This window comes from Teleopsis dalmanni, chromosome 2 (genome assembly GCF_002237135.1).
Source record: "Teleopsis dalmanni isolate 2A chromosome 2, ASM223713v2, whole genome shotgun sequence".
NCBI lineage: Eukaryota > Metazoa > Arthropoda > Insecta > Diptera > Diopsidae > Teleopsis > Teleopsis dalmanni.
This window is the reverse complement of record NC_051847.1, coordinates 198219983-198353837: the sequence shown is the minus strand read 5'-3', so window position 1 is coordinate 198353837 and position 133855 is coordinate 198219983. Positions and strand designations below refer to the sequence as shown.

Below are 133855 nucleotides of genomic sequence, written 5' to 3'. Positions count from 1 at the left end.
TTAACAGAATTTTATTTTATTATATTTAAAAAATATACAGATAAAGAATATTCAACTGTAATAATAATATAATTGTTTTATTATAAAAATAAAAAATATTTTGTATTTTATTTTACAGTATAAAAAATAAGGACTTATAAATCGATGACGTAGAAAAAAAAATCAAAGGTTAAGCTATGTAATTGTTTGATTCTTTTGATCCTCCCACTAACTCCGCATAATGCACTTTTAAAACAAGTGCAATCTATATTTCAACAGGACTTTAAAATATATTATAATTTTACCTGACTTAATATCATATTTGAATGAAGTAAGTAGATCACTCATGTGATTACAGTTATTATTGAGTGTAAGTACTTCAATCGGATTTTATCAATCACCATAAAAAAATATGGTTATTCATTAAGAACTTATAAAGAATTCTATCTAACTAAAAAATAGTTCAATACTAGTTCTCCACTAGAAATCTAGTTCTCCGCTAGAAATCTATTTCGCCACTAAACATACATTTATCTACTAGAAATGTAGTTCTTCACTAGGAATCACTGGAATCAAGGAATCCAGTAAAAATGTAGTACTCCAATAGAAATCAAGTTCTCCACTAGAAATTAAGTTCTCAAGTAGAAATCAGGTTCTCCACAAAAAATCTAATTCTCCACTAGAAATCAAGTTCTACACTAGAAATTAAGTTCTCCACTAGAAATGTAGTACTCCACTAGTAATCGAGTTCTCCACTAGATTACTCAAAAATATCACAATATCCTGAGAGACAAATTGACAAACTGACTACCAAAATGTTAAGAATTCATAGCCATATATATGCAATCGAAAACCAATACTATATATGTTTGTAAATGAAAAGTTCAGGTAATCAATATTATACAATAGTGAAAGGAATCAAAATAAGAGCAAAACCTATTTAATTGATAACAATAGAATATAGATATACTTCTTTTTTCATTCAAAAAAAAAGTTTAAAAAAATCAAATATTTGATTAATTTACTCAAGTCTGCACTTGAAGTTCTATTAGAACGAAATGCGAATTGTGACAAAGTCTTAATCAGATGTCTTATTAAAATCTGTGCAATCTATCTTAGAACAGAGACTCAAGTTTCTTAAAAGACTATAAGTATCAAAGACTTAAGTCAATAAAAATTAGGGATATAAATTTTTTACTTCATAATTTTAAATTTATTTAATTAGCAGTGTCTGTAAATTATATTTAACAATCTTTTCATGACAAATGATGTAGAAATATAGAATATTGATATTGATATTATTGGCATTGATATTATTCAGAGTCCAATTCAGTTGCTTCAGAAAAATCACTTAATTCTGGAATTTCAATTATGTTTCTATCAGTACTTTTTGGTTCAGTGTATTCTGTATGTCCGCTTGACTGACCAATATCAGCATCTGAATCTAGATCTACAGAGGGGGTTGCCAAAGATTCATTTGCTTCAGTTGAATCGAAAAATTCTCCTTGACTTGCAGATGCACCTTCAGACACTGATTCTCCTGGATTATCATCGTTCTCTGCGTCATCCGAAATTGGTAAGCTTAAGCTATGCGAGACCACCGATCTATAACTGGACCAAAATATGTTAACATAATCCTCAGATAATTGCCAGAAGGTGACATTATTTCCTGCAGCCGAGCACAATTGCATAAATTCCGGATTAAGTTCCAAGCATTGCATAGTTTTATTTTCAATATCACAAGAGATTTCGCACAAGCATTCTGTTTTATGAGAATCCCACAAACTCAATTTGTTATTAGTAGTACCTAAAAAAAACAAAGAAGAGTCCACATTAAAACATAAATCCAAAGGTAGATTTCTATCCGTTGAGAATCCAATGTATTTATTTAATGGTGTTATTTCTTTGGTGTATAAAGTTTCTACCACATCTCCATCAAGTAAAGCCACCAATTCACCATTCGGTGAAATTCTAATACATCGAAGCGTATCAAATGGTCGCGCTGGTATATACGCCAATAGAGAACCATAAGAAAAATTGCGTGTATCATATACAAAAAGACCTCTATCATTTGCTGCCATTACTGCGATGCCATCTGGATGATATGTTGCAATACCAGGTGCACAGATTTTTGCGCAACCAATTTCAGTTGTACTTCGTTCATCCCAGAGTTTTAACGTTTTATCCTGATTCGATGTTAGTATAGTATTTGCTCCTGGGTGCATCGATATTGAACGCACATCTGATTTAACGTCAATAAACACATTATAGCATTTTTCAGTAGCATAATCCAGCAATTGAATGATATTTGGTGACCTCATACTATTAAAAAACATACGATGGTAAGTATGATTGAATTCCAAGTTCGTTGCACCATTCTTACAGGGTACAACACTTGCAATCTCATTTGAGACGGCATCAAATACGTTTATATTCGATTTTGTAGAACAAGCGGCCACCATGCCGTTATCAGAGAAAGCCATAGATGTGACGTCATCGCTTAGTGGAATATTTTTCTCAATAACAAAATTAAACTCCGGCTTTCCATAATCAGTGATTTTTCTCTCCATATTTGGAATTTGTAAAATATTGAAATTTGTTAGTGAGATAAACAGTACTTTTTAAAAATCTTCACTAAGAAATTTGAGTTTATAATGAAATATGAAATTTTAATTTATCATTTGACTTTAATAATTCACTTTTAAAAGATTTTTCAGGTAAATCGAATAATTTCTGAAGAATTTGATTTGAATGTAATATATTATAATTTTATTCAAATTTTATTCTTTTAAATAAATTTTTATTAGAAAGTTCTTGGAAAACTCTATATGCTATGATTCATAACAGATGGATGGCTTTTAAATTTTAAAAAATTTCACTTGATGAATTAAATCACACTTCTCCAACTTTGTTAATCATATGGCAACATTGGATTGGATTGAGAGAAGAAGATTGATGACACAATGTATAAATGATCCAACCAATTACCCATTTACGATTAGCACAGTTCTTTTCAAATAAAATTTCGATCAAAGCATATATCCTTATAAAGGGTATATCTGGTATTAAATTTAGGTCTTTACGAAACAATAAATGATATAAAACATAAATAATTAACTGGTGCTTCAGTTCTATTTCAGCTATATATGACAATGTATAAAAAATTCTGAATTATTTAAAATAAATAATTATTTGATTAATCCAACCGTTGCTTGGTCTCTACAATTATCCATATGTCCGCATAAATAATTAATAACGCCTTTGGTATTTTAATAAACATATGCTTTTAATATAATTTATTGATTAATTTTAATAACAATATTTTAAATTTAATAAGATATTAGTGAACATAAATAAATTGCTTCTAGACTGAATATATTTCTGCAATATATTGGAAAGACATAGTATTTCTACCTCTAAGAAGCAATTCTACAAAACCATAATATATACCACCAGCTGTTATATCACAGTTAAAATATTCAGATGTCAACCAAGTATCAATTTGAATATATTCCACTTGCAAACCAGTGCCAGATTTCGGACAACGTAACTTTACTTCAACATCATGAGGATCTCTCCATTCCATTTGATCCTTTGCAGTACACATTAAATGTCCTTCAATAAAATTTTATTGCCAATATATTCTTGTAAATAATTGTATATTATTGGTTAACTTACCTGATTTCTTTTCACCTGCTGTGCAAATATAGTGATATAATCCATCTACAGATTTTGTACTTTTCTCTAAAACCTGAACTTGCATCTCCAAGCCTTCAACGTGTGAGGCTTTAGTAGTCGTTCCCTCTGTCGTATGTGCATTTATTGTGCTTATAGCCAACACTGCAATAGCTGCTAACAACAAAAACTTCATTGAAGCCATGGTTGTATTTTAAAAAAAATTTTTTAAATTTATTTAAATAATTTTTAAATATTTTAAATTTGTTTTTAAGTTAAATTTGTATTATTTAATATAATAAATATTGTTTTTTGTATAATTTAGCTGTTTGCTTTATTGATTTTATATTTAGTGTACCTCATTATATTTTTTCTGGCTCTTTTATACCAAAAATATCTTTGTTCTTAAAATTATATTTAATATTTACCAAATATACATTTTATGCAATATTGATAAAATAAAATCAATTTCCTAGAAAATTTACCTTAATCAAGTACTCATTTATGATTCATTGAAACATTATGGCATTGTACGAATTGATATATGCCTATTAAAAGCCAGCGCTCTAGATAAGGTCTTGCATATATTCCATATAAATATTTTGCGTTTATAAGTAATAAATTTTTTTATATTCATATATGTAAAGTATATCCAAATTTTTTTTAAATATTACTTTTGAAAGTAGTCAAATATTATTTAGGTACTTTTATTTCATTTGTAATAAAAAATATTTTCATGTTTTATTTCATATAACTAAGTACATATATCAGTACATTAAATTTTTTTTTTATTAATATTAAAATATAAAACCTTTCGAAACTGAAACTTTTGATAATGTGAGTTATAGTAAAAAAATTTAATACATATTGTTTAAAATTCTAAAAATTATTTAGTCAACAATTAGTTTTGGAGAAATCGTACTGCTAACTAAAGATAAGTCCCCTCCACTGATTTATAGAGTTCTGTTGGTTAATAAGTGTTTTGATGCTTAATTTGTACTGCACCACTATATATAATAATCTCTGGAACAATTGAGTCTGTACTTATGATATAAGTTCCTACTGTAGTTCTCAACATTATGCACATATTCAGCACACTTATTATTTATTATTTTTAAAAGAAATAAAAATACTTTTCTCTTAAATATTTAAGGCCATTTATTATAGTTTCAATGTATATTATATAAAACTATATTGTTTTTATTTGAACAATTTAAAAATTATTTCACAGTGCATATTTACTTGGTTTACTTAAATAAAAATGTTTAAAAGTAAACTTAATTAATAATATTAACTACAGTAATTATAATATTTTATGTATTCACACACAACATCACATATACTAAATTTATATTTGATATAAATTAACTACACTAAATATAAATATAATTTATTAATTTGGCTCCTTTTAACAAGTACTTTGTTAGTATTTCATATAATTAATTTTTTGATTAATTTAATTATTAATTTTATTTATTTCTTTTATTATAATTGTGCATTATTCATTTATTATATATATTAGTTATACATTTAAACTAACTACTTGTGAAATTAATAAAAAACTTAATCAAAGTAACCAACGAAGAAAACTTCCAAAAACAGTTAAGCCCAATAATAATGCAGGCACCGTAATAGTTAAAAAGCTACGTGTTCTTGCACCAGCTCCAGTTGCTGCTCTATATTCATCTTCGGGAAGATATTCACGTACATGTCGCGTCTTGTTCATCATCCAATAGAAGGCTAGCATATTACCTTGTCGTTTCAATTCACTACCCACATACTTCCGTATTTTTGAATTATATTCATTAAGCCAACGTTTCTAATAAAAATAAAAAAATATATACATATATATGTAGAATACAAGGAACAAAATCAGACACTTACCTCTAACGCACTCAATAATGTACCGTCAATTAATTTTGATTCATAAGGCACAAGTGTGACATCATTGAACTGTAAAAATTTTGCTCCTGAAGGATGTACACGCTTCGTGTCTAAGACTTCTAGTACATTTTTAATACGAACACCATATTCTCCTCGTTTAAAATAACCGGATTCTAAAAATTAAAACAATTTTCCATTTTTAATAATTTATATATTATAGTATACTATACTACCACTATAACTATGAGCCATAAAAATGTGAGCAAATAGAAACTAATAACAGACTCTTCAACAAAAAGGAATGTTTCAATTTATAAGCTATTTTGTTAGAACTAACACTTTTCTAGTTAATATTGCAAATAACAGTAATATTTAAAAAAATTGCATTTACTGTAACTCACCACTTGAGAAGAAATAGCCTTCCTTGAAATGAAATGGATTATCCATACCATAAGCCACAGCTATTGGTGCTGTAAAAAAGCGGCCTATGTAACATGTACTGCCTATAGTAATAAAGACTCAACTTACGTTCTTCTACTGCACCATATGCGCCAATACCGTGTCCTGTCGCTTGTGGATAATCAATCATCGAATCCCAAACTGGACTTCTAACCAATGTATCAACTTCAGCATATTTTATATTCGATGGAAATTTAAGCTGTGACAAGCGTAATATTCCTGCCAATACATTTGTGTATGCTCGCTTCATTTCAGCATTGGGCTCACCAAATATAAAAGTTCTTGCCACATCTGTAGTGCCTTCAAAATATTGACCGCCAGATTCAATGACTAACATACTTTGATCGGTCACTTCAATATCTGTGATATTGCTTGATATATAATATGGATATGAGGCATGTTCTCCAAATGCTATAACAGTGCGCATCGACAGACCCTTTGAATGTGTTTGCGATAAGCGTGAACGTTCGATTTCGTATTTTATCTTTTCTTCGGACCATTGTTCAGTAAAAAACTAAGAAGATCGTTAAATCTATAAATATAATTATAGAAATAGTCAATAAATTACTTACTCGCATTTCTAAATTACTCATAGCCTCACAAATAGCAGCGCCGTCCTTGACGTGTGCCTGATGCATACCACGCTGTTCTTCCGAGTTTTTCTGTGCACGCATAAATATTATAGGGGATATATGTTCATAAACAATATGCAAAGGCATTGATGAAAATACAGCCTCTGAAGCGCCTAAATCCTGTACACAAGGCGCTGGGACTAACACACGTTTCCATATCTGCGAATATGTGCGTATATCATTCCAAACTTGATAATAATCTTTTACTCTATATAATAAAAATAAATTATTCATTTAAAATTATTATTAAATTTGTGTTGAACTTACTGTACGCATTTATCATTAAAACAGTCGGTATGTAGATGCAAATCAATGCCCAAATTAAATTTATGACGATCGACATAGAAAAATATATCGTGTTTACTTACAATCAGATAGGACTATATAGTGGAATATATTAAAAAACAATTTCATGAACTGTAAAAACTACATACCTTTACGACAGGTGTGTAAGGTATATCTCTGCCACGTATATTTAATAAATAAGCGATTTCTGTTAATGACGTTACAACCATAGCATCGCACTTATGACTTTCCAATTGTCTTCTTAATTCCGAAACTTTATCTTCCCATCTATCACCGGCATATAAGCGCTCCTGTACTGTGATTTGCATTGTAATAGGTGACGGGCGCTCAGATCCCCAAATAAGATCTACTAGATTGTTGTTAATTTTTGTCAGCTCCAAGAACTTATCTTTCAGTTCTCTTTCCCATTTTAACCACAGGTGATGTGGCACCAAATGAGGATCTGCACCTACACGTTGATCCGGATATAAGTAATACTAATAAAAATTTCAGTTATTATTTAAATTATGTTATTCAAATAATGTCTTATTTACATCTAACCAAATTGCTATGGTTGTGGTATCATTCATGCGATATATATCCCACTCACAATCCAACTCGCCATCAGCTTGTTGCACATAACGATCTTCCAACCAAAGCGCAGCGCCTTTGTGTGTGATAGCAGCAAAAGCTTTAATACCAGTAAAACCAGTCAGATACTGTAAACGTCTCTCATGTGCTGCTACTTCTTGATTCAAATGATCATCGTAAGATGGCAGTATATATGCGTCGATTTCAGGTCCTTGCAATGAAGCGCGAATTTTCATTTGCTCACGTATGGAATGCAAGCGACGACGAAATTCGCTAACAGGTTGTATCTATAAAAAATTAAATATTTGTTTTTTAATTAGATTGATATGAATAGATAAATAATTATGTGTAGATATTTTCTAACCACTTTGCCTTTGCGATATTTACAAACTTCTCTTACAAATCCTTTAGGTGGTTCAGCACTTATAGTCACAGCAAACACAGCTATAAATACAAAAAAAATATTTGTATGTATTAATCATAAAAATAAAATATTAAATTATAAATATAAAAAAATTTATGTATTATTAAATTAATCATAATTTGTTTTATCGGAATTTTAATGTAAAAACTAAATTTTAATCGGTTTCTAAGTGTTGCTCATTTGTCATATAGAAAAGATTTTTTTCTCTTACACTATAATAAATTTCTCTATTTAATATGTTCACAAGAATATTAAGATAATAATAAAACAGATTTTAAAATTAAAATAGAATTTTAATTGTATTAATTAAAAATAGCAGAAACGCGTCATATGCCTTGAATTTTCATGCAGCATTTTCCCACGATCGTAAAATGTGGAAAATTATTTTAAAGGCACTCACTTTTTGCGAATTTATTTTTATAATATAGTAGGGAATAAAAATAGCAAATAAATAGAGTATATACTGAAATGTCAACGAATTTTTTAAATATAAATTGAAAAAAGTGAAAAAAACAACTTGAAAGCGTTGAATATTTCAATGTTTGATATGACATTTAAGCCAACATAAAAGATACAAAGTTGAATGAGTGAGTGATTTCTTTATGTAGACTGAAACCACCTGTCGCGAAAAATTCACAATGAACAGGCATTTTAATTTAATTACTTAATTATATGCTTCAGTTAACAAATAAAATAAAATAATTTTTTGAAAATTTGTTTTCAAGTTGAAACTGTCTTTGATCACCAGATAGTGGGAGTCCAAAATGGTTCAAAATGGTTCAAAATGGTCCAAAACGGTCAAGTTAACAAAGTGTATAGATTATAAATCCTGATTAATACTCATACATTAGTGGCATGCATGAATGTATATAGTATGAGTAATTACAAAAATGTAAATAGACAATATCTAGTTCTGACCTTATTATGAAAATACTATGGAATAATCGTCCACTAATTAGTACAATAGACTGATTCTTAATGAGAATTATTTGGTAAACGGGGTCTATTTAACTTAAAATGAAAAAATATTTTTAATAAAGTTAAAATAGTAGATGATAACTAGCAATGTGTATCTTAATATGTCCTTGATAGTAATGTTGTTCTCAGAGTCCCTAACGGTATCAACGCAGATGCAAGCTATAAAAAACATTTGCTTGAAATTAGATTTAATGAGATTTTTACACATAGTCCCAACGAAAACCCTTTACTATAGAAGAAGGCTACTTCTCGTCCTCCACTCTAACTATTATATAATAATAATCAATTATCAGTATATCAGTATACATATTCTTTACAATATAGAATATGTGAAGAATATTGGTGTACTAAAATAATAGTAAGTTTGGCAATGGCAATAACTATTGTGTGGGTTAATCTCTATATAACATTATTCAAAAAATTGGTTCAGTCAATCGAATAGTTTCTCATTCGAACCATACGTTCGGAAATTTGATTGTATAATTTGTTAATACAGTATATTTGTCCATTATGGTCTGTCAATTTTGGCTTACGTATGTTTCTTATGAAACATGCATTCTTAATTTATTAAAAATGGATTATGTGGTGTTCTACGATAACATATAGACATTACATGTTTGCCGAATGTTCGTTTGATGGAAATACTTGACATCTGAACTTTATCTGTAGTCTTCATTTTTGATTCTTTATGAAAATGAGAATATGATCTGTTGACATCTGGATTTTTTTGAAGGTTCAATATGAAGTGAATTATATTTAGCAAATATATTGAAATATTTAGTCCTAAATGAATGTACAAGAAACTTTGCTAGAACTTTTCTTTCCAACTAAAGACTATATTTGCTTCTATAGTCTTTAGAATTATCATACCTATACATGTTTAATCTTTTGATTTTTTTTCCATTCGTTTCATACCAGATTTCATTTGTTTATTACGGACCAATCGCTGAAATCTATTTTCAATGCATTCCTAAAGTTAGTTTAACCGGATTTAAGTCCCATGTTTTTAGCTTTTGATGTTTTCTTCATTAAAAGTGCTTGGTAATAGCACAAAAAATAACTTTAACAAGTATTCAAAACGCCAAAGCCAACAACAAAAACCATTTCATTAGAGCATCTTTAAGAAGGAGAAAAAAACAGTGGTAACATTTAATAAATGTGTTGAGTAATAGAACATAGTGTTAGCTAACAGCACCAAAAATAACGGCTAACTAAAAAAAATTATCCGTTAAACTAACATTTTTAAAACATTTTTATAGAAATCTTTCGATTTAAAACTTTATTAGTTTAAAAAAGTTAAATTTAGATTCAATATATTTTATTTCATACAATCTATAGATGCTGTAAAGTAGTGATGGCAAAGCGCATGCCGAATGTTAGAATTTTTTCTTATTAAACTTTACATGCCTATAAGAGTATTTTAGTATAAGTAAATTGTCTTAAAATGCAAGTTACAGGTCCTTCCATTTTGACTATAAATGATTTTCTATTTAATGATTTCCATAGTCATAAGTACTATAATTATGGGAATATAGCGTATGCAAAACAAATTTTTGGCATTGGTTTACCAGCACTATTTTAAAGCTATGGTCAATTGGCGTTAGTTTATTAATTTTAATATCCAATTTCTAATTATATATTTTAATTAATTTAATTCTGAATACAATGATTTTCATTGAATTCAATAATGTAATTCATTTTCTGGATATAAAGTGACGATATTTTCTATGCAATGTTTCCATTCATCTGTTTATTTAAATATAATTTACTCTCTTCTATTCCGTTTTAATGATTTTCCTTGATTTAAATAATATAAATATCCGAAGGTAAAGTAATTTAAGTAAATTTTTTATTTGTATCAATACATTCTTTATTACTTCAAAATCATTTTATCTCTAATATGTTCTACTTCTAAATATAGAAAATAATTGATATTTTCTCTTATTTTCTTCTATTTTCTTCAAAAACTTGTGTTAGTACTCAAAATCATAACATCTGAACATGTTATGTTATGAAGTGACCTTTGAGCCATTCAATATTTTCTGACCACCCACAACACTTTTCGGTATCTGTACAATTCGGTAGATGACATTGCCTTCTGGCCTTTTCAATGCTTCGTTTCCGTTTAATTAATGTGAAATCTTTGAAATTGTTTGGAAAATTATTGGTCGTACGTAGTTTCGCCAAAATTAGCAACGGCAACAAAATGAAGTGCAAATGACAGTTTGTGATAAAAATGTCTGATGACAGACATAATTGTTTGATTTATCAGTAAAGCAAAAATATATTTCGAAAAATCATCAAGCAGAAGAAGAAATTTCTTTCTATTCAATTAATTAGTTGAATTTTCCGCCACATACTGTTGCGTTCAGCAGAATCTTGAGATATCTGGATATAAAAGAATTATTGTTCATCATTGTTAGGGTATATGACATGTTTTGTCAGCGCCGCGACATGCTAAGCATACGTCTTGGAATTCTAAATTCTAAATAAAAAAAGTTAATCACTCATACGCCCAGCATAGGTGACGTTCGCTATACAAAAATAAAAATTATGCCAAAATTTGTTGTATTTATTGTTGTTCTTTATATTTGAGGATATAATTTTATATATTATTATCAACGTGTGGCTAATAAAAAGTGATGGCAATGTCTTTTATTTATAAAAAACGAAATTTGCGTTTTAAAAAAAAAACTTTAAAATTAAAATGAAATTAGTAAAATATTAAAAAAAAAAAATGTTATTAAATATTTTTAAGTAATTTTAAATAAAACAAAACAAATTTTTATGTTACAGCTAAAATGTTAAAAGTTTATGGCAATAATAATTTAATTTTTAATTACTTTTGATGTATAGGAAAATGTAATTAAAATTTTGGCATTCCTTGTTTTTAAATTTATGTTTAATTTTAAAAAAAAAATTAACATTAGTACTAATTTTTTTTTATTTTTTTTTTGAATTTTCTTTTAATGTAAATATTTGATTTTTGTAAATTTCAATTGAACGTCAATGAACAAAGTTATTTTTAAATAATTTTAGCCATTTGTTTTTAAAGATAGGCGCGATATATCATATCATAATTTATTTTTAATTCTATTTTCTCTTATTTTGAAATTATGTATGTAATTTTTTTTTATTAAATTTCACTTACCCAAAACGCTCAATGTTAAGCGCCAAAGCCATTTCGCTGTCGTCATTTTGCTTAATGCTTTTTAATTTTTACAGCAAATACTGCCTTTTATTTAATTTTTTCCTCTTTTTTGTTGTATTATTGTCAATATTTTTTGAGTTTTAATGTTTTGCCGATTTAATGTTTACTGCTTGCAGTTTTACTTTATAATTTCCTGGCGCATGCACACTCTACGCCCTTCCGCAATTATGCAGCGTGTAAACAAAATATTTTGTTTATGCAATTTCAACAGTTTCGAGTTTTCTGATTTGCACTTAAATTATTTGAAAAATAATTTGAAAAATTATTTTTTTGCCGGCGAAAATGCAATTTCAGTTTTTGCAGTTTTTTTCAGATATTCAACATCTGAGGTTGATCTATAAGACATAGATACTTCAGAAATTGCATTTCATGTGGTAACACATATTTTATGGCAAAGATCAGAAAATGCAAATCAAACAAAAACTGAAATAATCGTTTCTTCTTAACAGTTTATTATTCTATTATATTTTCTTAAAAGAAATGATTTTTTTTTCATTTTCCATAACACAGTGGAAGTAAACACAAGAATTACGAGTATCCGAAATAATGAAATCATTGCACTACACTATGTATGAATTAATATTATAAGAAAAATTCTAACACTGATAGCTAATAATAATAGAGATGATATATATGTACACTAACCTCATAAAAACATAGAACATACACGATTGATATACTGACGAAGTGACAACTGCAGGAATCAACAAAAATACTATAATCTATCAAATGGAAAAAGGCGCGATTAATAAGTATATCTATTAAATCATAAACATAACTAAAGAACGAAAAAATAACCAACTAGATAGACAGCCATTTATTATAAAAACAAGCCAATTATTTTTAAATAACATAGAGTATCTAGAAAATCTAAACACACTTGATCAATTAATCAGGTATGGATTCTATTGTTTCCGAAACATATAGGGACTTGCAAAAACTTAAATGGCACACAAACTGATAAAGAAAGAAACAGTAACCTTGCTTGTTGAACCAGAAATATATTTTCAAAACCATTTTTCGATAAAAAACGATCAAAAAAATGATTCCGGGATAATCTAACGAGTTTAGTCCACTTCAAATCGATTATAGATATTTATGAAGACTAATTCAATATAAGAACTATTCGATTTTAACGAACAGTAACTCAATTATCAATTATAAGTATTTATTAAGACTAAGACAATATAAAAACTGTTTAAATTTAACGAAGAGTAACTCAAGAATTAAAACAAGAATATAAAAAACACATTATAGATTGAACGTAAAACTTTAATATTATGAAATCTGAAACTTAAACAAAAAAAGAGGAAAGTGATGGATAAATGAACTGCAGTGTTACACAAACAGAAGATATAATTAAACGAAATTATAACAATCAAGGTTTATTTAAAATTCGATAAATTATAAAAATAATTCTCCTTATTGAGGATATAAAACCCCATTAGTCAATGTAAAACCATGAAGAGGGCGCATTATACCCTTAAGTTCCTATTACTATATGCCTTTCTTAATAATAATAATACCAAACTTTTTTTATGTATTCAAATTATAAATAAAAGAAAAATAATTGAACAAATTTGCATTGAACTAAAAATTATGTATTCTAATATGAATAAAATTTTAACAGTATAATAAAGAACTATAAAAACTGACATTTTATTAAATATATTTTTCACTTGCCTATTTCTCAATACCGAAATGTTCACTACGTTGTTAATCAATTTCAGTTCCTCCTATTTTCATTTATATTTTTAAAAAACTAATTAGTTATTTTCTTTTTCTATAATTTTATAAGCAGAATTTATGAGAATAAAAGACGCTGCTTAAGCAAAAGAGATATGAGGGAACACCTTCGCTCTGGAGAAGTAGTTTATTGCTTTTGAATATAATACTAACTGCATTTGATGTATAAAAAGTTACACGGAACTCAAAACTAACTTGAAAAGATATGTTACATCACGTCGAAAACTGAAAATGGATTGTTAGAGCCAACTAATAAAGTGTAACTATATTAGTAACTATCTGTTACTACAACTTTTAAATATTCTTTTAAAATGAAATAAGTGGTTTTCCTTCACTAGAACTTTATATAAAATGCATGAAATTATGAGAATGAAAGAAGATTCTCAAACAAAAATGGTGTTTGAAGCCAAATCAAGATCAAGCAAATATCAATATGGAAATTTTGAGTCATGGGTCTGACGAAATAATAAAGTACTAACGATACTGAAGCAAATGAATAAAAATCAGAGGGACTTGGAGAGGTGTGTTAAATCAGATCAAAGACCGATAATGGTAGAATAAAGTCAACTGAGAAAGTTTACATTAATAACTACTTTTCACTACAAATTTTAAAGCAAGCACGTTCTTTTAAATCTCGTATTTTCTAAGATCTGTGTGTTACTAGGTTATATTACTCAACATTGAAATGCTCTCTATGTTATTCATCAATTTTGGATCTTATTTCTATTTATATTCTTATAAATCTCTTATATACTCTTATAATTTTTAATCAACCAATTTATAAGATCTGTTTCAATTTCTTTTATATCTTTCTATCAACATAAAATGTGAGCCAGGGTCACAATGCTGTACTCCTCTGGATGTCAGTATATTCCTGTATTTTTTTTTTATTGCTATTCTACTCTATTCTTTTAAATTCTTATAAAACTACATTGGTAACTGCCTTTCGCTATTAATTTTAATTGAAATGGATATCAATACCACCTATTATCTAGACAGAGTATAGATAATAATAATAGATATTAATAGATAATAATAATAGATAATAATTATTAGTATAAAATTTTTTAAAAGGGTAGCTGATGATTTCTGCGATTTTGATAATTCTATTATCTAACATAGAATAGATTCTCATTAGATTTTGCTTAAAATAAATTTTCACAAGTACGTGTACTAAATCAAAGACAACTCAAATTTCTTATGACTAACTCAACATTAATTTAAATTAAATAGTTCGTTTAATGATGAATCTTTAACATTTATTACAAAACCTTTAGAATGAAACTTAGAATGAAACTGTAACTATTTAATAAGAAGTCAGTTCTCATTATATATAAAGTCATTTTTCATTCTATTATATTCTATTATTCTATTCTATTAAAATTCTAACTTATGCTTCAGTTAACGACAAATAATTCTTTAATTTAAAGTTTCCGCTGACTACAAAAATGGTTCTAACAACGACCTATGATAACCATTTTTGGTTTGGTGAAATCAACTCATTTTTGGTTAAAATCAATTAAATTTGTTTACAAAAATGTTCAACCTAATTTAAATTACAATTTTAATTAATCATGCGTTCACAAAAAAATTTATAAATGCTTTATAAATTGTCAAAAGTACAAACAACATCGGCCATAGTCCATCGCCTATGAAACCTTGTACGATTGTGGGTAATCAAAGATATTTTTGAAGGCAAACATTCAAGAAGATTCATAAAATTCTTTATTTTTTTATTCTAATTTCTATAAGGAATTCGGTAAGAACAAAGTTAACGTTTGCCCCAGAGAAAATTAATTAAACTATTATTATTTTTACAACGTAAATCAATTATGAAGCATTTGATTTGGAATTTAATTTATTGATTAAATTTATTGAACGCGCTGAGCTGCGAATTACTATGAGTTCTCATTGAATACAAATTTGTATCTTGACTGGGTGTTTGTTCAATGAGATTTTTTTGCTAAATCGACAAATGCTGAAAAAATTGAACGCCTGCGGGTGTTTGGCATTTGTTTCTGTCAAGTGCATAAATGCAATAAATAGAAAGTTCAGTTTCAAACAACAAGATTGAAGGAAAATTATAAGTACATACGAGTATATTGGCAATAATGCACCCACTTTAAGTAATAAATAAAATGGTTGAAGACTAAGAGAACATTGAAAATATAAGATAAAAAAATAATGCATAATTAGTTGAGCTTATTTATTTGCACATATTGCATATTCCTACTCCTATTATAGTTATTTAATATCTAACACAATATGTGTCTAACTATATCTAGTTAATATGTATACGTAGTAATTCAAAAAAATTTTAAATATTCAATAACAAAATAACAAATACTTTTTGTTTTATATATTAAATTGTAGGACTCGTATATTATTTATATATCTTTAATTGTTATATTACCAATCAATATATGACGTACAGAAACACTCGCTTAAATTGAATTTGTTACAGTTACGAATACTTAAGAATTAGTAAATTCTGAATAATAAATAAATATTAATTTATTTAATATTAATTGTATTAATAAATATAATACTATATCATGCAATAGTTTAAATATGCAAAAATAATATTTATTAAAAAATATCATTTAGAGTTTTAATAATCAAATTAAATTTAAATAAAAATTGTTATTAGACGGATTCGAATAGCAAAGAAAGGACAAAGACAAAAATTTTTTATTTTTAATTTATTGAAATTTGGCTGACCATACAACACTGTTTCGAGTATTGCCAAGTATCAAGTATTTAAATACCTTGATATATACAATATAATAAATCAACAATGAAAAATAACACAAACAATTTTTCTTTCACTTTTCCGAGCGATCTTTTTCAACAAATTTTCACGGTTACTCATACGTTGCGTAGCTGTTGTTTTATATTAAAATTCAAGCGAAATTTATTAGTTCAATGAATATCCTGTTTATAGCTAAACGTTAGTTCCGTTTAAATTTCGATGACAAAAATTTAATTTTAATTATATTTCAATAATGAAATAATTTTTATTTTTTTTTTGTTCTATATAAATTTTAAAAAATAAAAAAATTTTTAATTCAAACACACGCACTTTCGTCTTAATAAAGAATTGCTATCTCAGATATATGTTAAAGATATATGTATCGCTATTTAATTTATTTAATAAAAAAAAAGCCACAAAAAAATTAAAAATATATTCAAACATTTAATTTTTTTTACTTTTCGTCTTATTCGAAGTGTGCACAGCCGACGGACGCAACAAGCAAACTAAAAGTCTATGTTGCTATTTTTTTAAACAAAAAACCATTTAATTCATTAAAAATTAAAAAATATTCTACAAACGTTCATATTAATACGTTGGGAGCGAGAGCTTTGCCAAGATTATTTGCTTTATACAACAATACGACACACAACTAAGAAGAAGAAAAGAAGAAAATAATGGGGTTAAGAAGAAAATGAGAAAAGTGAGTGTGAGTGTGAGGTTGTTTTCCTATGAGCGGGAAAATTCATTTCAATCTTGTATGGCTAATCGCCTTTGCGTTTAGTGGTTACAGTGGTTTCTTATATGCAATTTGCATATATATTTAAGATTATAATATTTATTGTATATATATATATATAATGTGTTGTAGATAAACTGCTAAGAAACCACAAGAATACAGATTTCTTTAATTGATATACGATCAGACCATAAGATATCAAATTTATTCAATGCATATGCATATTAACATATTTCCATACGAGTATTTTGAGTATTACTGAAAGTACCGACAGATTTGATCTTGACATTGCCATTGGTATATACAATATACAATATTGGTTGCATTCAGAGTGTATAAAATAATAAATTTAATTAATAACAATTATTTTAATATTAATCAATCAACATTTAATTATTAACAACGTAAAGTACACTTATTGCATTAATAAAATAGATTTGCTTAACTGAGTGGTACGGAATATATAATTTTTATTATTTAATCAAATTTTATATATATTAAATATACTAATCTAATGTTGAGTCTTTTCCGAGTTAGCGCATCTGGGCAGTTTTACTCTTTGATAGCTGGAGGGTTTCTGCAAAATCCCACCCATCTCGCTGACTAATTTGTGTATTCCTCATAAGCTTCGTGATTATGCAATGACTGATCTAAGACCTGCGTACCGTCCCGTCTAGTTAGTGTTTACTCTAATCGGGCGGTTAGACGATTAGTGCTAAGTAAGGCAGCCTGTTGGTTTTCGCATATAGCTTCGGGGCTGTGTCCCTTATGTATTTTTGGACCGGCTCTACTCTAAGTTCTCTTAGCATGTCATTTGTGCGGAACTACCATGCCATTTTGAAGACTCTTCGGAGAGCCTGACTTTGAGTAACTTGCAGCTTCTGGACAGTAGAGTCAGCAGCTTTGCTATACGCGACACACCCATAAAGTAGTGCTGGTCTAATTATCTGGCTGTAGATCAACTTTCCGTTGTTCGCCCTAAGGTTGTTGTGTTTAAAAGGTGGTTGTAAGCATTGCGGTGTTTTTGCACAACTACTTCTTTTGACTTATATGTGCTTGTGCCAAATGAACCGCTTATCGAACGTGATTCCTAGGTATTTAATGCTGTCCTCCCAATTAATCGCGATGTCACCAACTCTCACTCTCGGTGAGTTATTCTTTTCTTGATCTTCATTTGGCTGTTAGTGAAACACAACTTAGTCAAACAAAACTATAATCCAAGGCTTTATATTGTTATGTACAGATATTGTTATAATTAAGTATAAACGCTTGTAGTATAACATTAGATTAAGTAAATATTTCTATATCCAGTGCTTTATAATATTATTATAATATATTTGATTAATTTAATAAAGTGAGTCTTATAGAGACAACCACTTCAAGTCGAAACAGGTCCTTGAGTGTTATAAGCTCCTTCAGTTACTTGTAGCTCGGAATAAGGCAAGTCCTTACTGAATTCTTGGTTACAGCGGAGTTTTGGGAAATGAACAAGCTGATGAGCTCGCCAAAACTGCATCCTTAACTGCCCTCAACCCTTTTATGGTTTAAACTGGGCCAGTACAAAACAAGGAGACAAAGTACAAAATCATCGAAGAGAGGGAAAATCATATGAGGCTGTTGGTTGGTTGAAAAAAAAAAATGTGATTTAAGGTTTATAATGGGTTTCATTACAGGTCATTATGGCCTGAAATATCACCTTCATAAACTAGTAATGCAGATTATGCTTCAAAGATGAGGAAACTACTATGCATATTCTTTGTGACTATTGAGCTTTAATAACGTATAAAAGACTCTTGTTTCATATGGAATTTCTATCACCAGAACAGATTAAAAGCTCTTCTCTAGATTTAGTTCTGGACTTTGCCCACAAAAGCTGAGTCTAAAGAAAAATCGATGCTTAAAATGGTCATTTAAACGTATTCTACTTCGATTCTACTTCGATCAGATTAGTCAGATAGTTTCAAATCTTGTGTTACTTGAATTTTTATGGAGATGTAAATGTAACTGATTAATTTTGTATCATATACAATTACCAAAATTCTTCATTTTTACAGTTCCCAATGAGTACTTTAACTGCGTTTCTGTCATCCATGATATCACCCGTCTGGTTTCATGTTTTAAAGCACACACCAACTTGAATCCACATGATTTTTGACTCCATCCCATTGAAGTTGCTAGTTAAGTTTCATTTATCTTGATCCAAGTTAACTTCAATTAAAATCCCACCCATCCCCAATCCGTTCATGTCCCTATACAATCCCCTTTCTTCTAACACTCTACCTAACTATGTCATATGCCATGTATACATATTTGTAGTTTGTTTCATGCTATGTCTCCTATATATCTCCACGGGTAAAATCTTCTGTTACAAAAGTTTTATGTGAAGAACAGCTTTATTATATAGCCTTATAACTTTGTTCGTATTCATTATTAATAAACTAGAAAGTAAAGATACGTAAATAACCACGGAATAAAGCACTGAACTAGATTTTATATTATTGTAGTCTGGTTACTAAAACTAGAAAAAAATACATTATAAAATATATAAATAATTATAGTAAAAAATATAGTAAAGTTATTAATAAATCATACCTACAACAAGCCTATAAGTACAATAATCAAACAATACTCTTATGAATTCATTGGTATTGATCCATAGTTAGGTATAACGTAAGTCTTGTACCAACTTACGAAAAATTAAATCTCAAGTCGTATTTACACTATCCAACTATCTCATATCTATAAGATCTAAATAATTTTCATATATTTTGACCACTGTCTCTAACAACAATCTTTCATAAAAGAACCTTCAATAAAATTCAAAAAATTTACATTGCATAACGTCGTGCTTTTCCACAGATCTTTTCATTTTAAAATTAAAAAATAAAATAAAAAAATGTAAACAAAATATTAAATTGACATAAAAATGAACATTCCAAACCAAATAACACAATTTTTTATTTTTATTTTTATTCTTTGTTTACTTTACGTAGATGAACTCGCAGAATCATTTTAATTACACTATTTTCTGATAGAAAGACATGCTGAGATGAACTATAAACAAAATAATGACGATTTTTTTAAATATATTTTTCTCAAGCAAAACTAAAAGAAAATTCATTGTTTATATAGTTTTATGATCTCTTACAGAAAGAGAAAGAGAGAGAGAGAGAGAGAGAGAAAGAGAGAGTGTTCTAAATTCGTATATATACATATATTCTGCCGTTACATTCAAAAACAAAACCAAAGGGTAAACGAAAATAGTGTTGCCAACAAAAGAAATAAAAATCTTGTTATTTCAAATAATAACTTATAAATAATAATAACTAAATAAATAAATAATGAATAACAATTTATTATTTTTAAATGTGCTATATAAGCGCTTCTGGAAAAATTTTGACTGGATGAAACAACTGGAAAATTATTTTTCCAGAATTACAATTTGTAACAAATTTTAAAAAATAGTTTTAATATTGTATGAATAAAATATTAATATTCACATATACATAAAAAATAAAAATAATAAAAATAAAAACAACAAAAATATGAAATTAGATAAGTAAATATGTACGGACATAGACAATTCAGTCCCACTGAGCTATCGCTCACCGCGCCCAATCCTAACGCCGCTGCTATAAACAAGACTGCCTGCACATATCTACATGTCAATACCTTTATCATCAATATATCTATCTATTTCTTCTGGCACACTAAAAAGAAGTAGAATTCCGTCATATATACCTTTCTTGACAACGCCAGTGTATGTTATACATATGATATTAACTTAATTATATATGAATATAAACTTATTCAACTATCTTAAACGTAAATGCTGATGATATATGAAGATCATTAATCCTTCTCGGGAGGGTTGTCAGTCGGTGACAACACATTTTTGCATTCGTTTTTATTTTTTTTAGTTCTCTGTATTGATTATAATCTGGTCGGTGTATAAAGGTAAAACTACATTTCATCAACAATAAAGATTCTGTGCAAAAAGTAGACCTGAGTTAAATAACTTGCGACTTTAATCTGAGGTCAATGAACGCAGCACATAAGACGAGAAAATTTTAACCAATTTAAGTCTTCATCCATTACATTCAAAATTCGGTCCCACTAAGCCAAAATCATTTGAAATACTTTATATGATATACTTTGATATACTTTAGAGTTTTTATCTATCAGAGCAAACTACACCAACTGATATAGTCATATATTAAGTCAGTTTTCTGTAGTTTTACTCTTACATGGTGCTTCATCGGGGTGAAATTCGTCTGTAGCGACACTTAATCTTCATTTGCTTCCTATTTCTCGTCGTTTTCTTAAACTTTTGAACTCATCATATCAAATAACATATAACAAATTTTTAACTTAAATTTCTGGAATTTTACAACGGATTTTTGATAATATTTACATTAAAAACACCAAAAGTACGTATATATACGTATTACTAATAGACTGCATTTAATAGATACCACTAGATGGCATGTAAAATTTTTGGTGGTAAAATCAATTCACATAGTTTCCACCCTCAAAGCTCAATATCTAAAGGACTAAGCTATATCAGATTACAAGAGGCAATAGGAAATATATATAATATTTATATTACACATGTGATGCTATTAATTTTTGTATATCAAAATTTGTGTTATTAAATAAATTTAAGTAAATCTTAAATTAATAAAGAATAAAATAAATAAAGTATATTTAGTTAAAATTAAATTTTTAATAAATATTTCCATTTAAAATTATTTCCACTCATTTAACCTCAAAATGCATTTTTGAAATTCTCTCCGCAATTAACCCATTTAAGTATATATGTTAATCTTTCGCAACTCATACTAATTAATCGCACCACACACGACTGACTTTATCATTTTTCACGGCGCACATATTTTGCTCTGCTTAGGCGGAGGTCGCTTGCCTTTGATATTTGTTGGGATTGATAATTGCTTTGGCTGCTACATTGAAATGCATTCACTCATTACAAAGCTATCTATTCAGTTTTGTTTTCTTCTTAAAAGTATCGACTTATTATTTGTAGCTTTTGATGTGACTAATCCAAATCCATCCACATTGCACTTCTCTTCTTCATCACATTGTGTCGGTGATTTTTGTTGCAGCAATAACACTTAATCGATGTTGGCGTTGTTTTTTTTTACCCACTGTGAAACATGAATATGGAGGAGATACTAGGGTCATTCATCAGTTGCCTTGTAAAATAAACCATTGCTATTCTAAAGTGTTGCAGTACACATGTAGCTCAATTAAATTGATTGTATTTCATTTAATAAACATTTCAGTTGTAGATGATAATTTCAGCTAAAATTGGTATTAAAAATTATCTGAAATTAAATGCTTGTCTAGATGAACAATTCATTATCACATAAAATAGTGAAAAATTATACTTCGTATAATTTAGTTGTAATAATATTAATTAAAACTATATTTGTCATCACATGGTACTATTTCATGTAATTATTATATATATAATTATATAAGTAATATATATAAATATATAAACAACTACCAACTCTTCTGTTTATTAACATAGTATCTTATAAGCAAGGTACATACCAACTAGAGGATGAAGATCTTCAAAAGCTCCCTCCAAAGGAGCTGTTTTCTTTCCTAGAGATTTTAAATTTCTAAATACAAAGGGGAGCACAATAAATCAAGCTATTTGCAGTGCATAAAAGCCTTACCCTAGCCCAAAAACTATTACCATCTTATGAGCAAGAGAGAACGGTATAGAGAACGGTAAATTCAGTCAATAAATCCTAAATATATTAAAAACTATCCTTTTAAATAGCTTAAATATTTTTAAAAATTCATCAGGATTTATACTATATCACGAAACATTTTTCTATAATCACCAACTAAAGGGAGGTAGCAATTACTTATTTTATATTATAGCCTAGAGAAATTTGTACTGTTTTGGGCAAAGCTCATATTTCCGAAAACGTTTGTCCCAAAAATTGCTTTTGTATGAAATATGTTTGGAGCACTAAGATTATTTGTGACTGTTATAATTTTTAAGGAATTGCAATTCTCGCCGTGACAATTTAAATAAATTTACGAATCCATCTATACAAGATTACATTAAAAAGGTAATCAACCTAAAGTGGTCAGAAATGATGATATATTTACTAAACAAATCAACATAAACTTGTGAGTTTACAGATCTGTAAGTATACAGATATAGCAATTTCCACATAGATTACAAAAAAATTACGATTGGATGGGCTTTCCGAAAGTTTAAAAAACTTAGTAACAACAATAGTCCCTTTATAAACACGTCCAAAACAAAGCACTTGATAAAGTTAAAAAACCTGCGAATAAATTAAAAATTATGTGACAGTTGGAGAGCTGCGATTTCGATAACCGCATAACACAATTTAGAAGTTATGTTTTCCAGTGCCTAAATCCAAGCTTTTATGATGACATAGAAAACTGCTAAAGACAAAATACTATTTCAGTCTATATGAACATATAGATTTGAAATTTGGGCACATAATATTCATGATTGCTATTATCTTGCAAAGTTCGAAAGGATAATTCAAAGAAAACTATACGGTCTTCTAAGGTGTACAGGTAATTCCGACTCCAAGTTTTAACGGCTATCACATAACGAATTGATTATTCATTTTATAATACTATAGCGCTTTATACGGCCTAAAAGAATCATACAGATGCGGAACAATAGGATATAGTATGAAAAAAAAACAATGAAAAGACATCATTCTGGAGCAAAAATGTCAGATATAAAAACAAATAGTTTTGAATAGAAGTAGAGTTATTTAATTTTAAAATTTCTGAAGCGGCAATTAATTAAGCATTTCATAAAAATTTATAGTTGTTGTAAGCTAAATGGACCTTTGGGTTAGACCTAAGGATGCCTAACGCCTATTGGCCCATTGTGCTACAGTATATATGGGAAAACTCAGGGTTTAAAACCACTTGGAACCTTTAGACAAACACAGAGTAGTTGAGAGGCACTCTCATCATCTCCCCCATAGCTGACAGGTATGATTAAGAGGGAGATTCAATCTTCTAACATGGTTCCCTAGTTTGCAGTGACCTGTAAGTGAACCTACCATAAGTTTGATATTACTACAAGGCATCTCAATGAGAATATTGGGTTAGGCCTAAGGATGCCTAAGGCGTATTGGCCCATTGTGCTACGGTATATATGGGAAAACGCAGGGTTTAAAACCACTTGGAACCTTTAGACAAAAACAGAGAAGTTGAGAGGCACTCTCATCATTTCCCCCATAGTTGTGACAAGTATGATTGAGAAGGAGATTCCATCTTCTAGCATGGTTCCCTAAATTGCAGTGTTGTGTAAGTAAACCTACCATAAGTCTGATATAAGTACAAGGCAATGAGAATATTGGATTTCCTTTCAATGAAAAGTGGCTTTGAGTCTTTGAGTCTCATCAGAAAGAACTCAGTTAACGACCTATACAGCAAAGAAAAATGAAAGGACTACAAGACAAGGAATTTGTTTTCTGTTTGGTTTTAATAAAGATAATTTATCCCTATCCGATTTTATCTCATTGCAATATAATCTCATTGCAAGTTACCACAATAACATCATTAACCTAATTTCAGTTTCCTAACTTACGATTATAAATGTTAATGTGTTTATTTCTTGATCTTCAATCACATTTGTATACAATATTACAATAGACATAATATGTCAAATATAAAAAACACATAATTTAATTATATTTATTATTAATACTTTTATTTATTAATATTTTAATATTTTAAATCAAAATTATTTATTTTTTACATTTTTGAGGTTTTGTATATATTTTGTATTTTGTTTTTTTTATTGTATGTTGTGATAAATTCTTCTGCAAATAGTTTTTTTTTATTTTGTTATTATTAGATAGCATGTGAAATAGAATTATAATTTTACAATACCATATAGAAATAATTTACAACAAGGTTATAAATAATTTAATTGTTATACAATAGGAATTTAAAAGGAAAATAATATATAAATTAAAATATAGAAGATTTTAAAATGAAAAACTTAAAAATCATATAAATTATTATAATACAATTTTTGAAGCAATTATTATTTATTTATAGTTTAATAATATAAGTTCACATTTTTTTTAATTAAATTAATATACAAAATAAATTATGCAAATTTCTTTAAATTAATTTAATCAGGTATAATACATTAAAAATACTTATATGTATTTATAACGCGACTATATGTGATGCATATTTTTGTAAATTAAAAAAAATATATATATTTCCATTATATTGAAGTAATTAGCAAAGGAAATCTTTTATAAGCTCTAAGCATTTTAACTCAAAATTAAAGAAAAATTATATATATCATCATACCGTCGTAACGATAATTGTTGGATTAAATTAAAGGAAAATTTTTTTAAATTATTGACAAATTGAAATTATAATTTTTTTAATTCAGCTTTCAGCAGCTTTTCAAAGTACTCAAATATTTTAATACGTATGCGAAATAATTTCTTTATTCATTTATATTTTTTGTTTTTAAATAAATTTTTATACCGTTATATTTATTTATATATATTTATATATAATATATTCTTTATTGTTAAAGTATGATATTTTTGCTATTTATTTTGAGCTAGTTTTAATGCTTTTCTGTTCGCTTTGATAATGTTTAATATATATATTTATATATATCTATATATATGTACTTGAGAATAAAAAATATACAGTTTCAAAATCTTATTCATCTATAAATTGTAATGTTTAATGTTTCTTATTATGTTTTTCATATAACATTTCTGCTTTATGTATAATATCGCAACTAAACATAAACAATAAGAATTTACTATGCAAATACAATATTAGCTAAAAATGAGAGCTTTAAACTTTACTTGATACTCTTTAAAAAGCTATATAAATATATATATTAGATATATAAGTTTGGTAATATATTTTTTAAATCAATATACTTATTTCACGATTGTTTAGTTTATATTACAAATAAAAAAATTACGATTCATTTAAGAAAAACGAAAATAGTACAAATTCTATCAGAGGCAAATTAAAATATTACTTGAGGCTTTCTCTCCTAAATATCACTTTTGGGGATATACATACATTATAACAGGTAAATAATACCAAATTTCTTCAATAGCAAAATAAAAATATTATTCTTGTTGATAACACTGTAGCTGAACTACATTTTGTTGCTGTTAAGTATTATACTGTTCTATTAGTATTTACTTAGTAATAGTTTATATATAATATAATATGTTAATAATATATCATATATTTTAAGTTCAACGCAATTTAATTTAACTAAACACCACACATATTCTGCACCATCCTTTCGTTTCCATACATAAATCAGTTCCATCAGTTCAATCAGTTCCCATTAAGACTTAACAATATTTGTAGCTGTTATAACTTATCGCACTCTTGGAACGGTTCTATAAATAATGAAAATATATATTTTTATTTACAAATTAACTATAATAATTGGTACTCACCTTGGTGACTGCACTCTACGTTTTGGTGTATTTGGTGCTGTAACTGAAGTTCGACTGTTTGGAGTGCGTGCACGCGTCGTAGTAGTTGTGATGCCTGTCGGTGTAGATGGAGATGTTCCCCCTGGTGTAACTGGAGACGATGTCATGCTGTAACGCTTCGGTGGCACAATACGGCTTGGTGAACGTGTTGTCTTACCAGTATGCTCTTGTGTCGTAATTCTAGCAATTTGTGGAGATACACAAGTTTTTATTGGTGTCTTAATGGATTTTGTGTCATTTTTGAAATTATCAGTTCTTCTACGTAGACATGCATAATTTTTACAAAATGATAGATGTGCAAAAATCAAAAAAAAAGTGCAAAAGAAAATTTAAAATGTTTAATATAAATATAAATATTTTTTACAAAACAAATGTATAAAGAAACGATAGATATAAAAATTAATAAATCATTTGCAAATATAGTCCTTTTCATTAAGAAACGACACTGACTTCCATAACAGCAAATTACATACTAAAAATCAGATAAATGTACAATGTATTTTGTTGTCCTTCATTGTCGTTTTTTAATGAAATTCACTATAATAGAATTACAATTATTAGAAGTATTACAAACCACTACAAATAATTATGAATAATTAAAAATAAATACAATAAAATAAATTACTAAAATATTTACAATATACAGTATTTCATATATTTTTTAAATATAGTTTGTATGTATTTTAAATATTTTTAAAATATATTCTATTTACATATATATATTATTTAATATATATTTTAAATATATTTTCTATATATTTTAATATATTTTCTATATATTTTAAATATATTTTCTATATATTTTAAATATACTTTCTATATATTTTAAATATATTTTCTATATATTTTAAATATATTTTCTATATATTTTAAATGTATTTTCTATATATTTTAAATATATTTTCTATATATTTTAAATATATTTTCTATATATTTTAAATATATTTTAAAAAAATTTTATTATACATTTTATAAATATTTTAGGTATATCCTTTTTGTATTTTTTTAAAAATTACACTCACTTGCCAGCTGGATAGCTCACAGGGCGTGGAATACGTGATTTTTGTGCCGCTGCACTAGTTGGTGTCGATCCTCCACTTTTTGTTTGTTGAGCATTTGCGAGATCCTTTAACATTGTCGAGTCTTTACTCATCAGTTCCCATTGTATTTGTAAACGTTTGAAGTGATTGCTTTCTTGTTTGCGTCTTTCTCTTTCATCGAGCGTTGTAGGTTTTTCGCCATGTAAGTTCCGTCGTGGTACTGTTTGTCCACCATGCATACGTAAAGCACCACCAGCCATCGAAATGTTTGGTGAATTTGGTGGTGTTGTGAAACGTTGATGACGTGTATCTGGCTGCAACAAACGTTGTTGTAATACTTGATTTTCTTCCTCCTCAGTCAAATCATTAAATGAAACTTTCTTTTGCTGACTTAAAGCACGACTAACTTCTTTTTTAAGTGCCGCCGCATCATATTCTACTTGCTGTTCGGAAGATTCCAAAATGGAGGCAATTTCAGCATAATACCGAAGTTCGGAACGTGGTAAAGCGGAGAGAAAACTTTCAGCTCGTGCACGTGCATCTAGATCTTTACGTGAAAGACGTTCTTTACGCGGTTGTGGTATGGCATATAAATCGGTGGATTCTTCTTCAAATACTTCATAGAGTTCCTCTGAAGAACCAACACCTTGTTGATAAGGTGGCTCTTGCAAACTACGACGTTTTTCTAATTTAGAAAGTTTTGTATGTTGTTCTTCTATCATAGAGTTACGTTTAGTACGAGTTTGGGATGAAGTTTTTCTCAAAATTCCACGTGGCATTGGTTGTGGTGGTATTTTTCTGCTTACCGGACTTGTTTCAACGCCAGAATCCATACGTTGTTGTTCATATTGGTATACATACATCTGTTTCAATGGATCTGTATTATCTAATTCTGAATCAGTCAATAGGGTTGATGAACCGCGATAACCGGAACTTGGTTGTTGGCTAGAACCAGAACTGGACGAACCGCCAGCCTCTTCACCAGCTTGTAATTGTGTTTGCTGATTTTGGAAGTATTGTGCACACTCACATATATGTGGCCGATTACGTCTTATAGGTGGTGTCATACAGAACAGCGGACGTTGTGATAGTTCACTATCAAGTTCGTGCAATATATTATTGACTTGCGGAATGTGTTTTAAGCGTCTACGATATTCTGCTGGTAACAAAGTTGCTAAAGATTTCCAATCGATGACATGCTTGTAATCCATAGTCTTTAAGATCTCATTCTCATTATCACTTAAACTAAAACGTTTTTTCATTGAGTTAATCGCATCATTCGAACCATTATCATTACCGATTGTCATTTTATAGTTAAAAGGTGAGAAAATCATATCTGCTGAAGCATGTGTTTTAACAAAACCCAAATCAGGTAACGCATAATTAGGATAAATAACATAGATTGGTGCTTGACATTCTTCACCAAGATTATTCAGTTTCTCAAGGAAGGATGGAGGTACACAACGAAAACGATCGCTAAGACTGCTACGTGTACTTAAGGAACCGCAAGATGTTTGCATAGAGCGTGTAATCATTTCGGAACTTGAAGCTGTTGATGTTGGACGATTACAATCATTAGTGCGACGTGATTTCTTACGTTCTAATGTATTCGCACCTGAATTTGCTGTGCCGGACGATAAATAGACTTGTGTTATTTGTTCGGAATTACTGCGACTAGCTTCAGAAGATTGCATACTACCCATCGAAGTACCAATATTATGATTTGTTACAAGTTGGCAAAGTGTGGGATTCTTTAGAGGCATACTACGTCGTCTATGTGCTGGAGAATTTGTGGCTGTAAGTGAACCAGCAGAACTTGAATATGCATCCTCTTCATCATAATAAGCATTATCATGACGAGTACGTGTGTATTTCTTTGGTGTGGAATGTTCACCTGTTTTATTATTTAAAAACGCTGAATCATCTTCTGCACGCATATCCTCCTCATCATGCCTACTTAAAGCTGAACCTTTACCAGAGTCATTCATACTCTTTTTACGTAAACGTTGCTCCAGTGAGGAACTACTACTTGAACCGGCTGCATCGCTAGAAGGCCAACAACCAGAAGATACATCCATACAGGTATGTGCGCTAGCTTGATCATCAATTGAACAATTGCTACTCTTCTGTTTGATAAATAGCTTGACTAGATTAAAAGCGGGTGGATTTGAATTGCCCGACGATGTAGAACCTGAAATATGTGCGTGTTTCTGCTGTTGCTGTGGTGGTGTAGCAGATGTGCACGAATTGTGACTATTACCAGCTGATGAACAGCAACAACGGTGTTTATGACGTTGCTGCTGTTGTTGCTGTTGCTGTTGCTGTTGCTGATGTTGATGATGGTGATGTTGCTGGTGCGGATGATTGTTATGCTGTTGGTGTTGTGGCTGTTGACATCGTGCAGTTAAACAATCTGTAATAGATACACTTGTAGAATTGCACGATATTGGCATCTGGCACATCGGAAGTAAATTTTTGGTTTTGCATGATTCAACTGTGGAAGTGCTAACAGCTTGCGAAACGTTAAGCTGTTGTGGCCTGCTATAATTTGTCATGAACTCTTTTTTGTCGCGCAAATTTGGTAAGCTGCTACTCTTGCGTACGGCACAGTTGAAAATTTGACGCTGCGGTGCAATAACATCGGATGTATTATTGTTACCTGAAGGATATCTGTATAAAAAATAAAAAATAAATAAAGAATTAATTTTTGGTGAAATTTAAAGTAGTACAAAAATATTTAAATAAAATTGAAGATATTTAGATATTGAGCAGTTATTGAGTCTCGTTAACTGAAATTGTTTGTGTGACTCGCCTTGACACAGGATTTTAGTATTTTACTCACTATTTTAAATGTCTACAAACATTTCACAGAATATCACAATATTGTTTTATGTATTTCATATATGTATAAATACAATTCAATTTAAATTTGCTCTAAAAAAGTTCTGCATTTGCGTAATAAAAGTAAATTGAACTCAATTGATATGACCCCAACCAACTGCATGTGCCTTTCATAATGGAACTAAAAAATGACTGTGGAACTGTTCACTTCTACAAAATCATATAGAAACTTACTTACATATATGTTATCGTTATAAAACGGAAATGTACACAGAAAAAAAATTTATAAAACGAAAAAGGCAAATTTAACTTAATTTCATTTTTATTAAAAAATGTTAATTACATTTACCGAACGGTACGATAAATTTAGCGCACGAAAGCCTAAATGTTTAAGTAATTTTCTGAGTTCTACTATTTACATAATTTAAATTTTAACTTTGAACTTTAGGCGTTATGGCAGAAATATTTTAAATATATATTTTTTTTACTATAAAAAATATTTTAATCAATAAAAATTACCTCTGCAATTGAATTGTGCTACTTTTCTGTAGTTTGTTGCGCGGTGTGAATTGCTGTTCTGAACGCGACATCGACACATCCAAGGACTTTCGTTTGACGATATCATCCAAGTTATTATGCAAGTTGATACAATTTTGTTTATTCTTCAAGGCAATATCATTTGGTTCCGCTGTTAAAGATATTATAAAATTTTGCATTACATTTTTCAACTTAATTAACTTAAAAGTTAAGTTTTGCAAGTCACGTGGATAGAAAACCATTATTAAACTTCAAATATAAATTAATATTTTTCTATCCTTATTAAATTTTAACATTCACTATTTAAGTAGTAAGAACAGTTACAGTTCAGTTCGACAGTTAAAAATAAAATGAACTTATTCCTTATATCATACTTAATAAACTATGATATCTTATACTTCTATTTCTTGTCTCTACCTGATCGTTAGCTTGAAAGTATTTAATGTCGTTAAGTTGTACCTGATAACGTTATTCTCTAATTTTTGCTAATTTTGAAAAGGCTACAGATAATACATTGATATATAAACTCACATTTTGTTTACCTGAATGAGGAAAACATCTTGTGGTTTTTCTTTTTTTTTGACACAACCTTTTTAATCCGCGCTAAGATAATTGGGAAATTCAAAAGACCGCCCTAAGATTTAGTTAAACTGTGAATGACTTGTTATAATAACAATATATATGGTATTTTGACATTTCTGCATTGTACGATACCAGATAAGCTAATTACGAACAATTCCTCCACTTAACTGTTTATCGATAAACAAAAGTACAATTTGTTATTGGTAAAGAACAATGAATAAATAATTGAAGAGTATAGCAAAGAGTATTTGTTTTTTAATAAGAGAAGTTATCACTTAACCTCCAGAAGAGAGTTCTTCAAAAAGAAAGAATTCAAAAGAAAAATAGTAAATATCATTAATATTATTTAAAACTTTACAAAGATTGCATGATAATACCATAATTATATCGATATATAATAATAATATACTTAAAGGATAATAGCTTATATCATTTACAATTTCATGATAATACCATGATAATACATTGCATGATAATACCTTAATTATAAAGCTTTATAAATAAATCTACCTTTATAAGGAAAATAACTAGTATCATTCAAAACTTTTCAAAGATATTGCATGATAATACCTTATTTAAATGACTATTATATATTGAAGAATTTTTATATCATTGATCTTTTTTGCAATAGACGCTTTTGGACAGTGGCTCACTTAGACTAACATTTATAGGATCAGTGAAAATCATCGAACTTAAATTTGTCAGACTATTTCAGAAGTAACTGAAAGTGTTTTTATTTAGATATTTATATAAGAAATATTATAAAAATAATATAATATACGGTAATAAATTATGGAATAATAGATTATAAAATAGTATTATAATAAGATTAAAAAGAAGATTTTAACAACATACAGTATGTTAAAATAAAGCTTATTTAATAATATGTACGGGTTTTTTGGTATTAAGGGATTTTTTAAGACAAGCATAAGGATTATGTTTTAAGCATTGATATTATCAACAGAACAGGAACTTAATATAATAACAAAACTAAGAACCTCCACAGTGGCTTTATGAATTTATATTTGATTATGTTAGATTCCATTGAAGGTTGTGAATATGTATATCAAAATCAATGTAAAGTATATCAAAGTCAATGTTACGTTACCGTAAGGCTCAACCTTCTTCTAATAATTTGTAAGAATCTATTAACATCTTAACTTAATATAATATAAGTTATAAACTGACAAAACCAGCATTGTTAGAGATAAAAAATAAGTATTGTTTTTAAGTCTTATATGCTCTTACCCCTTTCCTACTTTCGTGTTTTAATTTTATAGTTTTGTTCTACTGTTATAATATTGGGTTTTGTTATGTTTTATTTCGTCCCCGATTTATCATCGTATTATTTTTTTTATTTATATCTTATATAGATAAAATATATGTTACATATTTTATAATATATATTCTTATATATGTTTATAGATATTTTTTAAATAATTATATATATACAAACATATCTATACATATTTTTGGTTACCATAAAAAATAAAAAATAAAAAATAAAAATAATAGCATATAACCAATAACTTCTAATAACAAAAACTTTATTGACTGTCTTATATGTATATGTCTTATATATGTAAACTAAATAATACTCTAAAATTTATAGTTTTGTAAACTTACCGTAAAAGCTGTCATCCGAATACAACACGCTACCCTCAAATGCGATTGTGTAATTGTCTTTATTCGCCTGGCAAGTCAATATAATATCACCATCTTCCGGATATGCATCCATATCCAATGAGTCCACTGATATATGCGATTCTTTAACTGGTGAAAAAAGCAACTCCGATTTACAAATTGAATTGTCGATCAATTCATTAGTCGAAGTGGTTGAAGTCTGTGAAATATTATGTCCATGTTGTGTTATTTGTGGCAACATATTTTGTTGCAACATAAGCGACTGCTGTAAACGACTATTACCACCGATACCCTTACAGTACGATGGTAAATAGAGCAATGAATGCATATCTTCAGCACGAAAACTTTCCATATCAACTTCGGCAAGATTAGCATCTAAATTTTTGGCAATATCCTCATAATAGATTAGATCGCCTATACCATTGTATGACGCCGATAGTGAAGATAAGACACTACGTTGCATGCCGCCACAACCATCTCGATAGCCGTAATCCAGAAACCACTGATAATCGGAATTGTCATGAGTAAAATCATGTGAAGATGCAAGGGAACAATTTAAATTATTACTAGCAACATTGTTGCCAAGCGAACAAAAGCCACCAATACCATTACTAATAATATTATTACCAACACCGCCACCACAAGCTGTTGCTGTTGTAGCAAAACCTACCAAATGTTGTTGTTGGTGCTGTTGCGTTAACATATTGCTATCGTGCGGAAGCATATTACTACGCGACCCCGGTGTTGTTGCATTGCTATTGTAGTCTGATTCTGGTGTTGCTGGTGCAGCCATTGTTGTGCCACTATTTAACAAGAAATTGTTATTACCACTACTGCCAATTAGAAAACTATCGTCCAGGAAGACGCTGCTACTGCTGCTCACTTCCTCATTCAAAATAATGCTGCGCAACGCGTTATTATAACGATCCAAATTATTTAATACTATTGCAACATTCTGTTTGAGACTCTCCTCACTCAGTTCATCATCAGCATCTTTGGCATTTAACAATTGTTGCTGCTGTTGTTGCAAATGTTGTTGCTGCAATAACAAATCATTTAAATGCTGCTGATAATGTGTTTGCGTTAGAATTGGCAATTTTGTGCTACGCAAATGCTGTTGCAGCAACTGAAGTTGCTGAGATGATGCTGATGACGTGATCTTTGTATGCTGCTGTTGCTGCGATTGTTGTTGTTGTTGTGGATGTTGCTGTTGCTGTTGCTGTAGCTGTTGATCGATGTTATTATCGTAATAAGCATATGCAAATGGTGAATTGTTAGGACTATTTAATGGATTTCTATATGTGTGCAATGGGGAATGTATGGCAGATGTGGGTGAATTGGTAGCAGTTGTTGCTGCTGATGCTGTTGATGTTAGGGTGACGTTTTTATTATTTATATTTGCAGAAGAATTTAAAGGAAGCGTTTGTTGATTATTTTTATTGTTAAAGTTTTGTTTTAATGCATGAGTTAAATGTTTATTAATATTAGCAATGTGCTGAGGAGAATTTTGATGTTGTTTTTGTTGGTTATGATTAAAATGAGTAGGATGTTGAAAGTGGCGTGGTGAATTTTGAAGCGGTTGTGAAAGATGTGATTTGTTGTTGATGTCGTTGTTTGTTGAGAATTCTGTCATGCCACGACGAAATTTGTGTCCTGCAATATAAAAATAGTTTTTATTAAAACATCATCCATAAAAAAAAAAATAATAAAAAGATTTAAATAAAAAGCAATGAATGTATATATAGTTTAAAAAAGATCATTTCGTCTTCATTTTATAATTTTACTTTAATTCTAATGCACACTTGTGAACCATAAATGTCTCATAAAGCAAAGCACTTGGCCACATAAAAACCGAATTACGTTATATTGGGATTTGAGCGAACATTAGTGTTAATGAACTTCATATAATGATAATTAAATGTTACAAATATAAAAGAATGATGTTTTTTGAACACTTAAAAAATCACTCTTAGCTAAATCTGAAAGCCACTTGAAATTTATTGACTCTATTTAGAGCAATAAAAAGTAGCTAAAAAACGAATTTTAATTAATTTTTATTTTATTTGAGAGAATGAGACACAAAATTTTATATAAAGACACAAAAGTTGAAGTTCAAAAATATGTAATGTCACGTCACCGACTAATTGCTGCACATAAAAATATATTTTAAAATGTTATAAAAACGGTAAAGTAAAAAAATATATAAAAGAATATTTAAAATAATATATAAAAGAAACTTTAAAAGAATATATAGAAGAATATTTAAAAGAATTTATAAAAAAATATTTAAAAATATATTCAAAAAAATATTACAAAAAATGTGTGGAGATATTGTTATTTATTATAATAATATATGTAAAAAATTTCTCAAACAAAAGTTAATAAGAATAATATAAAATGTTAGTAATTATAATATTAATATCTTAAAAAAATTAAAAAAATTAAAAAAAAATTTAAAAAAAATTAAAAAAATATTAAAAAAAATATTCACAAAAAAATATTACAAGAAAATTGTGGAGATATTGTTATTTATTATAATATTATATGTAAAAAATTTCCCAAACAAAAGTTAATAAGAATAATATAAAATATTAGTAATTATAATATTAATATCTTAAAAAAAAATAGAAATATTCACATTATATATATTAAATTGATGCAAAATAAATAACATAAAAATATAAATATTGTTGTGATATTAATAGCAAATATTTCTAAAGACCAATAATAATAAGAATTTTGCAATCCAAAAAAATTGATTTGCAATTCATAAAAGTAATAAGAATAAAAGTAATTCCATTCTCATAGATTATACCGACCATTCCTAGGGAACCGCTTAGACCTATAGGCCCAATGTGCTACCGTAAATTCATTTCTCATATAATATAAATATTTTTTATGTAATATTTTATTTATTTATAATAAGTAAACCACTAAGCCCACTTAAATTTTTAGTAAGTATATTTACAGCTATTGAATATTATACTATATTTTATAATACGTTAATTTATTATTAACTGAATGGGAATTTTAAAATATGTAGTCTCGTGATTCTTTAAACATTCAAAGTTTCAACAACTTCCTATAAAAGAACTTTTATCAGAAAAAAATAAAATACTAAAAGTTTAAGTACATATTAATTATAATTTTTTTTTAATTTTTTAAACTAATATAATTATATCTGTAATAAATTCTACAATATTTTAATTATGAGTTTACATATTTTTATTCAACTTGTTACCTCATTAGATAGATTTTTAATAGATGTCTTTGATGTACACTAATAAGGTCAACAGTAGGGCAATATATACTATATGTCTGCTATAACACAATATAGTATATTTCCCACATTCTATTAACCCTAAAAAAGTTACACTTTTTGAAATTAATCCTGCCTCTGGGGTAATTTCATAGCATTTAATAGCATTTTTTAGAAGTTCATTTCAACAGCTCATGAATCCGCACAATCTCATATCATTTTTGAGACATAAAATATAAAAAAAATATATATTTTTCCCTTTAAATATGCTTTATGTAGAAACAATATCTTATCTAGCTGAATTTTTTATAAAAATATAAGAAAAAGAATTCAACAGAATCAGAGATACACTATAGTAGAGAGTATAGATGACCAGAAAAAGCAAGTGTCGTATTTGGGGCATATCTTTATCGAGTTGAAAGAAACGATTTTTCTTTCATATATATTATAATTTATCACTTTAATTGTAAAATTTTTTAAATGCTGTTACTTGACAAGTGTTAATAAAAATAAAGAAAGGGGGAATTATATAAAATAGATGAAGCGATAGGAGCGCCATAAGTTAGGGGAGAGCACAAAAAGATGTGCTACACAACATATGTGACATTTTTTTTTAAATATTTTGTTTTTCTTAGTTTCTTTGAAGAATGAGAAGAATTAAGCACTAATTCAGCATAAAGTAATAAAATCATTTAATTTAAAAAGAAAAAATATAAATAAAGCGTTTATAGAATAATACATCCAACGGTCTTACTCATGACAATACCATAAAACCACAATTATTCATACTCTTTGTTGAGGGTGGAGTATTTTGTTGTACTTTAGATGATGACTCAACATAATATATGCTGCAGTATACATATTCCCTTACTCCAAATTTTACTCTACACAATTTCATTTGAACCCCACTTATACAGCCATATAGACAGCCATAATACTGTCTGCTTCTTTCGAAGCACTTGTATTAAGAAACGGAGTCTCAATTGCACTTGTAATCAATTTGTAAACTGAGCATTTGGTAAATATACCATTTTAAAATGTATGCATCTGAATACTTGAGTACTTGAGAACTTTTCATTTCGGGTAATCAATTAAGTGTGATTGTTATATGTAATTGTGTTCAAATTGAAGCATAGCAGACCGATACGTAAACAACTTATATTACATATCAGTCTTAATTATATAAAAATTAAGTGAAATGAACCTTTGAAACTTGATATACATATACAATTATATGGGACATGTGTCTACATAATACATACTATAATTGAAGAATTCAAATTCCATACAAAACAATTTTTATACATAATTAAGGCAATATTGTCTTATAACATTTTATAACTGATATAGGAACAACTTATGTTACTTATGATTATTTAAGTGTCTATGGTTTACAATATCATTTAAATTAATTAAAGAACTATTGACGACAAATTGTTTACTAAAGATAGTAAGATCGTATACAGAGAATGGATCTAAAAATAAGGCTGTATGACTGCAAGTAATAATGAAATTTGATATTATGGCACTTAGCCAAACAAACGATAGATGATCGATTTAAATGAACGCAAAAGATAAATAATAAAAAACTTTAAAATATAAATATATAGACAAAATAGATACTCATAAACCTTATCAACATATTTTGAATGCACTTAATAAGAAAACTTACATTAATCATTAATTTAAAATTAATCCAATTTTTAATTAAAATTTTTTTGTTTATAATAAGAAATCTGTTTTGAATAGACAGATAAATATAGGTGACTAACTGAAATCCAAAAATCAAATTTTGAATATAGTGAATACTTTAGCTGACCTTACCCGAACACAATATATATTATATCTGCCTATTCTATTGTAATAATTATTAAAGAAAGAAGAATTTTAAAATAGAAATTAATTTATTTATGTATTTTCTTTATTCATTATTTCTATATATATATATATACGTATATCTGGTTGGCACTTAACGAACTTTATAATCATAGCTAAACATAATCACAGCTAAACATATATATTTAAACTCCATTACAATTTTTTTTATATTTTTATAAAAAAAATATTTTATTTTCTGAATATGAAAATGCCAAAAAACACGAAATAGATAAACAAATTTCACGAAAATATGTGGCAAATTTTATTTTGAATGTCAACAGCTCAAACATATTTATAAGAATTGAAATATATATTATACAATACTTAAACATATATTGGCCAAATACCAAAAATAAAATATGTCAACAAATAAAAAACAAAAAATAATTTTCAAAAGAAATAAAGTCAAGATACTCATATGAAGACGAGAAGACGAGCTAAATTAAATAGCATTCAAACACATAATTATAATATATATTAATCTATATATATATACGAGTAGTACTATGTACATATGGATTTGTAAATACATATGTTATGCATTTATATAATATATGTATATATAATTGTTTTTTTATGTTTGAAAACATATAGAATTAGATGCCAACTTTTCGGATTTCGGAGATGAAATCAAAGGTTTACTTTGCGGAAATCTCGGAACAAAATATACCAAATAGCAAATTTTTTATTCAACTTTACAGTAATTTAAAGTTAAAACAGAACTTTTTTTATAACTTAAAATCAAAAATAATTTATTTAATAATTATTATTCAATAATATAATTTTAAATTGTTGGGTATTTTTCTAGAACAAACTGAGTTATAATTATTTTCAACTCAAAAAGTCTATACATATATTAAAAAAATGTTTTGGTAAAGCGGTTTCGAAATTAATTCAATTAATTAAAATAATATAAAAAAAATGTTTGTTGTTGTTGTTCACTACTTTAAGAAACCTCTTTACTGAATATGTTAATCACTTATATTAAAAAAAATTTTGTGGCATTATATATTATAAATTTCTATAAAAAGATCTGCATTAATCATTTTTGGGTAAAAATAAAATTATATAAATTATATTTTCAAACCTTTAAGAAAGACATTATCAAGTTCCTCCCATGCATTCAAATCATATTTGTTATTATTATAAAATTCTTCATTATTATTATTCAGCACATCGTTATCATTGCCGTCGTTAACATTATCAAATTGTCGACGTTGCTGCTGCTGCAAACGTTGTTGTCGCAAATACTCTTGATTACAAGTCAAAGCAGCTGAGGAAGAACTCTTCAAGCGATTTCTATTGTCATTACCAACTTTGACACCTTGTTCACGTAGTTGCTGCTGTAAACGACGACGTTGCAGCAATTGTTGCTGTAGTAAGTGTAATTGTTGCTGTTGTAATTGTTGGTAATAACGTAACTGTTGATATTGCTGTGGTGTTATGCTATGATGTTGCTGTTGCTGCTGTTGTTGTTGTTGTTGAGATGTGGTTTTACTTGATACCACAAAGAAATTTTCTTTTGAGGAAGCATTACTATCGCAGCCGCTGCTACTACTACAGCTGCTATTGGCATCATTGAGTTTTTGTGCAGCAACATGTTTCCAGATGGTGTTTCTGTTATTATTGCTGTTGTGGTCATTGTTGTTATTCAAGTTGTCATTATTATTATTATTATTAATATTAATATTATTTTTGTTATTATTGTTATTATTATTATTGCAAGTATCGCTGCGTAAGCCGCGTTGGCCTTGCAATTTGGAAATGTCTACGAATCTCATTAGGAAAGCAAATAAAATTAACAACATCGATGTTTAAGTTATAAATACATTAGCAACATTTGTATATTTGTTGCAGCAATAATGTTGATAATGTTAATGCTTCAGTGTGCATAGAGCGATGTTTCCGTACTCAGTGTGAGTCCTGCCGTTGCATAAAAACGTATAGTAGAAACGTATAGGGCATATATAAAAATATATATCTTCAATATTATATCGATGCTTATTTCATGTTTTATTTTTAACTTAATTTGATTTTTGGACCAACGCTACGTTTGTGCATTGGTTCGATTTTAAATATTGAATTTATTTTATTTTTTTTTTTTGGTAAGAAATGTTTTTCACTTGTAGCCAAGCGGCATTAAAATTGGTTTTTATGATTTTAGTGTTCTTTTCTGTTTTTTTTTTTGACTTATTTATTTTTAGCCATAATATTTTCTTTCTTCCATAGATTTGATTTTGCTTCTTAATAATTAACTCCACACAAGTTCATGCAGTTCAAATTATAATTTTGTTTATATTTTTCAATTTTACTTCTCATATTATTTTGGTATTTTGAAATTATTTTTAACTTCTTTAAATTCAAAAATTTTTGATTTTTTCTGAAAATTAAAACGAATTGTGTAAAATTTTGTAGATTTTATTAAATGTTTGAAATCTAAAAGTGTTAATTTAGTCTATATGTTGAAGCAAATAATTTATGAGTTTTCTTCAGCTTATGGAATTTTTAGCTCTCCTATGAAAAAAAAAAAAAAAAAAAATGAAGTAAAAACAAAATGGAGTTATGTTTACATAAGCTCACAAATGTTTTGAATAAAGACGCCATTTTTCCTGAGTACGGCGGTTTCAGACTCATTAAGAATTCAGTACAGTTTGGCATTATTTGGAAAATTTATTGCATTTTCTAGAATAAATTGCATGATAATATATTAGGTCCTTTAGAAAATTTATGTATTTTGCTTTGAACTTTGTCAATTGATGTTTTTGTGCATATTTCAGATAAAGTGTTAGTTACTTGTGGTTTATTTTCAAAGAATTTTAGTAAGACAATTTTAAGAAAATTAATACAGTTGAGTTTTAAATTCAAATACAAACTTAAGAGGAAAATAATTGAATATGACTTCAATTAAATAAATTTTAAACTGAAAATAATAATGATAATAATAATGATATATTATAATAATAATCCAATAAGACTAGAAATAGGACTAAATATTAAAAATGAAGAGAAACTATTTTATTAATCATTAATTAATAAAAAAATTAATTCATTAAGTACTTAATTAATAATAAATTAATTAATTAATTTAATTTAATTAATTAATTAAATTATTAATTAATTAATTAAATTATTAATTAATTAATTAATCGTTTAATTAATAATCAATTAATTAATAACTTATTTAATTAATTAATAACTTAATTAATTAATAAATAACGTATTTAATTAATTAATAACTTAATTAATTAATTAATTAATTGATAATAAATAGATTAATTAATTAATATTAATCCGCAAAAAAGGCAATTTGAGATTAATATGTAGTACCTAGAACTAAAATTATAAACAAAAAACTAACTTAGATAAAAAAAGATAGAATAAAAAGTTACATGTTTATAAATTAATTAACATATAATGTCAGTTCTTTAAAGAACGGATATAGGTAGAACTTTTATAAGTGTTTTTTTAAAACATGTTTATAACCTTTGATATTATAACGAATGTAAGTTAAAAGTAATGTGGTACGATAATACTACTGATTGAAATAAAATAATAATAAATTTAATAGAGATAGAGAGAAGTTTTGAACAGTAGTAAATTACAACAACAAAATTATATTATTTATTACATTATTGAAATTTTAACTGACTAAACAGCTATTTGATAGACCATTATCAGTGGACTTTTAGAAATACTTCTTATTTTTAATTATACGTCAAAAATTTTTTGAGACTGCAAATACCAAAGGTTCAATTAATCAATAAATAATTAAATTTTGTTGTTGTAAGTCACTACTCTTCAAAATACTTCTCTATTAAAACAATAGTTTGTATTAAGAAATACCATCTTTCGTCATAATTGATTTTAAATTTAAAATTTTATAAATAAAATATTTTTAAAAAAAGTTTACTTTAGGTTTTTTGTGTTAAGAGTTTACTTAGTTTTAATTATTTATTTATTATTTAAAAAGAATTTTTAATTCCAAATTAAAATATTTGTTCAAATATTTGTAAACTATATAAAAGAAATAATATCCATTGAGTAGGGAATTCTCAAATTAAATAATCTCCATCTACTTTTGCAGAATATCGGCAGTTATGATCATGGAGAGAGATTCGACATAAGGCTGCTTACAGATAGAGAATGATATATATTCTTATAGAATAGAGAAATTTTATCTTTGATTTATGTTCTTTTCCTAATCAATAAAATTATTACTATTATATTGTTGTAGTTCACTAATGTTCTAAAAAAACATCACTATTTTCTATTATAAAAACATAAAATTCTTTCATTATTCATTAACATAAGATTTCTTCATTATATAAAATATTTAATAAACCATTTATCTACAAAAATTAAGTTACAATACTACTGAAGTGTTTATATACATACTTATGACTAAAAATAAAAATATTTAATTAAGAATTTATATAGCATATGAAATAGTGCCTGTATGTATACAAAAAATTTGTATACACTGAAAAAAATTCGCAAGTGCAATAATTCAATCCAATGTCGAACTTATAAAAACATATTTAAAAAAACAAAAATATTAAAGAAACAAATTTATGTTTTATAATTTAAGAAATTTAAATCATAAAACAAATTTAAAAAAAAAATTACAGACTAAACATATTTATAAACAAACCATGTCATTACTATTTCATTTGTTATATTTTTTTAGAATTTTATATTTTAGAAATATTTTATATTTTTTTTTTTATTTGGTTTGTATAATTTACAGATGTGATGACTATTTGACAGAGGGACATAATAACGACATACGAGCCAAATTTTTTTGGCTAACGGGCGCCTAAATTACTTAATATTTAGTTGTTTATTTTTTATAAAATTAAGAAAAATCACTGAAGACTCTCACTACTATTACATGTACAGTATACAGCATAATGTAGATGTTTTCAGATATTATATAAAATAAGAAAATATAAAAAAAAATAAGAAAAAAATTATATTTGTCATACATCAAAGGTGTTTGTTTGAATAAATAAAATTAAATTAATTAATTATGTACTTTTCAATTATTGCAAAACTAAAATGTGTATCATTAAATTCAAATATTAGATTGACAGCGCCATTTTGATAGAAATATAGTACGTTAATGCCTTTATTGCACCACACAAATGACTAATAGAATAGCACCTGAACTCTTGTAGCTACCTCCAAATTGTTGTGTCTTTTCAAACTATCTTTATCTTCTGTGATTCTATTACTTTTATTTCGTGGATGAGAAAGTGTGATGGTTTAACCACCGTTTAACCAACTGTCGCTGGAGTGGTATACCCGACTGTTTAGTATAGGGACTAAAGACCCAACCTCTCCTTCTTTTTCGGGAATGCATGGATATGTAGCATACACTCATTTATTACAAAGAAATTTCGCTATAGAAAGCCTGTCTACTTTATTTGCAAAGGAATTCGATTATTTTATAAAAAAATATCTTTACAGAGAACTACAAAGCATACACATTATTCGTTTTCAAGAACTACAGCTGCAATTAAAAACCAAGAATATTAATATTAAGTGTTTCTAGAACAACTAAAATTGAAAAAGTACGTCATGGGTTAAATCACAAGAAAACTATTTGAACTTTGAAAATGTTTCCATACTGCATTCACAGTTGATAAGCAGAATGAACATTTTATAAATGAAATTATCTTTGTGTCTGTTTATTTAAAATAAAATAAAATAAACGAACTCTTTGAATCACGGTGTTATAGTCTAGCAGAGATAAAGTATCTCATCAACGTTTAAAACAAAACTGTAAAAGTCGACATAATAGAAGTCAATTTCTACTCCTTGATATGAGTATAGAATATATATCAAATAGAAGTTTAGTAATACATAAATAATAATATTCCTAAACTCAAGTTATACTCCTAAACAAAAAGATATAAAAAATAACTCCGAAACTATTATTATAACTATTAAATTCTAACTACTATGTACTTAGAACATAAGATGGAGAGTTTTCACTGTATCATGTATGTACATAATCTTTATTGGTATACACTCACTAATATTTTATTTAAGCTTTCATCTAAACACATACTCATATACATGTGGGCTCTTTCGTCGCCTTGACATTATATATTATTTGAAAGTTTAACTCCTTTTTTTTCAGAAATCCAAGCGATCAAATATTTTTTCAATTTATAAAATACACACACACTTAGATTGAAATACTTGTATGTAAATATACTCAACACTTTTGGAGGCCAAATTAAATGAAAAAATATTAAAAAAAATCTCTATGGAAAATATTTACAAAAATACGCAAATATAAACAAGAAAAAAAATACGAAGAATATTTGCAAAATCAACAAAATAATTTAATTCTGTAGCTATTGCCAAAGAGATTGTTTCTGTGTTGTTGTTTTAATGAAAAACAATATTATATGTAAACAATTTCAGATGTGAAAGAGAGGAGAACTGCATAAAGATTGCAGTTGAAAATATTCATATTCATTTTTAAATTGCATTATAACTAATATTGTATAATATTTATTTAAAAAAAAAAACATTTTGTAACTCGAAAAATGGCTAAAAGAGAGGACTACACATTGAGACAATTCACCAGGGCTATCACAATTAAAATCGTTTAACTTAAATACTTTAGTTTGTATGTAACTGAATAAAAATAATTAAAAAATTTTGATAAAAATTGATAGTACACTGAGTGGAATTGTCACCTAACAAAACTTATAACTTACTCTCATGGAATGTGAAGACTTTGCATTTTTCTTAAAGATTGAGACTTCAAAACATCTGCTAGGAAGATGAGTTCTAGTGATAAGCAAACGACCAAATACGCAGATGACCATATAATATCGGTTGTAGAATAATACTCAGTTAAAAAGAAATGAAATAGCAAAATACGTTTTAGTAGCATGTCATGTACTGAGAAGCAAATGAAAGAAGCACTTGGATGACCATCTAATATCGGGTGCGCAATTAATATCCAATCAAGTAGGCTCCTGATAGCATCTTCTGCACTTATAACAAATGAAGGAAACACTGGAATGATCATATAATATTGAATAGAGTATACGCTCAATTGCTCCAATTTATTTGTGTTTCAAATACAATTTAAGAATATTGTTCTAAGAGAAACAATCCCAATTCAATAAGAGGTCACAACTGATTTCTAAAATCCCCCATTGTAATAAAATAAAGAAACACAAAAAACAAATATAAAAAAAAATAATAAAAAAAACAATAATAGAAAAAACTTTTGAAAAAGATATAAACATTTAATTATTAAACGAAAAAGAAAATGTCCTAATTACTATGACTAAATTTTTAATAATATTAATACCTGTACTTAATAACATAGTAGTAGTTATATCTAGCATATGGACGGGACACACCCGTTAGACACCTTAAATATCCGTTCTTTTGCATTTTTGGTAATGCACGCGCATTTCCAATTATCTAACTTTCGAATAAGAAAAAAAAACTAAATTCTCTAAAGCTTAAAAAACAAAAGTATATAAAAGTAGATATCCTTTTTATGATTATATGCAGTCTCATTTTAAAAGGAAGAAGAAAAAACAGGAAAATGCGCATTTATACTCAAACTTAAACAGACGAACAAAGTCACACGGACAACAAAGCCAGAAATTTTATAGCAGAAACATTTGAAAAAATCAGACAAAAAGCACCCACAACTCAAACCATAAGAATTTACAGTATTTATGGGAATAAATAATGTAAATAAGAAATGAAAAACTTTTTAAAATATAAAAAATAAAATTATAAAAAAAGGAGGAAAATGAAAGAGAAAGTCTAAAGCAGAACGCATATATCTATGCAGTAAAGTATCTACAACTGCAAAGGAGTATCTACACTGTGTGCGTGTGTCTGCAGCAATGTGTTTGGTAACAATCTCAGCTTTCGCCTGAAGGACGCCATTTTAGTAAGTTTGTTTTGACGCAAAACGTTTTCAGAGTACGAGTACTTATTTTCATTCTGTGGATGCTGTGTAAATGTATTGTCTACTAAATGTCGTAGTTGCGTAAACGTTTTCAGATATGGAGTGGAGTATGATGATGAGATGGTTTCACTGAAGTTGCTTCTGTTGTTAGTATTCTTGGTTCTTGGTTGATGGCAAAGCATTCCAAATAAGAGGTAATTTTTCTTCATTTTCCATGAGTATGAGATTTGATTCAAAACAGAAGAAAAAAAAAATACAAGTGTTTATTTTATTGCTTCAGTAAAACTCGTATGACTTTCTATTATATATTGTGTAGAATGCGAAATTATCGTTGGCTTTTTGCCAAAATTTATACTTTAATTGTGTAACAAATATTCGACAGAGCATTTAAGTTATTGGCTGTTTTAATTTTATTTAAAAATTATGGAAATCGATAAACATTCATTACTGTAAAATTAATGAAAAATTATTGAGAAGTTTCCAAACAATAATCGAATACCTATGAAGACTGAAGGACACTTTGGGGAAATATTAACAGAGAATAAGAATGAAGTTTAATATTAAAAAAAAAATTAAATAATAAATAATAAAAGGGAAACTCGTAAATATTTCATTAAAATTAGAGAACAATATAATAAAATATAAACAAAATTAATTTAAATATAATCATAAAACTAATAATTTAATTTAATTAATTTAATTAAATTTAAATCAATTAATAAAAAATATACAAATAAAAAATTTAACAAAATAAAAAATAAATAAACAAAAAAATAATAGAAATAAATTATTTTTTATAAATAATAAAATACGAAATAGTTTATTTTTCAACAATAAACTTATAAAAATAATTTTTAGACGTAAACGTATGAGATTTCAGGATAGAATACAATAAAATAGAAATATACGCAGTACTAGCTCCCAACGAATTAGAGAACTGCCACCAGATTGATTTTTTGTGCTGCAACTGACCCTAACCGAACAGAATACATTCCATCTTTCGAATGAAAGCCAGAATGTCGTCCGTTGAGGACCTCCTAATGTCAGAAGGAGACTGGGAGGAGCAGCTCTCCTCCCAGTAACCTCCTCCTTGAGACTTTAGGATAATTGAAATAACTTGGCAACACACTTTTTTACTCCATAAAAAAGGCTAAATATTGGAAAATAAACACTGTCAGAATACTGAACCCGGAACATCTGTTCCAATCTGCATACCCCACAATGCAAACTCTATTTTAAATGATTAAATTAATTAATTAACTAAATATTGGAAAATTGACAGTATTCAAATACTGTACCCAACGCAACTGCCCACTTCTATTTACACAGAAACGAAGAAGTGGACATTAAAATACCAGTTTTTATCCAAATTACAATTGAAGTCAACTTTATTATCAATCTTCAGTTATTAAATAAATAAACAGATATTATAATTCTAGGTATAAGATATAAGATATCTATGTCCTATGACAAGAAGTCTACTTCAAACTGAAAAGGAAGTGAATAAATAGCCCTTTTTAAATCAAAATATATAATTTTGTAATCACATAATTATTTTGCTGACTCTTTGAAACTTATTAATAAAAAAATTCTTGAGATATAGTAACATGCTGAATATATAAATTTAGCGAATTGTAATGAGTCACCATAATTTGAACTAAAAATAAAAACATGTATTGTTGAAACTACATGTATTTAGTATCAATCCAATGACTCAGTTTTTTTTTTTTGTGAAGTTATATATAACAAGAGGGTTGCTACATATTCTATTGGAAAGTATTCAAGTAGAAAAGTAATATTATATTTATGTAAAAATGTACATGTATGTAATTATAGTATTTAAAAATTTGAATTATATACTAGCTAATATAACAAAATAATGTAAGAGACAGAGTTGCATATTTTGTTTTGTTATAAAAGTGTTTTTATAAAATACTTGCAGTTCTATTATATTAATGATCGCATTTTAAATTTTTCTTAAAATAAAATAAATAAAAATAAATAAACAAATTAATAATAATAATAATAAAATGCTGTTATAATAATAAAATAATACATAAATTAAAACACCACTTAGCACTCCTCTAATCAAGTCAAGTGTATATTTTATTTTTGGTGTTAAAGTTTACATAGCTTTCCGATAAAATACCTTTTGAACACTTTCGTCAGAACAGACATTTTTAAATATCTTATTAACTTTCTTCAAATTTAGAACTCAACCAGATGGTTGGTTGGTTGCTTGGCCTATCACATCAGCAGATATCACTTCACTACCCACAATTATCGACTTATCGCTATTTTACTACACATTTCTCACAAAAAATTCAAAGAAGAAAAAACTCAAATGACTTATTCACTGTTTTACTATTACAATACTTACAAAAAACCTAAAGAGATATAAAGAAAAACTAAATCCATCCCGTTCTATTTATGTAATTTAACAGATCTTTTGTCTTTACCGATGAACAGTATGATAGACTAACTCTCAAACATATACTTTCCTAAAAACCTGTATCTTTTGGAAGGCAAAGCTGGACAGTCATAGAGAAAATGTTTAATAATTTCAGTTTTGTGCAAGTTTCTATAATTTCTCTACAGTGAGTGTTAAAAGAAATGCGAAGTTTCTAGAATCTGATGTTCTTATGAGAAAACCAGGCTAAGCGATAAGTTACTCATGTCCTTAGTGTTTTTAATTTACTCTTAATAAACTGAAAAAAACAAAGGTTAGTATTACTCTACGATCTCCAAGGAAACATAAACCGATATACTTGGGTATACATACAGGGAAGCATCAAGAGCATCCAGATGTGTGTGGTATCAACTAGTCAGTTTAGCTACCCACTTTCCATTCCGTATTTTTTAAATAACTTCAATTACAATTAAGTTAGATCAATAAAATATTATTTCTATACTATTTAATTTCATCTATATTTTTTTAACTACTGAAATATATAAGTTGTGTAAAAAAAAAAACTAATTTCAATGTACTGTTTAATAGCTTAAAACAATTTTCGTTTTATCTATTAAAATTAATAACGTATAAATACATAAAAATAAAACTAATATGCAAACTCTAGAATACAAATCATTACATTACATATCTTTAATTTTAATTAAGAAAATGAAAGATACTCAGAGATATAGATTAATGAACAAATTCTTATACAGCGATCTTGATTATAACAACTAGCTACTATGTTAATCAAAACTATAGAATAAGGAAATTGAATAAAAAATGCTATTTCCTTGAAGTGCAAATTACTACAGTATAATCATAATAACACCCACATAATATGAATTTTTTAATCAAGTTCATAAAAGCAGCTGAACTGTAGGGTTAAGTACAATCAATTTTTTTTTATAATAAATAATATAATGTATACACTTTTAAGTACCACTAAAATACAAAACTATAGATGACAAACAAGAAAAGATTGAAATTGTGAAGTATTGTACAATGTGTGAAAAAATGTCGTTTGATATTTTAACACTTACCATAAAAATTTTATATTGTAGATATACACAATATGAAACTTAAACAATAAGAATGCCTTCATTTAATACACATGAATGCTCTTCGAAAAGAATTGCAATAACAAGCACCAGCTAGCTCATCAGTATCTGTGGGATAAGCAAGTGTAGAGATAGATGCATTTATGCATCACACACTTATCTTTTGAAGATGCTCTCGAAATAAAAGTTGTGTGCAGCAACTATACTTCGAATAAAATGCATAAAAATACATTTTACTATTCTACGCACAAATACTTTAGGTAGGTTTTGCATGAATGCTTAAATGAATTTAGCGTGAAGTACAACAACTGCGGCAAATAAGAACTTTTTCAAGTTATACCTACTATGCATTTCAAAAGATATTCAAAAAAATATCAAATTTAACAATAATACTTTTTTCAATGAAGTTTTTATAAAATAAATACAAAATAAAAAAAAAATATAAAATAAAAAAAATATAAAATAAAATATATATAAAATAAAATATATATAAAATAAAATATATATAAAATAAAATATATATAAAATAAAATATTTAAATAAATATAAAAAATTATATAAATAAAATAAAATAAATATAAAATAAAAAAAATAATAAATATAAATAAATAATATAAATAAAAAAATAAAATAATATAAATATAAAATAAAATAAAATAAATATAAAATAAAAGAAAATAAATATAAAATAAAAAAAAATATAAAAAAATATATAAATAAAATAAATATAAAAAAATATATAAATAAAATAAAATAAATATACCAATATATGAATAAATATAATTGAAGTGAAACAATTCAAAAATGCCCATACGTGAATAGTTTATAATCAATAATTAATACACAAAAGAATTATAAATAATAATTAGTTTTATATATTAATATAACATATAAGATGTTATTTATTGTACATAAAATGTAGACTCTATAATATCTATAAAATACAATATATAAATTATAATTTGTTATGATAAACGGTAAAACAAGGCACAGACATATGACAGACTTGTTTTGAAGAGGTAGGCAGTCAATAATTAGGAAATGATTCGGTCGTTTTCATACTGTGATGTTTGGATGTTAAGTAAGCTTCTTGAAACACTCGCTCTATTACTATAAAAATTGATAATAATAAGTTTAAGTTTCATAAGACCATGCCAGTCTATAGTCGGAAATCGCTATGGTATTTAACTGAAGATTAACTATAAATAATCGAATCGTTGTTGGAATAGAATGTAATCAAAACTTTTTTGAAACTTATAGAAACTTATACAGCTAATAAGTAGTGGATTATATATTGGGTCATATATTGTTGCGTGTATTGTAATTGTGAAAAAGTATCTGAAATACATTACATGGAAAGTCATTGTGTTTCAACATCACAATACTAAACCACATACAGCTTTTATGACGTGGCAAAAGTTAAGAAACTTTGCTGGTCAGTTATGATTAATATGACGCATTCAACGAAAAGTCTTAACATTAGTTTATCAAATAAGCTTTTGTTCCAAAATTTACAATAATCTTTTTCCTAAAATAAAATTGACTTAAAAATGAACTGCAAAAACCATTTTCGTCAGTGTTTAAAAGATAAAGACTTGCAGTTTCAAATAAACTAATAATGATTTTAAAAAAATTTTAAAAGGCAGTTGAGAAAAGCGAACTCAGTTTGGTTTCGTAAAATTATTTTTTAAATTAAATTAAATTAAATTAAATATCCTTTTTAACTAAAACCATTGCTCAATCTAATATCTGACGCAAATCTATCTAAAAATATATTATATATTACAACTTATTTTGATTCAGTACCTTTCTTTGTTATGTTTTATATTAATTTATATACAAAAATAAAGAAATCTTTAAATTTCATTCAGATACAAAATATTTTGCATTAAATCTCAAGTGTTGAAAACAAGCCAATAAGGAATCTGAGAGATAAGTTTTTTTTTCACATTGGCAACGCATTCATTTTTCATCAATAACGTAAAAATAAACATTGGCATAGTGCAGAGCAGAATGTGCATAAATATCTAATTAAATACCGCCACATATTGTGCATATTGTGCAGCAATGTTGCAACTCTGCTGAATTGCAACATTGGCCGTTTTATTGAAGTTGTAAATACGAGGTGTGCCGTGTCTACCGTTCGCATAAGATAATTGTAAGGCAAACAAAATGTACCTCACCGAAGTTCAATCACATTTGAACTTTTCGTGGGATATTTTTTTATTGGAGGTGCAAGAGATATTTCCTTATTTTTGTTTTTTTTTCTTTCTTTGGTTAAGATATTTGAAAAATTATGTGTGACAAATTTATTTACTTTGGCTTATTTTAAGATAACTGATAGGCTGTTTGTTTAACTGATAAAAGTGATTTATAAATTTAAAATAATAAATTGATTTTTATTAGTACTGGGTTTTATGGAACATCACCATTTTATTTTTACTTAAATACTATAAATCAGTACAAGGTGTGGGACAAGGTTGTGGATCAAGAGATCAACACTAAAAGAAATTAAATGATTTATTTTTATTTATACAGTCATTTTCTATATAAAGTTGTTGTAAGTCACTATAAACGATTTACATTAGAGACTCTCCATATGAGTATACTGATAACATTCGCACAATAACATAACCAGTCCTTCTAAAAAAACAATACATCTAAAACAGAGTTCTATATATTCTACTACCAAAAATAGCCTTAAATATATGATTAAAGGATCAGTTATTAACCTCGCTGTGATAAAAAAAGAAGATACCGATAACATAAGCTAGAGTTGCACTACTCCTACAAAGTAACACATTCAAAACATGATTTTATATATTATACGTCTGTAAGTAACCCTAACGCTATAATTATAAGATCAGTTGTTCATCCCGCCCTGTTTATTAAAAGAAGATAACGATAATATGATCAAAAACTGCCTAGTGCTTCTATAAAACAACACATCCAAAACAGAGTTTTATATATTCTTCCACTATAAATAGCCTGATATATATGATTGAAGGATAGCGATAACATTGGCAAGAGGTTCCACTACTCCTACAAAGCAAACACATTCAAAACATGATTTTATATATTATTCCACTATAAGTAGCCCTAATTCTATAGTTGTAAGATCAGTTTTTCATCAAGCCCTGATAAAGAAGTCAAAAAACTTCGACCCAATGGCAACATTATACAGAATAGAACTATATAAGTAAAAATAAATACAAAAATTATGTTGCTATTACGATAAAAGACCTCAAATAAGAAATGAAATGATATTAAAAATGACGTATTTCAGTACTTTTTTCTGAAAAATCGAATTCTGTAGAATTTTTGATATGGTTAAGAAATTATTAATCGTTTTATAAAATAAAAATTATGAATAACGCACATTAAATGTAAAATAAAACTCTGGATCTCTGACTTTTGTAAATAAATAAAAACAAATTTAGAAGAGTTCGAATAGAAATCAATAGATAACAAAAAAAATTTTAGTTAATTTATTAAAATTTGGCTGACCATATAACGAGTATTGCTAAGTACTCATCATCAGTGGTCTTAGCAAATATTAAAATTTTGTTTTTATTAATTTATAGTCCACATAGAATTTGTTTGGACTGCAAGTATTGGGCTTAGAACATTTATTTGAAGTATTTTGGAACTCTCTTTCAGCAATTATAACCGGTAAGAATTTGGACTCATATAAATTCAAAAAAAATTATTTTTAATTATTTGTTTATTATTTTTATAATATAATATTAATTATTTATTTATATTACTATATATATTAATACCACTAATTATATTGAGGTTTTCAATTAAACATTGTTGTATGCAGTTTCTGTACGATGACCATATAAAATTAATTTGAAATAATATATAAACTAAGTACTCATCTCATCACAAACTTCTATTTACATATAAATAAATTATATTTCATTTTACTTCTTTTAATTTGAATATTACTTTTTCAATAAACAATTTACGGAATGTTGTTAAATCTGTTGAAAGTGCCTTTAGCTATAGGCTCAGTATATTTACAGTAACAGTTCAACGTACTTTTTGACCTACATTGCGATGCTTTTCCTTTTTGAATCTTTTTTTTTATGTTTTGAGATTTTGTTTATTTACTTTTGCGCTATTTATTTATATGCACACAGTAGTCGTTTTTCAAAAATTTTATACTCTAACTACTTCAGGTTGCAGCAATTTGCCAAATGCATGAAATAAACCACAAAAACAAGCAAACAACAAAAGGAATGTTGCACTACAAACAATCCAAAAATAAAAATAAAAACCTAAAACCAAGAAAAGGAAAAGGCATTGCATTTTGTTAGGGAAGTACGCGCCAAAATTACTAACTGAAAGGCAGTGCCTATGAAATCCAGATGCAATAGAATAGAACACGTACCACACGTTATGCCACATATGCAATAGAAGTGCAACAGAAGTGCAACCAAGCAACATAAATGCAGCAGCATGCATTTCTTGAAGTTGCACACAGCATTTTAAGTTTACTATCAGTAAATGTAGAAGCCAACATAATACTAAGAGGAAAATAAATTCGACAAGAACTGAAATGCGCAGATACATTGATGTAAAAAACATTTATTTTATTTAAAACCAATTAGTTTAAAAAAGAAAATGATTTTTTTTTAAACTTTTTCAGATTGATTTATTCAGAATTTTTACTGTCAGCGAACAATTTTGAATGCAATTGCATGTTTTTTATGTTCTTCACTCATAGGTAGAATGAATGCACTTTTCATTACGAGTGTTACGAAAGTTCTTCTTTAAAGCACTTAAAGATATTTAATCGATATTTTTTCCTTCTTTTTATTATGTTATTCAATTTATTTTCTATTTTATTATTTCATTTTATTTATTTTATTTTTTTTCTTTTTTTTTCAAGAAATTTTATAAAACTCATTTACTTGAGTATCACTTGATTTTCATTCTTACCAAAAGGTTAAATGTTATTCTTTTGAAATTGCTATGCGGAAGCGAGGCCACCATTAATGCCACATACAAGCTCACATTTTCTAATTATTGCATCCGATGCAGTAATGCAGTAATAAAATTGCTTCTCGGTTAGCTATTAGCTATCTAGTATGCAATTATATTGTTATCATAAAGAGTTTCCAAGAATTTGAAAATTACCAAAACTAAAATTGAAAATTTAAAATTGAAAAAATTATTTCGAAAGTTATTCCAGATTGATGCATATGGAGATTATTATAAGATTCCTTGAAAATAAATAAAAAAAGCTTTATTCTTTTTTATACTTAAGTATATAATCTTTAAATGATCAAAATTTATATTTAATTAAAAAAAAAATATTACTGAATATTGATGCATATTGAGTTTATAAATTTCCAAGAAATTGCGTTTAATAAAATATAAAATATGTTAAATTTAAAACATAAGTTTCGTAAAGTTTAGGGGTTTTCATATTTAAAATCCTATTGGTTTGATAAGTATATAAACATCATTACATATATTTTTAATTAATGTATTTAAATTTACAATTTAAAAAATATTAATTTATGAACACACACCAATTAAAACAAAGTTTCGATTCGGAACTGAACCCTAAACCAAAAACAGTAATAATTAAATCCGATACTTTGACCGGATCGAAGTCCGGAATCGAATCGGAAAATATATTTATGTTACTATAATATAATATTTATATTTAATAATTATAAATATTATTTATTTATTTTGTTCCACTATCACATAGTTTGAAACCGGCTTATATGTACATAAACATTACTCTTCAGTTCGTCAAAGTTTTATGAATACAGATTAAAAGGTTAAAAACTAATATTAAGTATAAATGTAGAAGACTGTTTTGTTTTAGTAAATAAATTCATTAACTATACTTTTCGAAATAGAACTCATAAAAAATATTCACTAGGTGCTAAACCAAATAGAAGCTATATGGTAGAGAGTAAATACTGAAATCAAGCTGATATATTATTTTTTTTTTTTGAACTGGAGTGAAAAGGGAGCCTGAAAACGTCCGATTGGAAGGTCTAAATAAATCTATGCTTTATACATAGAAATCAATATACATATATATTAATAGTCTAAAATATACGAATAGAGTTTTATCATAGGACTTATGACCTTCATATGAGTGTCGCAATAATATTACCTTATTACCAGTCAACATTTTTTCCTTCACCACTAGTTTCAAGCTCTAGTTTTCAAGGCCTTGAGAAAATCAGATTCAGTTAATAAATAATTAAATCTATTACTCTCCGATTAGTTTGTTTTAGTAATAACAGAGCTTGATTGATAAAAGAATAAGCTAGGTTTCGTAACCACACACCCGGAGAGTAGATTCTGAATATAAGTTTTTTATTTAAAATAGAACGGTGAGCGTGAAAAATAATATTATTTTTGTATAACATATTTTTGATGTCGGTCATAACCACTTATTCATAGACAACTATGGCGGAATGTCTTAATTTGCTAATCCGAGACTTTTGCATAGCTTTTATACTCTTTTTACTCTGCAGTTTTTGTAATTGTAGTAAAATGGATGTTCAATTCAACGGCATGGATGACGATTGGTTAATGAACAAACAATGCCATCCCAAGTTCTGTCACTTGAATCTTCAGTACAAGATTCTTTATTGAAATATTTTAGCGTCTACAAATTTATTTCGATTTCAGGTACCCTGAACATTAAAGAGTGACCGGAAAGAATGAAATCTTAGAACTGAATACTTTAAAATAAATATTACTTATATAGTTGATTTGGTCAGCCCCTAACATGATTGTGTGATAGATCTTTAATATATTATTTAACTAACGATTTTGGAAAATTTTTCAACAAAAACTTTTAAAGTAATCATTGATAACCCAAAGATATGTATATTATATATTTTTCTATTTTTATATATTATACTACATACGTATATTTAACAAAAACCTATAAACTTTGCCAATATAATGCGATTACAAATGTCTGAGCTGAAAATCAATTACTTAGAAATAGCAAGAAATATATAATTGAAATATATTTTTTGTCTGCGAAAAACTAGTATATATATGGTATATATATACTATAGAATATATGTATTACAAAAGGTGTGTAGTTAATAAAAATAAATATCATAAAGGTCACAAAGGTGTAAGTCAAAAAAGAACAAAGAAAAAACAAAAAGGAACCATTTTTTTATTTTCTTTTTAGGTACTTAAGAGTATTTGGAAAATAATAAAGAAAAAATAGAAAATAGAGTGACCAAAAGGTCAGAATATGATTGTTAATTTTTAAAATGAAGAATGTAAAAGAAATTGCTCTTTTATTTTTAATTGTTGTACTTATTATATATTATGTTATTTACAAATTGCGAAAACAGTAGTTTTCAATTAAAAACTAATTAATATATAATAAATATTAGTCAAAAATTCTGTATATAATTTTTGGAAGTAATTAAAACAGAAATTCTTAATAATTTAAATTTAATTTTGTACTTATAGTTACTTTTATAAATTCCTAATAATTAAAATCAAATTTAATATAGTAAACTTTCTTCTTAACAAGTTTAATATTTTCTATAATTTATGCATAAACATTACATATATCTACATCACATCAACAATTAAAATAATAAGAGTAGCAATAGAAGTGATTTTTTAATTCTTAGCGATCTTGAGATCTTGAGACAATAAGGCAGAGACAAAAGAAACATTAATAAAAAAATTATATAAAAATTTTGATATAAAAATGACTGGAAAGTTTAAAAAAAATAAACTTTGAACCATCATAAGTTTTAAATACGTCTAATTAAGAAAATATATTATATATCAAGTTAAATAATATTTAACGGAATACAAATTAGTATATGATTTTAAACATAAGGTTAATGGGTGTACAATTTTTGAGTTTGACTTTTGAGGCTTTTGTGACTAAAGGCTTTTTTAGTGAAAATTTACTTTAATAACCAGTAGCACGATAAATATTTAAAATGGGTATATCTCCCGTATAAGTATTTTTCCGTTTTTGAACTAAGTATTAACCGCTCAAAGTTAATGTACTTTGATATTAATAATACTAGATATAGTATAAACAATATAAAATATATATAATAAATAAGACTTATTTGTTTATATGATATAAATTTAATTAGTAATTAAAAACTGCATAACGGAAAAAATACTTATAAAAATAAATAGAGAACTTATACATAAATTATATTAACATATAAACATTTTATATACAACTTATACTATAAACTGTATACTACTACTCTTATATATTAACACTTCTGTATAAAATTTAAATATTATTATTTTTTAAAAAACAAATTATAAATTATAAAAAAAGACCAACGTATAATTCGTTGAGTAAATACTGTAAATGTTTATCTAAATAATTCAAGTTAACTTCGAGACATATTTATATATGATAAACATTTTATCATATATGAGTATGAAGTGCATTTATGGAAGGAATTAAGAATGCAAATAAATTTTCAGTAAAAATTCTATGAATTGACACAGTGATTAGACAAACAACTTTTATCTTATCAATTTTTGTAAATTTTAAATAGAATATGACTTTATATAAATTATAACAATTTGTTTCAATAAATATATGTATATATATGTGAGTATAAAAATGTTTACATCAGCGTATTTATTTTTAAATAAAATAAATTGATAAGAAATATGAGAATTCAAATAAAAACAAAAGTAATTTAAACTCTTGCAGTTAAATCCAGGAAGTTTATTTATTTAATTAAATCATTTAAAAAAATTTATAAGTATATATGCATATATTATTAAATACAGTATATGTATGAATCTATGTTTATAGTAAATACATATTAAAATTTTACAAATGTATTCTTAGCTTATATGTATTTTTACTGAAGAAAACTCATAAATTATTTGTGTGTGCTGAAATCGTAAATATATAAAAATAAATTATAAATTTTACCATAGTTCAAGATATATATCTGTTATATATATTTCACTAGAAAAGCTCTACTTTTCTAAGATAAACATTTATAAGCACAAAACTGTTTATGTAAACAATTTTATATATTTTGTTTTAAGTTTACGAAAATTTTTTTTGATTTTTTTGTTTGCAGGAAATTAATTTGTTTTTTATTTAAAACTTTTAGTTTGCATTTGCAATGGTTCATTTCTTCATATTTTTTTATTTTTATTTTATAATTGTTTTTTATTTTTATTATATTTTCTTATACATGTGTATATATTTATATTACATTACATATATTTTATATTATTACCAGTATTAAAATTATAGTTTTTTATTTTTTGGTTGTATTAAAATATATTTAATTTATTTTTTTATTATTTAAGTGAATCTGTTATAACTTTTATTAGCAATTTTTTTGAAAAACATAAAGAACTCAGTACAATAATCTTTTGTTTTACATACATATAAGACGTCTTTAATTAAATTATTCAAATATTATTCAATTTAAACAATGAAAGAATTTGCAATTTCCAAATTGGCGGTTCATAATTTAAGTTTTCTTATATTTTTTTATTATTTTTTATTATTAAATTAGCACAAGTACAATGTTTACAAGATAATACACTGCGTCATTAAACATCAGACGATTCACGAATTAAAAATTTTTTTGAATGTATATTAAATCGAGTCCAATATCTTTTTACCGAAAAATACATGTATTGTTGGAAGACAGTGAATTATACGCAAAATGTATGTAGCGCACAGTTTTCACAGAAGAACGCAAAATTACGAAAAATAAAATAATAAATATAAATAATCTTTAGGTTAAATAAAAATAAATTATTTGAAACGAAACGAAAAACACGCGTCGCACATTTACACAGTTAGACAAGCTCAAGGAGACTAAAAATCCGAACTGTGAAAAGTGCCGAACATACCCAAATGGCTCCCAGTGGCAACCACAAATAAATTTACGATAACATAAGTTGCATTGGGGGAGGGAAAATGTTGGCGGACAATAGCTGGTGTAGCTGGTGTATCTGGTGAATGCATACACTATACACCATGCAAGTAGATTTAGATTTAGAATAGAAAAGTATGTTTTACTTCAGGGAAATTATTTGTGTTCTTTTTTTATAAATATTTGTAAAAAGATCTGGCAACGTTAAAGCTTAAACAACCAACACAACCAGTAAACGAGCACAGAAACGACAACACCACATCGCTTTGATTATACAATAACAAAAGCAACGTGCTACAATAAGAACAGCGACAAATTAACCCCAAAAAGCGAAGGCACTAAATGCAAAGTTCTGAGATACAAATGTAGAAGCAAGTACACACATAGATACACACACAGATACACACATTCAAAACAAATATGCTTCGGTACGCTTGTAAAGTTTAATTTTTATGCACTACATCATCGCACTACTGCACTTGTATGAGAGATTCATTACTGCTAATGCTGTAGACGCTGGTAATTTTAATTCGGATGGATAGATAGAGTTTTGCATGAGTTTTGAAAAGATACAAATGCACTTGATGCTGAGTTGTAAATCAAAGTAACTTCCACATATTTATTGTCCATTTTTTTCAGTTTTATTTCAAAGTTTATAATGATTATGTGACTATTTGACGAACTAATGCAGATAACATATTGTAAAAAAGTGGCCACCAGCACTGTCACTGCTAATTTTGTTTGTGGATTGTATCTGTGGAACGCGTTTCACTTTGTGTGCATATATGATATATGACGATGTGTTATAATTAAATGCAAGTGTATTCGATATTGTAATTAAATGGTTGCAAGCGTTGATAGTAAAAAATGCAGGGTGATACAATCAGTAATATCGTCGTTCGGAATGGAATTTCTTGTTATGGAAATTTAATTAAATAAGATTGAGTACCTACTTTAACCAATGTTTCTCTTGTCAAGTTTAAATTGTTTAGAATATAATATCTTTTTATTTCTTTTATATGTTTACATAAATAATTTTAATACTATTTAAATAATATGCAAATATGTCACAAAAATATTATTATAAAATATTTATATATCCCGTGTATATTCATATATTTATATATTTTTATATTTGATATTATTTTATATATTTATATATTTTCATATAATTTTTATATATTTTTAAATATTTTTATATATTCTTATGCATTTTTATATATTCTTAGGCATTTTTAAATATTTTATATTCAAAAGTTTATATGCTATGATTGTTTGGTTGCAGTGATAGGTCATTAGATAACTTCCATGTACCTCAATTAGCGATTTTTCGCCGTTTTGCTACCACATACCTCGCAAGAACCCTAGTATTGAAGAGTAAAAACTAAATACATCCCACTGAATTTAGATAATTTAATAGGTCTTTCGTCTTCACCGTTGAACAGTCTGAAAACTATTTAAGAAGTATCTTCCTAAGAACCTATATCTTCTGGATTCCATATTCTATATTTTATATTCTATATATTATATTCTATATTTTATATTCTATATTTTGTATTCTATATTTTATATTCTATGTTTTATATTCTGTATTTTATATTTTTTATTCTTTTTCTATATTTTATGTTCTATACTTTATATTCTATATTTTGTATTCTATATTTTGTATTCTATATTTTATGTTCCATAGTTTATATTCTTTATTCTATATTTTATATTTTATAATCTATATTTTATGTTCTATATTTTAAATTCTATAGATTTGAATTACATCTTCTTTTGCTTTAAAACAAAAATAAGATGACAAAAGATGTATAATTAACCGGAGAATTTTACATTTATTTTTTGTGAGCAAAAAGAGAGTTAGATTAGAATATATCGATGGATCCTAAAGATCCATTGAGACCTATTGCCACATTGTTTTACCATATAAGAAACTCAGAGATTTAAAAACCACTATGAACATTTGACAAAGGCGGTTTAATCCTAGAGTTAGCCAAGATGCTCAAAAAACAAAAGCCTCCAAAATAGTAAAACTAATAAAATCAAAAAGAAATAAATAATCAAAAAGAAATAAATAAGCAAATATTTGAAGAAAGTTCAAAGCTCAGTATTCACGGTCAAAGTAAGTTTAAGCTTCCATTCCTGACACTTTCAGTACAAAAATTATATACTGACAAGTAATGATGGATATTTGGCAGTATCAAACATAACTTACTTGGTTAAAATATCAAATTTTTTAAATAAAGAATTATCTTACTAATACCCGTTTTCATATTTGAAATAAATTTCTTGGCATAGAACGTATATATTATAATTAAAAATAACCTTTAGAAACTTTGAACTCACAGACGCAATCAAACGACATATAAGTTTTAATTAGAAACGATCTTTGGAATCTTATTAGAATCTCTAAACTCGCTAACATAATCAAAACTTACTTTTTCTGAAGAAATACATAGAAACTAAATTAATAGAATTATAGTACATTAAAGTCTAGAGTACCTTCAACTTCAGTTTCCATTCTTAGTTCAATTTTATCTTTAAGTTGAGTTTTAAAAAACGAAGTACCCACGTTGCTCAATTCGATTCAAACTCAAGACTTTCTGCTACATTAACGTAACTCACAAATCACTTTGGTGTCCGTTAAATAACAAACTGCATACTTAATATTATAATCTACATTAGTATAAAAATTTATTTTGTTGATTGATTGTTTTATTTGATGACTAGCTAATGACCCTTAGAAAAACTTACCCTCAAAATACCAAAATGTCATTCACAAGAAATTCATATGAAATAACAAAGTACATATTTAACATAAAAATACAAATCACATGGGCGTTATTTGATTTAATTGTATATTTATGCAACTATAGAAATAGTAAAATAAACATTTTTAACAGACAATAACAATAACAACAACATTAAATTGAAGTACCAGCTTGGATAAATAAATAAACACTTCAGATACGTTAAACCATGATTCGAATTTCAAAAATAACAAATGAAACATCGCAATGCCAAATTTGAAAAGTATCTTCCCAGCTTATTGTTGGCTCCTATTTAGAATTTGGACAAAGGATATACTTTAATTGAGAAAGGAAGGAAATTCTGAAAGATGTGATCTACATGTGTATTCAAGTATGTCAATGCATATTGAAAAATGTACAGTTTCTTATACGAAATATTCAAGTGCAGATGCAGTTGCGCACGCGTATGGCACATGTGTTGCCTTAAGCAAAGTGCATTTAAAATATTTTAATAGATTTATGGTACTTGAAATATTCTAAGAATTGCATATAAATCAATTGTCTATGAATAAGAAAATATATTCCATATGTAATTATGTTAATTATAATGTGACATAAATCACACTGATAAATTTTTTCTAAAACTATAGGAATAATATATGTAAGATATATATAAGATATGTATAAATATATATAAGATGAGATTATAAGATTATTAGGATATGTACATGTATAATTTATATATATAATCGCATCTAGAACTATATAAAAATATCTATTTTATATAAAATATATATTGTAGTGAGGAAATCCAAGCATATCTTTTTATATATTTTTCTATAATTTCAGAGATATCTTTTCTATACAAAAAAATTGATTGTAGTTGAAAAGTTTAAGCATATTTTTCTTTTACATATTTTTCTATACATACAAAAATATCTATTCTATATAAATATATCAATTGTACAATATATATATTTTATATTATGAAATAGTTTTTCTACCATGCATTGAGATCATAACTTTTCAAATTAATTAAAATTTTAATTTTAATTAAATATGAAAACTCTAATTAGTTTATATCGTGTCGCCAATTATTTTTATTGCCAATCTTCTTGAGCTTATGTCATCACTATACTATAATAAACTTAATTAGTTTTTTAAAAAAATTTGCAAAACAAAAAAATATATTTTGATCACCTACAAAGCCATGCCCCCTACATGCAACAACAAACAATGTAAATAAAAAAAGATACTGCAATCGCATTCAAAAACTAAAGAATTTCTAAAAATTATCTCAATTGAATTTTTTTAATGAGATAGATAAACATATACCAAATAAGAGTAAAAAAATATGTAAAATAAACAATTACGATACAAATTGAAAAAATAAAATAGTAAAAATTCTTTGAATGGGTTCCGATAAAGTATTTTAGAATGAAAGCCAATTATTTGTTTTTTAATCGAAGAATTATTCTGTTGGAGCTATTTGAGCTAGTGCACTTGAGCATTTTTACTCTTTCTTAACTCGAGGTATTTTCAAAACCCCTCTTTACACCTTGACTAGATTATTGTTTATCACTTCATCAGACTAAGCAATAATTGATCTCAGATCTGCATACCTCTCCGAGGAACCTGTAACCATTCTGAGATTTGATAACGCGGTGTTGGTAAGTCTAGCAGTTTAATCGAAGAATTATTAACATTTTTATTTTTATAAATTAAAATTCTATAATTAAATAATTAATAAATATTTTTAATGGTTTAAGCGCTTGACAGATGTCTTTATATCTTTATGTTAGGAAGATATGTGAATTTTTTATAACTCCAAACATCCTTATTTATAAAACGAATAGATGGATTAAAAGCTACTGATACTATAAGTAAGACTTTTTTTATTAAATATTCATATATAAAATATATTAGTATATTTTATAGATTCTATAGATAGTATATATATATTATATAAAATATAATATATATTATATAAAATATAATATATATTATATAAAATATAATATATATATATAAAATATAATATTATTATATAAAATATATTAGTATATTTTACATAAAATTTATTAGTTTATTTTATATTAATAACTAATATAATTAATATCTAATATATTATATAAAAAATGCATAGTACTTAATATTCTAATAGTTAACAGTTTGTTTTAAAAATATAGAAATATGAAGTTGAATTTTATGTAAACAATAATCATTTGCTAAGCAGTCAAACTCAGTCTATTCTTTAGCAAAGTCCATCAATATTCTATTGAAAGCATATGGAAGTATTGCAACTATTTTAATAATACAACCAATACGATATCGACAAATCCTGACCACGTTGCAATATATCGTTGCACATCTTAACCTCATACAAAGTCATGTGATACACATAAAGAACACATTAAAAATTAAATAAAAAGCATACACTCTATTATACAAACCATATGGTACCATCTTCTATTATTGGGTGGTAGCCATTGGTCTCCAACGGTGCGGTATTTTGCACTTTGTACATTGGTGCAGGCAGATTCATCCCGATGAACTCAGATATGGTATACAACAGACGCACAATAGATGATGTGCATGTGGGAGAGCTAATGGAAACAGCACATAATCAACTGGATGTGGATATCAAAAGGAAGCAATAAGAATGAATCATACAGAAAATTGTTGCAATATGAAGTACAGACATCAGCAAATGAGTTGCGCAGTTTGTTTATATAATGAATATGAAATGAGTTGATGTTTTTTGTACTTTTCTATTTTTATTAGAGTACAGAAGGCAGAAATTGATGCCAAACTGCGTAGCGCGGTCACGTTCCGCACGTTGCAATTATATAGTGAGTGAATTTTTATGACTTTATAATAACATGAAAAAAGAAATTCCTTTACACATAATACTCTTATAAATAAATTATTTTTTGAAGTATTAAAGAGTACATTCTTTAATAACATTTCATTTAAATTTATAAATACTAAACGTTAAGATATATTTTAAGATCATAACATAAAATAATTAAGCACCTAGAAATATGCTACAATTTTTGCTGTTAGAATTAAATGAAAAATCTTATACACACAAATATTGAATAATAGTTATTAAGAGGAAGAAATTTATTTAAATAATATATATAATAATCATATTATTGTTTTTGTTGCATTAATTTATTTTTCAAATCATGGCTATAAGACATATCCATAAAATTATTTATGTGATATAATTATTATATATCATTTTTTTTTTTTGAAATATTTATATATCTTAAATTATTTTATCAGTATCAGCGCTAGTTTCTTAACTTCAAATGCAGTTAATATTCAATTCTGTCATTTTAGTTGCTTAAATATACATCTGGACATCTGTAAATCAACACTAAAATTAATTGTTATACTTCACTTGTTTTAAAACTCGAATTTCAAAAGCGGTTTTTAGTTTTCAGTACAGATGTTTCTTTTGAAATGCACATGATTTAATAAAATGAATATATTTTTACTAACCTCTAATATTCATAATTCTGTTGACACTAAAATTTCAAAGACGAAAATGCACTTAAAATATAATTAATTAAATTTTAATGGCAAAAATTTCAACACTTCAAGTAATAGATGTCAAAGGATAATTACTGAGAAAGGATGGCAACGCATTAGACATAAAGAAGACTATATATAAATACAGATAAATAAAATACAATGTTTATTGGCTGTTAAAATAACAACCATAGGCACTGTAACCCAGGTGAATTTTTGGTAAAAAAACATTTTTTGAGTGATGAGGCGCATTTCATGTTAAACGGAACCGTAAATAAACAAGCGATGTCACGCAAAATCTTTAAATTATTGAATAAGTAACTCTTTACTGCGAAAAGGTGACAGTGACATTGTAGTGCGGAATACTTTTTCCAAACTTCTTTGAGGACGTCAGTGGCAAAATTGAAAACAAAAAGGCATGCAGAATTTCTGGTTTCAACAAGATACCAAATCACCTCATACAGCTCGTGCCAAAATTGACTTTTGAAGCTACTATTTCTCGATCGCTTTTTATTAAAAATTAAAAATTTCGATTGGCCTCTGCGTTTACTAGATTCGACTACAGATTTTTCCTCTGTGGCTGCTTATATCAACAAGCCAAAGACGCCAGAGAAACTTAAGGCCAACATGCATTAGAAAATGCCGCAATAGATTTCCGATCGGAAATGCCAAAAAACCGTATACATAAAGGATAGAGTCCTGAAATTATTTGCGAAAATTGACCAACACCGCGTTATCAAATCTCAAAATGGTTACAGGCTCCTCGGGGGGGTATGCAGATCTGAGGTCAATTATTGCTTAGTCTGATGAAGTGATAAACAATAATCTAGTCAAGGTGTGAAGAGGGGTTTTGAAAATACCTTGGGTTAAGAAAGAGTAAAAGTGCTTAAGTGCACTGGCTCAAAACAGCTTCAATATAATAATATGTTTTTTGTTTACAAATGGAATTACATGCTCAAAACACTATTTAAAAATGTTTTTTTAAGTAGGTCCTAGTTTTGAATTCCAAACATAATTAAAACCGTTTATATATTTATACAAATATTTTGATTTACTTCAGCTTTTTAATACTTAGGAATTTTTTTTTTTGCTTATAAATACCTCTTAAAAGTCAATTAAAATTATAAGTAAAATAAAAATATTTTATATTTAAAAAAGCAACATTAAGGTGACTAAAGTATTTACATCTATCTTGTAATCATTTAATCATATAAAAAATAAGACTGTTTATTATATCAGTTTTAAAAATATCTCTTAAGCAGTTTATTTCAACTATCAAATGTTTTACGTAGCAAAAACACTTAGTGCATATCTAAGAAACTGTCAAAACCTATCATTTCAACAACTTTTAAGATATTAAATTTTAATAAAAAAATATTTGAAGTAATTGCAGATAAACGTGTTCAACAAATATGCAATTTCCCCGAATAAATTCCGATGCCACAAGACTTAAGCCTAAACGACATGGAGCCGTCGCAAAAAGAAGTAAATTATGCGTTGCAGAAACGCATGCGCAACACATTTGTGCCACTCACATACATAGTGCACATGTGTAATTGCATATTGGAGCATAAATTCATAAATACAAGAGTATCTAAATAAATGAATATATGAATAACTGAATTGCACTTTACGAGTAGACCTGCGGCAGGCTGGCGACACTTCATCGCTTAACTGTGTGGAGGATCTTAAAATTTATTAACTCCAATGGCGACGACGCATGCGTAAATGATTTTCAATAAATGCCTTGGAATAAATTGCATCTTAATTGGCAGTCAGACGCGACAGACTTATACTTGATAGATGGCGTACATTTACAAATGTTAATCGAGTTCCGCATTAGTTTCAACACTACAGCTACTTGTTTATGGTAAGTACGACGAGCGAGTATCTCACACAACTGATTGTATCTCAAATCAAAACAACTACTTTCACTTAATTTTCTGTTAGATAAATTATATGTAATTTAATGTTATAAAACAAAGCCAACTTAAGTAGTTGAAATTGATAATGAAACAAGTATTGTAGGTCGAACTTTACATAATATATACTTAAATGCATATTATAACATTTTTCTTTTTTTGTTTCTTTTTTTTCTTTTTGGTTTGATAAAGGTCTGACTGTTTATTTGTTAACAGGAGAACTCATATGCGTACAATGTCAGTTTATATTTGGAAACCTGTGACACACAATATTGGACGAGAAACTTGCAATCGAGCATATTGACTTTATCAACGATTTATTGTGTAATCCCATCTCAATTGATGCCAAAAAAAAAATTGGATTTTGTACAATAGCAAGTGTGGCAACAATAAAGTATGTTTTTCTTCAATGCTATAATGTCTTTTTTAGTGACTTTCATCTTTTATAGACAATCTTAGCTGAAAACTTATTTACTTTTTATAATAAATACATTTTTCTTCTGCATATGCTATACACACACACATTATTTTTTTAACTATAAGTTGCATAGATAGACTCTTAATTGTTTTACAAATACTTTCTCACTTCTCAATAAACATTAAAAGAAATTTTGAAATATTTTTAAGTGTAAAATTACACATATTGAGAGTAAAGATAAGTGCTCTTGCAGATAAGTACTAGTATATTTCACATTAGTAATAAATTATTTCATAAAACAGTTGTGAACTAATCGCTTGTTCTATTTATTTGTTTAGATAACAAATATAGGCCTAGGTAAATATTTTGAAATATTTATCTATGTACGCAGATAACTCGAAAATAATCATGCATAAATGTTTTTTATATCAAATTTAAAAAATACATACAAGTATTTCCACCTTAAGCGACAGATGTAGATTGTAGTAATGTAAAAACAACTTTTAGATAAGTCAGATAAGATATTTGCACTTTAATTTTTATCTTTGAATGTTAAAGTATCAAATTTTACAAAAATTATTTTAATTTGGCACCAATTTGAAAATAAATTTATTTATACTTTGAAAATAAATTTATTTATATTTACTCCAAATTAATTAATGAATTTTACGAATTGAAATTATAATTATTATTAAGATACATGCAGTCTCAAAAAATTATTTACGAATAATTAAATATAAGAAATAATTCCAATAATTCCAATTCCACTGATGTTGGAATCAGCCACAAATTATATTAATTAAAAATAATAAAAAAATTTGTTGTTGTAATTTACTACTGCTCGATAAAAACCACTCAAATAAAAACAATAGTATATGTGAAGAATTTAGTTTTCTTCATTAAAACGGACGTTAAAAATTAATTTATTCTTTATCGCAAGCCTTCATAACAAAAAAAAATAATTTGAATTAATTTTCTATATAAAATTGCTTACATTTCGAAGTACTTTGGCGTTTACATTAAGGTGGTATCATCCCACCTGTTTTCTTTTGTATTTTCATATCCAATCTTTTTAAAATAATTTTTAATATTTGATTTGATTTGAATTTACCATCAAACTTAAGTTATTATGAGGTTAAAACGGTGTTCGCAAACATTATAATATACTTAAATAATTCAATGTAATACCGTTTAAAACTTTCTTTTATTATGAACTGAAAGTTTCATAATAACGATTTCAAATTTTATATGATAAAGTAGGCTACTATAATTTATTGGAACTTCTTATCCAATATGATATAAGCAAATATATGAATGGTTACTGAATATGAATATTAAAGCTCGTCTATATCCATAATTTTCTATATTTTTTTTTTCAAAGAATAAGTGAAATATATCATATTCCCACTTATCATATTCCCTTCTTATTGCTGTTCATTGCAATCATTTCATCTAAATTGGAAACAGTAAACTTCATTCTTCTTTTTGTCAACGAAACCAATTTACCAAGGTTTCAACATTTCCCTTCTTACTGCTACTCATTGTAATAATTTCAACTAATTTGAAAACAGTTAATTTCGTCTTTCTTCCAGCCAGAAATAAAAATTTAACAAGGTTTTATAATTTTATTTTTTTAAATATATTTTCACAATATATTTTCCTTTCTTCTTGCTACAACTCCTTGGGATAATTTCAACAAATTTGGAACTTTTTCACTACCCATTTATACCTTCTCTTCCTTATGGCCTCTGGCAAACCCAAAATCTTTCGTTTTTCGAATGAGGTTTTTATCATCAAACTAATCTAATGTTTTTAATATTTTTTAATACTTTGTGCTAACTTTAAATAGTTATTAGTAATCTGTTCTTATTTTTTTATTAAGTTGAAAACAAAAAAAATTAAACAAAACTGCTTTAGAGAACATATCTGAGATACTCTCTAAGTTAACAAAAAAAACAATTATAAGCAATTAAATAAAATATATTGCATATTTTAAAAGCTTTTTCTATATATGGTAGCATTGAAAAATTATATTAATTATAATTATTATTAAAATTATATATATTTATGTGAAAATTAAATATGTGCGTACTTAAAAACGGTGTTGTAAAAACACCTAATAGATTGAGTTATTGTTTTAACTTTAATTATTTGCATAACAAATAAACCAAAGTATCTACTTTGAATACAGTCCACTTTGAATACACTTTAAAAAACCAAGGGAAAGAAAAGTCCAAAGGTAACTCATTGGACTCATAGGCGGTCTACTTAAAGTGTGTCGTAGACTTGCCCTTTAAACCTGACTCAACCTTTAGGTTTGAATACGCATATGGTATAATTAGTACTTATTATATACACACTATATTTAAAGTCAACAAAAATGCTAATGCTTTTTATTTTAATTTAGTTAAAAACTATATTCATGCTATTACATTCTGTAAAAAGTAGCACTACTTGAAGTGTTGATCATTAAATTAATTATTGATAAATTATTCCAATCATAGTTTGTTTTTTTTAGTAATCAATAATTTAACTAAACACAAAATACTTATTCATTTATATATTTTTATCTTCGCAGCTCATTTAATAAACATTTACTAAAATAACTACTTTAAATATATTTATCGCAAACAAAAACTCTGCTGAATTTATAAAAAATAAACATTAAATTTGAAAAGAATTAAGTAATTAAGAAATATCTCATATGCGCATACATACTAAATATTTTAAGAAGCAATTATACTTAAAATATTTATTTTTAAAATTGAAATAAAAAGTAAATTCGCAGGTGTTATCTTATTTTTAAACATTCAGAAGCAGGGATGTATACAGAGATTCGTTTAAGGGGGAAAACGAACTATTTTTGCAAAGTAATTTAAAATTCATATAAATATATTTAATTATAAAATCCATAATATTTAGTGTAAAATAGTACAAAATATTTGAAGAATGTTTCAACCCCAAAATCTGTACTTGTATACGCCACTGTTCAGAGTTAAGTCTATATAAAATATCCCCCCCACCCAAACTAATAGAGCCAAATATGTGGGATAAATAATTTTAAAATGAATAATACAAATTTTTAAATGTTTTTAATTTTTATTTATTGTAATTTATAGCGCGTTTATATTCCTTAAGAATAGTTTCGATTTAAAAAAAATATATATGTTTGCAGGCAGATTTTTTATAACGTTTTCATTATAAGTAATATTTAATTTCGTTACAAAAAATATATATGACTTAAAATTATTTTAAATTTAATGCTTTCTGCCTTAATAATTTATTTATATAATTTATGCAAATAAAATATTAATTAAAACAAGATATTAAAACATTCAACTTATTAAAATATTAACTATTTATCGACGTCATAAAAACAACAATTCTTACAATTACAACAAATTTGATTTAATAATTTAACATAAAAAACAGTTGAAGTAAAATAATAACTTTTTAATTGTCTCTTGGAATATTCAATAAATTATTTGAATTAAACTTGTTCTTTGCAGACGATTGAAATATAAAATAAATTTATTTAAGTTATTTAATTTTTTTGCTATATAAAGCAGCTATACTATATATATAAACTTAGTTACTATATGCACCACTTACATACTATGGCGCGCAATCACGTGACTGATAGAATAGTATATAACCAGTCTCTGATGACTTCTGTATATCCGAAGTCAAGCCGTAAAAATCCTCTATTGTTGACGCTTCTATCTTATCGACCATATCATCATCGAAAAGCAACCACAAGCCATGACTTTTTACAATGCTGATGTAATGTCCACGATTTGGTCCTGATCCACAATGTATCACCACCGCCATTAAATCATATAAACGATCGGGATTAACTGCATCATCGGATGTGTTGAACAGTCGTAGTTCTAATGGAAATACTACACGATGCGATACTTTTATATGTCGGTTAAATTGTTCCATGTATTTGAAGCGTTTCAAATGTAATGCCAATATCATCGGTAACTTTTTTACACGCATACGTTTCTGCGCTTCCTGATAACTGCAACAATTATCGCATTTAAATTTATTATCTGAGCATAATGTCTCCGTATTACTAAAACATCGCAGACAATGCGTAATTGATGTATTCTGATCGACATCGACCTGTAAGTCGAAGAAATGCTCATCCTTGCTGCTGACAGTCTCACAATTAAGGCAACGCGTTTCTGATGTTAGTGTTCCTTGGAAAATTTCATGCACCCAAGTTGGTTCAGTATTGGCGGCATTGGTGAGTTGAATTGGTGTTGTAGCTTGCTCACCTACGCCATTTAGGGAACCCGATGAATTCGTACAAGTACCGTTTGAAGTAGAATTCGATGTAGAGGTTGATGTCGACGTCGACGAGGTCGAGGATGATTTACTTGTTGTGCCATTAGCACTCACAATAGTTTTGTTGTTATTTCGCTCAGCTAGTATTATCTCATTTATGTGATTGATTAAAAAATTTAAAAATTCATGCGCATCTTGTTGCATATAATTATCAAACTCTTCCTTTTCCTTGCGTAATCGTGCAATGAATTTCTTTGGTGCTATCGAACCAACTTTTTTCTTCTGTGTTGCTATGTTGTAGAATAAATCCGCCAAACATGAGAGCAGTGTCTCTTTTGGACGCTTATTTTTGGCTTTATACTCAAGCACTTTTTCCCGAAATGGTTTACAGAAATACAGTGCTTGCAGAACAGAGTTACTGTAGCAAGTATTGCCAAAATTTACCAATCCAAAATAGTGTTCATTGGGTGGAAATAGGTCTGAGCCAATTTCACGTTCCAATTGAGAAACGTTAGCGCCCATTTTATGTTAATTTTTAACCCAAAATTGATTATGGTCGGTTTCTTCAATTACTTCCTGGTATTTTAATTTTGTCAACTATTATGTCTTTTTGCAGTACTTATTAGTGTGTAGAGTCATTTAGTTCTTAAACAATCACAATATATCATTATTCCACCACCAACATTTAATGCTTTCTATACGTGAATTTTAGTATTATTGGATAATATGTATAATATTAGGCGTTCGGACGTTTAAGACATTTCTTTTCGTCTGAAAATAAAATTTTGAAGAGGGGATACACATCAGTATTTTTGTGACGAAAAATAAAATTCTTAAAGATATTATATCACAAATTGCAATAAAATTAAGACAACCAAAAAAAAAAACAATGGATATGAAACCAAAACAAAAATAATTATTAGTAATAATATATATTAGAGGTAAAATATTAATTGCTTTAAAACTATAATATTGTTTTATTTCCAAACAAAAATAAATTATTTTAAGAAATATATGAAAAATATATTACTTTTGTGTTATTATCCCCTCTCCTTTTATAATTTTATTTTCAAAACAAAAACTTATTGAATAAATTTATAATGATGTACTTCATAAGAATTACAATTTATTACCATATATATACACATATATATTGTATACATATAATATATATTTTAAGATATATATTACAGAATCACTGAATTGATTTTAAAACACAAATACACAAAAAGAATTTAAGAACTTAAAAAATTTTAAAAAGAATTAAAATATGTTGTTTTATCAAAAAAAAAAAACAAAAAAAAAAAGAAATGAAAATTAGTTGCAGGAAGAAATATGATTAAATGAATATTACAAAGATATACATTAAACAACAACAAAAAAATTAGATCCATCCTCATAAAAAAAATATAATAAATACATATAAAATAAAATATTTTTATATATATATTTATATATTTTATATATATATTTATATATTTAATATATATTTAATATTTATATATATATAATATATATTTATATATATATTTTATATATTTATAAAATATATATATATATATTTATATATATATATATTTATATATATATTTACTTATATATAAATATATATTAAATATGTATTAAATATATATAAAATTAAAAAAAATATAATAATATTGTTTCTATATATATTTAAACATGCACATAATAAAAATTATTTATATATATATATATATAATGTTATTTGTTTTAAATAGACTAAAAATATGTTTATACATTGTGGTCTTCTGGATTAGTAGTCATAGACTGTAATTAGAATACCATTTGAAAAAAAAAACTTTTTTGCACAAAGAGTAAAATATATATATATATCTATGAGATATATCTATGAGATATATCTATGAGATATATCAATGAGATATATCCATGGGATATATCTATGAGATATATCAATGAGACATATCTATGAGATATATCTTTTTAATAATAAAAATGTAGGCATGCTATGCAAGATTGGGGATTTTTATATATAATATTAAATGCATCACAAGAGTTATTTTTACACTAAAAATAAAACTTCTTTAAATAAATATAATATATATATATATATTACGAATATACAGAAACTTATATAAAAATATTCTTTCCTAACCTAGTTTATTACACCATGATATAAATAAACCACACTAGCTAAATCCATAAATTAGTTCTTGCTATACAGAATAAAAACTATGAAATATAAACTATAAAAATTAAAACAACATTTAAGATTTAAAAAAAGTAAATATTAATATTATGTTTAATATTAATATTATATATCAATATTAATGTTAAGTATAATTAAATATTAATGACATACAACATGCAATGAATTTGGAAAGAATTTTGTCGTGTTTAATAAAGTTTACAGTTTCTACTAGTTTGGTATTCCAAAAATTCAGCGTAAACAATTAGATATAATAGAAGAACAACTGAACACTGGATATACTGGAAGAGCCACTCAGCTCTTCTACACAGAAATACAGTTGAGAAAAACATATAAATTGAACTTTGACAGAATATAATAGACAGTTGCTTAAAGATAGTGTTTAGATGTGGTGTCATTTCTATGGTATGATACAGAGCACATAAAATTATCCATAAAAATCATCGACTTACAAATAATACAAGAATCAGTAGATTTCACGCCGTCTATTACGTCTGTCGATATTTATTAATTAGCAACATTTTTGATAACTTTTACCGTCGAGAGCTTTCAAAACTAATCACTGAAGATTACTACGTAACACTAAATTTCATACTAAAAAAACTAACCAAAATCGATTTTATATCATATATTCTTAGCAATCCTGTTCTTAAAAGGATCCTGTAATCTTTGAGGAAGAAACAAAAACCTTTTGACAACATCAGAAATATTTTGACAGCTTTAAACGACGAGAGTTTTTAAAAATATATACTGATGTAGTATACTTTTCGATATAGTCCATTTAATTAAGAAATACCACTAAACAACAACATATTTTAAAATAAAAAAACAACTCAAAATGGTTTTTTATCATAGATTGTTAGTAATCTAATTTACAAGAATCTTATAAATTCAGGAAGAAAACAAAAACTTCTTGTACTTATGATAGCAAGAGCCAATTCCTCATGAGCACTAAGTCCGCAACTCTATTAATAATGAGTTTACTAAGTGTACATGTTAAAAACTAACTAAGAGTTTATAGTATAGTAAAATTAGTAAATTATAGTAGTAAATTAGTAAAATTATAGACAAATAGGAAAATTGTCTAAATTAATTCAATTATTTTTCTTGTAACAAAGAAGTAAAATATAGTATAGCAAGAAGATTGACAAACAGAATAGGAGTGTTGCTTATTTATTATTTTTATATATTACTTCAATATAATTTGTATTTTATTTAAATATTATTTATATATTATTTATCTTTTATTTATATAATATTTATTTTATTTTAATTTATTTTATATTAAATTTTATATAATTTATTTTTTTATGTAGTATTAATATATTAGGGATTTTCAAATAAACTATATTTTAACAATATACAACTGAAACATATTCCATGTATAATGAAATATATCATCCCAAACCCTCATAAAAACCCTAATAGACTAAGAGAGAAACTTTGTCTAACAAGATTTTACATTACTTTTGATTATAACAGCTTTCGATATTGATTAAAATTTTAAATTCATTGATTGATTTGATTTTAAAATCTTATTTTTAATAACTATTGTTTTCTTTTCATGATTAAGCATGACAAAATCTGCTTTATTATTAAATGACACTGTCACTAAGTAAATAAGTCAATTATTATATAAATACTGGTTAAAAATTACAATTATTTAAAATGTTTAGTCCGATAAAAAGTTTGATACTACCAAAAAAATATATATCACTAATAAGAACGACTAGAAGTATCGTTTTCTATATTGTTTTATTTATTTAGTATATATTTAGTATACATTTAGTATGTATTGTTAACTATAAATTTCCGCAATGGAAACTAATTTGTCAGAATTAAGAACAACTCTGAACATATTTTATTTGTTTGTGGTTCTAAAATAATTACTTTCATAATTATTTAAATTTTCTATTGAATATTTCATTTTGATATAAAAATATATATCTTTACTAAATTGGGTGATAATTAAACTAAAACTTAAACTTAAAGTGGTATTAAAACTTTTTTTTAATAAAACTTAAAAGCGTTTTTTAATAAAACTTTTTTCTACTATTAAAAAAGATATAAACGATCATGTTTAGTACAAAAAAATCTTATGACAGACAAAATGAACTTCGAATTTTTAATAAAAACATTTTTTATATATATTATAAATATTTATATATAAAAAATATCTTATTAAAAATAATATTTTAATGTATATAAAACTATATGCATTTTAATGGCGCAAAAATGTTGCATAAATTAATTTATCCCTCGTGCTTAATAAAAGTTAATTATATAATTAATCATTCATTGCTTTAAATTATTTAATTTATTAATATAATTTAATATTTAATTTAACTTACCGTGTACGAAATTTCCTTATTAACCTTGTTTTGTTTTTAATGTTTTTCTATAAGGATTTCTTTTATATATAATCCCTCAAACATACTATCGAATTTCTATAACTTTTACAGTTAAATGTTGGTTCTCGAAAACTTTTTTCAATTTTACATATAAGTTTATATATGTATACATGTACATATATATTAAACTATATAAAATTTGCTTTTGATATGAAACGATTTACTGATAAATTGTATATGTATAGAAATCTAGTATGTAGCTTTGCCTGAAAGTAAACAAAAGAAAATTTATTAGTATAAGAAAAGGAACAAAATATGATATATAATATATATAAACTAGCTTATTTGTACATTTAAAATTGCAAAATATATAGACAAACAAAAAATTTGATAAAAAAAAATAATTAAAATTATAATGTTTTAATGCTTAGCACACTTAGTGACTAAAAATTGAACAAAAGGTGCAAAACAACTAGTTTTAAATTATGGAAAGTATTCAAAACCCCAAACAAAAAACTGCACTGCGTAGAATATGATGGACAGTGATCTCGTTGAAATCCTACTACGTACACAGCATATTATAACCTAAAATTCTTAATGCACAGTTATACACCCACATTTTAGAACAAACAGTAGAGGCCTTCCGCCCTGTTCCGTTCATTGATAAATTCAATATCTTTGTTTTTGGAATATATTTTTCCATTATCGATAACGCCTACCGACGAAACCATACAGCGATACACTCTGATTCAAACAATAAAGTACACCAACCAATCATGTCACTCGATATATATATTCATATTTGATAGAGAGATTTCAAAAAGTAGTGAACTAAAACAACAAAAAATTTTTTTATATTATCTTAATTAATTGAATATTTGGCTGATTATATAGCTGTTTCGAGTGTTACTTAATACCCATCATTTTTGGAATAGAAATAAACGACAATAATAAGACGAAACCGTCCTATTGATGTAATATACTATTCGATACCATTCATAGTTAACAATCCTGCTCTTAGTAAGGATTCCAACATCTTTTAAGTACAAATAAACAGTGCATACAGCAGTAAGAATCATTTTGCCATATAAACTGAATTCATGATATTGTAATTCTATTCTAATGTATGATATATGTATATCACAGTTAAAATAGAGGAATACTAAAATCGTTTACATTCATTAGATTATATTTTTTGTAATAAAAGTGTGCTATTCATTTTAAACCTTGGATTACAGAACTCACTATTTCATAAAAAACTAAAATGATGTAATAGCTCGATTCGCTAATAAAAGTGTAATTAAATTAGGTCATATACTTAGTACTTTTATGTGAACTTGTCTTTATTAAATTATATAAATAAATAGAATAATAAGAAAAAACTAAGCAATACAGCAATACAAAGGAAGGCAATTAAAAAGACCGTGTTTTCAAAAACAGAAATAAATTTAATAAAAATATCAATGAAGTGATCTACTACAGAGACGAAGATAAGAATTTTGCCAGCAAATTAAGAAGGAACATTTTATTGAGCAAAAATAATTGAGAGTTGAAAGCATTGCCGTTTTATTCTATCTTCTTTAATGTTAGTTTAATTTGAACCAGTACCGCGTTAAGTACATTTTTTTAATCTCTAGAATATAAAAAAAAGAATAATAAAAATAAAAAAATGAACGTTTGTACTAGGCTACTTTTAGTAGCAATCGTCGCGTTATTAAATTGTGCGTTAAGTTTACAAAATCCTGTAAGTCAAAACTATAGTACCAGCATTTTACGTATAGCTAAATCCGCTCAGATAAAGGCCTATTTGGATGAAGACCAGGATCCTTGCGATGATTTTTATGAATTTGCTTGTGGAAAATGGCAACGTCTACATCCTGCACGTGCTGATTTAACAAAAACTTTCTACTTAGCACAACTAGATGATTTATACATTAGAAAAAGCGCTGATATGTTAAAGATGGAACGCAAAGCAGATACTAATATGGATATTTTACTTAAAAATTTTTATTCTTCCTGTGAAAGTCGTGAAACGTTGGCGCACTTAGGAATGACTCCCATATTAAAAATTGTAGAGCTTAAAGGTGGTTGGCCAAAGGTCAAATCAGCTTCTTGGTATGAAGATGAATACGATTGGATGAAAATAGTTGCAGAAATAAGACGCAAATTGGGTGTTGATGTATTGATTGGCTTAGATATAGTACCAGATGTAGAAGTAAATGATGTACAGCGTATAAAAGTAGGTGCTCCAAAGCTTCACTTACGTACCAGAAAAGCTTATTTAGAGAAACAATACGAAAAACAGCGTGAAGTTTATGAAAATGAAATATCAAATAAACTGCATAGATATTTTCCTGATATGTCGTCAGAATGGGCAAACGAAGTTGCTAAACAAGTTGTCGAACTCGAACAAGAATTAGCTAAAGGTTTACCTAAGCTTGAGAATTTCACATTTGAACAAACAAAGAGATCACGTTATGCATCGGACTTAAGAACCGCCTACGGCACCTATGTAGATCTCAGCCGTTACCTTCATCTTATTTTCAATGAAACAATCTATTCCGAAGTATATGAGTGGCCAGAAGACTATATGACTAATTTGATGGAAGTTATAAAGAACACACCAAAACTCACCATCGCTAACTATACAATGTGGCGCGTCATCAATAGATTTGATCATGTAGCTGATATTAACAAGGAGAAACAGGATAATTGGTGTGTGCGCAAAATTATAAAATATTTTCCACATCAATTAGAACGCATGTTTCAGCATAACTACAACAGCATGCAGATGGTAAATGAGTTGCAATCAGTATGGGCTGATATTAAAAATACTTTCAGAGAAGAACTGCACACAGCAAAAAAACTTAATTGGATATCCTTAGATACACGTCAAAAGGCTGTTGTCAAATTGGATTCCATGGATTTGGAATTTATAACACACAACGATGAAAATTTAGAAGGGCAAATGTACGGTTTGAAATTTACTAGGGATAATTACTACGAAAATTTAATAAACATTATGCAATGGAAAACATTACACAAATTGGCAAAATACTTGCTAAAACCTGAAAATATTGAAAAAGATACGAACAGAATAAAATATCAATTAAGAAAAAACAAAATAGAAGTGCCTATAACGTACTTGCAATCTCGTTTCTTTTGGGATCCTGTGTACCCAACAGCGCTTAAATATGGCACATTAGGTTTTGTGCTCGCACAGGAAATGTTGCAGGGTTTTGATTCAGTGGGTCGAAAATATGATAATCACGGTTTTCAACGCAACTGGTGGGATATGAACTCAGAAGCAAGCTTTGACGACCATACACAGTGTTTCAAAAACCAGTATGAAAATTACAAAATTAAAGGAAAATTGTCTGAAGACGCCGATGTGGTAGCTACCAGTGTGGCAGATAATGGTGCAATTAGTATTGCGCATACGGCTTTCCGTAAGTGGTGGAGTAATGCACCTGACATAGAACATTCGACTAACGAAATCTTACCATCACTAAAGTATAATTCAGAACAACTATTCTTCATTGGTTTTGGACAATTGTTATGTGCTAATTATCATGAAAGCGTAACAGTATATACTGAAGTACCGGAAAATGTACGTGTACTAGGCGCCCTGTCCAATCAGTTGGCTTTTGTTGATGGATTTAAGTGTGATTACAATGTGAATATGAACCCCAAAAAGAAATGCCTTATTTGGTAACAAATATCAATTTATTATATTTATACACATATATGAATAAAAAATAATTATAAAATTATTGATCTTTTCTATATTAAAGATCATTTGTTATTTTTCATTGATATTAAGTGATTGGTTCTTTTATATCTAATATTAATTTACATTAGTTCCACTTTGTCTACTTAGTTTTAAACCACTTGCAATATAATGTAATATTGCATATTAGATAGTAATATGTATTTATAATATTTATAAATAAGTACAAATTAATATAATGTAATAGGAAGAAAAAAATCTATGTGTAGAAAGATAAAAAATATACGAATTGGTATAAACGCAATTCCATTGTAAAATTTCAAACGATTAATTTAATATTAATAATATTAATTTAATATTAATCGTTTAATATTATTTAGTGAAAATACAAATTACCTTCCATAGTATTCATTTATAAATTCTACATTCATATATAAATAGAAATTCATAATATATAAATAGAATGATACTAAAACTCTCCGACTGTGTAACTAACTCAGATAGGAAATTTATGCGGAATATTAAAAAGGGTTTATGGAAAATTAAGAGCCGCATAAAATATACAATAGCACAATAATGCATCTAGCCTTAGCAAATAAATAGAGTTGCAATTCTAGAAAAACGGCTTTCCGAGCACTCCGGTAAACTATCACAAAGGGATATAGGAAATATCAACAATTTCTGAAAAATAATAAGTTGGTTAAAGTCGTGTAAATAACTCACAAATCGAAAATGCATATATTATAAAAACCCAATTTACTAAATTGACTAAATCACTACAAAAAAGAACAAGACAGCTAACAAAATACACCAAACCTATAGAACTAAGGTAGAGTATATATTTATTTTTATATTAAAGGAACACCACATTTTAGAAAATATTAATATTAGCATAATATTGGGAAAATATTACGGAAGTCACTTCAACTACTTTTAAAATACATTGTTTTGAATCTAGTGATTAGTATTTATAATAAATTTATATGATCATTGAACAATACTAAATAGTAAAGAGCATCTCTTACTCTCTGAACGAAAAAACTGCAGATAACCTCCAGCAACTTTTTATTTAAATCTCTTTTAATTTGTTTGGCTTATCGCAACAGTCGGACTTATAATGGAAAAAATATTATTTTTAAATTATACTTTAACTCGAAACTAGTTCAACCTAGTTGATTTATTTAGTACGTTTGTTTACATCGTCAAACGAGAATGTTAGTTGCTAAGACTCACGCATTATTATCGACTGTTTTCATTTTCCTAATCGTTCTCAGAAAGCACATCGTAGTATGCGAAGATGCTGATGATTTTGCACGCATATTTAGACAAGGTGAACAAGTACGTAAAAATAAAGGAAAGGAAGTACTTAAATATATGAACTTAAGTGCTGATCCTTGCAAGGACTTTTATGAATTTTCTTGTGGTAATTGGGGAAAACACAATACGGTCAAGGAAGATGAGATCAAAACACCGTTAAGTCTATTGAATACAAAAATTAATAATGACTTGATTAGCATTTTAGAGGACCAAGTAACTGTAGACGATGGTAATACTGGACGTAAAATTAAAACTTTCTATAAATCATGTACTAATGCTCAACGTAATGGACTCACACAGGAACAATTCTTCAGTAAATTTATTAAAAATAATGGCGGCTTTCCTGCAGTGCCTGCTTCTAATTGGCTTATAGAGCATCATAACTATAATTGGCAAGAAATTGTATCGGACTTAAATAAAAAGTATAATACGAATATTTTAATTGGTCTTAAAATTGACCTGAATCCTTATCATATTCAAGAAAATACACTCTATATAGTTAACCCAAACACAATAATACCAGACCATTTATGCAATGCTCAATATACTGAGCATACAGTTCTAGAAGCACTGGAATATGAAGTAATAGAAGCAGATGTAGTGGAAAATTTGATATCGTGGTTAGGCATGAAATCAAACGATGCGAAGAAAATCGCCTTTGAAATTTTATCCTTTGAATTCGAACTGTGCAAAGCAATAAATTTAAATGTAAGTGAAGAAACTAATATTATGCAATACAAAAAATATCCACGTAATTCCTTAACTGAATTTTCACAAAAATTTAATGAAAATATTAATTTCGATCAATTTGTCAGAAACAGCCTGGGTTCACCTTACTATAAACCAGTGATTATGACAAATGAACATTATATCAACGCTCTCATTAATACAACGGAGCAGCACAATAAATCGACTATTGCTAATTACATAATGTATAGCGCATTGTCTTTGCTTAGCTTACCAAAGGATACTGACAAAAGTGTTAGACCACGTTTTTGTTTGGATACACTTAAAAGACATTTGCCAGAAATTTTAAGTGATATGTACCGCAAGAAATACTCTAGTATTTCTATTCGTAGTGAAGTGCTAACACTATATGATAGATTAAAGAACTCATTTCAACACAGCTTGCAAAATACTTGGATTGCAGATAGTTCAAGTCGTGCGGGGCAAAGGAGACTATCCGAAATAAATTTAAATTGGCCAAAATTAGATACAAACAATTTAAATGTACAGTTTGACATTAAAAATTATTGGAACAACTTAGAAGAAATTATGTCCACAGTACAGCCAAAACATTTAACACTTTTATTCAGTCTTGAAAATGCGCAACCAAGTAACGAAGTGTTTGCCTACGAAACTCGACTCGCCTACAAGCACACCCATAGACGTATCGATATAAGTTGGGGTTCACTACAAACACCATACTATCGGGAATTATATCCAAGTGCTATGCGTCATGCTTTGATCGGTCAGCCATTAGCAGAAGAATTGTCGAAGGCATTTGATGATATAAACTGGACCGAAGATTTTTTGGGTATTCCACATTGGGATCGCCATACTGAAAAAGAATATGCTGCACGTAGTGAATGTTTTCGTACACATACTAGCAACTATATGTATAATAACCCAGAAATTTTCCAAAACGAAACACTATTACGAGAAATAATTGCTAAAAATATTGGCGTTAATATTTCATTCAAAACGTATTTGGATTGGTTAACATATCTAAATCCGCAACATGATCATGACATGTTATCAAGGGAAACATTAGCAGAACTTAACTTTACAAACACACAACTATTCTTTATTACATACGCTCAAATGAATTGTCAAAGCAAAAAAGACGATAAGCAAAATGAAAGATATGATATCTTATTTGAACAAACGCTAGAGAGTTTTAAAGTTAATGGACCCTTACAGAATTCAGAAGAGTTTGCTAGAGATTTTCGCTGTGCAAAAGGAACTGTAATGAATCCAGATAATAAATGTGTTATTTATTAGATGATTTATGTATAATATTATTTTATATAGAGTAATGCATATAGAAATAAAATAAAAAACAACAAAATAAAAACATCAATACTTTTTCCTTTTATCTTTAAAAAAAGTGACATAAATTTATATACACATAAAAGGTTTGTCATGAAAATATTTGCAAAATTTACATCCATATCAATCAGTCATGATGTCATCACTCTAAAGATCATATTGGGGTTAATGTGTTAATAATAATACATTTGGTGGTAACATGTTAAGCGTAACTACTGCAACTAAAAATATAATGGACTGGATCTATAAGTGAGAATTCAATATTTTTCATCATATTATGATTAATAGCTTTGAGAGAATAGCTGTTGTAGACGGTTTAGTAATTAGGTAGTTTAAACAATATTATTCTAAAAAACATTCTAAGGAAAAGCATAAGCTCTGACATTCTTGACTTACTTTGATTTTGAATATGAACCTACAAAACTCTAAATCGTGCTATATAATTTTCGGGACTGAAATTATAAAATATTGGAAACTCAAGAAAATTATATTGATTTCTATTTCTAAATATTAGCGTTACGATCACTGAACATTGTTTTCAAATAAATAAGCGTTTGTCGTCTTTCTGTAGTCACAGTAACAATGACTAATCTAAGCATATTTTCTACGAAAGTTTCAATTGCTTGACCCAAGATTCGACTCGACAAAGTAAGTAAAGAAAATTTTTGAATATTTGTGGATGATTTTGAAGTTTACTGTTTTTGACCATTTATTAATATTAACTTAAACGTTATTTGGAAAATTGGAAAATTGGAAAAAAAAAATTGGAAAAAAGTCGGGGGATCTAAGAAATTTCTATATTTTCTATATAATTGAAGTAAGTTTTGAAATGTATATGAAAAAATTTTATAATGAAAGAGTGGTTTTCTTAATCTGTTGTTCATCTCTAATATATTTTAACCAAATTACTTTTGGAGTCAATTCTAAAACTGGTTAATAACATCCCAACCAAATCTAAAACTGATTATCGAATTATCTCTCAATCTTGATAGCAAGAGACGTTCTAATCAAACTTTTACACATCTTATAATAATAGTATAAATTTTCAGTATCTTACAAATATCTTATAAGTATCTTATATATACTTGGTATCTGGTATCTTGTGTAGTATGGTAAAAATTTTCTATAACCTATTATAAAAAAAAATTAGTCATACAAACCAGGGACAAATTAAAATTTCCTTAATTAAATATATTGAGAAACTACACACAAACAAATAAAAAATATATATACCTAACTGATAACCTAAAGAATTAAACTTGTATAGAATTTCAAGTACAATCAAAAACCTTGAACTGATACTTCTCACAATAAAAAAAATAATAATTTACATGCTCAGAAACATCAACAGAGCTTATCGCAGCCGCTCCTGTCTCAGCAAAAAAAAAACTTTTCCCGTAATAAAGTCCATATAGAACATTTTTAATTTAGTACAAAGTTTCGCATCGTCGCGTGAAAATGATAGGTTTCATTCGATTTATTTTAGTATTTTACGGAATCGCGGTAAAACTAACAACTGGAGCTTACGAAGTCGGAGACGAACATGCTTTACGTACTGCGAAAAAAAATGAAATACTCAAATATATGAATTTGAAAGCCGATCCATGTAATGATTTCTTTGATTTTGCGTGTGGCAAATGGTCTCAATACCAGTCTACAATATCGGTCGGAAAGGAAGACGACCTGATAACAGTAGAGAGTCAAATGGAAGAACGCATTAATAAGGATTTACAATTATTATTAAATGAAAATATAAACAAACACGACACTCCGAGCACACGTAAAGTTAAGCATTTTTACAAATCTTGTGAGGTCGCAGAAAGATTCTCTACAGACTTTTTATTAGACTTTATAACTAGACATGGTGGCATACCATCGTTATCTACAACGAATTGGCGTGCTAACTATGATTGGGTAGAAACGATAGCAAAACTACGTGCTAGTTATGGTATGGACATTTTAATAGGCTTGGAAGTTAATTCAAATCCACATAATGCATATGGCAAAAGTATTTTTATTGGAGAACCAAAGGAAACTCTAATACCTGTGGAATTATGTAGCGCTGTTGGGACAGAACTAATTGATGTGAAACATGACATATACAAAGATATAGAAAAAGCTGTTTTTAATGATATGAAAAAATGGTTTTCAATGGGAAATAATGAAGCCAACATATTTGCAGGAGACGTTGTTAGATTTGAATTTGAACTATGCAAGAAAATGCGTTTAGAGCAATCATTGACATCGAATAAAGAAACAGAACCAGAAGAAGAGAGAGAAAGAGAGAGAGAGGTACGTGGTCGTACGGGAAAAAATAGGCTGAATCAAAATAATCGTTACGCACAACAAACGCCTTTGATTAGTTTGCCGCAATTGACACAGCAATATGAAGGAAATATAAACTTTAAACAATTCGTTGATGTCAGTTTTGATACTGCAATCAATGATCAAGTTTATTTACGTTCTGAACAATATTTCGAACATTTAATACGCACAATTAAAATCTTCACGAAGCCCACATTAGCGAATTATATAATGTATAGGGCGCTACTTGTTTTAAATTTTCCAAGCGATGATGATAACCTTAATACACATCGAAAACATTGTGTCAAGCTTTTACAACGTTACTTTCCCAAAGTTATAGGGGAAATGTATAACCGTAGGAATCAACGCATGCCAGTAAAAAATGATGTAGATAATTTATATAAAGATATTAATACGGTCTTCAATGAAGCGCTTAATAGCGATTGGATCACTGAAAATTCAAAACGAACAATTCGGCAAAAGGTTGCAAAAACAAAAGTCAAATATCCACTATATCAAAACATAGATCTCAGTAATTTACATATAGAGCGCTTGGATTACTGGCGTAAATTAGAAGAAATTATAAAGTTTCATGCTAAAGAACAGCAAAGTCCTTTATATGATACAAATCTTATAAATGAATATGATGTAGAAGCAGATGATATAGCAATAAAGTATATACCAAATCAAGATGATATACTTGTGAGTTGGGGATTTTTACAAACACCACTCTATCACTATGTATATGGAAAGTCGCTTAAGTATTCAGTACTTGGACAACGTTTAGCACGTGAATTAATAAGTGCACAAGATGAACAAGCCTGGCAATTGGATACAATGTCGGCAATGGTGTGGGATAGTTTTACATTAAACGGCTTTCGCAATCGCAGTGAATGTTTTCGTCAACAATATAGCAATTATTTACACAATGATCCTGATGAATTTCAAAATGCTTTAAAATTAAGAGAAATTATTGCGGATAGCGATGGTTTAAGTCTCGCCTTTAACACCTATTTAAATTGGTTATCAAAAATGGATCCTGAAAGCCGTGGCCCACTAATGCGTGAAACATTACCAGATCTAAATTATTCAAATACACAATTATTTTTTATTAATTTTGCACAGGCACGTTGTGCAGCTGCATATGTGGCTGAACAACCGTCAGAGATGTTTCCTTTTGATCAACAAACTGAAGAACGTTATGATGTTAATGGACCATTGTCAAATTTCATAGAATTTTCGAGAGAGTTTGGTTGCGCAGCGGGTACACCAATGAATCCTGGTGAAAAGTGTGTGGTTTACGATTTTAAAGTTTAATGTAATAAATGTAATAAAGTTAAAAGAGTAAAAATTACTGCATTTTGTTATTGTTTCATATACATCTTAAGGCGTCACGTACAGTTTTATTGATTGAAATGCAGCTTTCTGAAAGTTATATTTTTATTCATGCAATTTTTAATTTGTAATTTACTGTGAAAATATTTTCCCAAAAAAAAAAAAAACAAATACAAATAACAGAAAAGTTCATTTAAACATTTTTAGCATGCAAACTACACAAATAAATGTGAAGCAAAAAGTGAGTGAGTAGAAAAAGTGAGTTACATTTAAAAACGAAACGACACATTTACACCCAAGGTTATATATAAACCTTATTATATTATAAATAAAAATTATAAATTAAAGTAGAACTACAGTTTATGGATCCTTTTTGTTTAAATAACGAATCGATGGGGATTTAAGTATAAACCCAAAACACAGTCGCTGGCTATCATAACAACTGTATGCCAGACTAACTAAAACGCGATGACATAGCCGTGAACTTTATAAGTTATATTATATCAATTAGTATCTGTAAATCAATATTAATTGATTTATAGCAAAAAAAACAAACAATCTCTATCCAAAAATTGGTAGATTGATTATTGCCTTATTAACGGATATAGCCTGATATCCAGACATGCACAGACACTAAAGTTTTTAACAGAAAAACATAAACGATTAATAGAGTTTCCTTCAATTTCTAATAATAAAGAAAACAATTTTTATTTTGAAAGTTTGGTGCTCTTTAGTATTAAATTAGTCACTCCTTATATAGCACAAGCCATACAGAACAAAGATATATCAGCACACAACAATATAAGAAAATTAAGACCAGTCTACATAAAGCAATTTCTTTACAGAAATTTCATATTGTATTTATGAAGATTTATTTTTGGAATACCTAAGATTATGAGTAAAAAAAGAGTGATTCAAGTTTGATTTCCAGATGGTGATGATGAATATATCATACATTGAATGTATAAATATTAAAAATATTTTAAAGATGAATATGTAAGAATATAAATGTTATATAAAAGGTTACACCTAAAATACGAGGGCGGTTTGATAAGTCCATGACTTTTTGAATACAACAGTTTTTTTCCGACAAATAAACACTTTATTTTTCTACATAATCACCTTTTAGCTCAATACATTTAGTCCAGCGTTTTTCTAATTTGCTTATTCTCTCCAAATAACAGGTTTTCTCAAAGCTCTTTGTTTCGGTAATGACTTCTTCATTCGACTCAAATCACTTACCGCCCAGCCATTTTTTTAGGTCTGGAAACAGAAAAAGTCGCAGGGGGCTAAATCTGGAGAATATGCTGGATGGAGTAGCAGTTCGTATCCCAATTCGAAGATTTTGGCTATGTGTTGATTTTTGCTTAAACAACACATGAAATTCACTTTTTTCCATTTTCGTAAAAACTCACGAGGTTGTCTGCTTTGAACGGCTATCAAACACCAACTAAACGACGTAGCTTGCTCAAAATCACAAAATTACCCACTGTTAGATTACAGCTTACGGCACCACTGTTGCATTTGGAGTAACTGCGCGGGAAATTCAAAAAGTCACTGACTTATCAAACCTCGTAACTATAGAATATCCTACTCAAAAAATTATTTTTATTTTAGTATAGAAAAAAAATCCTTCAAAAACTTTCTATAGCGTACCCAAATGCATACGAACCCTTAACGACGCCCATTTACATAATTATCTCACGACCACACTTATCTGAGCCTAATTGTTATGCTTTTCTATCCAATCGAAGTAGAAATTTTCGTTATCCTTGTTACAAATTAGACTCAAGTTTGCCTACTCTTCACTTTTTCATTACTATATACTTCCTATATGCTATAGTAGATTCAAACTTCCCTTTATATCTCTCTTCTATAATTTGCACTTTCCTTACTTTAATTAGCGACTTTAGCAAGCAACTTGTTGTTTTTTTGCCACACTTTGAAGCTGCCGAATACAGCTACTATTAATCAGGAAGTTCAACAATCATTCTGTTACAAACACGTTTTATTTATACTTTCAATTTTGTGTGGTGCTCTTCCCAATAATTACCAAAATATTTGTTCTTTTTGAAAAACTTCATTAGTTTAAGATTGGAAATAGTAATTAATTTGTATTTTGTATTTATTTGAATTCAATTGTGTTCGAAACAACCCTGGCATTTAAGTGTTTTGAAAGACGAAATTTACATTTAATAACCCTAAAACCAGTATTTAGTTGAAATAATTTTGTAATATAAAGAAACCTATATACAATATATAAACCATTCAAAATATTTAAATATCACATAACTTTACAGTAGCTGATGATTACTACTTTATTGTATTTTACACAATGTCAAATAAGACAATAAAAATCTTGAATGTAGATACTTTTAAGTAGTTCCCATCAGTAGCTTTGAGTAACCTTCAACATGCAACTAAAATATTAACCAACTTATTATGGCTTATAATCAATATTTGTCAATTAAATTCTGTTTTTAATAATAAAATAAGTTTTTAAAAAAACAAATTTTAATCACTCACGCATTTCCGTTTTAAATTACAATATGTTTAACTTAATGGAGTATATTATAATGTGTAGTATTGTCTTAGCTATGCACAAGTCTATAAATCAATTTTATTACCTGCAAAGAAAACAAGAGTTTATTAGTTTACAAATTATATATACTAGTAAAAATCATATAATTTGAAATTAAAAAATAAACAAATAACAATCATAGTGAAGGTTTTTGTAGTTATTTTGCAACTGAAATTTTGTTGGTGGGAAGTTATCACGAAGTACTCAATACATTCACCTCATAGCCTTAAACAATGATTTTAAAAAATCTCACATAATATGTATATTATTAAAAAAAATATTTGTTGTTTTAATTAATAACAATAAATAAATATAATAATAAACAATGGAATAATATATAACAGAAAATGAGAATATGTAACGATAATTTATGGTGTTTCCTTTTAAAGTTCCTTAACTTTAAGAGATAGTATATTAATCTAAAAGATGTAAAAAATGCTTTGAGTAAGAGCGTCGACTGTTACTATTTACCAAGATACAGAGTACCACAAGATACTTTATTTGAAAATGGAACTTTACAAATTACTATCTCATCCAATTAGCCCACACTGTATAAATGCTTCTGACTAATTTTAGTTCTTCTATCCACTATTACAAGGAATTGTGGATTCAAAACGACTTTCTAAGCTAATGCGTTCCTCTCTTCACTTCCACTAACTAACTAACTAGCCCACATTGAAGCAAAAATAGCTTCAAATGATCACAAGTTTAATAAATATCACTTAGAATTGCTTCGCACCATATTCTTTGGATCTGAAGAATAGGATAGTGTTTATTGAGTTTTACACCATTTAAAGTAAATGGATTGCAAAAAAATTATATATATTATAATATATCATATATCTACTATGAAACGTAACGAACTTAAGTCAGTTTTGAAACTATTATATAGTATTATAATAACATATTGAGTACACTTTGATAACTTATTTATGCCTTGGTAATGAATCCACTTGTTGATATATTCATTATAGTTTACAAATGCCTACATTCATTAAATTTAATCAACAGATACTTCATCATTCACATTATAATTATGTGCAAATATTTTCAATTATAATAAATAATTTTTTCCCCCAGAGCAAGAGAAAAAAACAATTAACTGATTTAATAAAGGAAGTCGGTCTCCCGTTGCTAATTGTTTATAAAATATTTATTAAAACCATTTGTGGCGATTCATTTGAATAAAAAATAATTTGTTGGTCTTTATGGCGGCAAGTAAAACTGACAAAAAAAAAAATAACGTTTAATAACGTATGTCTGCCGAAGTCTTTCTAATTCTCATTATTCATGGTCACAATGTCCCAATTAATGATAAAATTGCGAATGATGCGTCATTTTTATGAAATATTTGAATTCAAATTTTTAGCACATTTAAAAAAAAAATTATATATTTAATAAAAAGAAAATATTTTTGAAAAAAATATGCATTATTTGCAAAATATTGTAAATATATATGTATAAGGCTCACAACTTTTTCTATATATAACTAATATATGCACACATATAATATAAATAAAAATAATATGCTCAGAATATTTATTTGATACTGCTAAATGGTCAATGAACTAAACTTATATGCAAATCACTTAAATATATAACCTTACACTGCCCAAGAAAATAGTATTATTTATAGACCTATAATAAATAAATTTACAGACAAACTTCCATATTATAACTTGTAGATCTGAAATATGCTAAAGACTTATTTTTAATCCAACACAAAGCTACGAAATCACAATCACTGATTCATCAACTTCGTCGGAAAATAGTGATAACTGACCTACAGATGTATGTAAGTAAACAAAAGTTATAAACAGTGAATATAACAATCAAGTTGACCCCGGGTTATATGTCTACGATCAAATCATCATGAAGACGTTGACAGTTTCAAGTACCTCAAAAGCATTATGAACAACAAAAGTAATTCATGCTAACAGGTAAGTTTGCATATAATAAACCTATAGCAGGCGTTTAGTATGCTAAAATCCAAATGAAGGTATATCAAACCGAGTATACCAAAAATCGAAGCACTATATTTTTAACGTTGAAACAGTGATATACTATGGATCTTAAACTTTAAAGAACTCCAAACATATTAAAAAATGCCTCCAACTCGTCATTAATCAATGTTTGTTACCAAATTTTAAGAATTTGATGGCCTGAGTCAATATCAAACCAGCAATTGGAAAAATGTGTCAAGTTTCTGCGCAACTACAATAATAAAATCTTAAAAGTGATAATTAGTAAGCCACAAATTATGTTGACAAACAAAAAACATAGCTAGACTGACATAGCACCGGACACTGAGATGACGAAGAACTATGGGAAGCGAACTATACTATAGCGGGAACTATGGTTAATATACTTGAAGCTAAGCTCATAACAGGTCACGACTTAGAAAAATTGAAAGTGAGTTGCAGATTATGATCCACACTTAAGATAACATATCTGCAGTGAAATATCTGAATTTAAAGATACTTCACATATTAGATCTCAATTTAGAAAGATTGAAAGTGAATTGAAGATGACAGGCAAGCTCTACTGCATAAACTTGAAGTGAAGCTCAAATCTGGAACTAAAATTATTGGAAGTGAATTAAAGATGGTAAGCTATACTTAATATATTTGTAGTGAAATTTTTAACAAGACTCGATTTATAAGGATTATTGAGAACCTACACTCCATTGAAAATCCAAAATTATGATAATAGTGCTAATTATTATTTGAAAATTTGGAATATAATTGTATAGAATCGTAAAGTACTTATCTATATCTGTGACAATACTATTATATATTGGTTTAAAAACATATATCTATATATTTTGCATTTTTTAAAGAACTATCTAAAATCTAGTAGTATTTTCAGTTTATTGTAAGAAAATATTTTAAAAGTTAAAAAGGTATAACAAAAGCCTATGGTTTATTTTTACTTATCTAAGGAAAAATATAAATCCGCTTTTCTAGAACAAAATACTTTATATTCGTCTTTTGTATTTCACTGTTTATTATTTTATAAATATCTTAAGTAAGAAACTGAAGTTAAAATTGTTCACAAAAAGAAATGTAAAAGCTTATCACGTCACTTTTCATAAACCCAATTTTAGCTGTCGTCTAGTCTGACACTTTTTTGTACCAAAGCAAAAACTAAAATATATAGCAAGAAAGTAGTAGCAGTAGAAGTAGGAGTAGCAGATGAAATATTTTAATCCTACTTAAGTTATGTTTCACGCCGTCTAAGTTTTAATGAAGATACCCATTGCTGATGCTGACTGATGAAGAAAGTATGCAACACGCTGTGCACGCTGGAAGCATAATTAATTGCTCAGTAGCAAGGCAATAAAGAACTTTGCATAGAAAATGAAGACATTTGTGCCAATAAAAAAGATACAAAATAACATGGAACTCATTACAGAGAATAGCCATAAATTAAATTGTAATGTGGGCGTAGTTATGGTTTAAGTTATTACATATACATACACACTTTGAGTGTATTAATATTCTTTAGAAAATAAATTAATGAAAAAATAATATCTTTACAAAGTTCTGCACATATTTTTTGTTTAGTGTAACAATGGTAATCAAATAAAGAATATCAACAACACCGGTTCGTAGTGACATAAAAATGAAACTTTAATATGTTTTTCTTGTCAGCAATACACGAAATTGTACAATTATGTAAATATAAATATTTATATATTTTGTATCTCACAACAGCTCCTTTCAATACAGCCCACATAAAGACACTTCATTCCTTCTATGTCATAAATATATTTTTCTTTTATATTTCGTCGGTTTTACTTTAACTTCTTTGTACAAGTGCCAACACTGGGTGTGGTCTCAGGCACATGTACACAATCACGTATTAAAGTCATACTGATCCTTTTTTATGGATATTTTTTTTTCTTGGTCCAATATTTATGACAAAAAAAAGATACAAATGCCTAAATGAAGTTAAATTAATGTTGAGATATGGCATTAAGTATACATTTATTTTTTATGAATTTTTTTGTCTACTTGATTATGCTTTTAAAAACGTTTAAATAAAATGCAATTATTCCTAAAATTCTTAATCACTTAATAAATAATTTGTTTATCATACCCGTAAGCATGATCCACATCATTTTAAAAATTGAATCGGTTATTGAATACCACATCAAATGCAATTAAAATAAACAAAATTATTTAATTAATCATATATGATATAGATATAAGTTAAAATAAAGCCATTATTATATCTTAAAAATGGTCGATACAATTTCATATACATATAAATTAGGGAAAAATCACAAGAAACAGACATATTAATAAGATTTAAAATACATTTTGTGAAGAAGAAACTAAATTGTTAAAAAAAATTTATATTTTATTAGTTTTTTAGTTTTTATTTTAGTAATTGTTATTATTAATAATTTTTTTCTTAATACTTTTTTATTTATTTTTTTTTATTAATATTTTTTTTTATATTTTATTTTTTATTTTTACTAATATTTTTTAATAAATTTTTTTGTGCTTTTTTTATTATTTTATTTATCATTTTGTTTTTAATATTTTTTTTATTATTTTTTTTTGTTTTATTTTTTTTTTTGTTTTATTTTTATTTTATTTTTATATTTATTTTATTTTTATATTTATTTTATTTTTATTTCATTTTATTTTATTTTTATTTTATTTTTATTTTTTATTTTATTTTATTTTTATTTTTATTTTATTTTATTTTATTTTATTTTTATTTTATTTTATTTTATTTTATTTTATTTTATTTTTATTTTATTTTTATTTTTATTTTTATTTTATTTAATTTTATTTAATTTTATTTAATTTTATTTAAATTTATTTTATTTTATTTTATTTTATTTTATTTTTATTTTATTTTTATTTTCTTTTTCTTTTAGTTTTGTTTTATTTTTATTTATTTTAAAAATGCTCGATACTATACGAACTTATAAAACTAGTGAATCTATCTAAAAACCATTGATGGTGAGTATCAGGTAATATTCAAAACAGCTGTATGGTCAGCAAAAAAAAATATTCAATTGATTCATACATTATAAAATTTTACATTTGTAATTAATTATTTTTTGTTTAAAAAAAAATCGATATAAACTTTACATATAATAGAAATAAATAGCACTATGGATATGTCAGACATCATAAAACTGGCTCTAATGAATAATTAATAACTTTAGAATTTTAATATTATATATTTTTCTTTTAGACAGACATTAAGGTCTTCATCCATTTACATATTTAGTAAGATCAGGACTTACTTAGTTCAACTATATATTCAAAGAATATTATCTTTATTAAAATCAATAAATTGCGAACTATACACAGTGGGCTTGCACTTCCTCATTACGACCACTAATATATCTCTGTTACAAGTTGTCGCATACTTCCTACATAACTTTATGTAATTAATCTAATCACAGAAATCGTACATGCCGATATATATGTATACATATGTTATATTAATAAAATAAACGATAAGGAAAATAAAATAAGAAAAATATGCGTTTTATGATAAGCTTTTGTCAGAATATTATATTTACCAAACACAAATATGCATTATCAAATAACTGCTTAAGTAGTGCACTAACATTTTATTATGTATTGTACATTAAATAACAGATAATGAAAAAAAATACATATTTGTTATTAAATATTTTCTAAATATTGAAAATTAAATATTTTAAAGGGCAAGAAATTTGGGTTAAATACGTGTCAACAAAGCAGTTTCGTCACTTAAAATTGTATATATTGTACTTTTATAAGTCTAAATACAATGCAGATCTGTTTGTCAAATAAGTACACATCATTTTTTTTTTTATTTGAGATATACTCATAAATTTTGTTATTTAATTCTTAAAAAAAAATAGGTCGCAGTGACGTTATGGGTGCGCTACAATATAACAGAGTTATAAAAGTACTGCACAATGTATTGTTCAGTTTATTATGTTTGTTTGATATGGATAGAAACAAATTTAAAAAAAATAATAATAAATATAATTAAATAAATAAATAATAATATAATAATTAAATAAATAAATAATAATAATAATATAATAATAATAAATAATATATAATAAAAAATAAATATATAAATAATAGTAAATTAAATAAAAATAAAATAAATATAGTAAAATATAGATAATAAAATAAAGATAAAATAATATAATAAAATAAATATAATAAAATAATTATAAAAAAATTAATATAATAAAATAAATATAATAAAAAAATATAACGAAATTAATAAATAAATAAAATAAATTGTATTGAAAATTAAATTCAAAAAAAAAAATTAACAAATATAACAATAAAACTAAATCAGAATAATTAATCAAATAAAAAAAAATAAAGTAATTTTAAAAATTAATTAATTATATTTCAACAATATAGTGAAAGAATTCATTAAAAATATTTAAATAAAATTTACAAAATTATAATAAAATAATGTCACATTAAATACAGTTTAAATGGTAAATAATAGAATACCATTGCAGTGGAAGGTAACATATGTTAAACGGGTGCTTTTGCAAACGTAGAATGTTTCTAGTTCCCAATTCTTGTAAAGGGACCATTCTCTTAACTGCACAGAATTATTGGTTCCAAAGTCATTGAGAATATATTATAATGTTTAAAACTTTATTTTTCAAAAATAGCAAATACTAATTTCGGTAATGTCCATATTATTAAGATGTTTCTCAGCTTGACTCCCTTGACAGGGCTCGTTGAAAATTTTGATATCCTCTCTGCACAATGCAAAGGTGTCTATTTTAGACTGGCATTTATTGGTGGATGAATGTCTTAGTTATCCACCAAAGACAGTTTTTTTGGGATATCTCACAAACTTAGATCGTTTTATCTCTAAGTGCGATCTCGCAAAAGTGCAGAATGACTCAGTTCTAAATAATTACTAGAGAAAACTCACGACTCCTGTTTATTAATTTTGCTTTCTATATGATTATATTTCATTTATATGTTTCGAGCGTTATTTATTGCAATATCAATATCTAGTATATATTTATATTGTAATGTCATTAGTATTATTTATAGAGAGATTACAACTTTAGCTGAATCAAATAAATCATAGGATAGAAAGTACAGCAAATACTATTAAAGGATATAAATTTTCAGATTTAAGTAACTCTTATAGTGAAGAAAATATTTTCTCTTTATATTTGAAAAAAAAAATATGAAAATATTAAAAACATTAAATATTAAAGAAAATATCAAACTGTTGCCCTGAAAAAGTACTGACAAATAATGTAATACTTTTAGAAACCTATTATGTTGCCACAACTGTACAATGTTGTGAAGAAAAACATTGGTAAATCATTTTTAGGCCATAATTTTAGTGAAAATTTGGGTATTTTAAACAAATACTAAAATATATGTATATATAATACAAAGACTGTTGTACTCATTAAAAGATACATTTCATAAACAAAAAAAAATATTGTTTGCTTTATTTTTTGTAATCCATTATGATGATGAGATGATGATGATGCTGCTATAATTTCTTTTATTTAAATAAATCGATACATTGACTTAAAAAAAACTGGGTCATATACCCAAAAACTTTGGATCATACAACAAATAAAATATTTCATTTAAACTCAACACTTTAAATGTTTATTATAACTTTAAGTATTTGTGTAAACATAAAAATTTAAAGACTTCATATAAGTGAAAAAATAAACAAAATAATTCTATACTGAGCCATGGTACAGCTCATTAGTACTATAGGAATAATACAAACTAAGTACTTGTATATAGATAAATACTAATAGACACAATTAAGCACAAGTGTTATATCTTGTAGTGTTGTTTTTTTTCTATTGTTATTATTTTAAAGTTTGATAACAATTTATAAAAAATTTTATTACATTTATAACTTAAAATTAGGAAGGTTAATATGACTATCTATCCTCATTTAATGATTTGTATTGCGCTATTAGGTCAAAGTCAGATTATTACATTATGAGTTTTTATACTTTGAGACGCATAACTTTAGGTTTTAGGTTACAAACCAATTGAATATATATGGCATTGTTCACTAGGTTCACTAGTTCAATCATATTACTAAATATGTCTGTAAAAGTGTTAAAATCTGATTAGAATCAAGAGCGTATACAGATAATTTTTTATAAAGGGAGATGGGTGATAGGATTTGGGATTTTTAAAACTGATAAGAATCAGTTTCAAATCGAAAGAAGACATAATAATATAAGTTAATTAGAAAAAATCCAAAAAAGTAATGGTCCAAAATATTTATGAGGAAGTCGGTGGTATCCAAATTACTTTCTTGTATACCCCACAGATAAGAATGACACAAAAAATGTATTAGTAAAGTATAAGAATTTATAAGTACGATAAATATATAAATATAGATATATTAGATACATAGATATATTAGATATATAAATATATTATATATGTAGCTATATAGAAATAGGATATAAATGAATAATAAATAAGAATATATCTTACTCGGAGACAACCGCTAAATTTAGCACCACTATAAGAATTTGTCGGATAAGCCCATCTCTTATTATATGGTATATACTCTAATGTTTCTATGAATTCAAAAGAATATTTTAGATTTCTTTTATTATTATTTTAAAAACACAATAATATCATTGTTTATAAAATAATTCTTTATAAATATATAATATTTAAGAAATGCTCTGCCACAAAGTGTTAATGAAATGTCAGAATAACGACTAATAATTTAGTATTATGTATCTAACTCTATCGCTTGGGTTCCGGAGGTCTATGCGTGGCAATTCGTTGTCAGACAATTCAACCTATCTACCTAATACAATAACTTAGCCAGACTTTTAAAATGCTTTAGTTCAGCAAAACTGCCGTACTACATTGTATTCATATCAGTTATAAAATAAAATTATACAATCACTCACACACACAGTCACTGTTCATTAACACACAAAAAAATGCTAGCTAACAGCACCAAAAAAATATTGCAAACAAAGAGTTCTAACTAATAGCACTAATATTTCACAAAAAATGTCTATAGAATATATCCATTTTTAAAAATATTTATAAGTGGAAAGTAATTTTATATACACCTTCGCAGTATTATTAAGATTTATGGTCGTAATCCATACATATCCGTATAATGACATACTACTTTACTTTAATCTCATAATCGTTTTATAATAGTATTTTTTATAATTTTTTAATTAATCTCTTTATTGTATTAAATTTGTATATTAATTAAAAAAAACTCTAGATACTTGATTTAGCTTTTTTTTTGTCTGTTTTGGTCTTTATCTATAATTTTAATAATTATTCACAGTTATGGCTCCATATAAAAAAATATAAATCAGTTTTACAATCAAATAAAATATATTTTTCTAACTATGAATGAATAAAGTAATTTGAATAAATTAACTAAATAATGTAAAAAACTGCAATATGCAGATGAAAGTATCTTTTATTCAAAAACAATTAACATATGTGTAAATGTGTAAATGAGACAATAAAAAAATGTTTTATAACACCAAATAAAGAAAATGCATTTCAATTCACTTTTATAAAAGTCGTGTAAATATAAGTGTTGGTGCCGGTAGTAGACGTAATGTAACACCCTTTAAAAGGTAACCTAATTATACACAAAAGTTGGACCAAGACTAAGCCGTAACGTCAAAATTGCGAAACCGTTGACACAAAAACTGCTCATGTAGTGAATAAATAAATAAAACAAAGTTTATGGAGTAGGTGATACCCCGTATAAGGCAACAAATCTCCATCAGTGACTTTCAATTAAAAACCAGACTCACTTTAAAGTAACGTTAATAGTCTTAATTTATTTACAAAACAAAAAAAAAACGAATTAAAAATATAACGAAAATTTACGTAAAATTAAATAAAACAACTGGTTTTTATTAAGTAATTTAAACTGCATTTTTAAATCCAAAAATGCGGATATCACCCAATAATTCGAAAAGTTTTACCAAAATGTCAATACGATTCCACATATATGGAAATTGTAATTATTGTTTATTGGGTAATTAGTTACAATAGATAAAACAGCTCTACTCTAACGAATCAAATATCTATTTTAATGACTTTGCAATTCATTTAAAAGTTTTACTATTTTATATAAATATATCATTTAAATTAAATTTAAATTAATTATAATGTATTAAGGGTACTCACAGTCGACGTAAATCATAGATGGTAATTTTCATAAAACTTACTTATTTCGTAAATCTGCCATAGATGTTTGACAGTTCATATCTCTACATATCTATATATCTCTACAGTAAATATTGTATATACTTAAGTAGTTGGGTGTTTTTATTTTTTTATATTTTTTTAATTTGTTTCATTGTTTTGAATACCCCGCTTTTTATTTCTAAATATTCGTTGATTTTTGTAATTATCTAAAAATATCCAAAGTTGAAGTAAAAAGACGTTGAGTAAATTCCACTCAACAGGTGAACCAATGAGGAAACGATATGTTTCCACTTTAAATTTATATCAATTCATCAAAATAATTCTATCTGGTAATACTTGAATTTAATATACATTATACAATGTACACAACTTTTAAAAGTTTATTCATACTTTTAAATATATACAAAGATTACCATAATCATAGACGGCGAATGTGAGTATCCCTATTAAAATTTTTTTTATATAATTCAGTTATATTAAAAGAATTACTGGAAGTATTACTCGTAACAATAAAATTCTATCGGGTCGAACATTTTTTAAGTACAGACCATCATTATATGAAGTTCAATGAAGAAATCACTAGATTGAAAGTCATTTATGATTGGAAAATTTCGAGAAGAGAATATTTTCTCAAATCGTAGAATATATTATAGAAGTAAATGTCTTTCCAAATTTTGGGATTTTAAAAAATTTAAGTAAATTTATATTCCTGAAACAAAAATCCAATATAAATATATTTATCATTTACAATTGTCAGACCAACAATGAACTGGAGAAGGACAGTTCAGCAGGAAATAGGCAAATCATTTAACGAGTTGAGAGGAATAGCACAAAATAGAAACCAGTGGAAAACTTTTGTAGACTCCTTAAGCTCCTAATCGAGTATGGAAATAATAATAATAATAATCATTTACAAATATTATAGTAGACAATTTGAAATTAATTAATTTATTATTATGAACATTTGTAATTTATAGCAAGGCAACGACAGGTTACGTGATCTATCATTAGTCACAAATTAATTTCAATATTAATTTATAAAATTAATTAATAATTTAAATTTTATAAATAATATTAAAAAATTATAACAAATACTAAAGATGGATTATAATCTTTCTTAATAAATTTGGTGTTTTTTAATTAAAAATAATTTTTAAACCTTCAAATTTTCTACTTCAAGTTAAAATATCTTGACTGCAATATATTTAAGCCTACTTGAAACGATTGCGATTTTTATAATGACGCACTTCTGTAGGTGTTAAATTACTTGTCAGTCAAATCTTCACTACTCTTAAATAATTCTTTTAGGTGCAGCAAAACTTTTTATATACATATATCTTTTTATTAAAAATATTTCAACTATAAAAATTATTACAAAAAAAAAAATTATTGAAACAAAAACATTTGCAAAATGAGACAATTAAAATTATTATTAAAATTAGCTGTGAACAATTATTCAAAAATGATGTAATTCTTTTAAATATAACTGAATATCAAATTACAAAAAGTATATTAAGTTATATGAAAAGTATAAACAATTTGCATATAAATAAAGTTTTTATGTAGTTTGTACCTCGAACACCAATTAAAATGGTCAACGAACATTGACACTTTATTCTCATTTTTACTAACTAAGCTAACTTAGCTAAGGATATAAAAATATTATTTAATATAATTATTATTGTATTTATATTTTTTATTTATTTTATAAAGAGGTTTTTCTAACAGTAGTGAACTACAACAACAAAAATTAATTTTATATTATTTTATTTAATTAAATTTTTGACTGACCATACAGCTGTTTCGAGTATTGTCAAATACCCATCATCAGTGGTCTTGGAAATAATTCTTGTATTTAATTATTCGTAAATAATTTTTTGTGACTGTAAATAGCAGGAATCGAACTCGTGTCCTTCCCAATTTGAAGCTCAGAGTCAGCGCATTGTTTTTATTTATTTTAAAAAAAATTTTCATTAATTTTTTATATTTTCATATATGTTTTTTGTAGTTGTTCTTTATATCTTTTTTATTATTTTCTGTTTTATATTCTATAATTTTGTCATTTATTAGCCTTATTTATTATTTTTTTAACTTTATTTAACTTTGCTTTTAACTTTATTTAATAGTTAATATTTTTAAATACTAATTGGAGAAAAGTAATTATCAGAATGAGATTTCTGCAGTACTTAAGAAAAACCGTAAACTAAAAACCAAATGTTGCAGTTAAAATAGAAGCAAATTTGTGCCGTTCATCGTCAACCTCAGTGTTTTTGCATTACGAAAAAAAACTGTTACAAAAATAACAACTTAGAGCTTAACAAAAGTATCTAAAATAAAGTAAGATACAAAGAAAGTAAAAACTTATTGACATAAATATTTGAAGAGAAATGAGTTGCCACAACAAGAGTTGCGAATAAACTGCATAAAAATAAAGCACTTGTGAAATCGGAGTCATGCAAAATTTAAAAGAAAAAAAAATATTTAATAAAAAATTTTAATATTCAAATGTACCACTCATGAAATAGTAATTGTCAAAAGTTTTTGAATATAAAAAAAAAAAATTATTTATATTTATTAATTTCCTATATTTTTAAACTCTTCAATAATTCAATTTAAAAATTATTAATCCAACTACGCACTTTTCAAACTTTAATTTCGTAGTTTCTGACAATTAACAATAAACCTATGAGTTATTCACTTCACAATACCATTGAGGGTGTTTCAGCAATTTGTGGTTAAGCTATGATTGTTATAAGTTTTTGCACCTTCTTATAAGTATTATTTCAACTGACCCTTAGCCGCAAATAATATCTATATATAGACAACCCCAATCAGCAGTCAAAACACAAGCAATTTAACCCCAGCGCATTATTTAAAGTCTGTTGTACTAAAAATTGAAGAACAAACCATGTGCTCTTCTATTTTAGTACTAAAAATATATTATAGGAACGTACGATTGAATTGGGGTTGCTTGGACGAATGTGACCCCAGAAAACGACAACCCCAACTACAAAATAAATTGCAAATATGTTCATTTTATGTCGTTGGTTAGTCAAACTTAAAAAGCAACAGAAGTAAAGAAAAATATTGGCGAAAATATTTTTTTTAAGTATTTTGCACAAACAGGCAAACTTCTATTTTTATAAGAAAAAACTATTTCTGCTTACGTTTTCAATTATGCATATAGGTTTGGCCGCACCGCCTTCTAAACAATAAATAAGTTCATATGTATATGTATACATATTATTGATTACTAATAACTTCTTTTACTTTGTGCTAATCTTATAATAATCTTAATGAAATTTTTAATAAATGTATAAAAAATTTTTCCTTCGCGTGATTCTCAATATAATGTATCTTTACAAAATCTTTATTTAGACTTATATGTTCAATATTAACATTTTACAATTTATTTAGATATGTAAATAAAAGATATGAATTCATAATTGAATTTAATTTAATTTAAATTAGTTGTATAATTACTAAAACGTCGTACACCTGGCAGTCATCAATATTGAACATATACTCAGGGACCGAAAATAATAATTATTTCAAACATTTTTGAAATACTAAGCAGCAACAAAAAGTTGTCTAAATTCTCTTTTAAGTATATAGTTATCATTCTACAACTTTCATCCTTAATTATAATATATATAATTTATATATTATTATATATTATATTTGATTTGAACGTCAATATGAAAGAAGTGAGTACTTTTACTGTAACAGAAACTGTGGTATTAAATAGAGAACTTTTGAACAGTAATGAGCTACAACAAAAATTATTTTTATATTATATTAATTAATTGAATTTTTGGCTGACCATACAACTGCTTCGAGTATTGCCAAATACCCATTTTCAGTGATTTCGGAAATAATTCTTGTATTTAATTATGCGTAAATAATATTTTTGAGACTGCAAGTGCCAGGGAAGGAACTCATGCCCTACCAAACTTGAAGCTCAGAGTCAGAGCTTCTTAATCAACTGACTCAAAGCCGTACTTGACTTTCATGTTCGCACATTTTACTGGAGTTTTGTTACTTTGCTCTGAAAGTTTCATTAACAAATTCATTTGCTGTGAAGGTAATCATAAACCAACTGTAGAAGAATTGAATTAATTAATTATATTTTTATTTTAAATTGTTAAATATGCTATGATTTTTAAGGGGTAATCTTTTATTTGACATTCTATTCCTCAGTTAATATTGAATATAGACCCACCAGCGCTTTGAAACCATTTTTTCATTTCTTGGATTAAGAAATACAATCTTGATATGTCATTTAGTTAGAAACACTTTGTATATACTAACCAATTAATTATTATGTATATACCAACATAAGAACAATCTAAAAAATGTTTATATAAACACATGGATAATATCGATAGTAATAATAAACAATACAGTTACAAAAATATATATAAATAAAATTTTTATGTTTATTTGCCTATGAATAATGGATGTTATATTAATAGTGGGCAATGATATAAACCACAATTCAAATTCTTAACCAACCTTTAATAATTCCAAGCCAAAAAATTGTCGTAGTAAATTTAATGACTTGCAAAGGAAGGAGAAGTGTTCATGCAAATCAAAAAGCCTTCATAAAAAAATATGGCCTAAATACTCATTTAATACGAATGTAAAACAAAAGCCATAATAAAGGAAGACTATATAGTATAAGGTAATAAAATACAATATACAAAAATAAACTGACAAAGATTTTTTTATGGCTGAAATACAAGAAAGCATAGTGGATATACTTCTACGAGCAATTGTGACAGAGCAAGGCTGAAGAAAAATGACAAAAATCGATTTTTCCACAGTAATCGTAGACATAGGAAATGTATGTCTTTCCGGAGGTAATACAAACAAAAAAAATTATATAGATATATATATACAAATATTATGAAAGGAAATGTAATAAAAATAATTACATATAATTTTTACCTTTAATACTTATGTTTACGTGACAGTAATCCAGTAGTAATTATATGTGGTAGGGTAGGGTATGTATGTGTAAGCCTTATCCTTTTCACAGTATTTATTCGTATTTAAGTGTTTAAAAATAACGTAAACAAATTATAAAAATAATTTTTCTTTAAAAAAATTAGTAATTATTTATTAATATTTTAACACAACACTGCACTTTAATTTTATTATCAGCTCGCAATATTTTCTACTGCATTTATACTGCATTATACATTGGCACTTGAGAACGGAAATGCATTACAAAAACAAAAAAAATTGTTTCCGATTGTAAACACTTTTTGCACTTTCAGCAATTTTCATTGATAAATAATTTTTTAAAATTTATTTTTATATATAAATGTACTATTGTATACATTGCAATATTGTTCTGGAGTGACATATAAAAATTGCAGTTGCACTTATAGTAAATGACAGAAAATCTTCGAAAGCAACAAAAATAATTCAAGAATATGCACACACTACGAAAACACCATAGAATTGTGGTGAATAATTCTGAGGCAATTTATTTATTTTTTTTTTTTTTGTTTTTTTGTTGAAATTTTTCTTATGGAAATATGAATTTCAATTCCAGCGAAACAAATAAGATATTAGTTGAGCAAACTATACAAATGGGACGCATCAACGTATTTGTACGAAAATAAATTTTTATAAAAAGCACAAATCTTTTTTATTTTATATTTAATAGATTAAAAAAAAAAATATGTATATGTTTTGTATGCTCCACTCAATTTTCTATTTGACACTTCATTGAGAAAATGCTACCGCGTAGATACACAAATGGAACACGATTAAATAACAAACAAACAAAACAGCATAGATACAGCAGTGCTTTCGATGTTTGTAGCAGAACTTCTCAAACTTCTCCAACTTTTATGCTGCGCGCGCTATGTTGAGTTCATCTGTACTAAAACGACCCAAACAATGGTGCTACGAATATTATTCGTTTCAGTATTTGACCAACATAAATGGTTTAGACTCCGTACTCTTACCCTGAACTGAGGAGAGCAACCACAATTCGATAAGAAATAAACCAAAAACAAAAACATAAATGGAACATAATCTGTGTTGAATTTCTGTATTATGTTCAAATAGTGTGGTGAGTATGTAAACACACTTCACCATAATAAATTTAACTTAATAGTGGCTTTTAAGGGTGGGCGGTGGTGGCTTTAAACACATAATCAGCATAACATGTGTTAAATTTTGAAGTCAAACGACGACGTCCAGTACAATTAACATAATACATACTATAGATTCGTAAGTAGTCACGATATTTTATTAAACTTTTATATTCAACGCACACTAAACTTATGTATATAAAAAGTTATCTTCTCAAACACAGCTAAGCACACGCGACTTCAATTTGTATACTGACTTTATAAACAAATTGAACGAACTCTACATCACATAAAAATATTTATTATATTAAATTGAGAAAATTTTATAATGCGCGATATATGCGTGCGCACAATACTCACGCCAAACTGAATTTGTAGTTAGTGTGCAGATGACTTAAGCGCAGCGCAACTACTGGGAAAAATGCAGTCAATCGCAGCTAAAAAGCACACGCAAGCCAGTTTTCGAGATATTCGACTAAGCAGCGCACGAAGTCAGTTATCGGTAATGTACAAGATTTTGTAATTACAAGATAACAAACAAAATTATAGTGTATCCCCTACACTCAAAAGCTGCTGCTTCTGCTTTAAGCATTATCCAATATACTTATAGACGGGTAGTATATGTTTGAGAACATTTAAGACAGGGCTGTCCAAAACATGGCCCACGGGTCGGGCCATATGTGGCTCGCGGATAATATATGTGCGGTCCGGGACATGTTTCTAATCTACCACAATTACGCAAATTTTTCCTTGATATATTTTGGTGAAATTACTTTATTTTTTTTATCCTATCTAGTCTGGACAGCCCTGATTTAAGAAATAAAGTGTAGTTGATTAAGGAGATATTGTTGATAAAGGAAATGTAGTTGATAAAGGAAATAAAGGGAAAGAAATAATAAAGGAAACCTGGATCCTCCTGGGATGGTCGGTATAACCTAACCTATTGTTAGGTTATATAACAATAGTTGATGAAGGAAATCAGTAGATTATTTGGACAAATATTTTCCAATTAAGAAGAGAAAACCTACTTCATACACACTATATATTAAAGATTTAAAGTATCTATTATACTTTAAACCATGGCTATGAACTCTGGTATCTATTATTATTATTATTAACGTAACTTTAGTATAGTTCATTAAAATAACTGGCGGACTTGACCGAAATGATAATTGTGGGATATGTAGCATACTTGAAGCTAAGGAAACGCTTTCGTATTGCAAAGTATCACAACTAGAAGCAAATAACCAATATACCAAGTAATTTTATTTTAAATCAAGACTTTAAAACACTAAAACGTATTCGTTCTAATTTACGTTTCCATTCAATTAAAAATATGTATATCATTTCGGTTCCGAGTTCTGAAAAAGCAATTTCACGTTATTGATGTATACACACCACTTATGTGGCTAAAACCACATAACCCCAAATGAACAGCACCAATTATCTCCCACAAAAAATATATTTCACTTCACATAGAGTACATTTTTTTAAATTAATTGTTTTCATATAAACTATGCATAATTTCTCAAAATCCCACCATTAAATAAGTCCGTGCATAGGTCCATGCTCACGTTATATCTTATTTCTTAGTGCTATTAAGCTTTATACCGAAATATAAAAAATATAGAACTTTAGCATTTGAATTGAAACTTCAGAATCATATTTATTGTTTGAATTGATTGCCACCCGACAAGCCAACGGCATTCAAGCAATATATTTACGTCTCGAAAACACAAAAACCAATTAAATAGCGAATCAGTCTGTAAGCTAAATATGGTAAATACTTTTTACTATTATGCTTTCCACCAAGATTTACACGAGCACAAGTTTGCGTTATACATAACTCCACACGTAGTGTAGCAAATGCGAAAAGCCAGCGAACGAATAGATTTCGAATAAGTATATGCTTGAATCTAAATGCGAATCTAAATATCTAGCAAACGAATGAATAGATTTCGAATCAGTGTATGCTTGAAACAAAAATCGAATTTAAATATCTTCAAGGACAAAAGGAAGAAGTAATAGGTAATTGTACCTTGTTTCTTTCCTATATATTTCCTATATTTCTTATGATACCACGCATACATAGATTTATGATTACCAGGCCACTGATGGATTTCAAGAGTAGTGAATGCTTGCGGTTAGAAGCGAATACAAACGTATATTATAAAATCGAAAACGAACAAAACAAATATATACAAGCAAAATAAAAGTAAAGTAGATTTTAAGTTGAGTAACTTCCTGTAGATAACTGTGTTTAGAATAATTTCAGGTGGTTAAATTAATAACTAATTAAACCATTATTTCATTCGAACTCAAGAACAATCTTTAATTCTGTTTATTAATTAATTTACTATGATTTTTATTGAAAAATATTATTTGATTTTTTCTTTAACGATCTGCCTGATTGATGTTATCATAAAGATATAGTTTTGCTTCAGTTTTAAAACCATTCCGGATAATGAAATGAATAAACTTTTTGAACTTACTAGATTTTGTAACTTACATAATTATTAGTATGATTATGATCGGCTATTGGAACAAAATGTTCATCGCTCGACTACTGAGCTAGTGACTGGCGACTATACTCTCAAATCTGTCAAGGATTTCATTTACCTTGGCCCTTGCCATCACTGTAACACAAAACAACAATGTTTAGACGAAAAATCACCATTGTCAATAGTATGAGTATTATTAGCTACTGATAGTAATTAAAACACTTCTATACTTTAAATACCTAATGTAGAGTATTGAAACTGAAATGAACTGACGTAAACCGTGACGAATACATCTATGAGTATAAATTTCTTATTTTTCTCTACGTAACGATTGTTTTGTATTGCTTAACAAATTATTATGATGACTGAATTTCAATCAGTTATAATGGTTCTGACATTATTCCTGAGATTATTATCGCATAGATTCACAGTTCTACTCACATGCGAGGTTTGCTTGAAATGAAAGAAAAACAGAGATAAGCACAAATTTAATTTAATTTACAGAAAATTATGAATGCAATACCATGCGCTACAGTTTTATTTTTCTTTTTTTCTATGTATTTTTTTAAAAATGAATTTAAAACAATAAAGATCCGAAGCAGAGAACACAACACAATGCTGTTTTGTAATTACAGAAGATAATAGAATCTTCAAAATAATCGTTAAGATAGGCCAGTAATGGAAATGGAAATGGGAAATACATGCAGGTCACTGTCGGCATGCACAGCGAAGTTCAATTTATGAAATTGTAATCCAACAAAGGAAAAACAGTTTACAGAAAGTGTGAATAATGCATTAAGTCCAGACGGAGATACACGAATCTTATCTGTATTAGAAGCCAAAGAGAAATTTGATTGATAGTATGTATGCGGAAAAAATCTAAAATTATCTGAAAATATAGTAAACATAGTAAAGATTCTATCAAAATCAAAATAAATATAAATAATCAGTTGACCTGGTTGAGGAATTCGTTGAGGAATAGCAACTAAAATGTGGAAAAAAAATGGAAAGTACAAATTGATTAATCAAAATCACAGTGGAGATCGTGATTTAAAATTTAAAAATAAATTAAATAGGGAAATTGAAAAGATTTCTTCGAGGGACCATGAAAATATTAATTTATTCAAATTATAAACAAACTTTTAAGTATTTTTTTAAACGAATTATTCATGAGTCATGAAAAATTTTTCAAATTAAATTAAAACTGCAAAGAAAATATAGTTGAAATCAATTTACTTTTGCATAGATCGCGTAGTATGTCAAAAGGTACCTAGTAAATATCGACCCAATTATTAGAAAAATAAGTTATGATTTTATTACAGGTGTAACATCTAATGTAAAAATTAGATATATGCAAATATTGTACGGTTAGAGTTTAACATTAAATTGAGGAATATATCTATTAATTACTACGTTAACTTTGTTAAAGTTTTGTATTTAATTTTATTTCATTTGTAAATTAATAATTAATTTGTTTCGATTGTATAAAAGTTTTCCATAATTCCAAAAAAAAAAAAATCATGTAAAGTAATTGAATTATACATTGAAAGCAGCTTATGTTACTGCAATTTTAATTTTTTACTAAATTTAATTTACGTAAATTGCGAATCAAACCTCTTCAATCCACCCTCGCAAATTTTATATACCTCAATTGATTTATTTATAATATATTTACATAAAGTAAAATAAGCAAAATTTCACTAAAACAGCAGCAAAAACTACAAATATTAGTGAAAGTACTAGTTCACTTCTCAAAACAACAAACACGAGCAAAAGTGCTAGCAAACACCACCAAAATTGGACAAGAATAATATTTTGTTGTGCTTAAAAATTTCGAAAAAAAAAAGATCTACTGTTATAATTGTTTGAAAAATTTTTTTCTAGTGATTATCACCACCCTTGATAAGTATATAATAATGATAAGTACATTATTATTGATTAGCTGAAAAATCATAGATCTTAAGCCCCGAACAAAAACCAATTGAAGCATTATTTTTAGGATATGAAGCAAATTATATGAATTGTAGCAATATTCATGGGATAATACGTCTTTGGGTCGTGCATTATCTAAGTCTAAAGTAATAATATTAATAATAATGTTATTAATGTATAATATCTGTGACGTATGATGAGGGTTATAAGATGGGCTCCCCATAGGATTGATGAAAACCCCCTTCTGGTAACATAATCTATAGTTAATACACTGCAAAACTGCTATCAAAAACAATATATTCTAGTATAACTACAAACTAAACCACTAGATAATTAGACCACTGTGTAAGATTAAGCCTTAAATTTATAGATTATGGATTATACTACGTCCACTTCATTAATTCATTGGCCTGATAGCCAAAAAATTATAGAAACCAAGCCAAAAATAAAAAGAATCAAGATTGTGATACTTTAGAACTTAATGATTTATTCATTTAGAGAGTATAATTAAATTAGAATTTAGAAGTTACACATAGTGGTGCACCAATATAAACATTAAGTCTTAATATATAGCTAGTGTTCCCTCTAAATCCCTCCAAACGAACTTATTTTAAAAAAATAAACAAAGTTAAACGTAAGCCAACACTTTTAACTTAACTAGTTCACGTTTTCGAGCGAGCACTGTCTATCCCATAACAAATAAATGCATTGAAATCAAATCTGTTACAGCAATAATATTCCTAATCATCCTTTAAGCACTATTTTACTTTTCAAAGTTCATATAAAGAATTTCGCACATATTACACTGACATACAATCCACAAGCTTTGTAGAATAGGGACCTTTCTGCAAATAAAAGTATCATTTATCCTTCAACCTACACAACAGCATTTTATGTGCTTTCATTTCTGTTTTCTATAGAGAAAAGAAATCTCAAATCAAGTCACGTTTTACTGTCAATTGACATAATCAAAGAAAGTATTTGATAAAATACAAATAAAATACTGATGAGGTGGTAAAGAAAAAAAGTAGGTGGTCGAAAAATTTGAAAGAAAAATTTTGTGAGAAAGAGGAAAACTCCGTCAAAGTAATATCTACTTAACATGCAACACAGAGTATATCCTTCGGAATAAAATTTCATAAAATTTATTAAACATATGGTGGGTAAAAGGGAATAAATGTTAAAATCGAATGATTTTATGTATAAATTTATTTTAAAAGTAAAATTAAAAAACTATCTATAATGTTATATATAAAAAAATTAAAAAAATTAAAAAATTAGTTTCAAATTCAAATGAATTCATTAAATATTTAAAAATCATTAATTTCTATTAGAAAAATAAATTTTCTATAAAAAGTACATAAAAATGCAACCCTCAGTATTAGAATTTATATATTCACCACACTTGCATGTTCAGATGTTTTTTTTTTTTTTTGGAAGGAGTATGCGCACTAAAAAAGCCACTCATTTAAATTTATTGCTCAACCGAGTATGGCAGAAAAAAGGTCATAAAAAGTGGGTGTCTTTAGGGAAACTCTTTTCAAATTTACAAAAACATGAACAATCACACAAATCTTACTAAATGTAACAAATGCAAATTTAATAAATTGGGGTATGAGTATGATTTAATGGTTTAGGTTGAGATAGGTGGATTGACGGTGGTAGGCATGGGCGCAGTTGCACACAAGGGCATAAAATATTGTACACAAATATGTATTGTATATATAATAAATACACAACGTGTACCTTAAACGACATGCATTAGAAATACTTTATAAGGGCTTTTATAACATTATATTTTATATATATTATATGTAATTCAAACACAAGGCTGAGGTTGAGTCATGCATTAAAACATTGAAGCTTCAGGTGGTGGCAGGCGACCCAGGCACGTTTACTTAATATTAAATTACAGTAACTAGCAGAGAATAATTACCGCAATAGATTATTTTATAAATCTAATTAAATACCAATATTATGGTTTCCATATATTAAGACAATTATACCACGTTACTGTATATTGATTGAAATTATGGTGAAAATTCGCTAAAATGCCGAAGTATAATATGTAGACAGCATGTCTATAGTAGTGGGGCGTAATGGGTTGCTATACAACTGCACGGTATTTGGTATACTAGTTTTGTAACAATGATGTTAACATGAAAAATATAATAATTATTTAATCGATAGAATAAAGAAACACAAATTGGATTGTAAGGAGATTTTAAAAAGTTCTGCTAATAGTAAGAATGTCTATAGTAATGGGAACTAAATGGGTTAGTATATAAATAAAAATGATCTATTGGTTTCGTTACAAAGATGTTAATATTAATATAACAATAAATATGTTACCAATATAGTAAAGCAATAAAATAAATCGAATTTTAAAAAGTTCAGCTTATGAACAACATATTTACAGTGTTGAAGACGTAGTAGGTTGCTATATAGTTGTCTGAAATATGGTGCAAAAATTTTATACAATAATTTAATTGATAAAATAAAGCAACACAAATCTGTTTTCCAAAAAGTTTGGATATAAATTATGTTATGAACTGAAATATATATAAACTGAAATATAAGCAAAGGTTTACGATATCTGATCTGATCCTTTATTATTTTTTTCTACCATTAAAAAGTAATAAATTCTAAGAAATAATCTTCTAAGCACATTTTTTGGGACTGCTTGACATGGATCTTGAAGATGATAATGTGTTCATCTGATAATAGGTAGTCCTCATTCTGGGCTTCATTCAAAAGACTAAATGGGTTTTGTTCGATAAGCGCTCATTTTTTAACGTCTACATAATCTAAACTTTGGCAAGATTTTTAAGTTTGAATGCAAATATATATCTTCTTCGAGTTATATGTATTTGCATAAAAATAGAAAAAAAAAATTGTGTATATATATTAAAGTAAGAATGTATCTAATTAAAGAAACTACCGTTTTTGTGATGTTTTTCTCACGAAAAAACTACTGAAGACCTATTAAAATCATTAGAACTAGAACGATTAGGTAATAATTTTTTTTACAAAGATAGTGTTAACAGTTTTCAAATTTTTTTACGAGTACTTCGAAAGTACGTTCAGTTTTTTCGTGAAAAATTATAGAAACTATTTAAAAAGTATGAGAGATATTTGGATAGAAGACGTTTTTCTACCGTTTTTGCAATTGGTTTTCTCTCAAGAACAAAAAGTTTTGTTTTTAAGGAAAATAGTATTGAAAAGGTATGACAAAATCAATATATAACTATTGGATAGCTAAGGTTTTTGTTATATTTCTGCGGTTGATTTTTTTTCGAAAACAACTTAAGTAAATATAAAGTATTTGAAAGATAACACAAATTAAATATAGATTAGATAGCAATTGTTTTTCCATCGTCTTTGAGTTAATTTTGGTGATAGTTTTACTTACGATACTTATATCAAATTCATTAGAAAAATGTTCCCCAAAAACGATCTATCATAGTTGTGATTTTACACAACTCTTGCCAAAGCATAGCTAGTGTAGGCGCTGGGTTAGCACAAAAGATCTACTTTCTTCGCAATACTTTACTAAGAATGAAGAACTTAGCAATTTCTTATTCAATATTATAGGTTTAAGATACTCTATTGGAGACAATTTTAAAAATTATTATTGTCACATAATAATAACAATAAAATAAATTAATATTCTTGGCATATAAATTGAATGGTTTTGACTCCCTAAGTAATTGTTATTACAAAGAAATTTTGGCATGTGCCATCAAGCGTTACGACCTAAGCTAACCAATATTTCAGCCTTAAATATTGTTAAGGTTCAATAAATATTCTTAAAATGCTTTAACCAACTACAATTTACCAACCTTAGAAGGCAAACCCTATTTTATAAACTTATGAAAAATGCTGTAATGCTTCAAGAATGCCTTTAGCATGAAGTAATACATTTACAGTTTAAGGTCCGATACTTTTACGTAAAGAATGGTGTATATATAATTATGTAAAATATGCTGGCACATGTAATAGTAATTGAAGGCAAAAAACACATTTAAATGAATGACGTAAAGTTACTCATCGATGTATAAAATTGTTTTTTACATAAAATAACCATTCATACAAAAACCTTTTATTCAATTTTAAAATTGAGTAGCCTTGACATATACTGCAAAAATACCTGTTGCTCAATGTTTAATGCCCTTTTATAGTTAAGTGCAAAAAAACGTAGTATATATATATACTACATATACAGTATATATATAATAAATACTACAGTTATACCACAAAACTTATTATAACTATTCATTATTATTTGAAGTATGAAATCAAGTCAAAAAATATTAACACTAACCCCACCTTCAAAACATATTCATTTGAGTGTATCACATTTAAGAACACTCTCCACGTACTTCATCACCGAGAATCTTGAGATACAAACCAACATACATACATACTCATATAACATATGGGTGTGTAGAATATACAATTTTAAATGCATTTAAAAATATATTCTTTTTATTTGGAACCAGTTTCAGTTAAATTTTAGTCGAAAAAAATATAAATTTAAAAGCGTAGGTAGTTAAATCAAGAAACAACGGAGCAAGAAAGATACTTTTAACAACTTTTAACAAAAAAGCCAAGAAATATTTTTAAACAAACAAGACACAATAAAAGTTATTGAAACTTTTGCATATTATTTCATTTCGCAAAAAATATGCAAAAAATGGGATAAACAAATAAAAAACAGTTTTAAAATAAATAAAAATAAATAATACAACCTAAAACTACTCATATTGTATAGAGAAAATGATTGTATTTTGTCTTGAACTTTAAGTCATCGCACTTAATTTTATTAATTTTAAACTCATTTGTTGTAACATTGAACACAAAATAAAAATTTTTTAAAATTTATTATTAAATTCATGACTTTCATTTTATTTAAATACTTTTAATTACTAAACAAAATGCAAAAAAGTAAAATATACGAGTTTTTTACTATAAATTAAAATGAAAACAGATATTCCTAGTCCTCTAAATAATTTTATAGTCCTTATAGTTCAGAGAAAAACTATATAGTAAATAGAATATATAGAATATAGCTGGCAACCCTAAGGATAAAAAGTGTGAAATAAAGTATAATACAGATCAGTGACTTTTAAAAACCAAAGCAAAACGGTTGTGCTTGATTACTAAAGTATCTGGTGGAGCACTTACGGCTGCCCAAATTGCATCCCTATACTACATAAAATAGTCCAACAATTCAATTGTCCAATAGTATAATAGATAAACCAAATTAATCTATGTCTCCGTTCCGTCAAAATGACAAGTATGATTTTAAATTGATTTGATGTTTTCGACCATTGATGTTCAATCATGTTACCCAAGGTTCGAAACTGACAATGTACTTAGAAAAACTATTGATCTTGATAGTGTAAAATTTTTCTGAAAACGCTCCAATCTCCAGAGGGTACATAATGCAGAAAACAGAGCAAAACATATTAACGAATATCAATAGTGGAGAATGAGGTTTAATAATATACTTAGGATAGATATAAAAAATAACAATAGGTTACAATTCTTAAGTTTAATCTATATCTAATTTTAGAAAACTTGTTAGCTCAGGACAATAAGGACAGATCAACTCATTATTAAATCATCTTTTATTTTCATTTGCCTCTTGTTACGCTTACCAAAATTAGAGTTCACAAAAAGTCACAATATAAATATTTCAAGATTATTTCATCACAACATCTATATATCCATTATTTTAATAGATATTATTTATCAGCATTTATCATCGAATTTTAAACTAATCAATTGTAGTAGCCTATCCTGTCTCGACAATTTAAGAGCGTTTAAAACTAAATAAGAATAGTAAAGAGCACTCGGTTATTTGACAAGTGGGTCTAGGACAAACCGGAAACCAATAACAATCATTCATTTTACTTCATCTCATGTCATTATTATTACTTAATCAAAGTCATTATTATAACTTAAAAAGTTTTCTAACCAATTAGTAGGGTTTGATTGAACGTGAGCACCTTCACGGTTTCATATTATTCCATATTTATAAAGAGCAATAAATATGTAACCCAGATAGATAAGTCAGCCACTAAATCAATTTAGATCAAGAACAGAAAGAATGTACCGTTTCCAATTTTACAAAAACGTTAAATATTGGTCTCTAAAAGGACAATTTTGTTGAGATTGTACTTCAGGCTACAGAGTGCCAGAAGTTTATAAGGAAATGTTCCCTGTACCAGAGATTCTAAACGTTTTTACTCTCGTCAAAGTAAATAATTGCTTAGGTACTCTTTTAGTGTGCCAATCAGCTCTTTTGTTTCCTTTGTCTACTTCATGTCTCAGAACTCACTACTAAATTACACAGATTATTTTTGTATTATTTTGTACACATAAAGTAAATTTGTAAAAACTTTGCCAATTCAATTGACCTCAAATTATTTAATACATTGTCACTATGGGACTGTAGTTCTTGTATATACCTGGTTTATAAAACAGGGATAGATTTTATTGAATATTAATTCAAAATTCAAAAATATTAAAATGATCTGTACAATTTGGGTTAAAAAAACCTGAAAAACAAATAGGGTTAATGACTTTTGCGAAGTCATATTAGGTTATTATTTTTGGCAAATAAAAAATATAATAAAATGATAAGAGTTAATTTTCAAAAAAAAATGTGACTTGTCTTATCTTTGTTTTAGCAAGACATAAATCTATGACAAATTATGTATTTATAATACTCGTATATTTTTCTAGGTAACAAGACAATATATATGTATGAATAACGTAATTGGAATGCAAGAATTAATTAAGGAAATCGGATATGAAAGCACTAATTGCTTTGAAAATAAAATACGATTATTATAACTTAAGAAAATTGAATTAATTTTAATGGGAGACACACGCAATGAAAAAGATAAATAACTGATAATAAATAATAAAATCATTCTTATACAATTTTTGACTTATTCAAAATTTGTATGTTGTAGAGTATTATCTATTATCTATTCAAGCTTATTATTCAATGAAATATACTGAAAATCTACTTCTGATTTCCATCTCATGTGTCAGTGTCCTTTCTCAGCTAGAAGAAGACTAAAAATTTTAGAATCCCCTTTTCTCACCGATCTGACTGAGCTGTCATCCTTTAATGTTAGGGATCTAGCCAAGTTTATAAAACTGTCGGATTGGTTTTCCTTTACCTAATGGGGAAGTCGTTACCTTCGTTCGGTGTTGAATGTATACTGATCTATATCTACCACAATGGGTTATCATTTGAGCTCAAGTGGGCTTTTTGGGATACAAGGCCGCTACTCCAACCTACCTACCTAGTTCTGACTTTGTGATATGTATACACATAATATTAGAAATAAAATGACAGAAGATGATATCAACTTAGCCTACTACAAGGAAACTTAATATTATTTTTTTACACAACTCATTAGAAAGTTTATTTTATGTAGAAAAATAAACAAAATCAATTTTGAAACATTATGACTTAATCCAATTTTTGAAAAGTTAATAGATTTAAGAAGAATAAAAAGTTTAATATTTCAGTAATAGTGAAGGAAACTTATATTACAATTATATATATTTATAATGTAAATCACATGATTAACTAATATTACAAATTTATAAACTTTAAAAATAGATGGAATAAACAAAGAGAAAATTAAATAAATTTTGACTTTACCTTAGTAAAAATAATAAAATATCTTGGAAAAAAAAATTAACAAATTTAATTTAATTAACAAATTATAAGTTTCAAATCAACCATACGTTCGATATTAATAGTTCATACAAAATGAATCACTTATTTGAACAACTTTCTAAAGTATACGTTACTGTTTAAAGAAGAAGAAGAAAGATAAATAAATACACTATAAAGATATATAGGAAGAAGAATAATCATCTTATAAAACAATCTAACATTAACGTTTTAAATCACAAGAATGAAATATATAACGTAGTTACTTTTAGCAGTACATTGTCAAAATACTCTTTCTCTAGATCCTCAAAGCAGACGTGTACGTCGACCAAATACAGCAAGATAATTCCATTTGTGTTTCATAGTTCGCAACAATAGTAGAACGAGAGCCCTGTGAAGCTATATGCTCAAGACCCCAGCAACAAAGTTGTCAACACGTATCCATTTAATATCTCTGAAGAATGACGCCTTCCTAGTCCTAAAAAAAATTGTCTAGGCTAATTGAATTCAGGGCACAGCCAGGTGTTCAATAGGTACTTGTTATGAAAAATACGTCAATTTCCAAGATGTGCCACAACTGCAATTCTACTCTCTATAATCTCTGTTTCTCTCTTATCCCTATCTCCCAGTGGAGCATAGGGCCTCTTTATATTTCGTCCAGCTATTCTCATGTTTCAATACCCAATTTTACCCTATTGATCCAATCCATTAAAGTGACAATGTTCTTCCGCTTAGACTGAGGCTAATTTTAATTAAATTCCTACCATCTATCATTGATTTTTTATCTCTAACAACACCGCTTCTTCGCACTTATCCCTTACTTAATCCATTTCCTAACCCTTGTAATCGTATTTTGTATTGTAATTCCCTTTATGTCTCCTATAATATAGCTCTTCTCGGATTGCAACAACAACAACATAATGTAATGCTACAGATTATAATATCAACATGAACTTGGAATGTTGTTTTCATGAACTTTAAATTTTTTTTTTTAATAGTTTAGTCTCATACTAAAGTATGATCACATTTTATTTGTTGAATTATTATTATTTTAAAAACAAAATATTTAAAGAGATTTATTGCATATATAAGAGCGGTTGAGAGAGTGGTGAGGATAAATATTCATTGAACCATAAAAACCGAACTACAAAAACACAAAATAACTTTTAAAGTAGTTGCCAAAATGAAAGCTGCAAAATATTTAAAAACAAAATTAATTATTTACACATTTGGCAATTGAAATTAAGTTGCCGATGACTTCAGCAAATGAGTAAGTTAACCCATGAGATATATTTTTTGCAAGATATAAAAAAAATATAATTACAAAGACAATAACGAGTTTCTCAAATTTTTAATTATAAACGTTTGACATTCATTTTATTTTATTAACAAAAACAAAAATATATTAACTGGAGGTGTGAAACCAAAAGCTTGAGATAATTGATTTATTATAATTAAAAGAAAGCATATATCATTTAAAATCGTTTTTTTTAATATAAAAATTTTTTCTAAAATAAAAGTTGGGTAAAATTTTCTGGGTTTAAGTACGAGTATTACCTATGACTCCTAAGTGAAGCGGACGGATTGCATACATAGTTTATGAAGAATTGCAAACATACTTAATCGAAAAATAATAACTTTATTTTTGATTAAAGAACTATATTGATTTATATATACAGAAATCAATATACTCGTATTTATAATATATATAGTGTATATATATACTCCCATTACATTATTACAATGTCTCTGGTTTTGGGATTAGCTATTTTCAGTTACGTGCTTGCAATTCTTGACTGTCGATCATTTTGCTTATTAGGAAACTTTAATTGTTTAGGATAAATGCTAAGAAATGACTACAACCAAACATAATGGCTCTGCTGTCCTTATTAGGTATTCCAACGCAATATTACACTGACAAGCGCATAACAGAATTGTCAACTGCCTTACGGCACCTCACATGGGTAAAGAAATAACCAAAATATTTGGCAACTACGTCAGACTTTGAACTGTTAAAAATCGATTTAATGTTTTTTTTTTAATACTTCTAAGAAAATACTTAAAATTGATAAGACGTTATTATTTATCAAAATAGCATAAACTTACCTCTGCTTTGTATAGTAATTTGCAATATTCTCAACAAAATTTTTTATTATTTTCCTCACAGGAAAGTGTCTCCTCACACCTTGCAAGTGGTTCTCCTCCCCAATCTCTCCAATCGATGTAAAATTTATTACGAAATACTGTTATTCCATTTAATACGCACAATTCATTTGTTATTTCCTTCGTTTTTTAACCACTGTTTTATAATTTATTTCTTCTTTTAATATATATTTGTTTTTAACTAATCTCCTTTCGTTTAATAAATAAATTATGACAATGGTTTTTCATGAATTTACGTGATTTATTTTTCACTGTTATTTTCACTGCGTTTTATTTTTCCTTTAGCAAATCTTTTTTTATAACTATTATTCACTGAGATTACCAAAAAAAAAATGTGCTTTCGAATATATTGAAAATTTATTTTAATATTTTATTTTAATGGAGTTTTTTTCGCAAATAATAAATTTTTACACGGAACCTTTTTGAGGCTTATTTGTTCGTCGTGGTCGTTTTCGTATCGTTTTAATGCAAAACATGAAACTTTTTGCTGATTAGAAAAAAGAAGGTGAGCGAATAGGCACGCTAAAGCGAAACAATGATAAAACTGCTTAATGTTGAAAAAGGTAACAAAACCTGTTTACTAGAAGACGTTCAAAATGAAATAAAAAATACGGAATATGCCACTTTGTTTCAATTTTTGCAGTGTTGAACAGTGCATTTCAATGCTAAAATGTCAAAAATCAGCTGTTAATAATTGTTTAGCAAATTTTTGTACATATTCGATAACTATTTTAAACAAAATGTTAGTCATGAGCAACATTTAAAAAAAAAAGTCCAGCTATAACCTAATTACAGAATTACTAAATTAATTAAAAATCTATAAATGACTTTATCATTTATTATCGATCTAGTTCTAAACTATGTTTCAACTACTTAATTTGTAAGTTACTTAATTAAGTTTAAGATTTTGTTGTTTACATCGACATAAGTTACTTATTGCATGTGAATAACCTGTTATCTATAAGAAAGTTGTGGAAAAGTTTTAGAGAGCTTTATTTTATTTACAATACAATTAAAAGCAGATGATGTTTAGTTTTTTATTGTTATACTATGCTATAGGAAATCGTACGTATTTTGTTTACAAATCAAATAATAAATATTACATGCTCGAAACAAAATTGTATCTGGAAAATTTTAAAAGTTGATTATCATAACTATAAAGGTTACCATTCAATAGTTTCATTAGCTTTAATGGATTTCAGGTATGTGAATTATTATTTTTCAGTCTATTTTAAATTAACAACAATTACAGTTCTTCCTCTATAATCAAATTTAAAAATTTGGACTACTTTCAAAATAATTCCCGGTTCTATTAAAGTCAACTGTCATTAACAATTATTTTAAAAAAATTATCACTTTTCAGTTATCTCAACTTTGTCCTTTCCTTAAAATTTACCTTACGCATGGTTGCATTTGAAGTGCACCTTAATTCGTTTCAGCAAGCCTTCGTTTCAACAAAATTAAAGCTATTTGCCTTCATTCGTTCAAACCTCAAAACTGAATTTTGTATGGAAAAAACAACTTAATTTCGCTGAAATGAAGATGAAATTAAGATTTTTGTGAAATTAAGATGTGTCTGAACATAGTATTAGCAGTAATTCATTAACTGATCATGGAAAACGCAGAAAATGAAAACAGCTTAATATAAAAGCAATAATAAATTAATAGTTATTAATAGTTAAATCACAAATCATATTTTAATAGTTAAATCACAAATCATTTTTTTGAAATTTCATTGCATATATAATTTATTTAAATATGTATATATATATATACTTTATATAATTATTACACATTCAATAATATAAAACAAAGATTACATATTTACTTTCATAATACGTTTGTTTGCAGCTCAACCTTAGTTTGTTTATATATTACAAATGATAAATATTTAAAATTTTGGTGTTTTGCCTTGTAGGAAATTTATTTTTAAGGGCTACATTGGACTTTGTTGTTCTTATTTTCCTTGTTTTGTTTCTAAATATGTTTAAAAGCACGAAAGCTCTTTAAATTGTTAATAAAATTTACTAAATTAAATTAAGCAAAATTGGAGTGACGACTTTGCACACCAAAATTCACATCAGCATAAATAATTTCCCATTGAGATAATACAGTAATGTGTTATTTTCACTAATAATTATAATGAGAATATTTTACCATAGAAAGTGGGTTCATATAAATGAGCTCATTTTAAATATATCAAATGATTTAATAATGCAATCTTTAGAAATGAATTACCCCACGAAAAAAATTATCAAAATTTAAAACATTTGTTTGTGTAAACAAAATGAAAACAAGTAAATAGTGGAAGGGGAAGGAAGGGAAGATGTTCTTGCAACGTAGTAAACGTATTAACTAAGAGTAAACACTATGCAAAGGGTTATTGTTGGCATGATTGTAGAGCGGGATTAAAAGATAGACGTGGACGATGTTGTCCAGATTAAAGAAATTGAAAAAGGCATGTACTTTATATTATTTAACAAGTCTATGGGAAATTGAGCTGAGTGAAAAATGACAGGACGAACACTTTATAGTTGGTTAAGTATCTTTGCAATATGGATAACAAAAGATCATTTAATCACTTGATGTCTAAAGTCTTGTAGACAGTGGAGTTAAGAAAATGTCTGCCTTTGGATCGGCGCATGTAGGTAATGCATCCAATTTCCTTTCAAACACTCGAATGCGTTCCATTTACGTGAATGAGATTCCGGACCAAATAAGAAATGGATTTACAAAGAGTGACGGTATTAGTTGGTAGTTTTGAACACAGATTGTGTCCATATAGTGCATTTTTAAGCTAAAGGAGTCGAAAAGTAGCATATTGATAACATGACTAACGTATGAAATTGTGTTTGAGTAAAAACAACTCCTAAGAATTTTAGCTTATCGGTAAGACTGATGGCAGAGTCCTTAACTTAAAGGCGTAATCTATTAATTTCATCTATAATTGATATTAATATTACGTCGACCACAAATTTTGATTATACGTTATTTAATATCTATTAATTTTTTAATATAACCTTATTAAGTTAAATAATAAAAAATTTTCGTGACATTGACTATATGAATATTTAATTCATATAATGTTCTATTATATAGAATATTCATTTTTACTAGAAGTTGTGAAGGTGATACTCTGCGCAGGACATTATTTCGCTTCATGTCATAAATTGTTTAAGCGTTGTACTTAATTTTTTGCAACAAAATATTTACTTACATGTGGCAACATTGCAAAAGATTAGAATTTGTTTATATTTGCCGGCTCAATTGTTGTAATTAAGTTTTTGCAAAACTAAAACATGAGATTGCCCTTGATATGCTTTGTCTTCTTAAATTTCTTACATCAACAAGTTCTGGCGGATAATTCTCTGAACGATGAACAATGTGTATCGGACAATAAATCAGAGTGTGGCGAAGAACGTGAAAACCAATTGTTTGATTCAGCTAGAAAATATGGAAAAGGTATGCGTCTGCCTGCATAAATGTGTATACCATATCTAGATATATACAATCATTTTAGATTCAAACGAAATATATAGAAAAATTCACAAAGCTCTTAGTGAATACAAACCATGGATCCCAATGGAACACGAACCAACTTGTGGTTTATACGCAGAAGTGATAAAAAGAGATTTGAAACCTTACCAGAGTAATGGCATAACACGGCAAATGATAACAGATGCCGCGAAGTTAGGTACACATTACAAGATCTACAATAAAACACTGTACCGCGAAGAGGATTGTATGTTTCCTACGCGCTGCAAAGGCGTTGAACATTTTTTATTAAAACTCGTAAATGAATTACCAGATATGGACATAATCATAAATACACGAGACTGGCCACAAGTAAAGAAAGTGTTTAAGACAAAAGGACCAGTATTTTCATTTTCAAAAACAAATGAATATTTGGATATAATGTATCCTGCTTGGTCTTTTTGGGCAGGTGGTCCAGCTATTTCATTGTATCCAACTGGTATCGGACGCTGGGATTTGCTGCGAGAAGAAATCACAAAAGCCGCTGAGAAAACGCCATGGGCCAAAAAAAAATCTCGAGGATTTTTTCGTGGCTCTCGTACATCTGATGAGCGTGATGCTTTGATATTGCTGTCACGCCAAAATCCAGATTTATTAAACGCACAATATACAAAAAACCAAGCTTGGAAAACAAAAAAAGACACTTTAAATGCAGAGCCTGCCAAAGAAGTTGATTTTAAGCATCACTGCAAATATAAATATTTATTTAATTTCCGTGGAGTTGCGGCTAGTTTCCGTTTAAAACATTTATTTTTGTGTAAATCATTGGTACTGCATGTCGGCGATGAATGGAATGAGTTTTTCTATTTTGCCCTTAAACCTTGGGTACACTATGTTCCAGTAAAAAGTTATGCTAGTGAGCAGGAAATAGAAAATTTACTCAATTATTTTCAAGAAAATGATGACATAGCGCAACAGATTGCAATGCGTGGCTATGAGTTTGTTAAGATTCACTTGAGGATGGAAGATATTGAGTGTTATTGGAAAAAACTGCTCACAGATTATAAAAGTTTGTTGAAATACACGGTTAAGGAGGATAATAGCCTACAAGTTATTGAACCGAACAACATATAAATTAAGATTTTACGTTCGAGCAAAAAAATTCGACAAACAGTAGTCCATAGTTTGACATTCCATAAAATTTACATAAATAAATTAAACTTTTATTAAATTTCATTTTTATAAATTCAAAACAAGTATTTTTTGTGTATCTGAAATTTATTTTTTTTTTCGTTAAAAAAAAATTCAAAATTGAAACAACTTTTCTTCCATCCGTACAATCCACAAAGGCATGTAATGTCAAAATCATGTGTTTTAATACAAAAACAATAACGATTCGGCGACAGTTGGAAACTATAGAAAATAATACTATTAAAAACGGGATTAGTTATGAGTTTTCGGAGCACCTATAAGCTGATTTCTAAACAGGCTGTACACTGGTTTCCCGGTCATATGGGAAAGGGTTTGAAACAAATGCAACAACGGCTTAAAATGGTCGATTGCGTAGTAGAAGTGCACGATGCGCGCATACCATTTTCTGGACGTAATCCTGAATTCGAACAAACTATAACAGGAGGAGATTTGAAGCCACATGTTCTAGTGCTGAATAAGAAAGATCTTGTGGATAGACGTGACCAGCGTAAAGTAGAAAATGAATTAAAAAACAACGGCATTAAAAATATCATATTTACAAATTGTAAAAACCAACAGTGTCAGGGAACAAGAGAATTGTTGCCAAAGATAACAGAATTAATAGTGGAATCTGATCGCTACAATCGAAGGAACGAAAAAGATTATAATGTCATGGTTATTGGTGTGCCTAACGTGGGTAAGAGTTCTTTACTGAACGTTCTACGTAACAAGAACTTGGGTAAGAAGAGTGCAGCAGCTGTTGGTGCTGAAGCGGGCATTACGCGATCAGTTTTGGAAAAAATAAAAATATGTGAAGCTCCATTAACGTATATGATTGATACACCCGGCATATTAGAGCCTAGAGTCACGGATGATGAAATGGGCATGAAACTTGCATTAGTAGGCTGTTTTCCCGATCACATTGTAGGAATTGACCAAATAGCAGACTATTTGTTGTACTGGCTTAATAAACATAATAAATTTGAATATGTAGAAGTGCTTGGTTTGAAAAATGCTACAGATCATATAGCCGAACTTTTATTTTACCATGCAAAAAACTTAGGAAAAACACGTAAGATTAAAAGGTATGACGGCCAAGTAATTACCATGCCTGATATGTTATATGCGGCGCAGAATTTTGTACAGATATTTAGAAAAGGAGAGTTTGGCCATATACTTTTAGACAAAGTTTAAAAAATTGTAACACGAAAATAATAATCAAATAAAAGTGTTAATTCTTATAACTAATTTAAAGGTATTTATGACAATTTTTTACTGTATTAATTCTTATAAAATAAAAAAATAAAAAAAAATTATTACTGTAAAATAGGTTTTGTATCAATAATTGGTACATCGATTGCAATATCACCCACCCCTGGTACGGGGATTGAATATGACACATTTGCATCGTTGCTATCAATAGGTCTCTTAATATCCGCCATGTTCAACTTCATATCGTTTGGCGATAAGTCGTTATTATATATGCGTAAATCTGCCGGTAAGCCCAATAAGCGTTCATTTATCGCACGTTGAAAAGGTGAACGACGTTCAAAAAAATCTATAATAAATTCTGGATTTTTTTGACGTACAAGCGCCCCTGGCACTAAATCAAATTCATCACAAAATTGCCACTTAACTAAATATGATACATCGCCAGTTGTATCAGTTGCGCCGACAATCTGCTCTATGGCAAGACCACGATCGTAGCCACGAGACTTTTGTATTTCTTCAACTTTCGGCTTTTTTTCACCTCGCTTTTTAGACTTTGCACGCGATTCTTCAAAGCGCTGTATTATTGCAGGGCAATCACAATTTTCCTCAGGCTCCCAAGTATTATCTGAACTAAATATAAACAATTTCTTTATACTAAAAATATTTTAATATTTAGTTTTCATACCTTGGATATCCGCGCCACTTAATGTAGTACTCAACTTTGCCTTCTGTTGTGATACGTTTATCTATAATTTTTTCTACAACAAATCCTGTTTCTTTGACTGGTTTTACCATTTTTACTATTAATATTATTCAGTGGAACTGTATAGCAAATACGAGAAAAATATGTTTACACTTAAGTTTATAGTTTATGCAAACAACAATAACACAAGAATGTCTGCCATTGTTTTTTGACATTTATGTTTGCATGGTTGCATTTTGAAAATGATAATTTTTAATTTATTGTCTGTGTTTATAGATAACTTTTATGTAAAAAATTATGCTCGATATATTGAGTATCTTGTTAATTGACGTAACTGATTAACGAATTTAATTATCACAAACCAATAAAAGTTACTAACGATATATGTGTAGGTAAACTTTAATTATAAAAAATATATAAATACTTCATCGTTTAATTCTAAATAAAAATGGAGATAACATAAATTAATTAATGGAGATCAATTATATATATATCTTATGAAAGTAATTACTACTATAATTTTTAATATTTAAATAATACGATATAGTATTATATTATTATAATGCAAAGGACTTCATCTACTTAAAAGTTAGACGGATTCGAATAGCAAAGAAAGGACAAAGACAAAAATTTTTTATTTTTAATTTATTGAAATTTGGCTGACCATACAACGCTGTTTCGAGTAATGCCAAGTACTCTTCATCAGTGGTCTTTGGAAATAATCGAATTTTATTTAATTAGTTTATAGTCCGTATATAATTTGTTTGGACTGCAAGTGCTTAGAACTCGTGTCTGTCAAATTAGAAGCGATGACTGTCGTGTTTATCCACAAATAGGCAAGGCTACGTTTCTATGGATTCTGTATGCATTAAGAATTGAAGAAATTCGTCCACCAAGACTGATATTGCTATGAAAAGTGGAAGTGAAGTTCAGGAAGTAAGTGACGACAGAATATTGTGGATGGGAAATCGATAATCGTGCAAAAACTTATTCGGCACTATAACAACGACAGTACGGATTAAAGAATTCATCATGATATAGGTTAAATCTATAGTTTACATCGAGCTGTAAATACATTTGATGATGAACTTCAACAATGTAAACAACTTGTTGTAATCTGCAATCAAGAACTCCAAAACAAAGTTTATCGAAGTCAAGGCATATATATTTTATGTGATGCTAAGAATTTATGATTCTTTTTTACACTTATCAAATAAAATTGAACCCAACTATTGTATTAAAAATAGTAAATAAAATTACTAATCCAGAATATTCTGAAACGGATAAAAAAATTCAAAAATTAAAAATGAGTATCAGATCGTTCTACTTTTCTACTGTTTGATGAAAAATAAGTATATGATCATAAATTGGTAAAAAGAATAAATTCGATGATATTAAATAAAATCGTAAAGTATTTATTTAATCAAAATTTTTATTTATTTTATTAATTATGCTATGTATTATCATACTAGTATGCGGTCTTTTGGGAATTAAACGAGCAGTTTATTCTTGCTTTCAAAGCCACGTCGTCAATGATCTGATGAAATCTGTAATAAGAAATCCTAATATTAGTATTGCTTTTTGAACTACAAAATCTTATTAAATTATATATATATATATATATTATCAGATGGTGATGCATGTTAAAAGATTTCTGCATTATTTATCAGTTTAGGGGAGAAAATATCATCATTTTTTTAAGACGTATATAAATTTATAAGTATTTCAGTTTATTTACCTTTTCAAAGCATCGTTATTCCATCAAATATTATTGATTTTATTAATTATAATATGTATTATCGTAAAGCAGTCTTCTTGAAATTAAACGAGCATTTTATAGTTGCTTTCAAAGCCACATCGTCATTGATCAGATAAAATCTGTAATAAGAAATTTTAATTTTAGTATTGTTTTTTGAACTACAAAATTTTATTAAAATCTTTATATATATTATCAGATGGTGATGCATGTTCGAATATTTCTGCATTATTTATCAGTTTAGGGTGAGAAAATATCATCACTTTTTTAAGACATATATGAATCTGTACGTATTTCAGTTTATTTACCTTTTCAAAGTAACGATATTCTAACAATGTTCTATTTGCAAAAATAAAGCTTGATAAAAACTGCAATAGATATGATGACAATGAACTCATTTAGCTTAAGGTAGATTGTTCCATAAAATGCTTTTATTATCAGTACGATGATTTATGTATTAGCTAGAAAGATAAAAAAAAGTTTATAATTATCGTATCGTATAAAAATATTGTAGTATGGTTTAATTTACTAAGTTTATTTCAGATGGTGATGCATGTTAAAAGATTTCAGCATCTTTAATCAGTTGTGGGTTATGAATTATCATCATATATATATTATGTTCACATAAATAGATATCGAAGCAGTATTAGAACACTCATTAAGAAAATTCTATATACATATTTTTTTTTTTTTGATTAAATAATGACATTAATTTTAAATCCGCTATATTTAATTATTAATTAACAATATTTTTTTTGTTGAGTTTTTTAATGAGTACTTTTAATCTGTGTGAATATAGAATTGATAGTTATTTTAATTTATTAGTTACTTACCTTTTAAATAAAAGTTATGGTTTAGCATTTTGGACATTGAGCAGCTGCAAATAGTCTATTTCTAAACTACTAGACTACAACAACCGAAGTGTCATGCGTCGCTACCGTTGGAGATTAGCAGTTTTCAAAAACGGTTCTAAATAACTGCATATTTAACGTCTTCACCAATAAATAAAACATGGCCAATACTCTGTACTTTATTGCACTATATCAATCTAGCTTGCTGTTGTTGTAGTCCCTTTTGGAAGTGTTGAACGAAATTTAGTTATGAAATTCAACAAGTGGCTCCGACACATTGACCCGGCCCCTCTTGGAACCATTCATCTAGCTTGAGATTTATTAGTCGTAAAAGTTCATTGAAACCAACAGTTCATTGAAATATTAGATCTTTAAATATGCACACATGCTAGCGAAGTTGAATGTTACAGCATAATCCATATGAAGAATTGTTAATTTCATTCCTTATGGACAATTCCTGATATTCGTTTTTATGCTGATGCAGTTCCGCACATGTTAATAAATTTCTTAGCACCACAGTCTACTAGCAATGTTACAACTGGCACGTGTTATAATCATTTTCACACCCAAATTGGTTGCAGAATCTTATCAATTTTAAATCCACATTTAAAGCACGCTTTCAGCTTTCTTCCCTTAAACATGTCGATCCACGTGCGTTGTGTAAGCAAATGGCATTACACATTTTTGGCGGAAGAAAATTGGTTGTCATATGACGCTAAGATAAATTAATCTTATAAAATCATCTCAAACCTATTGTGATTTTTTTCTTTATAGTAATTATTGTGAATGCATATCAGCTGTTGACAGCTTTTGATTTGTTTAACCGGTCGTAAAAATAATAGTTATAAGAATTTCAATTAAAATTATTGTAAAATAAATTAAAAAATTAATTAAACAAATATTTTGCAAGAAATATTAGTGTAATATATATAGTGCAATTTATTATAATTCCACCACACTGTAGGAACTTTTGTTTACATGGCATTCCATTGGTGCGAAAATGTACACACAACTGCTTTTACTCCCAGAGACTATCAAGTTGAATTGGTGGCAGCTGCATATGAAGAAAATACCATTATATGTTTGGGACATAAGTCCTCAAAAGAATTTATAGCATTAAAACTCTTGCAAGAATTGTCTAGAGAAGCACGCGAAACGCTTAAAATTAGTTTATATCTTACATGTAATAGTAACTCAATATCCATATCAACCATGCTGGATCATCTTACGGATTTAAAAGTCTTCCAACAAGTTAATGATAAAGAAAATGTTAACATATTCTCCACTTATTATCATGTTTATATGGTGCATCCTAGTTTATGCATAGCTGCACTAAAAAGTAAAGTTTTAAAATTGGAAAATATCAACCTTTTAATATTAGAAGATTGTCACATTGTTAATGTGTATACGGAGATATTACCGCTATTTGCTATTATAATGCATAATAGTTATGGCGTATCGTCACCGAAAATATTAGGTTTAGCTGGTCCATTACACAGTGCAGGCTGTTCGCTACAGCAGTTGAGTGCAATGTTAAATACGCTGGAGAGAAATACGTTGTGTAAAGCTGAAACTGCTAGTGATATTGTTACCGTACTTAGGTAATAAACTGTTTGTTATACTTATTATATATATAATTTTGAGTTTATTTTAATATATTTTGTTTTTGTTTTTTGCAGATACTGTTCAAAACCATACGAATATATTGTGCAGTGTAAACCATATAATAAAGATGAACTGAGCTTTTTACTTGAGGACATTATTTCAACACGGAAAGTGTTTCTACAAGACCATCGCTATGATCCTACCGAAATATATAATACTGAAGAATTCCTTGAAGAGCTTAAAGGTTTGATTATATTGCTATAAAGAGTTATAAATTTTATATATAATTTAATGTTGTTTTGGTTCGAGAAAATCTATGTAACAAATAATATGAAAGGAACTACAAATAAGCATACTTGGGTTAGGATTTGGTTACACAAAAGTGTGAAAGAGAAGGGCATTATTTGCGATTAAGAGCGGATAATGGATGGGAGGGATTGTAATTGAAACCATACTCGGTGAACCCGAAAACCTAGGCATTTTAATAGGATGAGTGACACCGTGGGGAAAAGCAGCTGGGCGACATCATAAAGGGTGTAGCTACAGTTTGGGCACACATTAAGAATATAGTTTTTTATTAACTAAACTGTACCCTGATATTGAGTTATGTATTTGCATATATGATATATATGGCATAAAAAACATACCGTTAGTGTGAATGGGTCTATGTTCAAAATTAATGTATCAATGTTGTTGCTGTTATCCGCTGAGATTTACTTGTAAAATCCTTTTGGGGTGGAGTTAATCTTCAGTTAATAGATTCTGCTTACACCGTACACACTCAGCAGTCTAAACACTTGCTGTATCTAAAACAAACCAATCAATAATAAAATTATTATTAGAATTACAAGCTTAAAATCCAGGCAAAGTCGAGCATAATAGATCTTTTATGTTCACATCCTTAATTATTAAAGTACACAGTTATATAGCCTTTAAATATTTAGTAATATTAACGTACTTAGTATTCATTTTAATATACAATAGATATACAAATTCATAAATTCATATTATTTTGCAGATATACCTGATCCGAAAAAGGAACCGCTTGAGTTTCTTGATATAATAATGACAGTATTGCATGAGATGGGTCCTTGGGCTACTGATCGCGTTGCTCTTAGTTTATTTCAAACAATTGAAAGGCGAAAAATAAAGACACCACACGAACGTCACTTCTTGCTTTTGAGTATGGTAAATACAGCACTCATAGAGATTCATGCCGTGTGTGAAACCACATTTCGTAAAACTTCCAAACACAAAAAGCTTGTAGAACGTTATTCCAGTCCGAAGGTCTTGCGTTTGCTGGAAGTGCTAAGATTATTCAAGCCCACAGACTTTGTTACAGACAATGAAAAAATAAAAAAAATGAACACAGAATTAGATGAAATGGATTTTCAACGTATATCGCGTGCCGTAGAACAAAGTTGTCAAAATGTAGAAAATATCACAAGACATCAATTGGAATCACGTTCAATAGTCGATAATTTGGATTCAATTATTAAGATAACTGACACAACTGATGCGCTAAGTAAAACTCTAAGCAAGAGTTTAAAAATAAATACAAACAAAAAAGGAGAGAAGCACCAACACAATTCGCATCATAG

At 27.1% G+C, this 133855-nt stretch overlaps 11 protein-coding genes, 1 long non-coding RNA gene and 3 other non-coding genes across 20 annotated transcripts in view; 6 read left to right on the top strand and 9 right to left on the bottom strand.

Moving 5' to 3' along the window:
• Window positions 1-3303: 3303 nt before the first annotated feature.
• Window positions 3304-3910, bottom strand: LOC119685545. The gene is made up of 2 exons (XM_038099854.1): window positions 3658-3910; window positions 3304-3594 (listed from the first exon to the last, which is right to left on the bottom strand). The coding sequence occupies exons 1-2, from the start codon at window positions 3857-3859 to the stop codon at window positions 3344-3346; spliced, it is 453 nt and encodes a 150-aa protein (XP_037955782.1). The 5' UTR covers window positions 3860-3910; the 3' UTR covers window positions 3304-3343.
• Window positions 3911-5157: 1247 nt separating this feature from the next.
• On the bottom strand, window positions 5158-17133 carry LOC119683863 (xaa-Pro aminopeptidase 2-like). Of its 2 annotated transcripts, none has more exons than XM_038097731.1 (11): window positions 17075-17133; window positions 12059-12350; window positions 7870-7949; window positions 7469-7792; window positions 7064-7411; window positions 6897-7009; window positions 6570-6837; window positions 6067-6511; window positions 5940-6008; window positions 5539-5711; window positions 5158-5473 (listed from the first exon to the last, which is right to left on the bottom strand). In XM_038097731.1, the coding sequence occupies exons 2-11, from the start codon at window positions 12102-12104 to the stop codon at window positions 5222-5224; spliced, it is 2118 nt and encodes a 705-aa protein (XP_037953659.1). In that variant the 5' UTR covers window positions 12105-12350; window positions 17075-17133; the 3' UTR covers window positions 5158-5221. The 2 variants fall into 2 exon arrangements, with proteins under 2 accessions (XP_037953659.1, XP_037953660.1); XM_038097732.1 differs by having other exon boundaries at window positions 12059-12340; window positions 17075-17110.
• A 9196-nt stretch (window positions 17134-26329) lies between these two features.
• LOC119678692 (homeobox protein 5) lies at window positions 26330-77609 on the bottom strand. 5 transcript variants are annotated; one of them, XM_038090676.1, is made up of 7 exons: window positions 39766-40972; window positions 34212-35194; window positions 33524-34043; window positions 31298-31466; window positions 27920-30607; window positions 26859-27155; window positions 26334-26798 (listed from the first exon to the last, which is right to left on the bottom strand). In XM_038090676.1, exons 1-7 carry the CDS (start codon window positions 40484-40486, stop codon window positions 26777-26779), a joined length of 5400 nt encoding a protein of 1799 aa, XP_037946604.1. In that variant the 5' UTR covers window positions 40487-40972; the 3' UTR covers window positions 26334-26776. The 5 variants fall into 5 exon arrangements, with proteins under 5 accessions (XP_037946603.1, XP_037946602.1, XP_037946601.1 ...); XM_038090675.1 differs by having other exon boundaries at window positions 26330-26798; window positions 26859-27077; window positions 33524-35194; window positions 39766-40973; XM_038090674.1 differs by having other exon boundaries at window positions 26331-26798; window positions 26859-27152; window positions 33524-35194; window positions 39766-40973.
• LOC119678696 (ubiquitin carboxyl-terminal hydrolase 46) lies at window positions 72209-77611 on the bottom strand. The gene is made up of 2 exons (XM_038090681.1): window positions 77525-77611; window positions 72209-73756 (listed from the first exon to the last, which is right to left on the bottom strand). The coding sequence occupies exon 2, from the start codon at window positions 73505-73507 to the stop codon at window positions 72308-72310; it is 1200 nt and encodes a 399-aa protein (XP_037946609.1). The 5' UTR covers window positions 73508-73756; window positions 77525-77611; the 3' UTR covers window positions 72209-72307.
• Window positions 77612-79137: 1526 nt separating this feature from the next.
• Window positions 79138-81297, top strand: LOC119678695 (neprilysin-4). The gene has a single exon (XM_038090680.1). It carries the CDS (start codon window positions 79194-79196, stop codon window positions 81237-81239), a length of 2046 nt encoding a protein of 681 aa, XP_037946608.1. The 5' UTR covers window positions 79138-79193; the 3' UTR covers window positions 81240-81297.
• A 924-nt stretch (window positions 81298-82221) lies between these two features.
• On the top strand, window positions 82222-84637 carry LOC119678694 (membrane metallo-endopeptidase-like 1). Its single transcript, XM_038090679.1, has one exon. It carries the CDS (start codon window positions 82467-82469, stop codon window positions 84573-84575), a length of 2109 nt encoding a protein of 702 aa, XP_037946607.1. The 5' UTR covers window positions 82222-82466; the 3' UTR covers window positions 84576-84637.
• A 1256-nt stretch (window positions 84638-85893) lies between these two features.
• On the top strand, window positions 85894-88269 carry LOC119678693 (membrane metallo-endopeptidase-like 1). Its single transcript, XM_038090678.1, has one exon. The coding sequence runs from the start codon at window positions 86082-86084 to the stop codon at window positions 88242-88244; it is 2163 nt and encodes a 720-aa protein (XP_037946606.1). The 5' UTR covers window positions 85894-86081; the 3' UTR covers window positions 88245-88269.
• Window positions 88270-124675: 36406 nt separating this feature from the next.
• Window positions 124676-126180, top strand: LOC119679427 (O-glucosyltransferase rumi-like). Its single transcript, XM_038091776.1, has 2 exons — window positions 124676-124924; window positions 124983-126180. The coding sequence occupies exons 1-2, from the start codon at window positions 124762-124764 to the stop codon at window positions 126068-126070; spliced, it is 1251 nt and encodes a 416-aa protein (XP_037947704.1). The 5' UTR covers window positions 124676-124761; the 3' UTR covers window positions 126071-126180.
• Window positions 126181-126193: 13 nt separating this feature from the next.
• LOC119679428 (mitochondrial GTPase 1) lies at window positions 126194-127375 on the top strand. The gene has a single exon (XM_038091777.1). The coding sequence runs from the start codon at window positions 126386-126388 to the stop codon at window positions 127319-127321; it is 936 nt and encodes a 311-aa protein (XP_037947705.1). The 5' UTR covers window positions 126194-126385; the 3' UTR covers window positions 127322-127375.
• Window positions 127376-128233, bottom strand: LOC119679429 (chromobox protein homolog 1). The gene is made up of 2 exons (XM_038091778.1): window positions 128025-128233; window positions 127376-127969 (listed from the first exon to the last, which is right to left on the bottom strand). Exons 1-2 carry the CDS (start codon window positions 128132-128134, stop codon window positions 127444-127446), a joined length of 636 nt encoding a protein of 211 aa, XP_037947706.1. The 5' UTR covers window positions 128135-128233; the 3' UTR covers window positions 127376-127443.
• Window positions 128234-129438: 1205 nt separating this feature from the next.
• Window positions 129439-131330, bottom strand: LOC119681352. The gene is made up of 4 exons (XR_005252516.1): window positions 130632-131330; window positions 130107-130259; window positions 129781-129920; window positions 129439-129589 (listed from the first exon to the last, which is right to left on the bottom strand). It is a non-coding gene; the product is annotated as an uncharacterized LOC119681352 (long non-coding RNA).
• LOC119686641 lies at window positions 129661-129744 on the bottom strand. Its single transcript, XR_005253038.1, has one exon. It is a non-coding gene; the product is annotated as a small nucleolar RNA Me18S-Um1356 (small nucleolar RNA).
• On the bottom strand, window positions 129986-130073 carry LOC119686643. Its single transcript, XR_005253040.1, has one exon. It is a non-coding gene; the product is annotated as a small nucleolar RNA Me18S-Um1356 (small nucleolar RNA).
• Window positions 130329-130414, bottom strand: LOC119686645. The gene has a single exon (XR_005253042.1). It is a non-coding gene; the product is annotated as a small nucleolar RNA Me18S-Um1356 (small nucleolar RNA).
• Window positions 131331-131537: 207 nt separating the features above from the next.
• The window catches only part of LOC119676520 (endoribonuclease Dcr-1), a 3827-nt gene continuing 1509 nt past the window's right edge, over window positions 131538-133855 (top strand). The window contains exons 1-3 of the mRNA XM_038087760.1: window positions 131538-132250; window positions 132329-132498; window positions 133273-133855. The exon at window positions 133273-133855 is cut by the window's right edge and continues 1060 nt beyond it. Of these exons, the coding sequence (XP_037943688.1) occupies window positions 131628-132250; window positions 132329-132498; window positions 133273-133855 (1376 nt within the window). The 5' untranslated portion in view covers window positions 131538-131627. The remainder of the gene's footprint in view (window positions 132251-132328; window positions 132499-133272) is intronic.

Coding starts and splice junctions, on each gene's coding strand:
- LOC119685545 (XM_038099854.1), bottom strand. CDS start 3,859: ATGGCTTCAATGAAGTTTTTGTTGTTAGCAGCTATTGCAGTGTTGGCT. Junction 3,595..3,657: donor AGCAGGTGAAAAGAAATCAG/GTAAGTTAACCA, acceptor ATTTTATTGAAG/GACATTTAATGTGTACTGCA.
- LOC119683863 (XM_038097731.1), bottom strand. CDS start 12,104: ATGACGACAGCGAAATGGCTTTGGCGCTTAACATTGAGCGTTTTGG. Junction 7,793..7,869: donor AATATCGCAAAGGCAAAGTG/GTTAGAAAATAT, acceptor AATTTTTTATAG/ATACAACCTGTTAGCGAATT. Junction 7,010..7,063: donor CTTACACACCTGTCGTAAAG/GTATGTAGTTTT, acceptor TCCACTATATAG/TCCTATCTGATTGTAAGTAA.
- LOC119678692 (XM_038090673.1), bottom strand. CDS start 40,486: ATGTTGTTAATTTTATTTGCTTTCCTAATGAGATTCGTAGACATTTCC. Junction 30,608..31,297: donor AGCACAATTCAATTGCAGAG/GTAATTTTTATT, acceptor TTTTTTATACAG/ATATCCTTCAGGTAACAATA. Junction 26,799..26,858: donor CGTAGAGTGCAGTCACCAAG/GTGAGTACCAAT, acceptor CATTATTTATAG/AACCGTTCCAAGAGTGCGAT.
- LOC119678696 (XM_038090681.1), bottom strand. CDS start 73,507: ATGGGCGCTAACGTTTCTCAATTGGAACGTGAAATTGGCTCAGACCTA.
- LOC119678695 (XM_038090680.1), top strand. CDS start 79,194: ATGAACGTTTGTACTAGGCTACTTTTAGTAGCAATCGTCGCGTTATTA.
- LOC119678694 (XM_038090679.1), top strand. CDS start 82,467: ATGTTAGTTGCTAAGACTCACGCATTATTATCGACTGTTTTCATTTTC.
- LOC119678693 (XM_038090678.1), top strand. CDS start 86,082: ATGATAGGTTTCATTCGATTTATTTTAGTATTTTACGGAATCGCGGTA.
- LOC119679427 (XM_038091776.1), top strand. CDS start 124,762: ATGAGATTGCCCTTGATATGCTTTGTCTTCTTAAATTTCTTACATCAA. Junction 124,925..124,982: donor AGCTAGAAAATATGGAAAAG/GTATGCGTCTGC, acceptor CAATCATTTTAG/ATTCAAACGAAATATATAGA.
- LOC119679428 (XM_038091777.1), top strand. CDS start 126,386: ATGAGTTTTCGGAGCACCTATAAGCTGATTTCTAAACAGGCTGTACAC.
- LOC119679429 (XM_038091778.1), bottom strand. CDS start 128,134: ATGGTAAAACCAGTCAAAGAAACAGGATTTGTTGTAGAAAAAATTATA. Junction 127,970..128,024: donor AAGTGGCGCGGATATCCAAG/GTATGAAAACTA, acceptor GTTTATATTTAG/TTCAGATAATACTTGGGAGC.